A 144179-nucleotide genomic window follows, 5' to 3' on the forward strand; every position below is an offset into this window, starting at 1 on the left:
TCATATCATTTCCAAAAAGTGCTTTCGTAGAAAGGGACCTGATATTCAATAAGCCAAGCTTTATCATTTGTTTATCTGTATTACATCTGTTTTTTTTTTTATTTGTTGAACATCAATTAAATTGTAACTCTTATAAAACCGAGACGTTTTATCTTATGGTATTTCTTTGGGCTATATGAATGTTTGTGTTTTCTGAACACACTCCAGTTACTTTTTGGGTTTCTCTCCCATGTCAGTCTGTTAGATCTTGCCCACCGACACGTTTGTGCCATATGTTGAACTCTAGTGCTATTACTGAGTTTTCGAGGGCATTTTTGAAAAATCATAAGTTATGGCGGGGGCATTTTTGAAAAATCATAAGGCATTTTTGAAAAATCATAATATTCCTACCTTTGAAAATCCTCCATCATTTCCGGATCCTGAGCCTACACTCAGGATTTTTTTTTTTTTTACAATTTTTTTTTTAGGTTTTTCAACTATTTTAGATGCTATTGCACCTTTGAAGGTGAAACATGTAAAAACTAAGGTATAGCCCTGGTTTAATGGTACTACATGAGCTCTCAGACAAACTTGCAGAAGAGCAGAGCGTAAATGGTGGAAGGACAGGCTGCAGGTGTCATTTGAAATTAGCCCTGGTTTAATGGTACCATACCAAAAAGCAGTAAGACAGCGAAGGCAAAGTACTTTTTGCTGCTATTACTGAAAATAAGTGTCCATAGACCTAGAGTATTGTTTAATACTATCGACTTCTGTTATTAAACCATCAAATAGCATTGGGCCTGAGATTTTCAGTGGAGGCTGTGAGAATTTTATGAGTGTTTTTTCGTGTCAAAGATCGAAAATATTATCCCTCTGCTCCTTTTTGTTGTCCTGCTGTTGTTTTATCGGTTCAAACTTCTTCAAACTTTCTACCTTGGCTAAAATAGTTGACCAATTGAAAACCACTGGATTCCCCTCTTTATGGTGTTCTATCAAGACTGATCAAACAAACTTTTGATGTAGTTGGGCTTAGCATTTTATCAATAATAAATAGCTTCCTTGCATCAGGGATTGTTCCTGCATCTTTCAAGTATGCTGTAGTACAATCTTTGATTAAAAATACTAAATTGGATCCAACAGATTATGCAAATTATAGGCCTATTTCAATACTGCCTTTTCTTTCAAAGGTGCTGGAGAAAGCTGTGCTAATTCAGCTGCAGTCTTTTTTTGAATTGGAATTCTTTATTTGAAGTTTTCCAGTCTGGGTTTAGGGAGCATCATAGTACTGAGTCTGCATTTTTGAACGTTCTCAATGATGTTCTGCTAGAAGTAGACTCTGGTGATACTGCAATTTTGGTGTTAATTGACCAGCTTTTGACACCATAGACCATTCTTATTGCTCGACTTAAATGGGTGGTAGGGATTCGTGGTACTGTTTTAAACTGGTTTAAGTCCTTTATAACCAATAGGAGCTTTTCAGTTACCCTGGGTAAATTTTGATCATCATCGGCCTCCCTTACATGTGGGATCCCGCAAGGATCCATTTTGGGACCCATTTTGTTTTCATTGTATATGCTGCCAATTGGATATATTTTTAATAAATATGCTATATCGTTTCATTGCTATGCTGATGATACGCAGATTTATGTACCAGTAAAGAAGGAAGGTAACTTTTTAGAACCTCTTCTTGCATGCTTAAAGGATGTTGAAAACATGGTTGGCTGTGAATTTTCTGCACCTAAATGAAAGTATAACTGAGACTATTGTTTTTGCACCCTCCAGTGCATCTGGGTCTACTAATATTGATTCAGGCCCTTTATCTATCTATGGAAAATCCACGGTAAAAAAAAAAAAAAAAGGGTTAATTTTTGATGATGCCTTGAAATTTGACAAACATATCAATGTAACATATTCTTTATAAAAGTTGAGACTCGTCCACACCCCCCCTGAAACGGCTCGTTCTAACACGCCCCACATCTCTACATCACTGTGTGGGAAGATTTGCATGTCGTGTAGATGCTGTGTGTTTCACTGTGAAAGCGAAACTACTTTGTTTGGCCTTCCAAAAGAAGATGATATCCGCTTCGTCATGCCTGGGGCTGATCCGTGCTGGTCGCTGAGGAAATACATCAACTTTGCACTGTGGATCGCTGAATTGGCTTTCACCGTGGACGAAGTGGAGTCCAGCCCGGTGTCGTCACATGTGGTTGCTGCAAGACCAAGGTAAGCTTCTTCGTAGAATCCGCCTCAAGTCGCCCACCTCTGCTCACTCAAGCCGGCCGCGGTGTGCGACACTGTTTCATTGAGAAAGCAAAACTACTTTGTTTTTGCCTTCCAAAAGAAAACACGACTAGAAATGATGTTTATATCATGTTTATAGTGGGTTTTATGTTTATGTCTCGCCGCTCCGGCTGGACAAGGCATCACAATATGTTAAGGGACGTAACATTTCCGTCACACGCTTGAGGCATTCGGTCAATCACAACGCGCTGGATAGCTGGCCAATCATAACACACCTCACTTTTCAGAACGATGAGCTTTGTGAAAATTGACGTGTTTCAGAAGGCTGGGCATAGAGGAGAAACAATAATGTACAGTATGTGGAAAATAATGTGTTTTTTTAACCTTAAACCGCATAAACACATTTCATTACACCAAATAATGTTATTTTTAGCAACGTCATCATATGACCCCTTTAAACATGATATGGCTGAGCAACAGTTACTATGGTAAAAACATGGTAAATGTGCGGACATGATCCCTTTCCCACCACAATTTCAAATGAATATCACAATGGGCAAATACCAAATGGAAATGATCATCCCTATCCCCTTGGAGTGAGGACTTTGGTGTGAGGGAGCAACGTAATTTCCTCATTATCTTCAGCTGGGATGTTCCCATGACAAAGCAGCACGGTGTCTGTCAGCAGATTCACTGATGGACACTGGCATAAAAAAAACATACTTTTTATATTTTAAAAAGTTTCAAATATATTCTTTTTTATATATTATATAGCATATTTTAAAAACTTTTTCAAATATAAAATGTATGTTTATTTCCAACTCAAGCTGAAGATAATGAGGAGATTACGTTGCAACAGGCACTGATGAATTAGTGTGGCATTCTGATTGGTTGTGTTTGAAAAAGGAAATCAAGATACTTCCTGTCAGATTTTTGTGTGTTACATAGAGAATTGTGTCTTGTGTTTTGCAAAAAGTGTTTTATGAAATTGAAATCTGAGTCAAAGGCAGAGAATAAGTGTATGGTTTTGGAGATTTGGTTGGTGCTGCTGTTTGAGTGTTAGCTTTCAGAAATTGTGTGACAAGTAAGGATTTTGTGTGTAAGCAGAAGTAAAAATAAAATAAAAGTTTTTGAATGTGACGCTGATTTTAGTGATTGAAATATTGTGAAGGGTGCTTTATGGATTTCTGTCTATGAGCTCTATGTTACTGGTAGGTATGGGCGATACCGCTCATTTTGTTTTCGATACAATACCGATACTTTTCAAGGGCAGTATCATCAATATTGATACCGATACGATACTTTGAAACTGAACTTTTAAATTATGAAATTTATTAAATTATTAAATAGTAAAATGGGAAATGATACCTACTTAACTTTATATTTGAAATGCATTTTAAACATTCAATACACCTTAATTATTACTTATGTTTGAGTTATTTCACAATAAATATAATATGTTTTTTTTTTTTTTTCTGTCCTCTGATAAACATTGTTCTGGAGCTGCCGTTTCCAAAAGCATCTGTCGTATGATACTTGTGGGAAACGCAGCCCTGTTTGAATGCACTGTCAGAAGTGAGTGAACGTTCTCTGTGATCGACTGGTTCTGCCTTGAATGAGCAGGAAACTAGTTCTATCCTACACAGTTTTTCACTAACATAGGTTATTTGTCCATTTCAATGCATATTGTACACAATATTTTTTTTCTGATAAACAAAATCACTGGTAAATAAAACACACCTTAGTATCGATATTTGTATCGATACATTCGATACTCGCGTCAGTATCGATATATTGATACTTCAGGATCGATACGCCCATCCCTAGTTAGTGGCACAACAGTATCGTGAGTAGCTCTGGTGTCATGGGAAAAAAAATGCAAACTGACTGCCCAGTCACACATTCGCTATGTGCTGTTACTCAAGCTGTTTAGAGATAGTTGTACTCAGTCTATTTAGGCAATGAGTTGCCACAAAGTCACATGATTTTGAGTTTTATAATGTTAAAAGTGTTTGTTAGTGTGTTGTGTGTAATATAAAAAAAAGAGTAAATAAATATTGAGTTGACTTGAAAGTGTATAAAACCAAATAGCAAATAGCTAAAAAAAAAGAAAAAAAAAATGAGACATTTCTTAAAATATCTTTTTTTTTTTAATACTCCACTGAAGAGAGAAACAGGTTTGGAACAACATGAGGATGAGTAAATGATGAGCACAGTTAAATGTTGAGACCTACTGTTAAAAGTAGACCTAATAAGATTTTTCAGGTTTGGAACAACATGAGGATGAGTAAATGATGAGCACAGTTAAATGTTGAGACCTAGAAAATATTTCTAGTTAATCAACTTAACCCAGCGGTTCCCAAACTTTTTTGGACTTTGCAAACTTTCTACTAATTTTTGGTGGCCAGGACAAAATTCAGGGGGGGTGCAAATTCCCACACAGCGCTCCCAGTCGATCCCATTGGTCCTCATAAAAACATCAATTAAATTGAAGATTTCCTGTCCTGTTGTTCGGGTATCAAGGGGCCGACAGAACAAAAAATCTTCTTGTACCGTTCCTTCAAAAAGGTAACGGACATACAGAAGAAGATTGGCCAGATTTGCAACATCTGTAGACTCGTCTACTTTTTTGCCTCTTTCTCTCCAATCATACACTCCACCATCTCTTTGGCGCTGGCAAACACACGTCTTCGGCAATTGTGTGCGGCAGCCCCTTTCTCCCTACTCTGTAACTGAGCAGATATGAAGCCCGTAATGCGTCTTTCGTAGACCCAACGCATGAATGAAACTGCAATTTTTTTTTTTTTTTTTTTTTTTTGGCTTTTCTGCAACTCCTCCAACTTTGCTTTAAAAAATGTAAGGGGCTTTTGACTGAAATTGCCATGTTTTGTGTGCAGGTGACGACGGAGATAAGACGGCTTCAGACAGCTGTTTGCTAGAACTGCACAACACGCACTGAGGCCTCGGGCAATCTGTATCGTCGATCCAAGTGAAGCCCAGACCCAGATAATTGTCATCATATTTCCTTCTTTTTTTCCCCGTCTGGTGTTCACCCTCATCACCTCTTTTTTCCATCTCCCTGCATCTTCTGACTCCCGCTCATTTTCTTTCTCTATTCTCTCCGTCTCCGTTGCCTCCAAATCCTCTCTCTCTCTTGGTCCCTCTCCTCCTTCATGACTAACAACTTTATCATAAGACGTCCCACTTGACAGTTTCCCTGATTTCAGCCAGTTAAGCATATTTATAATATATATGTGGAATGAATGAAACGCATATTATTGTATGGAAATATCCCATTTTAAAAAACAGACCGCCATTACATTTTTCCTCTCGCGCACCCCCTGGTGGCAGCTCGCGTACCCCTGGGGGTGCGCGTATCACACTTTGGGAATCCCTGACTTAACCAATGTAAGGTAGTCAGCTGGTTTTCATACGTCACACATCCTGGGTGTGTTGGACTAGTAATTGATCTTTCCTTGTTTGTCTCCTATGTCATGATCTACCAAACCAGTTTTCAGCAGGTTTTAAGGATTCTTTCCATATTGTTCATTAAGGTGGGGTTTTATTGATTTTTTAAATATTTTTTTTTGAGGTGGTTTGTTAAGGCATGATCATAATAATAAACAGAGTTGAGAGGTTTTAAGTAACCATCTTCAAAATATAAACTTGCAAATTATCCAAGTTTTTTTTTTCTTCTATTAGTACTAATTGTTTATAATTATAACTGACTTGCCATGTAATATTTAATAAATTAGGTTTTTCTTTAAGGTATATATCAACACCTTTGTCATGGCATTGTCTTGTCAAGTCTTCTTTAACCCATAAAAAAGAAAAAAAAGTGTTTTGTTTTCTATTTACCATGCATGTATTATAATTATTTATTATAATTAAATAAAAACTGATTATTGTGACTTAAGAGTAAACAGGGCAAAAAAAAAAAAAAAAAAATGAATGTAATATTGTATAATTACATGCTGGACTGTGGCCTGTGTAGGGTAAATGAGCTATTTGCTAATATGAATCATGTTTGGTTTAATATGAGAGACAGAAAATGAGCAGAGCTGTGGATCCCTCGGGCTGGAATCGTGAGTAACCGCTGTAACTCCACCCCGATGCATTTCATTCATAAAAGTTTGTCAGCAGCATTCATACACATACTGCCAAGTGCGAGAGCTAGTCATTTCAGTGCACCGTAAGTATTTCTTATGAACTGTTTGTCTAATTGTGCATTATAGTTTACAGTACTGTTTATTCATGTCTTTAAGTTTTTACTTAACTCTATACCCTTAAATATTTTATTATATAAAATATACTTCTAAATTATATTAATAACTAAATATCAATGATGTCAACATCCATAATACTGAAAAGTCTTCTCACAGTTAAGACAGGTGTCTAATCAATATGTGATCTTAATAGACAGGACTTTAATTGTTAAAACTTTCTCTCTTTTTAATGATTGTAGAGTACAGCATTTGATTTGTGAGCACAACACAACTGAAGGTAGCAGCTCTAGTCGAAGACATACATCTCTACCGCTGTAAGTTACTGGAACCTAAATATTTATTTATTCTTTATTGTAATGTGTAAAAACTGGTGCAGGGTCTCATGTCCCCCATTACTTAATTTCTCAATCGATGTTACACAACTCAATGCTCTCAAAACAATTAAGGCAATCAGAATACATTGACATTAAATAGAAATGTAATTCTAAAAATAACATTATTTAGTAATGCACGGGAAAAAATAATAATCTTCTTTTTCTAATAATCTGGATTTCAGTTTATAGTTCCTGGATTACTGACACCCGGACCGCTATCATCATGAGTTCTGGAGGGAAGCTGCGTTTTATGTCTTGGAATTCAAATGGACTCAAATCTAAAATAAGCAGAGTGAGGAGCGAAATAGAGAAACAAGAATGCCACGTTTTTTTCCTTCAAGAGACACATTCAAATGAGGATTTAGAGAAACTGGAAGATTGGAAATCAATCTACACCAAACAAACATCACCAAACACAGGAGTGGCTATTTTGATAAGAAAAGATATATTTGATGAATCATGCTACACAGTAGAAAGGGATCATGATGGCTGCTATATTGTAGTTAAGTGTACACTAAAAGGACAACTATTCACACTTGTTAGTCTATACAATCCTCCAGCTAATACTAGACCGCTAATAAAACTCAGAGATGTAATTGAGAAAAATGCAGATAGCATCTTACTGATTGGAGGAGATTTTAACACTACTCTGAATCCATATCTAGACAGAAATTCTAAAACTAAAAACAAACAACACTTATCATTGAATCCAGTTGTGGAGGTATTTATGACATCATTCCATCTTGTAGATGTATGGAGAAGATTTCACCCAACTGAATGTGAGTTTACTTACAAATCAAGCAAACGTCCTGGCAAAGCTGTCAAGTCAAGACTGGATTATCTTTTCGTTCCAGAGGAGTCAATGCATTATATTAAAACCTGTGAGATTTCTAAAGAGGAATGCTGTTCTGACCATCAGCCAGTTCTGTTTATGTATTATGTTAGCAAGAAACCAGAGTTTTGTGATTACCCATTTACTGGTGAATGGTTGCGCTATAAATCTATATACCAGACAAAACATGATTGGACTAAAAATCCCCACACACCTCCAGTTATGAAAGAAGAGATTGAAAAAGCAGTTGAGTCCTTGGCAGTGAACCAAAAACAAGACGATCGTCCAGATTGCATACCACTCTCATTCTATGTGAATAACTTATATAATCTGATTCCAGATTTGTGTGCTTTCTGTAACAATATACTTCAGCAACCAGTGAACATCCCAGAGTCATTTAATGAGGCTTTTAAAGTATCTGAGACTTATTACAGATTTAATGTTGACTATCTGATCTTAGCAACCATCATGGCCAGGAGGCTTCATGACCACTTGGAGTCCCATTCAGTGGAATACACCGATGACAGAAAGAAGGAAAATAAAGCAGTATTATTCACCTTCAAAGAGCAACCTATAAAAGTCAGTTGGTCTGTCTTAAGGAAATTTCTGGCAAAAGAAATGGATAAAGTCAAGACAACCCCACCTATACCTGATACATACCTGATAGATATTTTCTACAGGGTCCTGAAAAACAGCTCCTGTGGTAAATACAAATTACTGTGTTGGGGTTGCCCTCTGACTCCAGTGCTCATGACGCTGTGTCTTAAATGTATTGCTAATGAAATGATTGAAATGTTCGAAAACAAAACATCAAAAATATTTATTTCTAGAGAAAATGTTGTTGTTAGATTACCTCTTGATTTTGATAAAAAAATATTGAAGAACTTGAAAGAAAAATATATATTTGTGGAATGTAAACTTGTAGATTTTTTTTTTATTTTATCTTTTTTTTTTTATAAAAATATTGAAGAACTTGAAAGAAAAATTAACATACAGATCTACCAAATATTGCTATAAGTTTGATTGCATCATATAATTCCAAATATTGCTATAAGTTTGATTGCATTTGAGTACGTGTCTCAGTGCGATTTGTAAAATGGTCTATACAGAACTACCAAATTTTGCTACAAGTTTGATTGCATCATATAATAATTTCACAGCAGCCACATATATTATGAGAAAGATTGAAACCTTTGAAGAATTGTGTTATTCTTGGGTCATGAGATCCTGACCAACCAAAAGGTGTTCCGTTTTACAACTAAATTAAATATTTCTTTGTTCTGGCCTGGATATATAAGTGAAGTGGCAAAACAGTAATTTGGGATTCTGTAACCAGAAAACAACCACACAGCATGTGTGAGTCTCTGGAGCTCTGCATCCAGAACACTTACACGCTGCTCTCTCGCTCTCGCACTTAGATTCATCTTTGAGCAACTGATGTTATGCATTCATTAACTATTAATTGTATTCTTACTGTTTAATTATGTAATTGGCATGATACATTCTTACCTGACAAATAAAATGTTATATCGATGTTATGCATTCATTAACTATTAATTGTGTTATTACTAGATTTAGCAGCACATTACTGTAAAAACCTACAGTACAATACTGCATTTTTATATTACAGTAATATACTGTAATTTGCATTGCATTCTGGGTAATATGGTTTGAGCGGGAACATTTTACAGAATATTTTAGTGTTGCTGTAACCAAGCTGTAACTTGGCTGTAATATGCCAGGCAATAATACAGAATCACCTGACAGACGACGTCACAACACAGCTGCAGCAGCTCACTCGCGGATATTCTCTTCTGGTGGAAATCTGGAAGTTTGGTAAGTTAATTTTAAATTTTATAATTGAGTTTTAGGATTTTACCCTATAGTGAACATATCTTTGAAATGACAGTGGACATTTAGCCTGCGAACGTTGCAAAAACACCGTTACAGAGTTAACTTGTCTAATGTTAACGTTACCCGATGTTTCCCTGCTTGTCCCGTCAATTTAATCTAACTCGGTGAATTACACCTGATTTATTTCGACCAAACCAGACCTAGTGATTGTTGAAACGATGAAAAGACAAATCAAGATGGTTAATGTGAGTTTTATTTTGTTTCTGTCGAATTTGAATGTATCGTTAGTGTGTTTTACGATGGCTTGTGAGGTAAAATTACTGCATTTTCTAATGGAGTCTGGTAGGATCATATAATAACTAATATGTCTCTGTAGGGATCCTTTCCATAATGTTCGATCCGTAATTTGTTTTTGTTGTAGATCAGTAAGTTGGATTTATCGTGAAAACTTGGTAATTTGTTGTAATTAAATTTAAAAAAAAAATCGTCAAAACAAGGCCTAAAAATACTTAACTTTCATTTGCAACATAAATAGTGTAGCGTTGTGATTGCAATGACAAATAATATTTAATTAAAAATATGTATAAAGGTATAAATGACCTTCATCAGAGTTAATAATGCTCTATTAGTCAAAAAAAAAGAAAAAAAGAAAAAAAAAAACACATGCATGCCAAAAAAAAAACATGTTAGAATTTTTAGAAGCAGAATCTTCTCATTCAAATAATAAATATGCAGTGGAAAAGTATTTTAAGAGAGAAAAATATCACTGACGATATTTAACGAGTCGTACTCCTTATACTCATGTTTTATGTATAGTAGTTACTTCATATTCTGTACTTTGATTCATGTTGTTTCCATATGTTTAGGTCACGGCAAACCAGGCAGACATTGATGCACAGCAGGTGATACCAGACACACCCAGGCTCATTATGCTTGGTAAGTATGTGGTTTTTCACTACAATTTATTATTTATGTACACAAACACATACACACACACACACACACACACACACACACACACATATCATACACACTGGAACACACTAACATACATACTCATGCACTTTGTAAACTCACTCACACAAACTCAGACACTCTCAAAGATACACACATACAAACACACACACACACAAACACACACACACACACACACATACCTACTCACACAATCACACATTCACATACATACTCATACAAACACTCACACATATGCATACTCATAAACACTCTCACAAGCTCATATTCACCATCATACACCCACTTACTTACACATACTCACAAATATAATCAAACAGTATTCACACTCACAGATGTTTTGTACAGCTACACTCATATACACTCACCACACACACACACAAACATACTCATACACACATATACCGTACTAACAGATGTTTGTACAACTTCTAAAAAATATTATAAAAAATAATATAATAATTATTATATTCATATAAACACACTGACACATATACATACTTATACACATTCTCACAGACACTCACACATACACACTTATATATTTACTCATACACCAACTCACTCACACATGCAAACACGTACATATACTGTACATACTTACAGATGGTTGTACAGCTACACATTCATATACACTCACACATACACATTCACACTCACACACATACACCCTCTCACTCACATATTCACATACACACAAACTTACTAATATAAATACACACATATAGTCATACACCCACTCACACATACACAGAAACATACTCATACACACTCACTCTCACACACACCCTAGTGCAGACTCTCTCTCTCACACACACACACACAAGACCCCCGACTGAACGCCGTACACCCTGACTAAAGCCTGGTTATACACAGACAACATTTTATTCACTGCACATACATATACTCGATGAATGTGTACAAACAGTCTTGATGATGTTTACATTGTAGGTAATTAACATTTTGTTCTTTCATTTTCAGGACATTCAATTATGACAGCATCCAAGTGGATGCTATCCATTGAGGGAAACGTTCTCTTGACACTGGACAGCAGTGACAAATTTATAACCACCTTTGCAGTGCTGTTTGCAAGCTACTACATTTCAACATCGAGTACCAGGAGTCTGCTGCTTGTACTTTAGAGCTTGTTCAGAGGCAAGTGAATTTCTTTCTGCATTTCGCTTTTGTATTGTATTTAAATCATGTGTGCAACAGGCACTGGTTACTAACATCTCTTAAATATCTTCTTTTGTGTTTAACAGAAGGAAGAAATTCAAACAGGCTTGGAACAACATGAGGCCGAGTAAATGATGCCAGAATTTACATTTTTGGGTCAACTAATCCTTTAAACGCCATTAATACCTGTAAACTGCTGATGCACTGAACATGCAATGGTTTTAAATGAAATGGTTTTAACAGTTTAATTTTTTAATAAAACATTTTTGACAAGAACATTGTTTGAGTTGTCTTTTGCTTTGCACAGGTATTCTGAAGTATAATTATAATATTACTTCCTATAGATTTATATACTGTAATAACTACATATTATAATTATAATATTAACATTATTAGTAATTATTTTAAAAAATTATGGTAATATTTAGCAGTAATGAATCAATATAGATATTACAGTACACTACCGTATTATTAATTACAGCAGAAGCAGACTAAAATGAGAAAATTCTGTAAAAATACAGTAAAATACTGTTTTGTAAAATTACAGTACTGGCCTTGTGTACTGTAAATTGAATTACAGTATAATTACTGTAAAACATAATACAGTAACTTGTTGGCAACCGTGCTGCCAGTACTGTACTGTAAAAATACAAGAAAATAGTTAACAGTGTTTTGATTGCTAGATTAAGTGGAGTTTGGTATTACCACAAATCTGCATCCAGAGATAAAACTGAAGGCTCATGTGGGATCTTTAGATCACTGACTTAAGGTGCCCCTCTGCCCAGCCTCCAAGATCTTTACATTTCCAGAGTGAGGTCATGTGGGATCTTTAGATCGTCTCAAATATAATTCACGCAAAAAAAACACGATTCACACATGCGTAGACAATTTCACATGCATGAAACCTAATTCACGTACGGGGGGGGGGGGGGGGGACACAAAAAAAATTCACGTGCGTGAAAAAAATATATATTCACAAAAAAGCAATTCACATGCGCAAAATAAAATTATATATTCATAAAATACATTTTACAAATGCAAAACACAATTCGTAGATAATTAATCCATATTGCGCAAAAGGTGCGCAGAATCGTGCTCCTTGAATGCACTCTCAGTGGCTTATGATATGATTGGTTGAATGGTAAGCTCGCATCTGATTGGCTAAAGAGTACGACAGACCCACGTGGGAAGAGAGCTCTGCCAGGAAAGTCTCAAGAAACACACACACACAAATCCGAGTGGATTCGTAGTAAATGACGAGTTGTACATTCAGACACTCGTACATTTTAAACATTCAAAGGTTTTTTTGTGCACAGTTGTATATCTACGAATTGTGTTTTGCGTTTGTGAAATGTATTTTATGAATATATAATTTTATTTTGCACATGTGAATTGCTTTTTTGTGAATATATATTTTTTTCACGCACGTGAATTTTTTTTATGTGTACATGAATTAGGTTTCATGCATGTGAAATTGTCTACGCATGTGTGAATCGTGTTTTTTTTGCGTGAATTATATATTTGAGACTAATCTGCTTCCATAGGAAAAGGGTTAAAAAAATCACCTTGCACCCCTCAGACCCAGCCCACTGACCACCAGAACAGCCAGACACAAGAACAGATTTTTTCCCGCAGGCTTTATTCAACCTGAACAATTAATCTTACAACGTCCGCCAGAACAGCCAGACACAAGAACATTTTTTTTTAAGATGTCTTTATTCTAATTGAATAATTGTTCTTTTATCTAAACAATTATCTTTTTTTTTCTTTTTTCTCTATACTTCTATTTCTGTATATAAAGTACATTATTTAGTTTTTTTGATTCCTTTTTTATATATTTATATAAGTGTTATATTACATCCCTACTGTGTTATTCCTATGTTGTGGTTTATTATGGAGTTGAGGGTGGTGTTGTCAAGTCAAATTCCTTGTGTGTGTAAACATAGTTGGTAATAAAGCTCTTCTGACTTCTGACTTAAAGGGATAGTTCAACCAAAAATGAAAATTTGATGTTTATCTGCTTACCCCCAGGGCATCCAAGATGCAGGTGACTTTGTTTCTTCAGTAGAACACAAACCAAGATTTTTAGCTCAAACCGTTGCAGTCTCTCAGTCTTATAATGTAAGTGGATGGGAATCACAGCTAAAAAAAAAAAAACATAAACAAAACCAAACAAAACCCTGCGGCTCGTGACGATACATTGATGTGTAACGACACAAAACGATCGGTCTGTGCAAGAAACTGAACAGTATTTATATCGCGTTTGTTTTGTTTTTTTTTACCTCTGATTCACGCAACCTGCGGCTCGTTAGAACTCTTGTGAACGTGCTTCACAGCAGCCTGCATCATCTTCTTCTTGTGACTCATAAGTGCATTACTGCCACCTATCTCTCAAATGTACCATTGACACTCCTGATTGAGATTGTAGATAGAGTGTTAATAATATAATTTGATAACTCATATGCGCTGTCATTTCTTTAGCACACCGAAAGCGGAAGAGCGCTACTCGTGTGAAGCGCACTGCACGGACCGTTATTAGCTCTGCCTAGAGACAGCGCAGCGCGAGCTCAGAACAGATGCGTTTACTGCAGGTCTCGATCAGGCGACCACTGAGAAGCTCAACGCTGTGAGAAGCTGAGCTCTCCGATACAAACCACAGATGTCACAGTGATTTAAACCAGTTTAGAGGCAGATGAAACACAGTGTGACAACAATCCAGTTAGAATACTTTTCAATCCACAAATTAATATTTACAATGGATTTACTGTGTGACAACAATCAGTAATAAATTACATACCTAGCTAATTAATACATTAATTGATTTCCACTTTTCCAATGTGATATTTAATGAGAAAAGGAAGAAAAGCAAGTCTGGAACAAAGACGGACTCGAACCCAGTCGATTGTATCATACTCCCCAATACATTACTCTCCGACCCGCTGCAGATGCTAACTAACACCCTGTTTTTACACAGTCTATGCTAACACCGTCCAACGAGATGAAATGAACATGACACACTGACACGAGTGAGTTTATTCTCTCCTTTTTTTTTCTCGTAATTTAATGAGTTTATTCTCAACATTTTATTTCGACTTTTCTTCCTCCAATTTTTTTTTTTTTTTTCTGGAAGCATTATGACTTTATTCTTGAAATTTAACTTGATTTTGCTCAAAATTTAAAGACTTTAATCTTGAGATTTTTTATTATTATTATTATTATTATTGCTTGGCCCTAATCCTCTTCCGTACACTGCAAATCATTTTGTTATCAATTTCTTTATTTTTGAGCCTTAAGATGTTTTTTTTTTTTTCTTTTTCTCAATCTTTTATTTTTTAATTACAAAATAGTTAGTTTTACTCCCAAACACAGAATGTTAGATTGAATAATAAAAACACAAAAATAATTCCATATATCTTGAGATAGATAAGAGCTTTTCGGATAAATCAGACGTGCTCACTCCTCATTGCGGAAGCGCCGCTGATGATGATCTGAAAGCACTAACAAGCTGGAGTTTAATAAATCATTAAACATTATATAATCATAATGGTTTACACTACAGATACCATTAAAAACATTACAAACCATCAACCATTACCATTAAAAACCTTAAAAATGGTTTCCTGTAGTGTGTTTTGGGGCATATTCCATTAGGATTTATTGATTTTTAACAAGCCACCAGTAGAAGGTGACCAATTACCAGTAGAGACCCACAGGCACCATTACAGTTTGCATTAAAACCAGTACAAGTCCCATTATAACCAGTAAAAACATTACAAATTCTGTGTATAAATATACATATATATTCTGGTTTCTTTTTCTTTTTTTCTCTCCCCAGCAAGGTAAGCATGGTTTTATTAAAGTAAAAGTGTACTGAACAATACATTCACACAGAGCATACATGATTCAGGATTTAACATATAGCAATTAATGGTGTGATAAACCCTAAAAAGACTCATAAACATTAAGTGTATGTAAGAGTTAGTGGATAAGAGTGGTGTGTTTGTGACATTCTCAGCCCTATATACTGATATTTTTGTTAAATGTGAGCCAAAATCATCACAATTAAAAGAACCAAAGACTTAAACTACTTCAGTCTGTCTGCATTGAATTTATTATTACTGAAATAAATGAACTTTTCCACGACATTCGAATTTATTGAGAAGCACCTGTAGGCACAGTTGATCTTCTCATGTCTCGTATGACTATCATGAGAGCCACAGAATAAATAAGAACATTTGATTAATGATAATGATTCAGATGAATTATCACAAAACAAATAGGCCTATATATTCATTCTCTGGAAGCCGGGCTAAATGAGTAAACACTGTTACTGCACTCCTGCCATAAAAGTTCATGAAAATTTCAGAATAAAATAAATGTTGAAATTTAGGAATTGGAATGAAACTGACCTTCTAGAACCCGGCTAATACTCAACATCCCACTTATAAATATAGCAAGAAAATAAAATTTTATAAAAACGTCAATGGCCAATTTTCTTCAACAAGGCCTTAAGACTCATCTTTACTGTAAAAGACATGATACAAATAGTGTGCTGCCTGAAAATAGCTTCTGAAAAGAGATTAAGAATTTCAGAAACATTCTTTCCCTCATCCTAAATGTGCCTTTCGTGTGAATTAGGCAGTGTTTTGTTTAAATGTAGGAGTGTGCTGCTGTGATGTGAGAAATCACATGATTCTGCATAGCAAAACACACAGCCCAAGTTAACTGTCCCACTACTTGCTCAACATCTAAACCAACTAATGAATTATTTCATCAAACTCATCATGTCTAATACAGACTTTGGCAATAAGAATAGAGTTCACTAAAAAGTAAGAACATGTTGATACAAGGAGCGACGCACAAGACTTCCCTTTCTTGGAATACATTTTGACTGTTTGTTTTGTTCTCACTTTAGATTTGATGAAAGTGAAGGAAGAAAACGAACTGAATGACTTTGATGATCAGCACCATTGCTACCAGAATTCCTCTGATTTCACTCCAGCAGAAATACCTTTTAGTTGCTCGGAGAGCGACGAGCATTTGAGCCAAGAAGAGACTAAACGAAAACCAGCCGAATGTTCATTAACCTGCCCTGACTGTGGAAAGAGATTCAGACAGAGATACTTCCTGACGCTTCACGCAAGAGTTCACAACGGAGAGAAGCCCTTCACCTGCCTTCAGTGTGGAGAGAGTTTCAAACAGAAATCAAACCTGAACACTCACATGTGGAAACACACCGGAGAAACGCCTTTCACCTGTCATCACTGCGGGAAGAGCTTCACCTGCAAAGGAAACCTAAAAATGCACACGCAAATTCACCTCAGAGAGAAGCCGTTCAAAAAAAAGAGAAATGTAGCTATTTGAATTACAAATAAAACTTTTTAATATATAATAAAACACATTTTTAACATGAACAGACATGAGTTTGTTTGTTCATCAGATTTGTAGAAATGTAGCACTGCATCAGTGTCTCAGCAGTGAATGGGTGCCGTCAGAATGAGAGTCCAAACAGCTGATAAAAACATCACAATAATCCACAAGTAATCCACAGCAGTCCAGTCCATCAGTGAACATCTGGAGAAGACAAAAGATTAAACACATCCAGCATTAAGACGCTTTTAACTAAAATATGAGTCCATAATCCATAATAACACTTTGTTTGGACTCTCATTCTGACGGCACCCATTCACTGCAGAGCATCCATTGGTGAGACACTGATGCAGTGCTACATTTCTACAAACCTGATGAAGAAACTTTTGAAGAATTTGCCCAGTCATACAAGTAAAATTAAAATACATTTTGACAGATTGCTTAGGTTCAGCACAAATCTGTTCATTATCACAAAAAAAGCATATATAATTTAAAAAAGTATGAACTTAAATCAATTTATAATATGTCTAGTGATGGAACAAAGAATATTCAGTTACTTAAAATGCATGTGATTGAAACAAATTGGATTTATTGATGATAAATATATAAACCTGGTTACTGTGTGTTTAAAATATTTATTTTATTAATATTATTACAGAAATGTGTTATCAATACCGGTTTCATTTATGTATGACTGGCACATATGCATCACATTAAGTTTATGTTAATAATCCAAATGGATTAACATTTTATATGCAAATCAGATGTTTGTACTTAAATATTTGAGAGGCGCAATAGTGACAAATTAATTATCAATGACATTAATATCTATTTACCTAACTGTTATTTCCATTCAAACCCATCTTGTTAAACATAGCTGTTTTTTTTTGAGAATTAAACACGTTTGTGCTGATACAAAAAGCTCTGTGTTGTGTAGTGCAGATGGTGTATATTTTTCTAATTGTGGTATTTCCAGAAATAGAGCAAAAACTGATTTCACGAGAACATAACCTGCAGTTTGAAATCTGATTAAGAGTATTATAAAATGTAATATACACTAATTATGAGTGCTCAATTTTTTGGACTAGATTAGGTAATCCAGATTATATGTAATCGGTTGCTACCCAGCACTTGTCACACCGTATTAAGGGGATTTCAGAAGGGGATCTGGCGCCCCGTTATTGCGCAACAGACCAGTAGGCGGCGGCGGCGTGCAGTCGGTCTGCGAACCGCCATCAAACCAACGAACAACAACAACAACAAGTTGTGCGGCGCGTTTCATGTGTCTATGATAAAGAAGCACACTTTAAAGTGTTTCCAGGTCCGTGTGCACTTTAACTGCACTAAAGAAATATAGCATACAGGGGAATAATCGCGCAGATTCTCATCGTCCTTCACGTGAAGAAGATTAGTTTTCAGACGAATCTTCGGAGATCTGTCTGACTCTGTACATACTTTCAGACATACTGTTATAATGATGGAGTTGATTAAAGAGGAGAGTGAAGACACGAGTTATTCAGAGCCATGCAGAGTGAAAGATGAAGATACCGAGGAGCTGAGAGGTTGGTGATCATTCTTCAGTCATTCATCACTGATTCAGACACAAACTTCCAGCAGCTTCACGATATTTAGTGACTGCGGTAAACATACTATTAAACTCACCAAAATCTACATTGAGACATTTTTAGTACACGAGATATTGGTTTCAGTACAAAAGGTTATGTTAAATTAAAAGATTAATCTCTCACACAAAAATATTACATTTTATTTAAAATGACAAAAGCATTTCAATTAACATACACATCATTAAATGCAAAAAGTCCAGCTGTGCTTAATGGGTACATGTTAAAAATAAAAGCCTCTTATTAAATGAATGTCAGCTTATCTATATTCTCTGAAGACTGGGATACACTGCATGAGTTTCTCACAGATTTACAGTCTGGAGAAGTTCACAGTAGTTGACAACTTAATACTTGTTAATCACTTAATATTTAAAGTCTGTTTATGAAGTATTAATGTAGACGTTCAGTGTGGAAGAGCTTAGTGGGAGCAGAAACAATTTGTAATAAATTGTCATGTAATATTTATTAAAATGACAAGATTTTGCTAAATAAATAATCTAGGTTATGTATTAAGTTCATACATATTTTATTATGAACAACTATTATTAACAATATCTATGAAATTATACTTTTTCTTATTGATGTCACACTGAAGCGGTGTTATTTTCATAGTAGTGCACCCTTTAAGATCACCTTACAATAATATGAAATCTTTGAACATTACAGCAGTGTAAAACCACAGACCAGCAATAAACTGTCAGTTTATACTATTATGGATGTAAAAGCACAAGCCAGTAATGCCTGTGAAGTAATATATCAGCGTAGCACACAGTCTTGTACAGCTAGTCAGCTAACGGTGTTCTGCAGCATCTGTTGCTAAACTATCTTCTGGATCTAACTGTAATTAATTCCCACATCCAAATTCCAGGTTATAATCTGCAAAAGTCTAAACATTAATTTCTTAATTTTACAATAAGTAGTGAAGCTTACCCAAAACGAAGACTTAAGCATCTAAAAAAAAAAAAAAAAGGAACTTTTATGGGGCTCCTCTTTTGGTGAAAGTCTTCAGTCAGTTTTCAGTCAGTGTGAACACATGGAGACTCATATCTCAGTGTGCAGTGATCTGATTGACTTGAAATTACAGGAGGTGTATATTAACAAACACATCAATCGTTTAAGACATCAAGTATGATAATACATTATTTTTTCTTTTCATAATCTGAGCTCAAATATGGAAGTGTGCTTCATAGGTACGTTTACCATATTTTTACAATCAAAGGAACTGTGAAATAACGATGGATGAAGAATCAGCAGATGATGGGAGAGAGATTAAACAAAATATTATTTGGTGATGTACGAAATGTAGAAAAGGTCTAAATAATGTTCATAATTTAGAATGCATGTAAAACTGGGGCCGTATTCACAAAACATCTTAAGGCTAAAAGTAGCTCCTAACTAGCCGATTTAGTAGAAACTCTTAAAAATAATGGACCAATCGGTCCTAATTTCAGGATGCCTACATTTTTGCACTAAGAGTACAGAGTCACAAAGCGTTTGAATGCTAAAATCAGCTCCTAAATATGTGAAAATAGTCAAATCACAAACCAAAATCCCCAAAATGTCTGTGGCCTGCAAAATGCTTCAGAACATAATTTAGAAACATATCAGGATAATTTCCCTTCAGTTTAACTATGTACTTCATGTACAAGTTGTTCAAGAAATAACAGCGGTTCTTGCATCTAGTGTGTGTGTGTTTAACATTTGCACATTGTGTTAGTATCATGTTTTTTCTTGTATGTTTTTTGAAAGGATTTTTATATGTTTATGTGTCCAATTTGGTTTACTTTCACATTTACATAACATCTTAGTGTGATATTTTTTGATATGGAATTTGGCGTTCCCACTGTCACTTCCGGGGCTTGATCGTGCCTCATCGGGGCTTCCTCAGGGCCAATGGCCAGGGGTTTTTTGGCCCGACGCAAACCTTGGGCCAAAGCGGGCCAGCTGGGGCTAGGGGCTTAGAGGAGGCGGAGTTTCTTCGCGTCTGGAGAGCGTCAGCGCCGTTCATTTGAACAGAGGCGGAGTTTCTTTCCGCGAGTGGAGAACGTCAGCGCCGTTCATTTCAGAAAGATAACAGCTATAACATCAACATTAAACGAGAGTTTAGCTCCGCGTAGCATTTATAAAAATAAGCTGAGCTCAAAACTCACTTTCAGTCAGCACTTTCAGTCAGCGAGCATGTGTTTGAAATAACGCGATCCGATGTGGATTATAATCACCATAAAAGGCAGAAATATTTATAAGCGATGTAAAAGACTATGCACGCTAAACATTAACGTTACCATAATAAACACGGTAAATGTGACCGTTTGAAGAAATCAGACATCAGCTTCTTATTCTCTATCACAATTGTGTATTTATTTAGTAACATATATATCTGTCATAAGTTTATCTAGTCACGTAAGTCGGGAGCTTTTATAAAAATAGAGTTAGTCTAATGACGTAAATAGGCTATACAAATAAACAGAAACAGACTCGACTGAATAAGCAGGCTATTTTCATAAGCGTTTAAAATAAATAAATAAAATAGAAATACATTTATTTCTGTGTGATTAATTTTGAGTCCTGATAAATTGGTTCATTATGCTCAATTTATCACTCATATTAAAACATCGATGCTTTTGAATATAAATATTTAACAAAGCATGCAAACAAAAGGCCGCTGTTATCGTGTTCGTTTTGTGATCGCGCTAGTTCCAGTGACTTATTTCTTAGTTTTCTAATAACTTCTCTTTGTTGGTGAAATGATGGGGTTGCATGACGTTGTTCCTGAGAGGCGTGTAAAGGGCGGGTTTTAGTGACGCGCAGCGGAGCTTCTGGCCCGACGGTGGAAACACTGCGCTATTCTGGCCTCGTGTATGGCGAGTGGAATGTGACAGGATTACCTGCCGAAGTCGACAGTCGTGTACTTTTGCGTGTCAGAAGGGTACGCCGCGCTACGCCGCCTCAACAGACGCCACCTCCACAGACTGTGACACCAAATACCTCAAATAGAGTTAAATAAAATAATTTTTTGGTTTTACATTATTTTACTACAAATTATACACCATCAACAGAGCTGAAAATTAGTTGTATTTTCACAATAACATCAACATAAATTCACACACATTAATTATTAAACATTATTCTGATATGTGCCATTCTGAGGTTTTACTTTTGATATTTTGGTTATGTTAATAATTTTACTTAACACTCTAGTATGGATCTCACAGTTGTCCTGTTTGCCGAGTCATGTCGACCATAAAATGTGCATATCAACCATTGAGCTAAATAATTTTGGTCAAGAGAAGGTAATGAAAAGGTATTTTAATAAAATTGTTAAAGAAGTGTATTAAAAATTCAGGTGCATTTTGAAACACTTTAAATTGGGCTGTCACTAACGATTATTTTGTTAAATGAGCAATCTACTGATTATTTTTTTTTATGTAATACAGAAAAGACTTGAAATAGTTGCTTAAACTGTAAATCTTTAAAAGTAGACTTAAAATATCTGTAACGAAGAGGCAATAATTGGTTTAAATAAAACATTAAAAGCGAGTAATCATATGGTTTTACTGAACACTGTTAAAATACATAAAGGAATGTTCATCTAAACAATAAACTTATGTACAATATGTATTATAAAAATGCCTACAGAGGGCGCCAGCAGCCCAAGTGATTGAGCAAGTTTGCATATTTAGATCATATTGATGTAATCTTGTGTTGGCGTTATATATATATAAATGTTTTCAACATTGCACTTTATTAATGAACAGGTGACCTGAATCAGGTGTGTTTAATTAAGGAGACACGCATATTGTCCAGTGATGGGGGTCCTCCAGGAATGTCCTTAAGAACCATTGTGCTGTCTGCATACATTTACAAAATAACAAGAATGTGTTTGCTAATACATTATATATTGTAGTTTACTTCATATCTCTGTTCTCACACATAATAGGCTACTATTTGTCTATTCTTTTTTTTTTTTTTAAGTTCTATGCTTCAGAGATAAATTGTGTTACTATGTATATTGATGTGCTTAATACATTTAATTAAGACAACTGTTTGGCAAATGCAGGTGTGTTTGACTAGGGTTGGAGCTAATTCTGCATGCCAGGTGCACTCCATTCATCGCTTATCCCTAGGCCTGGTTCTTAGTCCTGGTCATGTGGACCCTCTGCTATGCACATTTTGCATGTCTCTCTTATTTAACACTCCTGATTCAGTTCATTAGCTTGGTAAAAGAGAGCTCCGTGAACTGAACTGAGTGTGTAAGATAAGGGAGATATAAAAATTAAAGACAAATGGGGTCTTCCAGACTTTTAGCAGTGATAGATGCAAAAGCTAACATTTCTCATTGGATGGGGGTTTATCAGAACAAGAGGCATGGGTAACTGGAATGTGTGAGGGTACAAAGACATGGAGGCATTATATTGGCATTGTACAGAGACGCATACTGCCATCAAGATAATATCTTTCATGAGAAGTCCATGGTTATTAGACCAAGACACTGCCAGCTCTCATTCTGCATGTGCTACAGCAGCACGGTAGACAGAGTGAATGTTCAGTTCAGATCTGTCTCCTTTATTGAACATGTATGACCCATCATGAAAAGGACATTCAGGCGATGATGACCACAGACTGATGAGCAGCTGAAGAAGAAACAATTTTTATCCTCGATTTACAAACAATTGAACATTGAAATTAAAAGGAAAGTTAATGTGACAGTGTGAAACGTGTTTCTGTCCCAGATATCTTATATTTACAGATTACTGTTTATTTAGTCAGTGAAAACATTGACATTTTTTTTTTTGCACTTTTGTCAATCAAATAAACATTAAATATGGGTTTGTATTTAATCCTATCGAGATGTTTTATGTCTTGAGGTCTATAAAAGTAAAAAAAATGTAATGATTAATATACATTTCAAAGAGTTCTATGTACTGTTATTATAAACTATACTGTCAGTTTACCATAGTTATCCAAATTAAGTAAATCATTCGCGTTTTTTTTCAATTCATAAGAATAAAAACTTCTTATATTTGGGTTAAAATCAATCCCATGGCGTCATCTAGTGGACAACATTAATATCACAGCCTTAGCGTCCCAAATATAATAAATTAATAAACCTAAGCATGTTTGCTTAGAACTACTTTGTTCTTGATGCCATTTAATGTTAAAGATCGAATGTCTAATGAATATCTAATATAAATACAACTTTATTTCTGTTAAAATTACACTCTTTTATGTCGAGATCACAAGGAAACAAGAAAGAAATGTGATTCAAGCAGAAATCATGCATATCCTCTGTTTTTCCGTACTTTTTGTAGCATCCAAGCACACTAAACATTGATGTGCTGTAAGTTAACACCAACTTAACAGCTAAACAGAATTTATCAAACATAAAAGACTCTATTATGCAGTAATTATTATGCACTATTACCACTTTTTGGGAAATATCTAAATAACAGTAATAACTTGTTACAAATACATCCACTGTAATGCAAATTTTACATTTCGTGTAAGACGACGTACATTGACACGACGTATATATCAGGCGTCATGTGAGGCGACGTGCATTGACACGACGTATATATCAGGCGTCATGTGAGGCGACGTACCTAGTTCAGACGTACTTAGTACACGTACTATTTTTGATAAATTTCTTACGTACGCCGTCGTCACGTCGCCACCTATGATTGGTTCCAACAGTGACGTCGCCGTGACGTCGCCGCGGGTCTGTCGTCTGCCCTCCCATTCAATCCCATTCAAAAATGGACACGGACTGACGGCGACGGAAGGGTCGACTGCTCCTTCTCCTTCTCCTGCTAAGCCTTAGATCTGTCAGAATCCACCCTCCACCCTGGCCCGAGGCTATTAGCCCCACCCGGCCCGTTTTAAGGCCTGGCTCGCACTGGCCCGACAGTGGAAAAGCTATTGTTAATGGGATGCATTCATATAAGAGGCTGACAGTTAGCTGAACTTAAACTTGTTTAATTGTTTTAAAAACTATTTGAGTATGGCAACATTTTTATTTGAAAATTTTTAAACTCTTTAATTTAAAGTTTTTATTTGGATATGGGAACATTTATATTTTAAAATCTTTATTTGAATTTGGCAAAATTATCTGCAATATTTCTGTGATCAAATGACTGACAGCCAATCATAGTAAGTAAGCTTGATGACATCATCCATAACCAGGAGCTCAACCCTGCCCTTTCCCTAAGCTTAAGATGTCTTCCCATTCCTTAGTAAAAGTTGCTCTCTGCCACTTTGTGAACAGGTTTTACAAGGAAACTCTTACATAAGAACATCTGCTGCTATTCAGGAAAACTTTTCATGCTAAGATGAAGTTTGGGAATATTTAGACATCTTGGAGACGGTGGTGTGCTATGTGGAATGGTCTCATGGAAAAGCAGTAAAAAAATAGTTCTTTACAATCAACAAATGGCTTCTGGATGAATGCATGATGCTATTAAAACTTAACTTGCTTTTATAAAGACTAAACTGAATTGTGTTTCAGAGTGACATAACTGAATATTTTGACTCTTTATTTTATTCTCACTTTAGATTTGATGAAGGTGAAAGAAGAAAACGAAAAACTGAATGACTTTGACGAGAAGCACCATGACTATCAGAATTCCTCTGATTTCAGTTCTGAAGAAAAACCTTTTAGTTGCTCACAAAGCGATGAGCATTTGAACCAAGAGCCTTCATTCACCTTTCCTGAATGTGGAAGGAGTTTCACACAAAAACAACATCTGACCAGACACATGAGAGCTCCCACTGCAGAGAAGCCGTTCACATGTGTGGAGTGTGGAAAGAGTTTCACACACAACGAAAGGCTAAATACGCACATGAGAATCCACACCGGAGAGAAGCCGTTCACTGTCCTCAGTGCGGAAAGAGATTCACGCAGAAATCCAACCTGAACACTCATATGAAGATTCAACTGGAGAAAAACCCTTCGCATGTCATCACTGTGGAAAGACCTTCACATGTAAAGGAAACCTTAATACGCATGTGCGAATTCACACCAGAGAGAAGCGGTTCACATGCCCTCAATGTGGACTGAGTTTCACCAAGGAAAAAGTCCTTAAGAATCACATACGAATTCACACTGGAGAGAAACCCTTCACGTGTCTTCAGTGCGGAAAGAGCTTCACTCGGTCAGGATCCCTGAAAACACACGAGCGACTGCACATCGCAGCGAAGCCGTATCACTGCGCTTCATGTAGGAGGAGACTCAGTTTGGTTTTATTTGGATATAGGAACATTTACATGTTAAGATCTTTATTTGAATTTGACAACATTTTCTTCAATGTTTCTGTGATTAAATGACTGACAGCCAATCATAGTAAGCTTGATGTTATCATCCATAGCCACGAGTGCAACACCGTCCTTTCACTTAGCTTAAGATTTCTCCCCATTCCTTAGAAAAACTGCTCTCAGCGGTTGGGCTGCTCGATTATGGCAAAAATCATAATCACGATTACTTCGGTCAGTATTGTATTTAAGTATTGTATTAAACGTTTATTTAACCCGATTAAAATATATGAGCTTTATATGAGTGATTTATTTAATGATAGTGATGTATCAAATATATATTTTGTGTAAATCAGGTTGCTATGACATCTACATTTTATAGACCTGTGAAATTACACAATTCTCAATACCACAGCAGAATACTAGGTTAACTAATATTAGTAAAAAAAACAAACAAACAAAAAGTCCTCAAAATTATAAAAAAATAATTAAACTTTCAGTAATAAAAAAGCAAAGGACAAATGCAATAGAATGAAAATATACAACTGAAACAAACTGATTTGTTTTTTTTAATGCAAGTCTAAAGTATTAATTTAACAGCCTACTACAGAAATTAATAATCAAATGTAAAATAAAACCGCATATACTTCAGTGTAAGAATTAAACCACCGTTGTTTCTTATTAAAGCTACTAAAGTCCTTTAGAGCAGAGCAGTGAGTGATTTTCTCTGTCTTTTGTTGTTTGATTAATATTAAGCACACAGTAGGCAGCAGGAATATTAGGCTGCTGTCACTTTAAGAGCCGCACAGATCCAATTTACTGTGATGAGAGGGGCGGTGCTGAGAGCCGTGGGAACGGAGCGAGGCCGGTGGAGTTGATGCTAATGCACGACACCTGCACCACTCACCGGTCTCGAGTCCCACGGAGGAGCTCCGGAAGGATAAAAGGAGGAGTAACGACAGTGCAAGACGAGAGAGGACCAGGCCTAAATCACTGCATTTTGTCACATTTTTGTGTGCATATGACCATTCAGGCGCACACCTTGAGCTAAACGTCCACTTGACTTCTCCGTCTTCTGTTCCGTCTCTGAGCGCATGCACAGAAATCCTCCTGAGGAACAGCGCAAGTTCTCTTTCGCGCTTTTAAAAACATGAACAAATCTAGTCAGCTTTAATGAATCAAGCATGTCCCATTTTGCAAAAGTCATGTTACATGATTTTACTGATTTGCATATAAAATTGGGCTTTTATGGAGGAGCGAAAGCGCACCGCTGGAAAAGGGGGCAGAATGAGGCGAAACAATCGTTTAATCTCGATTATTGTATTTACATAGCCGATGGAGGCAGAAATCGAAACAATATTTCAATTAATTAATAATTAATTAACTCAGCAGTTTTGTGAACAGGTTTTACAAGGAAACTCTTACATAAGAACTTCTGCTGCTATTCAGGAAAACTCTTCATGCTAAGATAAAATGTTTTGTGAATACGGCCCCTGATCTTTGTATGCAGCAGATAATTTTCAGACAAAGCACCCTTTAAACATCTTGGAGATGTTTGTGTGCTATGTGGGATGGTTTCAGTGAAAAGCAGTAAAAAAAAAAAGAATAGTTCTTTACAACCTTAAAATAAATTTTTGATTAATGTATATTGATAATAAAACTTAACTTGCTTTTATAAAGACTAAACTGAATTGTGTTTTAGAGTGGCATAACAGCTGAATATTTTTTATTTTATTCTCACTCTAGATTTGATGAAGGTGAAAGAAGAAAACGAAAAACTGAATGACTTTGACGAGAAGCACCATGACTATCAGAATTCCTCTGATTTCAGTTCTGAAGAAAAACCTTTTAGTTGCTCACAGAGCGATGAGCATTTGAACCAAGAGCCTTCATTCACCTGCCCTGAATGTGGAAGGAGTTTCACACAAAAACAACATCTGACCAGACACATGAGAGCTCCCACTGCAGAGAAGCCGTTCACATGTGTGGAGTGTGGAAAGAGTTTCACACACAACGAAAGGCTAAATACGCACATGAGAATCCACACCGGAGAGAAGCCGTTCACATGTCCTCAGTGCGGAAAGAGATTCATGCAGAAATCAAACCTGAACACTCATATGAAGATTCACACTGGAGAAAAACCCTTCGCATGTCATCACTGTGGAAAGACCTTCACATGTAAAGGAAACCTTAATATGCATGTGCGAATTCACACCAGAGAGAAGCGGTTCACATGCCCTCAATGTGGACTGAGTTTCACTGAGAAAAAAGTCCTTAAGGATCACATACGAATTCACACTGGAGACAAACCCTTCACATGTCTTCAGTGCGGAAAGAGATTCACGCGGAAAGACAACCTGATGATTCACATGAAGATACACACTCAAGAAAAACCCTACAAGTGCTCAGACTGTGGAAAGAGCTTCACTCGGTCAGGATCCCTGAAAACACACGAGCGACTGCACATCGCAGCGAAGCCGTATCACTGCGCTTCATGTAGGAGGAGATTCAGTTTGGTTTTCTTTCATATCTGCACATCGTCTTACTATCAGCCTTTATTATTCTAGTCTGTTCATTAAAATGCTGCTTATATGCATATCTGCTAATTGTTTATGAGATGCATTCATGTAAGAGGCTGACAATTACCTGAACTTAAACTTAAAATTGGTAACACTAGAACTACATAAAAAAATATATATACAAAAAATGGATATGGCACATAACATATTTACATTTAAAAATCTTTAATTTAAAGTTTTTATTTGGATATGGGAACATTTACATGTTAAAATCTTTATTTGAATTTGGCAACATTTTCTGCAATATTTCTGTGATAAAATGACTGACAGCCAATCATTCAGCCAATCATAGTAAGCTTGATGTTATCATCCATAGCCACAAGTGCAACACCGCCTTTTCACTTAGCTTAAGATTTCTCCACATTCCTTAGTAAAAACTGCTCTCAGCCACTTTGTGAACTAACAGGTTTTACAAGGAAACTCTTACATAAGAACTTCTGCCACTTTTCAGGAAAATTCTTAGTGCTAAGATAAAATGTTCCCTTTCAGTTAGTCACTCTTGACTTCACATCGGTGACTGACAAATTGGGATCTCACTTAGAGAGTCCAATCCACTTCGAGTGTAAACTAAACGAGCCAATGCATATTAGCATGCAATGATTGCACCCAGCTGCCGCTGATCGCAGCGCAGGTTATAATAAGGCAGCAGATGCAACACATTCTCAGCTTTTCTCTTTGGAACCGAGCGGTCAAATTGTTCTGCTCCTTACATCTGCTTTGAGGAAACTCAACGAGTTCATCGCGCTCTTTAGAGCTCTCGTGTTGGCGGAATGGCGCTTCAAAGGCGGTGGTTCTTCCTGTGTCGAGTGAGTTGCACACATCAGACTGCACTATTCCCTGTTTGTGTTGCAGGCAGCCATCTCCCCTGTCGCTTCAGCTCTCTATCTCTAAAAGAGCATTCATGGGTAGACAACTTTTTAAAGACGCCTTTTCACCCTTGTGTTTCTCTGATTTGGTCGTTACCTGGTGCCAGGTGATAGTCACGATTGCTGCCTCACGTGTCTGGGTGTTAAACATGCTGAGGTGGAGTTTGTGGACAAGTCAAGCTCTCGTTGCGGGAAAATTACCGTTGCAGACCAGTCTCCGTTTCTTGCAAAGGGGCGGAGTTCCCGTGCCTCTGCCTAGATCTAGTGTTCCCCCTGGCAAGTGCCGGAGGGGGTACTACTTCTGACAGTAGCCGGACTGGTCTTACAAAATCTTGACAAAGAGCAGTTTCTTGTATCTCTGGGTCCCCGGAGGGGACGTGGAGTTGTGGACTGGCCAGTCTCAGATAACACTCACCCTCCTCTCTTTCCAGTGAGCAGCTGTGGGCGGTTCAAGAGTGCTACTTTTGAAAAACGTACTACACACACACCCTCTGCCTGAACGCAAGTGTTACACACACGGTGACCCCACATCGGACCGGCAACAAGATGCCCGGGCCGGGTCCCTGCATTCCCCCTCGCTGCCCCACTATGTTGGTTGTTCCGTTGGTGCCACTTGTATGATATCTGGGAGCCTGGCTAACGCTCCCCAGTCCGTCTTGTTGGCTCCCTCAGACAATCAGACTTGGCTATGCTTTTCAGTTCGCCCAGCATCCTCCCAGGTTCAGGGACATCCACTTCACTTCAGTGAAGGCAGCAGATACCCCTGTCTTGCGTGCAGAGATTGCAGTCGTACTGGTGAAGGATGTGATCAAGCCGGTCCCTCCAGCTGATATGAAGACAGGGTTTTACAGCCCTTACTTCTTTTTACCCAAGAAAGGTGGTGGGTTAAAGCCAATCTTGGTTCTGCACATCTTGAACCGGCCCCTCACAAGCTTCCATTCAAGATGCTCACGCAGAAGCACATATTCGGGTGGATCCATCCCCAAGATTGTTTTGCAGCAAATGACCTGAAGGAGGCGTACTTTCATGTTTCGATCCTGTCCCTGTCGCCCCGTGTCTTCATGAAAGTTGCTGAGAGAAAAGGACATTTGCGTTCTCAACTACCTTGATGACTGGCTCATACTAGCTCAGTCTCAGGATCAGTTGTGTGAACACAGGGACTTGGTGCTCTTGCACCTCAGCCAGTTTGCCCTTCGGGTCAACTGGGAAAAGAGCAAACTTTCCCCAATGCAGAGGATCTCTTTTCTTGGTATGGAGTTGGATTTATTCGTGGTGCCTTATTGGCCCACTCGGACCTGGTTCCTGGAACTGATGCTCCTCATGACAGCCCTTCCTTGACAGATTCCTCTAAGGAAGGGTCTGCTGACTCAGAGATGGGGCACCCTGTGGCACCCGAGTCCAGACCTCTGGAAACTTCATGTCTGGTCCCTGGACGGGACGTGGAGGTTCTAGGTGCCATACCCCAGGAGGTAGTTGACACCATCACTTCGGCGAGAGCACCGTCTACAAGACACGCTTATGCCTTGAAGTGGAACCTGTTCATCAAGTGGTGCTGTTCTCACCGAAAAGACCCCCGTAAATGCCCGATCAGAGTCATGCTGTACTTTCTGCAGCAGGGGTCGGTGCAAAGGCTGTCTCCCTCCACCCTTAATGTTCATGTGGCTGTGATTGCTGCCAACCACGACCCCGTGGAAGGGAAGTCAGCGGAGAAGCATGACCTGATCATCAGTTTCCTTAGGGGGTGAGAAGGCTATATACTCCACAGCCCCCTCTGTACCCTCTTGGGACCTGTCTCTAGTGCTTAGAGCATTACATCAGGGCCCATTTAAGCCTTTGCAGACAGTTGAGGTGAAGTTTCTATCAATGAAGACTCTGCTCCTGCTTGCACTGGCCTCCATCAAGAGGGCAGGGGACCTGAATGCGTTTTCAGTCGACGATTTGTGCCTAGACTTTGCGCCAGCTGACTCCCAGGTAATCCTGAGGCCCTGGCCCGGCTATGTGCCCAAGGTTCCCACTACTCCCTTCAGGGATCAGGTGGTGAGCCTGCAAGCGCTGCCTCAAGAGGAGGCAGACCCAGTCCTAGCTTTGCTTTGTCCCGTCAGAGCTTTAAGATGCTACATAGACCGGACACAAGGTTTCAGGACCTCAGACCAGCTCTTTGTGTGCCACGGAGGCTGGCAGAAGGGGAATTCCGCCTCTAAGCAGAGGATGGCCCACTGGATGCCATCAACCTGGTTTATCAGGCACAGGGTGTGCCCTGCCCGTTCAGGTTGCGAGCTCGCTTTTCTAAAAGTGTTGCATCCTCCTGGGCACTGGCTTGTGGCGCCTCTCTGGAAGATATTTGTAGAGGGCTAGGGAACCCCCAACATGTTCGCTAGATTCTATAGCCTTCGTTTGGAGCCAGTATTCTCCTGTGTTCTCACCTCAAATGGGTAGAAGCACTGAGAGGTTAGTGTCGGCTTGCTAAAACTGCTCCAGAGAGTCCGTACTGTAAACCCAGTCGAGCTCCTCCATCCCCTCAGCAGCCAGACGTGGCGGAACGTCCGGTGCCAGGCCCTCATTCGATGAATCCGTGAGAATCGGTAGAGGGCTGGGTTCCATATGTAGAGACCTAAGTGAATCCTATATGTGTAAAGAACACGGTATAGCCTCAGAGCCCGTGTTTCCCCATTCATCGTTCAACAATGTGACGTTGAGAATGACCAACTGAAAGGGAACGTCTCGGTTACGTATTTAACCCTCATTCCCTGAAGGAGGGAATGGAGACGTCACGTCCCGTCGCCATGGCTTCTGTACCACCGCTGAGCGGCCAGGTCACCGGCTCGGCTTCTCAATGAAAAGCTGAGTATGCATTGCATCTGCTGCCTAATTATACTCGCGCTGCGATCAGCGGCAGCTGGATGCAATCATTGCATGCCAATGTGCATTAAAAAGTTTTTTTTTTTATTATTGTGGTTTTTTTTTTTTTATAGGGGTTATTATTATTCGTCGGTCACCGACGTGACATCTCCGTTCCCTCCTTCAGGGAACGAGGGTTACATATGTAACCGAGACGTTTTGTGAATACGGCCACAGATCTTTGTACACAGCAGATCATTTCCAGAGGAAGCACTCTTTAGATATCTTGGAGATGTTTGTGTGCTATGTGGGATGGTCTCAGTCAAAAGCAGTAAAAAAAAAAAAAAGAATACAGAATTCTTTACAACCTTAAAATAAGTTCTTGATGAATGTGTATTGCTAATAAAACTTAACTTGCTTTTAAAAAAGCTAAACTGAATGTGTTTCAGAGTGACATAACAACTGAATATTTTTTATTTTATTCTCACTTTAGATTTGATGGTGAAAGCAAACGAAAAACTGAATGACTTTGACGAGAAGCACCATGACTATCAGAATTCCTCTGATTTCAGTTCTGAAGAAAAACCTTTTAGTTACTCACAGAGCGATGAGCATTTGAACCAAGAGCCTTCATTCACCTGCCCTGAATGTGGAAGGAGTTTCACACAAAAACAACATCTGACCAGACACATGAGAGCTCACACTGCAGAGAAGCCGTTCACATGTGTGGAGTGTGGAAAGAGTTTCACACACAACGAAAGGCTAAATACGCACATGAGAATCCACACCGGAGAGAAGCCGTTCACATGTCCTCAGTGCGGAAAGAGATTCACGCAGAAATCCAACCTGAACACTCATTTGAAGATTCACACTGGAGAAAAACCCTTCGCATGTCATCACTGTGGAAAGAGCTTCACATGTAAAGGAAACCTTAATACGCATGTGCGAATTCACACCAGAGAGAAGCGGTTCACTTGCCCTCAATGTGGACTGAGTTTCACCAAGAAAAAAGTCCTTAAGAATCACATACGAATTCACACTGGAGAGAAACCCTTCACGTGTCTTCAGTGCGGAAAGAGCTTCACTCGGTCAGGATCCCTGAAAACACACGAGCGACTGCACATCACAGCGAAGCCGTATAACTGCGCTTCATGTAGGAGGAGATTCAGTTCATCAAGAAGTCTACAGATTCATTGAAAAACATGCTGCTCGCTGGCCAAAGAAATGGACACCAGGTAAATGGTACAAAAGCCAAAAGTGGAGTTCTTCCCAAAGGACATGTTGTGGGGACTGAAGTATTAATAAATAAATAAAAAAAAGGACGATAAGACATTAAAAATATTATACATTTTAAATGTATGTATTGGAATTAATTTCCATTCATTTTGATTCTGCAGTTCTAACATGAACAAACATGAGTTTGTTTCTTCATCAGGTTTGTAGAAATGCAGCATTGCATCAGTGTCTCGGCAATGGATGCTCTGCAGTGAATGGGTGCCGTCAGAATGAGAGTCCAAACAGCTGACAAAAACATCACAATAATCCACAAGTAATCCACAGCACTCCAGTCCATCAGTTAACATCTGGAGAAGACAAAAGATTAAACAAATCCAGCATTAAAATACGAGTCCATAATCCATAATAACACTTCCTCTAGTGAAAAAGTGCATGCTGTTTCTCACATCAAAATCCACCACCATTTTATTTAGAGCTGTTTTGGACTGTAAACAGTGCTTGACCTCTGCATATTACATTACAAGCGTCTTAATGATTGATTTGTTTCATTCTAACGGCACCCATTCACTGCAGAGGATTCATTGATTAGACAGCGATGGAATGATGCATTTCTACAAACCTGCTGAAGAAACAAACTCATCTACATAGTCTAAGGATGTTTTCAGCAAATGTTATTTTTTTGGTGAACTATTCCTTTAATGTGATGCATATTTGTCCCTATCAAATAAATAAACAACAAATCTGTTCATTCTGAGAACTATTTATTCAGTTAAAAAGCACGGAGGTGATTAAAATACAGCTACCTGTAGAACAAGCAATATTCAGTTAGTTAAAATGTATGATATTGAAATAAAATTGGATTTATCAATGCTAAATACATAAACCTGGTTATTGTATATTTAAACATTCATTATATTAACATTATTACAGAAATATGTTATCAATAGCGGTTTCATTTATGTATGACTGACAAATACATAAGACGAAATATAAATGTTTTTACTCAAATATCTGAGAGGAGCAAAACAGTTTGGAGAAGAATGTCTCTAAGCAAATATAATAAAATATATTACTTTTATAACGTATTTTCTTTTTTTTCTTTTTTTTGTGAAGTATGTTATATTTAAATGATCTGTGTGCACCTTAAATACAAAAATAATTAAGACTTTCAAGCAAATCTGACGTTACACATTAAACGGACTGCATCGGTATATGAAACAGCATCAAGCAAGAATGCGGTAAAATATAAAATGAATGAAAGAAATAAGGAACTAAGTTATTCTGCTAGCCGATGTTGTGATACAACTGAAATAACGCGAGAGACAAAACTGAGTTTGGATCACGTGATCCGGGCGAGTGATCACATGACCGCGGACACACCGAGGCCATAAAGAGTTCTGGAATAATGAACGAGGTTTTCTTCAAGGATCCCTAGTTTGGTTATTAATGCAATAAACGTTCTTATAATCGCACTGCATTGGAGTAAGTTATGAGGAATACTGATGCAGCACTAGCAGCTCCTCGTAAGTAGCAGAATTACAACGGATAATGCTGCTTCTGTCTCATTGTGACAGAAATAAACTCACAAAGTGCAAGATAACGCATATGTGCAGCTACATCAAGAGAACACTGAACAATGGTCCTTAAAATATTATAAACACGTCCAAATGACAGATTGTCCGTTTAAGCAAAAATGGCTTAATATACAGATTTTGGTGTTTTATAACCAATGTTGTTTTTCAAATTTACCTCCATATTTGTATTTAATGTTTTTGTAGCTGTGTCTTGTAAAGTATGCTATTCACTGTAAATATAAAAAAGATAAATGTTTAAAAAATGTGTGGAAGAATATGAATGTAAATACATAAAGATAGATGCTCTATATCCACATCACAATAATGTGAATAAATGTATGCATGTGTAAAATAATAACTTTTTGTGTTTTTCTTTAGGTTTCAACACCACAGTGATCACAATTCACACCAATCCTTCAGTAAATGCTGAATACTTGTACCGTCTGGTCGACTAGGAAACAAACTGAGATCTTCACAGTGTAATATTGTACAGCTGGAGTTTATTAAAGAGGAGACTGAAGACATGAGTGATCCAGAACTATCACAAATAAAAAATCATGATGAAAACAAGGAACAGAGAGGTTTGTGTACACAAGACATCAAACGTATATATAAAACAAAAACATAAAACAATCAAATTGATTAATTTGTTAATGACTGTGGAGGAATGCAACCGGTCGACTGGAAGAAGTAAAATAATGTGGTTACAAATAAATTATGCTAATATTTATGACCAAAAAGTAGAATTAAATTCTGCTGCTTATGATGTAAATCAGTGAGATCTTTCTAACAGTAAAGCAGATGCTGATATTAAATGATATAAATATCAGTCGTGGCTCTATCTCTCCAGTAATAAGATGAGATGTAAATGATCCAAACATATAATGCAGTGATTGAGAGATGAAGAAATAAAGGCTCCTCAGAAGATGTGAGATGTTCTGGAGGCTTGTGAAGTTCATTCCTCCGCTGAGGAACAGTGAAAGTAAAGCTTCTGGAAACAAACGCTCCTCAAAAGATCCTGATGATCAGATTTGAGACTATAAAACATGATTGATGGAGAATCAAGTAAAGCTGAGCTGCTTCAGTCCAGTAAGAGTTCATCTGGAGATATTACTGCAGTTATTCTGACCTTTACTTGATAAAAATCACTCAAGATCTGACGCCAGAAGCAGCAGCTGAAGCTGATTACACTGAAAGAGCTTTATTTTGATATTTAATTGGTTGAGGTTTGTCAGGATGTCACTCAAAGAGCTTTTACTTGATTAAAAAAAAACTGAGATTGTGCATAAATGATACAGTAGGCTTGATAGGGTTAAACAATGATAAAAGCATTATTATAGCCAAGCAGATCAAAATGTTTACTGACATTTTTTTTTTACCACCAATTTATTTTGTTCATTTTAGACCCATCGGAAAAAACAGAGGAAGGTGAAGACCTGAGTGAAGCGCCGTGGAGCCGTGAATCAGACCATCAGTATCAGATCACAGCTGGAGAAAAATCACTGAGTTCATCACAGAACGTCGGCCAACAGCGAACTAAAGCAAGCCAAGCGCGGCCGTTCACGTGCCTTCAGTGCGGGAAGACCTTCAAACGGGCCACGGATGTCAAAGGTCACCTGCGCTATCACTCGGGCGAGAGGCCGTTCACCTGCGACCAGTGCGGGAAGAAATTCATCTTGGCGTCGCACTTAAAAACACACCTCTCCATTCATTCAAACGAGAAGCCTTTCTTGTGCTCTATCTGTGGCAAGAGTTTCTCGCGCCTCTGCACGTTCAAAGATCACGAGAACATCCACACCGGCGTGAGAGCGCACGCTTGCCCCGAGTGCGGGAACGCCTTCGTCACCGCCAACGCACTGAAGATGCACCAGCGCGTTCACACCGGAGAGAAACCCTACAAGTGCTCGCACTGCGGCCGGAGCTTCAGTCACTCCGGAGCGCTGAAGAGACACGAGCGCGTTCACACCGGAGAGAGACCCTACCACTGCCCTCTCTGCGGCCGGAGCTTCACTCAGTCCAGTAATCTGCTGACCCACGTCAAGAGACACTGTCCGAAGTCACGCTGATCAGACCAGGACCACGTGTGGAAGGAAATACAATAATCACCAGTTACTAGGGATGGAACCATGAACCATGAACCGGTTGAAAATCGATTCAAATCAGTTGAGATGCTAAACACATCGTGATTCATTTAGCGGCAGGAGTTTATATGAATGTGTGTCTGAGCGGAACTTACTGTCTTTAGAAAAGTTTAGATGGTACTTTTTCTTTTCATCTTGCCTCTGTATAAGGCATATTAAAGTTCATAAGTGCAGCGCTGCCTTGTTTACAGCTGTAACCAAGGAAACGCTTTAAGCTCCACCTGCTGCAGTGTTCATGCTTGCTTTGTTTACAGCGGTAACCAAGGAAACGCTTTAAGCTCTACCTATTGCAGTGTTCATGCGTGCCAGCTTTGTTAACAGCGGTAACCAAGGAAACGCTTTAAGCTCCACCTGCTGCAGTGTTCATAAGTGCTTTGTTTACAGCAGTAACCAAGGAAACGCTTTAAGCTCCACCTGCTGCAGTGTTCATAAGTGCGTGCTTTGTTTACAGCGGTAACCAAGGAAACGCTTTAAGCTCCGCCTGCTGCAGTGTTCATGCGTGCTTTGTTTACAGCAGTAACCAAGGAAACGCTTTAAGCTCCACCTGCCGCAGTGTTCATAAGTGCGTGCTTTGTTTACAGCGGTAACCAAGGAAACGCTTTAAGCTCCGCCTGCTGCAGTGTTCATGCGTGCTTTGTTTACAGCGGTAACCAAGGAAACTCTTTAAGCTCCACCTGCTGCAGTGTTCATAAGTGCTTTGTTTACAGCAGTAACCAAGGAAACGCTTTAAGCTCCACCTGCTGCAGTGTTCATAAGTGCGTGCTTTGTTTACAGCGGTAACCAAGGAAACGCTTTAAGCTCCACCTGCTGCAGTGTTCATGCGTGCTTTGTTTACAGCAGTAACCAAGGAAACGCTTTAAGCTCCACCTGCTGCAGTGTTCATAAGTGCGTGCTTTGTTTACAGCGGTAACCAAGGAAACTCTTTAAGCTCCACCTGCTGCAGTGTTCATGCGTGCTTTGTTTACAGCGGTAACCAAGGAAACTCTTTAAGCTCCACCTGCTGCAGTGTCCATAAGTGCTTTGTTTACAGCGGTAACCAAGGAAATGCTTTAAGCTCCACTTGCTGCGGATAAGTGCTTTGTTTACAGCGGTAACCAAGGAAACGCTTTAAGCTCCACCTGCTGCAGTGTTCAAGCTCCACTTGCTGCTTTGTTTACAGCGGTAACCAAGGAAACGCTTTAAGCTCCACCTGCTGGCAGAGAGTGAATCTGCGTCTCGTTCAGCTCGTCTGCTGTTTCTGTTTCATGCAGATATTTTTAATGTATAGTTTCACAAAACTGAAGTCAAATCATTCTGTTTTTGCTTCAAATTTAGAAATGATACAATCTAATTTAGATTAAAAACTGCTCGTGTTGCATGTATGCAGCATTTTTGTTTGGATCGTGATTAAAATGCAGTGGTTGCATCTAATTTTAAATGGAAAGAGCACAGACAAAGCCTTATTTTGTTTATATGAAGAGATTTATTTTATTTGTGTTATTTATTTGATTTGGGCCTTGTTTAAAAATTTCAATTTAGTTTTGTTATTTACATTACATTTACATTTAGTCAATTAGCAGACACTTTTATCCAAAGCCACTTACAAATGAAGACAATAGCAGCAATCAACACCAACAAAAGAGCAATGATATACAAGTGCTATATTAGTATATTATTATAGTGTTATATTTCAATTTCAGAAAGAAACGTGCAGCAATTTGTCAAAGCAATAATGAAAGGACACATTTAATTTATAATTTATATTAATAAATAAATCATGAATCGAATCATGAATTGAGTGAATCGTTGCATCCCTAGCAGTTACAGTAGCCAATGTGGTCACATCATTTTTATATTTCTGTTTACATGCTCTTAAATACACCGATTAAAGTGTTAAATGAGTATGCCTGATTAATTAAGCACATCACTTGTGATAGATATTATTAATAGTCAGACATCATGAGCAATGGCTCGTTGTCTATGTTCATTAAAGACATAAAAGAGCAGAACTGCTAGATTACTTACAAACTATAGTGCATTATGATTACAGAGGATGAAAACTAACGGAATTTTAGATTACTTTTTATCTAACTTGTTTTAAACTTACCATTAAATGTATCATATTGATATAAAAAAAGCAAAGGGCAAGAAAATATATTCCACTATTTCAAATCAACATCATGAAATGTGTTAAACGTTACTTTACGCCAGGGTTTCTCAAACTGGGCTTAATGTTAAGGTTTGTGAGTTGTTAAAAAGCTAATAAATCATTAAATCATAAAAATGTCAAATAAAGTTAATTATTGAAACACTTAAACAATATATTTAAAACAAAACAAAAAAATTGTTTACCTTTAACTTCCTCAGAGATATTTCAAGAAAATATTTAATTTCAGAAGGGCTTGGCTGACACAGATGTTTGGGAATCCCTGCGTTACATCAACAAACAGGTTTGAAATATTTTTGTGCAGATTTCCAGAATCAACAGTTACTGAAGGATATGATGAAGACAGTGTTTGACAGCAACACATCACCAGTGTTTAGAGACTTGCTTAATTATCACAAACCTCCGCACAAAAACTTAAACAACTGAAGCAAAAATGATCTGATCTGTTAACATTAAAATACTCATTGTTTCAGGAGTACAGCCAAGATGTAAACAGTGTGTGAACAACTTCAGTGTGACCAACTTGTTCTTGATTATACCTGATTAAAGTTATAAATGAGTTAAGGTTAGTGTGTCTCGTTAAACAAATCAATTCTGACAGATGTTATTAAAGGGACAGTTCAAACTAAAATTAAATTCAGTCATCATTTACTCATCCTCATGTCCCTGAGTCTGGTCTAAAAGCCTTTGGCACTTTATAGTAAAGTAGGATACTACTGCATCAGAACACAACATACAGCATGCATAATAGTCACATTGCAGTAATTTGTTCCCTTAAGGTGAATAATTCTTAATTCGTGGCCACATTTTTTTTCATGTCAGGTCCCAGGCTTCACATAAACGTGTCTATTTACTAAAACAGGAGCTAATTCTTCCTTTGTGGCCATGCATATACTAAATTTATAATGTCATTTGCAATGTTTACTTAGATTTTTGTTCAAAAAAAGTTTAAAAACTCTGAATATAAATCAGCAGACAAGCACATTTCATGAACTTTAAAGATGTTCTCCCCTTGTTAGACTTGACTTCTAATAGTCATTATAAAACCAAAATCAGTGGTTGCAGGTGTAACTGTTAATAAAGGGCAGATTTAGGGTGTTAGACACTGTTTATATACTAATTATATAGATAAACTGAAGAAGGGCACTTCCTATGTAGCATTATATATCATATATAGACAAATGAGAGAAGATGATTTCATTACAGTAAAAAGTAACTTTAATAAACAAGTTGGATTGATATGGCATTAAAAACATACAAAGAGGTTATTGCACTTCCTATGTTTGTTTTTAATTGTTGTTATTTATTGTAAAGTATTGTTTTGGGTTCATGGTTTGGGTTATTGAGATTATATATAAAGCTTATTAAAGAAGCATTTCTATCCCATTCACACAGATCACAGTCACCAGATCTGAAACCAGCACTCTCCAACAACTTCATCATCATCAAAACACCAAATGAGAAAACAAATAAAATAAATAAATAAAGCTTTCACATGGTGATGCCACAGAAGAACCATTCTGGACTCCTCAGAGAACCTTTTCACTGATCAGTTCGTAAGAAAACCATTATTGTCTTGGTGTAAAGACCTTTTTAATAATCTGAAGAACCTTACGTTCACTATAAAGAACCTTTTGTGCAATGGAAAGATTTTAAGGTTCTTAAACATCCATGTATATGTCAATAAAGCCATCCATCCAGCGTTATCAATAAAGAACCTTTAATCTGAAGAAATCAGAGTCAATGCCAAAGTACATTGAAGCTCTTTTGGTGGTTCCAACACCATAAAAGACACTTTATGTTGGTTCATATCTTAATCATCATCTCATTTCACTACAGCAGAATTATCCACACACTGGATTTGGCAGTGGATTTATATTCTATTGCCCTAAACCAACCCTACACCTCACAGAAAACTACAGGCATTTTATCATTCTCAAAAAACAAAAAACAAAACCCTAATTCTGTATGATTTATAAGCTTGTTTCCCCATGACACGAGTCCCCATGAGTCAGTGTGCATTCAGGTTTAAGTGGGATATAAAAACAGGTACACACACACACACACACACACACTGCCTCTCACAGCTAATTTAGCACATCCACACCATCTGACCTGCACGTCTCTGGACTGCAGGAGACCGGAGCTTACTGTGGAAGAATGTGCAAACGCCAGTATTTCATTTTAAAGAAAAAAATCATAAAGCATCTTAGAATCATGACAAGTGATTCTGAAATATAAAGACTGATTCAACTGATCGAGATCAGGAAAAAGGCACTTAGAAGGAATCTATTCTGAACTCGTTTACATGAAAACGATGCACCAAAAATGGAAAAGGTTTTCCATTGCATTATAGAAAAGTTGTCAGTATGATCCCCGCTCACACGAATCTGTGAAAACGACCGAAAACCCATGGCAGGCCACTAGATGGCGATGTCACGAAACTTGATATGCATGAGCATGATCTCACCGGTTTCACAAATTTGTGTTTTTGTAGTTTACAAAGAGACAATAACAATATCATCACCAAAAACTTGCCATTTGAATCCCATTTTAGCATCCCAAGTTTGCATTTTCAGGCTTTCGTGCAAATGAACGATTTCCCTTTTTTTTTTTTATAAATGGTGTCATGGAAATGTCCTCTCAGATCACATAACTTTTGTGCAATGATCCGTTCACAATCATTATGCCGTAGCATCCAGCACCATAATACAGTGATGAATGTTAGGCTGTCAAAAATACTGAACGTCTTTGCAATGTAAAGGTTGTTAGAGTTGTATAAATACCCCGTTACCCAATGTTAAGTATGACACAAGCACAAGGTGGTGTTTCAAGGCACTCCGGCGGCGTCTTGAGACTTCAGCAGCAGCTGCAGGAGGACGATGGGCTTGATGCAGCCCTCCAGCGCACGGCACAGTTTCCCCACGGTGATGCCCAGAAGACCCTCCTTCATCTTCCAGCGCTCCAGCGTCTGGTGCACCTTCTCTGCCAAGCCGTCGCGGACGTAGTCGTGCTCGATGGTGTCCACGTCGATGTCATTCAGCCCCAGTTTACGAGCCACCTGCTTCCAGTTTCCACCCACGTTCTGACGCAACACCTCCAGGTGGCTCTCAGTGACCGTGTGCTCCTCTGATCATCACAACACAATCAAACACAGAAAATCACACACATCTGGTGCAAATAAAGCAATGAGAGTTCAGTCATTTCAGGAGGACTACTATAAAACGAGGGCTTTATTAAGGCGAGGAACTAAATGCATTGGTCAATTTTAAGATTTTGCGCTATTAGGCTTTCCATAAACTGTCATTTCAAATTTGCATAAAGAAAACTTCCAAAATACACGTTTAGGTGTTGATTTAATTGCACTTTATCTATTTGCATCTGTATTTGCAGTCTTTACTTCAGCAGCACGTACACACTTGAAACCTTACATGATTATTCCTATTTTCTGAAGGTTTTTAGAGAGAGATATGTATGTAATATTAATAATAATAAATAATTTGCTTATATAATTAACATTTTATTCCTAAAAAAAATTATATTTTTTTTCTGGCTGTTGAGAGTATTTTCTGATAAACTTAGTGATAAGACAAATACAAAATCCCCTCTGGGAAGACCTTTCATATGTCCAAAAAGAAAAGGTACTTAATTCAGTGTTTAGATTTTTGTTCTGGAAATGTATGCAAATTAGTGCTTATTTAATTAGATAGCAGCTGACTGAAACAGAGACAGTCTTACCGTACGTCAGCAGAAGCTCATTATATCTGGTTCTGTTGATGGATCTGCTGGATAACGAGCTGAAGGAGCTGTTATCAGACACTTGCACATTCATCGTGTTGTAACTCCCGATTTGAACAGCACTGGCATTCGAGATGGTCACAGGCCACCCTAATGGAAACCAAATCAGGAGGAAATTTTATATTATGTATATATATATATATATCCACTGAGAAAACAACACAGTACAAAGTGCATAATAATACATAACGCTCTGATGGCGTGTCTGACGTGCACTGAGGTATGCAGATACATACGTGTATAACAGCCTATCGTAATGTTCGGACCGAGGAATATGATTGGACGAACATTTCATGGTCCTACGCCTTCCACAGACAATATAAATACATTTAGACCACTTTAGACTTAGTGAACATTTTTTAACATTCTAGCAGACACTATACAGACAAAGCACAATTTAACTTAAAATTAATAAATTAGTAAAATAATATTTTTGCCAATATTTGAGACCCCCTTCTTGAATCAGGCATGTATTTTTTACTGTACAAATAAATGCAGCCTTGCTGAGCAGAAGAGACTGCTTTTAAAACATGAGAATATATTACAGATCCCAGTTTGAACACTGTGTGAATGCTATAACAAATGAATTAGCTTAATAGAGCTGTTGTAGGGTAATTATTATTGTCTTACTTTTTTATTTTATTTTAGACAGTAAAACAGTAAAACTACAGCATTTACGAATGTTGATGGAGTTGTTGCTTTTTCTCAGCTTTTATTTCGGCAGAAACCCGCAGAAATATCTCAGTGCTTCTTTTTTTTTTTGACAACATATTAATAAATGATTCTCATTATGTATCTGGGAAGATGTTTTTTGCACATATCACACTGTCACATGCCTTTAAAAAAATTAATAAAAATGTGACTGAGCAATTAATGATTTTTGCATCTTTCTGACAGTTTTAAATACATTCACACTGCAGAAGACACATTGGCTACATTGCTGCGCGCCTCTATTTGAACGCGTAACATCATTGTTTGGTACAATATATTTGGTCTTTTCGCTTTTTCGGCCGACCCTGAAAGAGCTTTTTTGCTATTTCGTGCTGAATAATTTCGGTTGCCGAACATTTGGTGCATTCCTAATGAAAACAGCTCTTATTGGGGGATTTATCGATTGAAATCTGGCAACCGCTGCAACCATAAAAGCTTGTAGAGGCCTGTTACAAATTCAAGATAATGCAAATGCCAAACTATCATGAAATTTTTAACCAGCAGGCAAATATCACAGACGATTATGTGTAAAAAGATTCTGTTGAAAACTGATTCTGCTATTTTTCATGTTTATCACTGCTTTGACACAATCTGTATTGTATAAAGCACTGCAGAAATGACTTGCTAGAGTGAATTGTTAACTGTACCTGATTCAGATGGAGGATATACGACGGGTGATAAGCGCTGGTCAGGGTGTGAATCCAGCATATAAGACTCCGCTGCATCCGGACAGGACTTGATGCGATTGAACGGTGGATGATGAGGATGCTGGAGCCTGTCGTAGTCTGAATACGGCACGGAGAGCTGACTCGCCAACTCTGGCCTGTGCAATCCTTCAAATGAGCCGGCAGGCCTCAGATGGAGCTCCTCTGCTCTGTCTGGGTTTGGGTAAGCGGCGGGTTTAGTCCAAGATTTCACAGAAGAAGCCTCTCCGGTCCACCCGCTGCTGGCCGGCTGCTGCGGCAGCGGGTTATAAACGCTGGCGTCCGGCTGATCCACGATACGACTGCTGTATTTGTGGTAGTTGTGCTCTAGTGCCAGTTTGAGCTCCAGATTGGGAGGACTGGGAGGCGCGGCGTCCATCTCCAGCAGAGAATCTTTGGGGGTCCTGAAGCTGAGGTCTTCAATGCTGGCCTCCACCGGACCGTTGTCTGAGCTCCTCAAGGGCCCTGGAGAGACTTTGGGACACGGTGAAGGGTCTGCACACACAAGAACAGAACAGTCAGCAACGCATTTACAAGCATCAGGTATCAGGTATCAAATTTAGGTTAGAAACTTTGTGGAAACATTGTTTCGAAATGTTGTTGATGTGATTAGAATGTTATTTAAAGGATACATTTATTATAATGTTTTGCTAACTTTACCCCCAACCCCCTCCCCCACATCCAAAAAAGAAAAAAATATATATTTGAACCTTTATTTTTAATATTTTAAGAATGTTTAATGTTGCAAGAATGGTTACAGAAATGTTTCTTAGAATCTTCATCAAGTACAAATAACATTCTAAGAATGTTTCCTCTTAACGTCATGAGAATATTCATCAAATATTATTAAAGTTATAAGAACGTTACTTGAACATTAAGAATGTCGTGCCCAAATATTTATACTTATATATAATTTATATTTAACATTTATTTTACAGGTTAAGAAACAATTTATTTGAATTCGCTCAGTGTAATCGCTCTGATATGATTAGTGTAAGTAAAATTGTATTATTGCATTCAGAAATGGACCTTTTTCACAGACGGTGATGACACTTTTGCACAGTTATTAACATAACTGTAATACTATATGGTATATATTATATTTTCATTTAAAAATCTTTTAGTAGGGCTGCACAACAAATCGTTCTTGAATCACGATTTGAAAATGCTTCTCCTGATTTATTAAGCGCAATCATCTGCGATATATGCCCGCTGCGTATTTATTCCGAAAACATTTTAATTTGATATTTGCGTTGTCTTGCATTGATAAGCATTCATGTCTCCGGTTGCCAGATGTCAAGAGAGTAAATCCCCCAATCAGAGCTTTTTTCTTAAATGGATACATTTTCTACCCAGTAGTTTACTAAATATTCCCAACCTGGCAACCATTTGCACTTACTCTCTCAGTGTTATGGAAAACTGAGCTGAAAACATCAGAAAACATGTAAGCTGGAGTTTAGCAATCTCTATTGAGATATAAAAGTGTGATAAAGCCAATTTGACTAATGTTCCTGAAAAACTTTGAAAAGGGGCAATTATGTAAAATCTGGGTAAATAGAACAAAATATTTACATACATTACATGTGTTAGTTTCCCTCACTACACAACAAATCCTTAAAATGTAATGGTATTCTCCTTATCTAATGTCACATTAATAAACATGAAAAAAGGCACCCAGTGTTTAATGGTTGCAGAGCCCTGGTGTAAATGAAACATCAAATCCACAACATGACTGAATAAATCAGCAGACCTTCTGTTGTGAGGGACTTCAGCTTTTCTAGCAGCTCCTCTGGGCCCTCATACGATCTCTGCGCAAAAGAAAACAATGCCATGAAATAATTTAGTCCTAAAATGAAAAACTGATGTAGTCTGTGTATGTGTGTGTGTGTGTGTGTGTGTGTGTGTGTGTTTATGTGTGTGTGTGTGTGTGTGTGTGTGTGTGTGTCAAACAGTGATTTACTGTGAAAGTGAACACAGCTTCAGTTTTGATCATCATCTAATATAAAGTGATCATGACACTTCATAATCAGAAATCACACAGGCTGAGTAAACGATGACACACTTTCCACGACAACCACGACACCTCATCCAGATCAGATAACTTTTATGACCTAAGAGTATGTGGAGAGAATCTTCCTCCTACTAAGTTCTCTCTGAAACATACTGCTATAAAAATGGACTCTTCTCTAATTAATTCACAGAAAAACCTTTCTCTGAATGAACACACATATACAGTAGAAAGAAATAAACCTCTCACCGTCAGACTTTCCAAATCCGCTTTTACATTTGCTGCCAGCTTCTCCTGGTAAAAAGGTAAAAACAATTCAAAGCTATCTGTAAAAAAAAGAAAAATAAATAAATAAACAAACAAATAGATAAAAAGTCCAATGAGAAAGTAATGCAGTTTATTCTCTCATTTGATAAAATCAATAGTCAAATGGGAGAATAAACTGGCTTCGGCAAGCAAATACAGTTAATGCCCTTTACACAAAAAGCAATAATTCTGTGCCTCTCATAATTTGTTACTAATATACCAAAATTACTAAATAATGCATCACAGTTAATCCCACAGACAGCATCAGTATGTTTTCAGGATGCTATGTCCAGTAAAAGTAGTTCAGCTGCATTCTGTTCCGTTCCTAATCAACTAAATGAGTGTGTCCTGCTGAACACGTCTGCTCAGGGAGATGCGTTCCCATCGGAAGGTGTGACAAACATTCATTGTGTTTCCAGGATGGACCCTCAGGGCTTCTACCTTTGAATGTGGGCCGGTGACGAGGGTCTTCCTTCCAGCACGTCTTCATGAGCTGGATGACGTCTGGAGGAGTGTCTCGTGGGATCAGAGCTTCGTCGGGACGCGCGCCCTGACACACACAGTGACAGATCTGATCTTCACTCCTGGCATCTGAAGAAAAAACACTTTTCATGCACACTTTCTGGGTCCTAAACCTTGGGCTTGAGTTTGATACACTGCAAATATGAAATGGGGTCAAATATTAAAGAGCATCTGCATGCAATTAGTGCTGTGCGATAAAACGATAACTATCGCAATATATTTGATAAACTTTTGATATAATGTTTATGCGGCAAAAGCAGAACGAAACAGCGCTGCTCATTAATTTAGCAACTTTTCCTTCCAAAAGCACCTAGCAACAAATTTAGCTATTTTTAAAATGTATTTGGCAACTTTCGATAAGTGACGCAGAATAACGCAGAAGCCAAATTACAATGTTCTCAGGATAAATAACCAGCAAGCAGATATCGCAGATAATTACGCTTAATAAATAAAAAAAAAGTAGTAATTGTGATGATGATCAAAATTGAATTGTGTGGCTTTATTAAAACGTGTCATATCAGGGCCTCTTCAGTTTTTTTCTTTGAGAAAGAAGAACTGTGCTGTTTAAACTGACAGTTATAATGAAAATTCAGTTTTTTAATAATAATTAAATAATATGAAATATTTTTTACATATTTAATATTATTTAATAACATTAATAATAATTAGAATGTTATATATTTTTATTATTTTATATTTATATTATAATTAATTTATTATTTCAGTCTGTTCATTATAAAGAGTTATATACAAAAGAATATGAAGAGTTTATTTGCAAAAACAGACAACTCAATTTTTTTTTCTATTTTCAAAAATCATGTTTTTACTGTGTTTTATTGTGTTAGTTAGCTGTATTTGTTACCTAATGAAAATAGCCCAACTGCAGTTTGATTGAGATTAATTGGAGTGCACAAAAAAAAAAGAAACCTTTTGAAAATGGTTAAAAATATGGAGTTATTGTTTTTTGCACATGAACTCTTCATACAGCACATGAGTGATATGAATGGTAATTCTGTTATTATTGAGTCTGTTTGTAAATCACACTGCAGCTAGTTAATCATGTTAATGAGTTAATCATATGGTTGTGTAGCGAGACTCACTCTCATAGGGCTCGCGGCCGCTGAGGATGACCCAGACGACGATGGCGAAGCTGTAGACGTCAGATTTCTCGCTGGAGCGGCTGTTGATGCTCTTCAGGTGCTCAGGAGCCATGTAGCACAGAGTGCCAGCGGCGCGCGCACACGACTTCCTGCCCAGACGACTCTGTCTGCGAGACTCCTCTTTCGTCAGCTTGCTCCACACCTGAGACGTGGCCAGACCCAGATCCGCGATCTGATGCAGAGCAGAGTGTTTCAAAGCAGCTTTACAGAAATGTTAATAATATCTTAATGCCTCAGTCGCATTCAGCAGATTAGAGCTGTGCGATAACAGAGGTGCTATATAATATCGCACTGAATTATTACTCTGGATGCATGCGGATAAAGTTGGATGTATTATATATCCAACTTTATATATAGAGTTGTGCGATATTGTTTACATTCCACAACAACAGATTCTTTAGTGTGCGTGAAGAACTTTAACAATAAATATTACATCTTAGCATTTTATCATCAGGCAGTTAAAGCAGACATTTATTCCCTTCTCTCCTTGATGTGGATTTACATACGCTCTCAGAAAAATAAGGTACATATTTGTAACTTATTAACCCCTACAAGCTTCATATTATACTTCAAAGAAAGTATTAGTCCTTAAAGTCTACATATTAGTAACTAAATGGTGCATTTTAGTGCCTTTTGAAAAGGTATCGCCCCGGCGAAAAGACCATAATCTGAACTATGGTTCATTATTTTCAATATTTAGCTTTTATTAAAAGTGTGTGGTGAATTCAGAGAGAAGTTTCATACTTTTATATGGAAGTCCTGGTCCACCAGGATGTTCTCTGGTTTGAGATCTTTGTGAATGACTTGGTTCCCCGTGAGATAAACCATTCCCTCCAAGATCTCCAGAATGATCCTTCCTTTCACTGATATCGGAACAGGCACCTGCAACAACAGATATGAGGAAATATGAAAGATATTTCCAAAGTAAAGAGGGATCTGACGACAAATGAAGTGCTCTGAGTGAGGACTTGTCTGTGGATCTGTCGATTCACTAAAGGAATTATACAAATCGGGGAATGAAGCAAACAATATTTGTATGCTAGTGCATGCAAGGGTGGGTTATGTTTTTTTTATTATTATTTTATTTTTTTTATATCAGTTTGGCTGTGTTAATGCAAACAGGATCAATTTGTGTAAAAAAATGTGTAATGTGTATCCTATTCCATAAATACATTTTTACACTAGGTACAAAAATAGTCACCTTAAGGACAAAAATGTCGTAATATTTAATCCCAGTGCCATTGAGCCTAACAACATGCATTCTTTGCAAAGGTTTCAAAATTTTTACTATTTTTAAATATAAATGTACTCTTTCCATTATATAAATGAGTGTACTGAGAGATGTGTGTGCTGTTGTTTTAATCTGACACTGTATCAAAATGAATGTTGTTGCTATTTTTTTTTCTTTTTCACAAAAACAAAACAAAACAACAACAGTGACATTATGTAAATAAACTGACATTTAAATGGTTAAAATCCTGAAAATAAACACATTTTTTTATGATCAGCACTGATGTTGGTAAAAAAATAAAATCCATGTCAGTGAAAGCCAAAAAACATATTTAAATATATTATTTTTATGTTTTTGTGTATTTCGTATATTTTGTTTTTTTTGTTTTGAACTAGGTGCAAATGTTGTATTTTGTCTTTTGTTTTGTTTTTTTGTGTGTTTTTTGTATTTGGGTGATAAATTCAGAGTTAGAAAAACAGAAATGTGAAGCGTGATGTATATTTTGGCTGTTACCGTCTCCAGCATGGTGAGCAGGTTTCCTTTAGGAATGAGCTCCATCACTAACGAATAGTCTCCGTCCTCCAGAATTACCCCCAGCAGCTTGACCACTCGCTGATGGTTTAACCTGCTCATCAGACTGCCCTCGTCCAGGAGAGACTGCTTCTGCCGGCTGACACACACACATTCAACTCAGACAGTTCCAACAACATCTGAAGCTGGAAGTCACGAGCAGTGCTGGGGTAACGCATTACAAGTAGCGAGTGTTAATCATTAGTTGAGTTACTGAGTTACTTTTTCAAATAAGAAACAGCAGTTACTGTGTTTCTCATGTGTTGAGTGACAGCTCTGGTGTTGCCATGGAGACAGAGATCAGGAGTCAGTGCAGTGTTGTGTGTGAACATGATCTCACTGTAGATCTAGACTAAATATGAACATGTGTTTACTCACCTGCACAAAAACACATTCAGTGTTCCTCAAAATCAATAAAAACTGGGTTGCAAAAAGATTAATCGTGATTAATCGATTCAAAATAAAAGTTTATGTTAACATACTATATGTGTGTGTATATTAATTATATATATATATATATATATATGTGTTCCTCAAAATCAATATATATATATAATATGTAAATACACACACATACATGTATATATTAAGGAAAAATATAAAGTATATATATATACTCTCTATCGCATACATTGTCAGTGTCGTGCGATTGATTAGACATTTGTTGTGATAAAAAGTAAACTGTGTTCAGCTGAATTCAATTTCCGTTTTGTCTGACGGGTTTAAAAAAAAGGTTAGTAAACCGCGGCAGCCGTCGCGGCAGTCCTCCTGTTAAGCCTTCCTCGTGTGAAGACCGAAGAGTGTAAAGACCATTGACTCTACCGTGCGACTCCACCGGGCAGGGACACCGGCAAGGGGATATAAGTATTTTTTTGATTAATCTTTTTTTTCTTCTACTTGTTTCACTTCTGTTTCAGTTTGTTATAACTCATTTCTTACTATGTGTTTCCAGATCCCTCTTATCACTACCACTCGCAAACCACGCATCACACATTGTATGCAGCGCAATCCTAACAACCTGCACACTCTGCCTATGTCTGCTAATACACTATCTTTTTCTATTGGTCTCTGGAATTGCCAGTCTGCTGCAAACAAAGCCAACTTCATTACTTCTATTATAAGTCATTCAAAGTTAAATCTCATGGCCCTGACAGAGACCTGGATCAAAAACCAGAGGACACTGCTACACCTGCAGCACTCTCCAATAATTTCTCATTTTCCCACTCCCCCCGTTTGACTGGAAGAGGCGGAGGTACTGGTCTGCTCATCTCTAATGATTGGAAATTTAATCCTTTACCATCTTTGGGTATCAACAGCTCCTTTGAATCTCATTCAGTTACTGTTACTACCCTCTTTAAAATACATTTTGTAGTTGTCTATCGACCCCCAGGAGCACTAGGTTAACTTTTTGGATGAATTAGATGTGCTGCGCTCAACCTTTCCTGAGGATGGTACTGGGCCCCCTAGTTATGCTTGGAGATTTCAACATCCACCTAGATAAACCTCTATCTGCTGACTTCCACACTCTGCTTGCCTCTTTTGATCTCAACCGATGTGTCAAAACTACTGCTACTCACAAATCAGGCAACCAACTGGACCTTATTTACACACGACACTGCTCCACTGATCATGTACTGGTTACTCCACTGCACACCTCAGATCACTTTCTCCTCACTCTTAACCTCAACATGGTTCCTTACCCCTCCACATGTCATCTTTCGACGTAACCTACGCTCACTCTCACCCCCCAGCTATCTGCAATGGTTTCATCTTCGCTTCCTTCCCCTAAACTGTTAGCATCTTTTGTACTAACAGTGCTACTGATACTTTCTGCTCCACTCTTACATCTTGTTTAGACACTGTTTGCTCCTTGTCTTCCAGGCCAGCCCGTACCACCCCTTCAGCCCCTTGGTTATCTGATGTTTCTACGCGAACACCGTTCTAAGCTTAGAGCTGCTGAAAGGGTGTGGCACAAAATCCAAAAATACTACTGATGTTAATGTGTATCAGTCACTCCTCTCTTCCTTTCTGCTAATGTCTCCACTGCTAAAAGGACATGATACTACCATAACAAAATTAACAATTCATCTAACTCTCGCATACTTTTTAAAACATTTTCCTCACTCCTTTGTCCAAAAAATCCTCCTCCTGCTTCATCTCTAATAGCTGACAACTTCGCCACGTTTTTCATTAATAAAATTAAAAAACATCAGTGCACAATTTTCCACACCACAATCCATCAAGCACATCTCACAAACATACATACACTTATTCACATCCTTCTCTTCACTCTCTGAGGCAGAAGTCTCCAAACTCATCCTTTCTAATCATCCTACTACTTGTCCGCTTGATCCTATTCCATCTCATCTCTTTCAAGCCATTTCTCCTGCAGTTGTACCTGTACTCACTCACATCATTAATATATCCCTCCACACTGGTGTTTTCCCCTCATCATTTAGACAGGCTCGTATCACTCCCCTCCCTTAAAAAACCCACCCTCGGAAAACCCATCTCGTTTAGAGAACCTACAGACCAGTTTCCCTTCTTCCTTTCATTGCAAAAAACACTTGAATGAGCTGTATTCAACCAAGTCTCTACCTTTCTCACACAGAACAACATTCTTGACAGCAACCAATCTGGCTTCAGAAGTGGACATTCAACCGAGACTGCCTTGCTCTCAGTTGTTGAGGCCCTATAAGACTGGCAAGAGTGGAATCCAAATCTTCAATACTTATCTTTCTTGGTCTGTCTGCTGCTTTTGACACGGTTAACCACCAGATCCTCCTGTCAACCCTACTGGCAAAGGGCATCTCAGGAACCGCACTCCAGTGGTTTAAGTCTTACCTATCAGATAGGTCCTTCAAAGTGTCTTGGAGAGGTGAGGTGTCCAAGTTGCAACATCTAACTCCTGGGGTGCCTCAGGGCTCAGTTCTTGGACCACTTCTCTGTCTACATGGCATCATTAGGTTCTGTCATTCAGAAACCATGGCTTTTCATACCACTGCTATGCTGATGACACTCAACTCTACCTCTCATTCCATCCTGATGATCCATCGGTAGCTGCTCGCATCTCAGCTTGTCTAACAGACATTTCTTGCTGGATGAAGGACCATCACCTTCAATTCAACCTTGCCAAGACAGAACTGCTTGTGGTTCCAGCAAAACCCATCGTTTCATCACAATTTCACCATCAAGTTAGGCACATCAACCATAACTCCTTCAAAAACAGCCAGAAACCTTGGAGTTATGATTGATGATCAGCTAACTTTCTCAGACCACATTGCTAAAAACTGTCCGGTCCTGCAGATTTGCTTTATTCAACATTAAGAAGATCAGGCCCTTTCTTTTGGAACATGCTGCACAACTCCTCGTTTCAAGCTCTTGTTCTGTCCAGGCTAGACTATTGCAACACTCTCTTGGCAGATCTTCCAGACAGTTCTATCAAACCTTTACAATTAATCCAGAACGCAGCAGCAAGATTAATTTTTAATGAGCCAAAAAGAATAACACGTCACACCTCTATTTATCAATTTGCACTGGCTACCAAAACGATAGCTGCTCGCATAAAATTCAAGCATTGATGTTTGCATACAAAACCACCACTGGCTCTGCACCCCTTTACATTAATTAATTAATTCTTATTTGTGTGTATATAGAAGCTTACATTCTGCAAGCGTCGCTTGATTGTGCCATCCCAAATAAGCACAAATTCACTTTTACGGACTTTTAAATTAAATGTTCCCTCCTGGTGGAATGACCTGCCCAACTCAATCCGAGCAGCTGAGTCCTTAGCCATCCTTAAGAATCGACTTAAAACACATACTCTCTTCCATTTTTTATTTGACCCTCTAAACTTTTCACTCACTATTCTAATTCTATTCTTAAAAAAAAGAAAAAAAAATCTAACTACCTTTCTAATCTTTTTTGTATTCTATCTATTTTCTTTTCATTTATTATACAATTATAAAAAAGACCTCTAACACTAGCTTGCTCTATTCTTTTTCTATTCTATCTGTTTTCTTTTTATTTATTATATATTTAAAAGCCCTTGCTACATATTACTGTGTTTAGGCTAACTGAGGACTTGTTATAGCCATTATATATCATTGCTCTTTTGTTGTTTTTGATTGCTTCCATTGTCCTCATTTGTAAGTCACTTTGGATTAAAAGCGTCTGCTAAATGACTAAATGTAAATGTAAATAATATAATGTATGTAAAATATATATAAGTTTATATTTTATATAATTATATACAAGTGTTTACATACAAATACATATTTTTTTTAAATATATATATATATATGTGTGTGTATTTATATATACATATTAAATATACACATATAGTATGTAAACATAAACTTTTATTTTGAATCGATTAATCACGATTAATCGTTTCGCAGCCCTAATAAAAACAGTAAAAATCAAACTCAGAATATGACGCAAACCTGCAATAATTAAATAAGTTAAATAACACAGCTATACTTTATATATTTAATCCTATTTTATTAACCGATGTCTTTGCTACTGACCTTCGATGAACCAATTCAACAATACTAAGCAAAGATTACACATGTGTGATAAATTTTTGTCATTGCTGAATAGTGTTGAACTTTCTTCTCCTGCGTCATATTCTTCATGAGATTCGTTCTCTACTGTACAGACGTGAATTTACATTTCAGCCTGAGGAGGATTCACTTCACTTTTGGCATCAAAAGGCTTTTACATTTGAAAAAGAAGAACAATTTTTTTTTTTTTTTTTTTTTTTTTTTTTAGATTAAAAACAAACAAGCAAGCCATGCCCAGATTTAAAAAGCAACTCAAAATTACTTTCCATAAAAAGTAACTAAGTAACCTAATTTTAGGGAGTGAGGCAATATTATTTTTTTAAAGTAATTTTTTATTAATGCTTAAATTATATACAAACCTTAATAAACCCAAAACTTAATGCAATAATATCACAATCAAAATATTAATCACTTTTTTTTGCATTTATGTATAAAATAATTTGCCAAAACTATCGTGTTATCCATAATTTTCATATTACCATTACCATAGGTATAAAGTCAAAGTGCAGTATCGCATTAATGAAGCATCATGAAGGTAGTGCAGTGGTCAGGGGCGGGTCACTCACCCGTTGCGCGGGGGTCCGGTGTAGACCGTCTTCAGCACCACCTGACCCAGTGTTTTGTGGTAACACAGGTACACTTCCCCAAACCCTCCAAAGTCCAGAGGCTCTTTCTTGATCAGATCTGCTGACTTCATAAGACTCAGGCTCGCTGCTGTAGCCATAGTTCCTCTATTCCTAAAGACAACTTCCCTAAGAGCAACACAGACATCTGACAAATCACACACAGTCCACACTGAACCCCGATGTTAGTGAACACTTCAGAAGAACATTCTGTCTGACAAAACACTTGACATATTTCCCGAATATCAAAAGTTTGAATGAAGAGCCGCGGACAAAACTGCAGTTCAGAGAAACACATCAGAAACAATAAAGAAATAAATAAAAATAACTCGGTATTCGAAAGGTTGTTTTTGGCATTTCTGCTTTCCATTCCAATATTAATCAGTAACAACGCAACTTTTTTCTTTTTTTCTTCATTAGTTGACTTCAAATATAAGATTTCTCCCACTACCGATAAAAACCCATCTTTAAAACTGTTCAGAAACACACTAGTAAATAAGTGTAAGACATACCGTGTCTCATAACGCCTATATTCACCTGTGCTTCGCTTCCGGGATATTCCTTTACAAAGTGAAAGTAAACATCAGCAAGACAGACATAATCACCAGCAGAACACCAGAACACAGCTCATGTAGACAACTGTTCAACAAATAAACATTTAACATAGTTTTCCTAAAGCGAACTTTAAAAATGCTGCATCACTGTTTAAGAAAGAAAGAGAACATTTTAATCAAATGCTGTGAGTAGATGACAGTTGTAAGAAATAAGTGAGTGCCTAAATAAATAAATGGACACCAACTACAGATTTAAATCGGAATTATTTTATTGGCTTATGTGCAAAATGAGTGAAAAAACTTTGAAGAATTTAAAGGACTGGAAAATGAGTGTCCAATGTGTTTAAAGTGTTTCAGAAAACATGTTATAATTCCTGAGAATGCCCTCTATCGTATCCACGCTTAAATGTAAAGTCTTGATTCATTTATTCACACATTTTGCAGAAAAGGATCACCTTTTTTGACTGTGCACTTTAAAAAAAATTATTATTTTAACCTTAATTACAGATATTCAATTCAGTGCCTGTCCTGCTAGCATGAAACCACTGCGAGTAACTGAACCGAGCTTTAGCAGCAGCAGCACGAGTTTGTGAACTGTAAAGGGTGTACTGCGCCTTTAAGAGACGCTCGTCAAGGAAGTGTGTGTGGACTCTGGACGACAACATAGTTCGATGTGAACACTAACAGCGATTAAAAACGGTCGATACAAGCGGACTCCTCGAACACTGCCACTGCACACACTGTGGCATGGGAAACGGAATAAATAAGGTACATTGGCATGACTTCCCTTCGCCTGCTGCTTTAGGACTGTAACTTTGAGAAGGAATGTAATCTCGATGTTGGACATGTGATGAGAATCAGAACGCAGAGCAAACATGACGCTATCCTTCAGGTGCGCGTTAAACAATGCGTCAGTGTTGCACATACACACAGGGTTTTGATTTAACCAATAACGAAACTAATGCGCGCAACTGTCTTTGTCGATTACGGAAAAAAATAATTTTATATATATATAGACAGTGACCCGAGACGTGTCTAAAGATCATCATAACAGTTAGACTTATAAGTTGATTTGGGCCAGAAAGCAAGAACAACATAGCAACGCGCTAACAACCGCTCAGCACTCGGCTAAAAACTACTAGAAAGCCTTAGCAACTGCATAGAAATACTCTGGCAACAGCAATCATAGAAATGTATAGATGCCCCATTCGACGGCTCCAGGCAAGTTAATGCGGCCGCCATCTTGGAACGGTCAACTTGACGTCATTCACCACACTGTATGATCTCACAGAGCCGTTCTGTGCAGGAGTGTGGCATTTTTTGAATATTCAGTGAATACTATGGTGAATGACGTCAAGTTGACCGTTCCAATATGGCGGACGGCTTACATATAGCAGCCCATAGAAGCAGTCGCTAATGAGGCATCTACCTATATAAATCTATAACAGCAGTACCGTAGCAACCACATAGCAACGTGCTAACAATTGTTCATAGCAACGTGACCAACGTGATAAAACACCTTTGCATTGTAGAAGAGTTTAGATTTGGAGAGATGTAGCATTGCTTCTCTTGCTCATCAATGGCAGTGAATGGGTGCCGTCAGAATGAGAGTCCAAACAGCTATTAAAAACATCACAATAATCCACAAGTAATCCACAGCACTCCAGTCCATCAGTTAACATCTGGAGAAGATAAAAGCTGCGTTGTTTGCATGATCAAATCCATCAAGATGTTGAAAACTGTTGTTGTCGGGTAAAATATAAATCCATAATAAGGCGTCTTCAAGTGAAAAGTTGTCTGAATCAGGAGAGATCAAGCAAAAATACCTGTATACGGCATGTTGTCATAATATATTTACATTTATTCATTAAGCAGATGATTTTATCAAAAACGACTTACATATTTGAAAAAAGCAAAGGGAAAAGAAATCATTCAATTTTTTATCAACATCATAATATGTATTATTAAGCATTACATTACAGGGTTTCTCAAACTGGGCTTGATGTAAGAACTGCAGTGTGTGTTTGAGTTGATGAAAAGCTAATAATTAATGAAATCATAACATGTAAAATAAAATTAATTATTTAAACAAGAAGATTGAGCTGTAAACATGCAATTGGGTGTTAAATGATTGAAATATTAACTTCCTCAGATATTTCAAGTAAATATTTATAATGTCAAAGGGGTTTGGAAAATGTAACAGAATGAAAGAAGAGTCAATAAATTATGAGTAATTTACTGCCATTGTGTGAGTCATATGCAATCATGTAATTCATAAAAAAGCAAATTCAGATGATACTAGAAAATTCTTTAGAGTTGTGATCTGACGTTTGAAAGCAACATACACACAGAAACACGTGAGTGAGCGCGTGTGCGTGTGATTGGTGTTAATCTGGTTTGGTTGTCGTTCCAGGTTCTGCCAGACCTGTACTTGGGTAATTTCAAAGGTAAGACCGCTGGAATCCACCACACCATTTTTAAAAGCTGCGTGTTTAGGACAGAGGATGAACGTGTGGATTTGTTCTTCCAGATGCCAGAGACAGGGAGCAATTATCCAGAAACAACATCACACACATCCTCTCCATCCATGACACCGCTGCGCCCATTTTACAGGTACTCCGACTCTTTAATTCACATGTATATAGAGATTAGAGAAAACAAGAACCTCGATACAGCATAATGTGATCAGAAACTTGAAAAAATTATGACTGAATTAAATAAAGATCAAAGCGCCCTGCATTCTACAGGCTCAGTGTTTCAGTGCAGCTCTCAGTCTGTGAATATGATTATTAAATGATGACAGTGTTTATATATTGCTGATGGCTGTAAGTGTGCATTCTTTCTCCCTCATCTGTATGAATGAGCAGCTGGAAGTAGTAAAGCATAGACATTTCAAAATAAAAGTCCTGGTGTTTTTTTTGGGGGGTTTGTTAATCAAATACCCCACATTATGCATCTTTTTTTTTTTTTTTTTGGATATGATTTGCACAGTCCCTGTCACAGAAAGCAAGGACTAAGAACATTATTTAACATGCAAAATATAGATTTTTACAACAATCAGCAGCACAATAATCTTTAAATATTATTGCATCAGCAAAATGCAGCATCTGTTGACCTCTGATTCTTCTGTACTGATATATAGTATTTAGCAAAACTGTTTTGCAGCTGAATGTGCTGCAGCCTGTTTAATTCAGTGAAGAATCTGAGATGCATGAGTTGTTTCATGTGGGTTTGTTCTGTGTGGACGTGCAATATTGATCATGTTTGTGCAGGTCCTAAAAAGTCTTATTCTCAGCGAAGGGCTTCTCTTACAGGAAAAAGAGCCTTTCTGCACAAATTGACTTGCATTTGCTGAATGCACTGTGCTCTTGCATGGTGCAAATATCTGTGAAGACGAATGAAATAAAACAATGAAATGCATGCTATGTTTTGAGTTTATTATGAAATGAACACTTAGTAGAAATAAAACATTGTGTGCATGTGCACGAGGTCTTAACATCACGTCTCCCTCTGTGTCTTACTCTTTGCTCTCTGCTGTGATTTAGAGGCGTATTAAAGCACCTCTCTGTCTTTCCTCTGTTTCTTTAGGAGATGACTTATCTTTGTATCCCAGCAGCAGATTCGCCCACACAAAACCTGTGAGTAGGCATGCATTTCTGACGGGCTCGTTCTCTAATAGCTATCGGATCTCTCTCGGCCGCCAGTGGGCAGCGCGAGTCACTGTGGCAACATGAAGATGTGAAGGCTTTTCATAAACAAACGCTTTATAAGTTCTGCATTCACGCATGCTTTTCCTCAGTCTTCTCTAACACTAACTCTGTGTTGTTAGTTTTTTATGCCGTATCAAACTAGTTACACCCTTGCATTCACACACACACACACACACACACACACACACACACACACACACGCGCGCGCACACTTCCTCTTGTGGCTCTCTTGGTGCAGGAAGGAAGTCGTGAGCTGGGTTCTGCAGTGATGTCTTGGTCGCACTACGCCTTTATTTTTATCCCCCCTTTACCATCAGCCCTCTTGTCACCCTTACAAACCTGTGAAACCCGGCCATGCGTAATGTGAAACTGACCATCTTTAACCAAGCTGGACCAACCCAGCCCTTTCTCATCCTGGTCCTGTCAAAAGGATGGATGTTCTGGAGGAAACGCCGCCGTACCTGCCATGCTTTAAGAAGAAACCACAGTCAGATTTCTGGATTTCTGGACAGTTTCAAACCCCCCCAAACCCCCCCCCCCCCCCAAAAAAAAAAAATTTTTTTTTCTTCTTTTTTTTCTTACAAGCAGAATATACAAATAGAAAGGCTAAAAAATGTTTTATTTCTTGGAACAATTTTAGTTAAAATATTCCTGACCCAAATCAATTCTTACCTGAACCTGACGTGTATAAATTAATTTTTCAAAAGGAAAACCTGACCCGAGACAGAATGGATAAAATCAGACCCAAATCTAATTATCTGATTTTTGACTTGATTTGGTAGTAAAAAGTAACATCCAAGCCTTCTGAAGAGACACAATCACTTTGTATAATGAACCAATTTAATTTAGGCTTTAATTTACCTTTATAACCTAAAAAAAAAAAAAAAAAAAAGAACAAGAGTGAAGATATGTTTTGTACTCTGTATGTACTGTAGTAATCATACTCATTTTTAATAACAAACTTGCCTAACTTTATTTTTGGGGCTGTTGTTAATGATTAGATTCAGTGTGCAGATGAGAGGATAATTAATAATTGCATGCTTAAACCAGTGTTTTAGCGCTGTTTCTCAGCTTACTGGAATATTTGGAGCATTTCAGCACGCACTCGTCTGAGCATCAGCACCAAGCCTAAATAAACTCTGACAGGAACTGCGAAGGCAGTAAATACCGAAGCTGTAAAAGCTGTGTTGTAGAGCAGCCGGCCGCTCAGTAATCTGCATCTGGAGAACATCATGTACACAGGATGTCTCGTAATTCTGTGTTTACTGCTCCGGTTACGACCTTCCCACCGCTGAGGAACGGCTCTGTCGTCGTCGTTATTATTGATGAAGTAATAATCATCTATTCTACACTGGCCCTCAAATGCTGTTTTGTTTTTTTCTGCACCATTAACAGGATAATTTACCCAAAAATGAAAATTCTATCATTTACTCACACTCACGTCGTTCCAAACCTGTATGATGTTTCTCTCTCTCTCTCTCTCTCTCTCTCTCTCTCTCTCTCTCTCTCTCTCTCTCTCTCTTTTCTGTGGAACACAAAAGAAGATATTTTGAATACTGTTTTCTCTCTCTCTCTATACAGCAAAAGATGTTTTAGAACCCACTGACATTCACATTAAAAACAGTTAATTCTAGAAAATATCTTCTGGCTGATCCTTGTTTATTAGTTTTTAAAATGCAAATCCTGGTTTGTATATTGATATTGAAAGCCATGTGGGTTAGCCATTGAGTTGTTTTCAAATGTGTGTGTAATATATATATATATATTATTTAGTTTTTTTAGTTTTATTTAACTAGGATTTATTATTATTATCTCTCATTTAGGGTTATGAACTATATATATATATATTATATATATATATATATATATATATATATATATATATATATATTTATTATTATTATTATTTATTATTATTATATATATATTTTTTTTTGGAAAAGTTAAAACCATTTCAATAAGAATATGTTCTCATGTTTATTATTATGTGTGAAAAGTATTAATGTTTAAGGTTTACTGTTTTAACCTGATTTTTTATTTATTTTATTTTTTTATTTTTTTTTAATTGTATTGAATCCGATTCTGGTCATTTTGACCCGCAATATAAAAATCATGCCCATAATTTGACACAAAATTGGCTATGCTTCATTACAGCATCCTTCTCGTTGATTCTCTCTATAGAATTGGCTGAAGTTGACATAATCAATCTCTTTGCCCTCCACAGCGTTCAGCATTTTGAGAAGAGCATTAGGTTCATGCACGAGTCGCGTCTGAAAGGCGAGGGCTGTCTGGTGCACTGGTAAGTGAGCGCTTCGTTTGTCCTCCAGCTATTGCATCTACACCGTAAATGAACCGATGTTAGGTATGCATACGATCACATGCACCAAGATACACGACTCTACCTTAAGAGGAAGCTAAATGTGCACTCAGCCCAGATACCAGCCCTAATCGAGCCCGGTGTGACCATGTGAACAGCTGATAACTAGGTGTCAAGGGGGTGGGCTATTTTAAACTTCCCAAAAACAACAGTAAACACAAGCCTGTGTTTGACGTGAGACTATAACACCGCTGCGGGCCGAGCGGTTCATTCTCAAAAACATCTTGAGGTCTGTAGTATTTCTCTGAAATCTCACGTTCTTCTTCCTGTGACTTCGAGTCACACGACTAAGTTGAATGCATGGTAAAAGAGTAATATATTTAAAATACATTTATCTCATATTAAGTATAGTTCAGATCTGTTAACATGACATATCGCTCGAGACTTATTGATATTTACAAATTTGAAAGCCTAAAATGTGTTTTAATGTCATTATTGATGAGGATTAATATAATATCAGTCTTTCAATGTGAGATAATTAAAATGCACCTGAAGCACACTTGCAATAGTTCAGCTTTAGCACAAGCAATTAGTTGAACCTCAGCACAATTAAAGTGCATTAAGAACAAAATTAGGCGTTACAATTAATCAGACTTTAAGTATAAGAGTTTATGGTACAAAAAGTACAATTGCAGGGTATTTTTATTAAGCACATACACTTTTAAAAATAAAGGTGATTAAAAGTCAAAGAACCATCTCTTCTTACCTTGTTATGATCTGAAGACCCTTCAAAGAAGCTCTTGTGAAACAGAAAGGTTCTTCGTCAAGCACCTTTATTTTTAAGAGTGTAAACATTTAAATAAATGTATATTTGTTTTCACTATATGAGCTCGTTCTGATCACTAGACTGAGCAATCATCGGCGCTCACTGGCCTGTAATGATTCTACAGGCACCGAGCGGTTGTGTTAGAGTCACATTAGGAAGCGTGTGTGTTGCTGACTGTGGTCTGGTGTTCTTCAGTCTGGCCCGGCGTGTCTCGCAGCGTGACCCTGGTGGTGGCGTACCCCTCCATGGACGTCACGACTCTGGGATGGCAAGAGGCTCTGGCTGCGGTGAAAGGTGGCCAGACCTTGTGCGTTCACCCAACGTGGGCTTCCAGAAGCAGCTGCAGGACGTTTGAGACCAGCCAGCTAACAGCAGGTGAAGATTCCCCGCTTCATGACTGGATCGACACAAACCTGACAGCCGCAGAGCTGGAGCTGGAGTTGTGTCTCTGGCCCTTCGAAATAATAACCCCTGAGAAGCCTGACATACTCAGTTTTTTGATAGCATATTTTTAAGACAGATTTTACTTTTTGCATATGTGTTATTGATCTGTCAGGCTTTTCTGGCTCATATAGTCTGATACGGCTAGAAAATGAATTTCATTTTGCAGAAATATGCTGCAGATGCTGATATTTCTATTGATGAGATTCAGATGTAATCAGAATCAGTGAGATCTTTTCTAACAGTAGATTCAAGATGCTGATATTAGATGATCTAAATATCAGTCGTGGCTCTATATCTCCAGAAATATGTCTTAGTAAGATGAGATGTAAATGATCCAAACATATAATGCAGTGATTGAGAGATGAAGAAATAAAGGCTCCTCAGAAGATGTGAGATGTTCTGGAGGCTTGTGAAGATCATTCCTCCGCTGAGGAACAGTGAAGTAAATGCTTCTGGAAACAAACGCTCCTCAAAAGATCCTGATGATCAGATTTGAGACTCTAAAACATGATTGATGGAGAATCAAGTAAAGTCCAGTAAGAAGTTCATCTGGAGATATTACTGCAGTTATTCTGACCTTTACTTGATCAAAATCCACTCAAGATCTGACACCAGAAGCAGCAGCTGAAGCTGATTACACTGAAAGCGCTTTTACTGAAAACACTCTAATCTCTCAATCAGAGACAGAAGACGTGAAGAGATCGAGTGTGATGGGTTTCTCAACACATTTAATTGTGTTTTGTATCAAATATGAGACAGTGGGCTAAATATGTTTGTTTGTGTACGTGTGTGATCCAGATTACAGCTAATAATCAGAATTCTGTTTGAAGAACCACTAAATCTCTTGTGAGTCTTAATGGTTGATTTATTTAATCATTCATGAGAGCGGCTGAAAGCAGGAGTATAAGGAAAACCCCTTCAGCGACGAGGAGGACGCTCGTAACCCTGCTGACACAGATTCCCAGCTCGGAGGACCACGACCTCCAAACACAACTGAGGAGCAACTGAGAGATCGCACAGAGCATTCCTGTCCTGTCCTCACGACTGATATCCGGGATTAGAAACATCGTCGCTGATTGTGTTTGTTATGGCACAGCACTGTTTATTAACTTATGGACACTTTTTGTAAATAAGACATAATCAAGGTTTTAATGTTTACTACTGATGCGACGTTTAAAGCAAATTTGCATTTTGTTGTTCATTCTTTACAGTTATATTATAAAAACTGATTTATACTGTCGTTTCTGACTTTCTTTTTTTTCTTCTTCTTCTTCTTAAAGGGACAGTTCACCCAGAAATTATATTCTATGAAGAATGTTGGTAACCAAAACAGTTGCTGGTAGCCATTGACGTTCCACAGAAATAAAAAATGAAAGCCAATGGCTACCAGCAACTGATGTTAGGTATGCATACGATCAATTGCACCAAGATACACGACTCTACCTTAAGAGGAAGCTAAATGTGCACTCAGCCCAGATACCAGCCCTAATCGAGCCCGGTGTGACCATGTGAACAGCTGATAACTAGGTGTCAAGGGGGTGGGCTATTTTTAAACTTCCCAAAACAACAGTAAACACAAGCCTGTGTTTGACGTGAGACTATAACACCGCTGCGGGCCGAGCGGTTCATTCTCAAAAACATCTTGAGGTCTGTAGTATTTCTCTGAAATCTCACCGTTCTTCTTCCTGTGACTTCGAGTCACACGACTAAGTTGAATGCATGTAAAAGAGTAATATATTTTAAAATACATTTATCTCATATTAAGTATAGTTCAGATCTGTTAACATGACATATCGCTCGAGACTTATTGATATTTACAAATTTGAAAGCTTAAAATCTGTTTTTAATGTCATTATTGATGAGGATTAATATAATATCAGTCTTTCAATGTGAGATAATTAAAATGCACCTGAAGCACACTTACAATAGTTCAGCTTTAGCACAAGCAATTAGTTTGAACCCCAGCACAATTAAAGTGCATTAAGAAAAAATTAGGCGTTACAATTAATCAGACTTTAAGTATAAGAGTTTATGGTACAAAAAGTACAATTGCAGGGTATTTTTATTAAGCACATACACTTTTAAAAATAAAGGTGATTAAAAGTCAAAGAACCATCTCTTCTTACCTTGTTATGATCTGAAGACCCTTCAAAGAAGCTCTTGTGAAACAGAAAGGTTCTTCGTCAAGCACCTTTATTTTTAAGAGTGTAAACATTTAAATAAATGTATATATTTTTTTCACTATATGAGCTCGTTCTGATCACTAGACTGAGCAATCATCGGCGCTCACTGGCCTGTAATGATTCTACAGGCACCGAGCGGTTGTGTTAGAGTCACATTAGGAAGCGTGTGTGTTGCTGACTGTGGTCTGGTGTTCTTCAGTCTGGCCGGCGTGTCTCGCAGCGTGACCCTGGTGGTGGCGTACCTCATGACCGTCACGACTCTGGGATGGCAAGAGGCTCTGGCTGCGGTGAAGGTGGCCAGACCTTGTGCTTCACCCAACGTGGGCTTCCAGAAGCAGCTGCAGGAGTTTGAGACCAGCCAGCTACAGCAGGTGAAGATTCCCCGCTTCATGACTGGATCGACACAAACCTGACAGCCGCAGAGCTGAGCTGGAGTTGTGTCTCTGGCCCTTCTAAATAACCCTGAGAAGCCTGACATACTCATTTTTTGATAGCATATTTTTAAGACAGATTTTACTTTTTGCATATGTGTTATTGATCTGTCAGGCTTTTCTGGCTCATATAGTCTGATACAGCTAGAAAATGAATTTCATTTAGCAGAAATATGCTGCAGATGCTGATATTTCTATGATGAGATTCAGATGTAAATCAGTGAGATCTTTCTAACAGTAGAGCAGATGCTGATATTAGATGATCTAAATATCAGTCGTGACTCTATATCTCCAGTAATATGTCTTAGTAAGATGAGATGTAAATGATCCAAACATAATGCAATGCTGATTGAGAGATGAAGAAATAAAGGCTCCTCAGAAGATGTGAGATGTTCTGGAGGCTTGTGAAGATCATTCCTCCGCTGAGGAACAGTGAAAGTAAAGCTTCTGGAAACAAACGCTCCTCAAAAGATCCTGATGATCAGATTTGAGACTCTAAAACATGATTGATGGAGAATCAAGTAAAGTCCAGTAAGAGTTCATCTGGAGATATTACTGCAGTTATTCTGACCTTTACTTGATCAAAATCACTCAAGATCTGACACCAGAAGCAGCAGCTGAAGCTGATTACACTGAAAGAGCTTTTACTGAAAACACTCTAATCTCTCAATCAGAGACAGAAGACGTGAAGAGATCGAGTGTGATGGGTTTCTCAACACATTTAATTGTGTTTTGTATCAAATATGAGACAGTGGATAAATATGTTTGTTTGTGTACGTGTGTGATCCAGATTACAGCTAATAATCAGAATTCTGTTTGAAGAACCACTAAATCTCTTGTGAGTCTTAATGGTTGATTTGTGTTCAGTTCAGAGAGCGGCTGAAGCAGGAGTATAAGGAAAACCCCTTCAGCGACGAGGAGGACGCTCGTACCCTGCTGACACAGATTCCCAGCTCGGAGGACCACGACCTCCAACACAACTGAGAGATCGCACAGAGCATTCCTGTCCTGTCCTCACGACTGATATCCGGGATTAGAAACATCGTTACGCGCCACGCTGATTGTGTTTGTTATGGCACAGCACTGTTTATTAACTTATGGACACTTTTTGTAAATAAGACATAATCAAGGTTTTAATGTTTACTACTGATGCGACGTTTAAAGCAAATTTGCATTTTGTTGTTCATTCTTTACAGTTATATTATAAAAACTGATTTATACTGTCGTTTCTGACTTTCTTTTTTTCTTCTTCTTCTTCTTAAAGGGACAGTTCACCCAGAAATTAATATTCTGAAGAATGTTGGTAACCAAACAGTTGCTGGTAGCCATTGACTTCCACAGAAATAAAAATGAAAGCCAATGGCTACCAGCAACTGTTTAGTTATCAACATTCTTCAAAACATCTACTTTTATTTTTAACAGAAAAAAGAAACTTCAGGTTTGGAACAACTTGCGGATGAGTAAATCGTAACAGAAGTTCCAGTTATCCCTTTAAGACTCTCAGAACTGTTTTAATCAAAGTAACATAAAGAAAGAATACAAATGTTAATTTTGAAAAATAAGATAAGTGCTCAATTGTGTACTTAAACATACTAAAATGTTGCTTTAGTACTTCTTAAGATAATCTTAAAATAATCTAAGTGTACTCAACTGTGCTATTTTGAGACACTATGAATATATGACCTAAAATGTGCTTTTTACATACTATCTCTGTATTTAAAAGTTATTATTATTAGTAGTACACTAGTGTATGAAAGATACTACAAGTGGTAAGTGAATACATTTATAAATACAGATGTTAAAAGTACATTTTAGTTCATATATTAATGTTGTCCCAAAATAGCACAGTCGAGTACACTTAGATGATCTTAAGAAGTACTAAATAATAATTTTTAGTATATTAGGTAAGTACACAATTAGTGTGTGAAAACAGAGCACTTTAAATACATTATCGAAGTGCACCTTTTTTCACCTAGAAAAAAAATACATGTTATTTCTCTGTGGGACAGCAGGGGGCAGCATATTCAACTCTGTTGAACTCGAAAGAGCTTGGTAACAGATTTGAAGTCACTTGGTGTCAAATACGCTACTTGAGGAGTTGTTATTTTCTTAAATTATTTTGGGGGATAAAAGCACCCCTAAAAGTGTACGGCTCTGTGGAAACACATCACACATTGAGACACAAAGACCTTGACATTGGCCTCCGCTGACGGGACGCTCACAGTGTGAGAATAAGTTAGTGACCCCCGTGTTGTTCCGTGACAGCGGTGAATTTCCTCAAATCAACCCGACATAAACAAACATCAAACACCGTCCAGGATAACTCTGATGACGAGCGCTGGGAGATTTTCTGGCATCTTTTATCGACAGATATTTGTTCCACCGTGTGTGTGTTTGCGTCTCTCAGGGATTTCCCGTATGCTGGATGTTTATTCTTTCGGTTCTGTCGCGTTTCTCTGAAGTCTTCAGCTCTTAATGGTGCTGGAGAAAGACGCTTCCACGTAACGCTCCACCCATCTCTCCACCTAACGAGCTTTGACTTATTTAAGAATAGAAACACCTTCCTCTGACATGACTTGAGAAGTGTCGGCTTTCAAAGCGAAGCTGTCTGCATTCACAAAGGTAAGACCTGAGAGGCTTGATCTGTGTGACAACTGAGCTGAACATGACTGGAGTGTTAAAGAAAAGAAACTATTATGAGCATGCAGCTTGTTTATTAATAATGCTTATGCTTCATGCATTATTACATACTCATATGCTATCTATATTTTGTTCCTTTTCTAAAAAAAAAAAAAAAAAAAAAAAAAAGTAAACTACATTTGACATGCACGTAAACTTTAAAAGTTTAAGCTTCGTTCTTTGAACGCATTCTTTCCATGCAACATTTTCTGTCGTTTAAGAGCACCTGCAGTAGACTTTATAAATGTGTGTATTAATGCGGAATATGCATGCATGAACTCATCTGAATCACTCTTCTGCTCACTGCATGTGCACCTGCTCTCGCATGCCTCCTTCCCTCACAGACATGAACTTAGATGGGGACAGCAGCATGTCAGTCAGTTGTGGGAATGGCAAACTTAGGCAGTGGCTCATCGATCAGATTGACAGCGGGGACTATCCCGGCTTGGTTTGGGAAAATGACGAGAAAACCATTTTCAGGATTCCCTGGAAGCACGCGGGGAAACAGGACTACAACCGCGACGAGGACGCGGCGCTCTTCAAGGTGACTGAAGGTGGACCTCTGGTGAAGTGTCTTTAGATCAGTGTTGTGGCCCCTGAAAGCATTAGGACTCGTATTATCACACTGAGTCCCTTTATTTAAATACACACTGCACGCTTTTCAAGCTTGACGTTTGACGAAACTGATCAAACAATAGATGTAGTGTTGAAAATGAAGCCAGAAGTGGTCGCAAAACATTAATGGATAATGCCATAGTTATTGTACTGAACCACACTTGTGGCTTCTCTGTCGGACACCTGTGTGAACTTGACTTCATCCCCTAAAAGTCACCGAAATGCCAACTGATTCAGAGTAATCAAGCATAAACGATAAAGAAAAGCGCAGTTTGTTCCGAGAAAAAACTTGTTTGCAGCCACGTGGTTTGATATTTTGTTATCTGATGCGATTACATTCACGCACCTCTAAGTGACTTCAGTTTACAAATACGTTTTCGGGCAACTGTGTGAATGCATATTATTATTAAGGCACATTTTTGCAACTCTGTTTTTATAACCATGTACGCTACTGTAGGATAAATTATTAGGAGTAATCAGAGAAAATGCAGAAAGTGCTGAGATAGACCATTGCATGTTAACAGATTGGCATTCTGTTGTAGTAGAAACAAAAGCAATGACAGTTCAGTCAATCAGACACATTGAACAGTATTTTATTCGTTACATATTAGCACACTTATTAACAAAGTGTCTTTAATTATTTTATGCATTAGTATTCTGAGTTCCTACTTGATGGTAGAAGTGAGCCAGTTGCTTCCTCCCTCACTCTTCATCTCTTCTCATCTTCACGCTGGTGTTGTGGTTTGTAGGCTTGGGCCCTGTTTAAAGGCAAGTACAGAGAAGGCTTGGACAAACCAGACCCTCCAACGTGGAAGACGAGGCTCCGCTGTGCCTTGAACAAGAGCAATGACTTTGATGAACTGGTGGAGAGAAGCCAGCTGGACATCTCAGATCCTTACAAGGTCTACAGGATAATACCAGAAGGAGCCAAGAGAGGTAACTTCCAGTTTTGGATTGCATAGCAATGAATTGCAATGAGTGAAATGCATTTAATATATCACAACATGCATCAGTAGAAGGTCTGTTGGAACTGTGCATTGGTTGCCTCATAATACACAAATATTGAAGGGGTGGCGTTTTTGCTCAAGGTTTGATGCATTGCATCATTCCAGCTCTACTGAAAAGTATAAGCGCACAAAAGAGCTGTGAACAGAGCTAATTTGCTACACAAAGGTGGAGGCATGCTATGCATTCACATATAATATTGCTACTTGCCCTCAGTATGTGTAGCAGGAAGCTAAGAGGAAGCCACTACATGTGCTAAAATCCCTCAAGCTTTTTATAGAGAGCTTCGGTTACCAAGTGCACAGCAGTAAAGTGACACAAATCACCCATCAGACCTTGCATAAGACGAGCTTGTGCTTCGAGATGCTGGGCCAAGGCCATGAAGACCTCTGGTGTGACCATAAAGAGTTCAAGAGTTTGCAGAATTTTTTTTTTTTTTTTTTTTTATATATATTTTTTAAATTACATATATTGTAGTTTCACACCTTAATATGGTTGCTATATTAGTGCTTGTGAATTACCTGCGAAGTGGAGGCATGAACTGAACTGTAAGTGAACGAATGAGTGAATTTTGTTTTGAGGATAAAACAGATGTAGACACAGAAAACTGACCCAAAATATTAATATAAGATATAATAACTGATCGCTCACCTTGGACTGACTTTTGACCAAAATCAAATCCTCTAAAAATGGAAATGTGACTGTGACCGCTAAACGTGACCGCGGCGTAAACTATTTTGATTTACAAAAAGCCGAACTGTTCGATATGTCCAGCCTCAGCATCTTTTAGCAAAATAAATACATCAGCAAAGGAAGGAAAACTGCACTCGTTAAGTCATGGGCTTTTTAACACACTCTCATGGCAATTCGTAACTGTTTTACGCCTTGGCGAATTAATGGCAAATTCGTACGATCTCATTTATATGTTTTCGTACAGTTTGCTGAGGTTTGGGTTTAGGGCTGGACCCTTAATGGACCCTTAATAAAATGCTTAATTTTAATTTATTTATTTATTATTATTATTATTATTTACAAAACGTGCATTCGCGTACAAATCAAATCGTACGAATTCCTATAAAATCGCCAACTGTTAAAATAGTTTTATGTTTTGTTATGGGCTCAAGTTGGTACTTTAGCAGCTTCTCGAAACCTGTTCTCGTGTTCAAAGCAAACTAAGAATAAAGTCAGAAGCTTGAAAGTGCAGTTATCAGTTATTTGTTACAGTTATCACAATTATAGCCAAATGCTCAAATTGTGCGGATATAAATTTTTTGTAGGATTTGCAGATTCATAAAATATTATTTTGCAGTTATATATATATATATATATATATATATATGCCTATATATGAAAGTTATGAATAGATTATTTTTTTAATTTTAGGCTCTAAGTCCAGCAGTATGGATGACAGCGCAGCACACATGACTTCTATTAGTTATCCAGTGCATTCTTCTTATCCTCCTCTACAGCCTCAGGTAAGGCCTCACCTTTGCCATGTCACACCTTTTTAATGAAATATTAATTTCCCAGGGAGACGTCTTATGTGAAGTGTTTTTCTTTATATTCACTGTCTAATTAGCATTGCATCTTTATCTAGTTCATATGCATTTACTGCTTGTTCCTAGCAGGTGCTTTCAATGTGAAACAGTGTCAAGATAATAATTTATAGTTTTTATTAATATTTTGAATTAGTGTATATTTTTATATTTTCTGTTTTTATTTTTTATTCTGGTGGAAGTTTTTGCAATATTGTTTCCTACAGTTTTATATATATATATATATATATATATATATATATTTTTTTTTTTTTTATTATTTTTGTAACTTAGTACAAGTAAAGCAAGTTATATATTTAGTGCATTACCTGTTATACACACACACACACAAACACACACACACACACACACACATATATATATATATATATATATATATATATATATATATATATATATATATATATATATATAACTAGAATTATATCCTGACCTCAGAGCAGTGTTATTTTAGTATCACTGATATACTATTTTTAGTTTTTTTTAATATGTCTATATAGTAGTTTTTATTAATTTGTATTTCCATTTTAGTTAAGTGCATCAAGTTAAACCAAACAAAAACTAGAAGTTTTTCCCTTAGCAACCAGCTGAGATAAAATGTTATTTTAATGAAAGTTTTTAAAATATAAATTAATTTTAATTCTAGTTTTAGTTAACTTTACTACAAGTGCGCAATCAACCCTGCTGTAAAGATGAGATGGTGCAGACTGGTAAACCAGCACAGCCTTATGAAACCTCTCTGGTGAAGCAGGTTAACCAAGTGAATCTTGCTAGTTATTCTTGTTAAGAACTCTAGGTGCGCTCCAGTGTGTTGGCATCCCATGCTGGTGAGCAGCACTGTGGTTTTTCAGTGATGAAGTTCAATCTCAGAAACCCATCCGCTGTCTGTCTGCAGATGACGGGATACATGCTGCCCCAGGAGAGACGAGACTGGAGGGAATACAGCAGCGATCAGCCTCATCCTCAGGCTCCTCACGCAGAGTTACCCTACGGCCAGTGTCCGTATCCACCCACGCGCTCCTTACCCTGGCACCCATCGGCCTGTGACAACGGTACCCGCCTCTCCAATAATACACAGTGTCCAGTTCTGAGAGCATAACATTAAATTCATAACGTTTCACATTTGGCAAACAGCTACTTATCTTTAGCAGTTACTTTTAAAAGTAATGCATTACTATATTGCGTTACTCCATGAAAAATAAGTAATTCCGCTACCTAGTTAATTTTTATGCAAAGTAATGCATTACAATATTTGCATTACTCCATAAAAAAAGTAACATTGAATTAACTAGTTAATTTTTAAGGAATGTAATGCATTACAGTATTGCGTTACTCCATGAAAAAGTAACTAATTGTGTTACTTAGTTACTTTTTATGGAAAGTAATCCATTACAATATTACGTTACTCCACAAAAAAGTAACTAATTGCGTTAACTAGTTAATTTTTAAGGAAAATAATGCATTAAAATAATGCATTACTTCATAAAAAAGTAACTAATTGCATTATTTAGTTACTTTTTATGGAAAGTAATGCATTACAATATTGCGTTACTTCATAAAAAGGAACTAATTGTGTTACTAAGTTACTTTTTATGGAAAGTAATGCATTACATTACTTTTGTGGTACATTTGTTACCTGGGCTGGACTTGCTTATTTGTTTTTTAGTAACAAAAACCAAAAAGCTATATTTTTTTGCAACTGTAAAGGCCCTTTCCTATCAAAAGTGAAATGAATAAGCCTCAGGCTGAAGTAAGCGTCTCTGATTTCTCTCAATGCGGAGCTGTCAGTCAATAAATGTGAAAACAAGGTAACTGTCGTTACTTATTTGAAAACATAACTCAGATATTTTCTTTGTGTATTTAAAAGTAATGCACTATTTCACTAGTTACTTGAAAAGTAATCTGATTACATACCTCGCATTACTTGTAATGCGTTACCCTCAGCACTGATCTTAAGTAAAATGATTACAGGCCATATTTGAAGGTTGTGTACCATACTGAACATATTAATATCAGAGAAGCTGAAGCTATTCTCAGTCATAGATGCTCTCAGTTGTTTCTGTAACGAATAAGAAGAGAGTTTATCAAAGGCGAGCAACATTAGCTGACTTTAAACAGAAAGAGGAAATCCTTAATTTATGGTTCAGCCGGTCTGTTTATTTACTTGCTTGTTTATTAATGGTACTTCTCACTCTGTAAAACGGCCAACTCAAGGGGTACCAATGAATTTAGTCCCTTTATTAACTTTTGCTAAATGTAAGGAAAGAAATAAATGGTCATTTACTATAGATTCATAAGGTCTTTTGAAAAGTGCAGCTTAAATTCATCACAGTCTTGGGTTCTTGGTCTTGAGACCAATCGAAGTTGACGCAAGCAGTGGGTCTCAAAATATAGTCTTTTTCCAGATCCGGGTCTTGCTTATTGTTTATTTAGGGTTTAATTGTACTAAATTAACTGATACAAACCTCTAGTCTAAGCGGGTGCAGTCATGGTCTGGGTCTGGTCTCGATTCAGTGAAAGAAGTGGAAAGACAATCATTTTGTTTTACTATAGGTGCCTTTGTCACATCATATTTTTCATTTTGAAGGTAGTAAAATAATCAATTTTAATGCATCTACACTTTCCAGGATACCAGATATCTGGCTCCTTCTACACATATTCACCTACAGAAACCCATACAGTGGCAATGGACCCCAATATGAGATCCGCCGAAGCCATGGCACTTTCAGGTATGAACACGGCTGCCAGTGTTATTTTGGCATCTTTGAGATACTTTTATAATATTTATAAATGTATATATATTTTGATTTCCCATTTATTTACATTTTAATTAGTTTTAGTAATTTTCGTGTGTGTTTTTGTCATTTTTTATTTATTTATAATTTATATATTTTTTATTTATTTATTTTTTATTTATATTTATTTATAATTTATATATATATATATTTTTTTTTACATGAGTCATACATTTTTAATTTTACGTTTTTACGTAAAGGAAAATTAGATAAAATAACGTTTTTTTCTCCCCAGTTATTTTATTTGAATTTAAATTTATTTTATTTCAAGTAATAAGATTTTTTTTATGGTTTTAGTTTTAGTTAACTATAATAACTTAATTATAATAACCCTGACTATTGCAATGAACTTTGGCACATAACATCGTGGGCATGAATGATACTGTAAATCAAGTAGTTTGTTAAGGAAATACAATTTGGATGATAAAAAGTAGATTTTAAAGATCTACGTTGATTGGATTCTTTGCTATTGCTCAGTGTTAGGTGTAATACGTTACTAAGTAATTAATTACTTTCCCCTCGAAAAGTAAAGTAAGGGATTACTCTAATTACAGTTACTTCTGAAGTAATTGCATTAAATATTGTACAGACTATTGAGCAATTCTATATAAAACAGTGGATTTAACACGGTTTTAATGTAACAGTCTCCCTTTAAATACTTTAAATGATCAATTTAATAATAATTTTTGCAATTTTATATTATTTATTGAAGTAATTAGTAATCAGAAATCCAATACTTTTTAGGGTAACACTTTATTTTAAGGTGTCCTTGTTACACGTTACATGTACTTACTATTATAATTATAACAATAAATTATGCATAATTGCATGGAAGTAACCTAATCTTATTTGTTACACGTTACATGTAGTTAATTAATATCACTCAGTACTTAAATGTGTAATTACACTGTAACAAGGACACCTTAAAATAAAGTGTAACCCTTTTTAGAGAAAGTAATCAGTACAGTAATCTAATTACACTTTTAGTATTTAGTAATTAGTAGCTAGTTAATGAATTACTTTTTTAGAGTAAAATACCCAACACTGCTATTGAAACCACCTAGAAACCACCCAAAACATCCTAGTATTGTGTTTCTTTTTAACTTTCATCCTTCCCTCGGGTCATTTTGACCCGGAATTTTTTTTTATTATTATTTTTAGAAAATTGTGTGTTCATCTGAGTGGTTCAAGACTTTGTGACTTTTGTTCCACTTGAACTTAAAACACACACACAAAATTTGAGTGGATTTGAGGATTTATATTGCTGTAATAAAGAATTTTTTTTTCTTTTTTTTTTTTCCAAATCCAAATAAAATTTATTATTAATTTTTTTTTTATTACAATTTTTTTTATTATTACATTTTGTCACACTTGAACAATGGATCACACACAAACATTTTTGGAGTGGATTCAAGGACTTTATTTGGCTTTAAAAACAGTAACAAAAATTATTCCCTCGCGGGTCAATATGACCCGCCATAGGAATGAATGGAATGTAAAAAAAAAAAAGCGGGTCAATATGACCCGCCATAGAAAAAAAAAAAAAATTAAAAAAAAAAAATCTGACACAATCCAGAAAACAATTATATCCAAATGAGGGGCTGAGACATACATGTTACACGCACACACATAGAGACACATTATAACGCGCATGATTAAAGGAATATATTTATTTGGCTGTAAAAACAGTAACAAAAATCCTTCCCCCGTGGGTCAATATGACCCGCCATAGGAATGAATTGAATGTAAAAAAAAATCTGACACAATCCAGAAAACAATTATATTCAAATGAGGGGCTGAGACTACAGAATATTCCCAAGGCACACACACAAACACATACACATTATAACACGCATGATTAAAGAAAACAAGGTCAATAAAAATTAAATAAAACAAAAATCACAGAAACAAAACCCTACATAAATATTAAGAAAAAACAATATAACAGCAATATACTGAACAATATAAGCTATCTGGATCAAAAAAAAAAAGTTTAATTTTAGGCCTTCGGGTCATTTTGACCCGCGAGGGAAAGGTTTGTGACAGAGCGTGAGGAAAGGATGAAGGTTAAAGTGAAGTTCTGTTCTGTGGTCCGCAGACTGCCGCCTGCACGTCTCTCTGTATTACCGCGAGTCTCTGGTGAAGGAGGTGACCACCAGCAGCCCTGAAGGCTGTCGCATCTCCTCCTCTTCGTCTCCAGGATCCCCCTCGTCCCCGTCTTCCCCGGGCCCCGAGGAGCGGCTGTATGGCGGGGCCGAGCCCGTGCTCTTGCCCTTCCCGTACCCTCAGTCTCAGCGGCGCGGGGCCGAGAAGCTGCCTAACGTGCTGGAGCGCGGCGTGCTGCTGTGGCTGGCTCCGGACGGGCTTTACGCCAAGCGCCTGTGTCAGGGCCGCGTGTACTGGGAGGGCCCGCTGGCCCCGTACGCAGACAAACCCAACAAGCTGGAGAAAGAGCAGACCTGCAAGCTGATGGACACGCAGCAGTTCCTCTCAGGTTAGAGATCTCACCGGTCACAGCCTCACGCTGTATTTTGAAGGTCACATGACTGTTTCGTCTCTAGCTTGGAGTCCAACATGATTAAAGTCCCTTTAATTCACTTCATGAGAACTTTTGCACAAAATCATGGGCAGAAAGATACATTTTCAAATATATTTTTAAATACATTTCAAAATAGCCTTAAAATATGTTTCAGAATATGTTTATGTTTCTGCCAATATATATATATTATTTTTCTTCAATGTTTTGGAAAATATATTTTAAAAACTAAAAAACAAAAAGGAAAACCCGCACACTGCCATTACTTACAAAAGTATAAAAGCAGTTTTATTCACAGTTTTATCGGTTGTCAGTAAAACTGCTTTTGTACTTTTGCAAGCAATTTTCTTTTTGTTTTTTAGTTGTTTGACTTCTTTTTCTTTTTATCCAACACACCTATCTGTTATCTGCAGGTGTGCAATGATTGATTGTTAATTGAAAATATATTTAAAAAATACAGTATAAATATATATATATATTTAATAGCATTTCAAAATAAATTTTACCACCTACATATTTCAGCGCAAGAAAATACATTAATATATCACATTTGTTTTAAAACTTTATTTGTTGTCTTTAACACGTATGAACATACTGAACATATTTGAAAAAAAAAAAACAATATATGTGAAAATTAAACATACTCATTATTAATCTAACCAATTCCATCCACATTTGCATTAATGTAGGCTACTGTAAGATTATAAATGTATTTTCTTGCCTCTGAAATACTATTTGCTATATGAATGGTAAAACAACATCCATTTTAAATTTCAAAAATATATTTAATTGAACTTCACACATATTTTAGTGATATTGGTTAGATTAGCTGTGTGTGGTTGTTAGGGCTGGAGATGTTTGAGGTGCTTCCACACATCAAGACTTATTTATGAAATGAAAAACCTTTTTTATTAATTTTTGTAACATTGGTTTTTATTTTTGTTATTTTTACTGTTCATAGGATGTATTTTTAATTTCCTAAGCTGACACTTTCAGTTTAATGCGACTAACGTATGAATGATTCACTTGATAAATAATCTTTATCAGATGGCAGCCAATCAGAGCAGTTTGTTTAGCTGTAGATGTGCTCTAGAGGTGTTTTTAATTGGACTGTGGAATGAAGACAAGGCCTGTCATTTCTGAAAGCGTGTTCATTAAGCTGTGTGTGGTTGGCCACATGTCATGATTAGCTCTGTTTCACTCGTGTTTGACACGGTGGGATTTTCCAGCGAGCTCCTGAGCGTCTGATCATCACACATGAACCTGCTAAAGTTTGCATTCAGCTCTCTGCTAGTCATCAGTTTATGAGGGTCTTGTGTTCGCATTATTGCTCATCAGGAGTTTTTTTTTGTCTGTGATGGGAAGAGTCATGACTGTAAAGAATGGGTTTTGACATTAAAGCAGATCAGCAATTTTAGACACTTTTGTACCGCTTTATCTTTGTCAAGCTTAAATCACATTTAGTCATTTAGAAAATGCTTTTATCCTAACAAGGACAAAAGAAGCAATCCAAATCAACACAAGAGCAATGATATGCAAGTGCTGTGACAATTTGTTTTATAATAAATAAAAAGAAAACAAGTAGATCGAATAGAAAAAGAACAGAGAACACTAGTGTCTCATTTAAAATAATTATTAATCAAATTAAAATCTGCCAGTACTTTGCAATCAAACAATTATGATTTATTATTTAAATTAAATGATTTAAATGCATTGCATTTATACCTAATGATTGTTGTAGGCGTGCTTCGTTTTATACTCAATTTGGTTACACTTTATTTTAAGGTGTCCTTGTTACAGTGTTACTATATTACATTTAAGTACTGAGTGATGTTTATTAACTACATGTACTTACTGTGTGCTTACGGGGTTACTTGCATGTAATTATGCATAATTTGTTGTTATTATAATATTAATTACATGTAACGTGTAACAAGGACACCTTGAAATAAAGTGTTACCCTGAATTTATACTAAATACAAACATTTATTATCAGAGCAAAAATGTAATGAGAACTATTGACATAAATAATTACAAAACGTGAGAATTTGCATTCAAATTCTGAAAAAGACAATGTGCTTATGTCAGTGATGCAAAATGAGAGAATTTTGCACAGTATTTTTTCTTCTTTTGATAATTGTAATTTGGGGTGAACATTTTGTGAGTAAATAAAATGCAACTTAGTTAATTATTCTATGCATTGTTGTTGTGGCTGCAGAACTGCAGGGCTTCATTCACCACGGCCGTCCCATGCCACGCTCTCAGGTGGTGCTGTGTTTCGGAGACGAGTTTCCAGACCCTCAAAGACAGAGCAAAATGATCACAGCTCAGGTAAGATCAGCCTCTCCGCAGCTTGACACACCATTTATATCATTATAATGTTAATGCACTAGCATGAACTCAGTAAATGCATATATCTGTACTCAGATGCAATAATCCATTAGTTATAATTCACCAACAGCGCTGTGAAATCTGTGTCTGCTTTCGCAGGTGGAGCCTATGTTTGCCCGGCAGCTCCTGTATTTTGCAGGACAGACCAACGGTCACTACTTGCGCGGATATGAGCTTCAGAGTCAAGGTGCTTTACCTGTAGAAGAGTATCAGAGAAGCATCCAGCACTTGCAGGAGTAACCAGCTTCACATACAAGCAGCTGAGACGCTGCAAAGCCCAGCCGCTCGTACTGTATCTGCTCCACAGCCAGCGGAGACTAGTGAAAGCCAATGGAGCATCATAATGAAGACTTGAAATCGCATTGCGATTGCCTGACCAAGTGCCCACTTTCACATCCCAAAAACCACAGACAAGACAATCCAGCTCTTCGGACACCATACAGTATCGGATGCAGTCATTTTGTATGAAAAAGTTTCATGAATTATGTCTCAATGAGTCCAAACGTCTGAGAACACACTGAAAAATGCTGGTTTGTTTTATGTCACAAACCACATGCTAAAACATTGTCAAGTTCTTTTCACTCATACGTGACCCTGGACCACATAAGTGTCAATTTTTCAAAATTGAGATGTATACATCACCTGAAAACTGAATAAATAATCTCTCCATTGATGTATGGTTTGTTAGGAGGACAATATTTGTCTGAGATACAACTATTTGAAAATCTGGAATCTGAGGGAGCAAAAAAATCTAAATATTGAGAAAATCATCTTAAAAGTTGTTCAAATGAAGTTCTTAGCAATGCATATTACTAATCAAAAATTAAGTTTTGATATATTTACGGTAGAGAAATGTACAAAAATATCTTCATGGAACATGATCTTTACTTAATATCCTAATGATTTTTGGCATAAAAAGAAAAATCAATAATTTTGACACATACAATGTTTTTTTGGCTATTACTACAAATATACCCCAGAGACTTATTTTTGGTTTTGTTATCCATAGTTTTTTGTTGAACTGATAATTTAATTTTTATTTTGTGATTGAGGGTTGTATTTTGTTTTTTTGTATACTTTATATTTCATATGGATGTTAAAGAAAGAAGCTAACCACAAATAAAACTACAATCTAACTATTTTCCCCATAAAATATAGGAATTGTTTGTTAGTTTTTGATAAGTTGATGTATAGTTGCATAGATTTTCTATTACTGGTCTATATAGCTCTGCTTTTCTAACACAATCCTCTTTTTTCTCATTGTTTTCGGCGCCGTGTGAGTATTTATATTGTATGCATGTAGGTTTCTATATGCTCAGCCGAATGTACTGTATAGCTGTATAGATATCTTGAATGTAATCGAAGTAATTATTTCTCTGAATGGCATCTGACAGAAAGTTATATAATGCTAAATACTAAGAAACAGTTTGTGGTTGTGTGTGTGTGTGTGTGTGTGTGTGATTGTTATCAGCTTTCAAGTAAAGATCTAAGTTGCAAATGTAATCATGACAAAATCTGCTTCTCCCCCGTGTGTGTGTGTGTGTGTGTGTGTGTGTGTGTGTGTGTGTGTGTGTGTGTTGAGTGCTGATGGGAATGCACTAGAGCAGGTCACTGCCCACTCTTTCCCTCTTTCCCTCTCTGTCTCAGAACCGTTGTTTTTTTTTCTTCGTATTTTGTATTGTTTTGTCCATTTTATTTCAAATCTGTGCATTTTTCAAAGTCAAGTCAAATAAAGATATTTTTCTTATGATCCTGGTTCTGTCCTGTATATTATTTCTGTTTCTGCTTGGCTTTCAGAAATTTGCAGATCTTGATTTCACTTGTATATACGAGTATGTAATATCTGTTGTCATATAATGTAATATAACTGACTAATTCAGGAATATGAGGACGTTTGGTTAAAACAAGAAGTAATTTTGGCTCCATCAGTTGCACCAAAAATAACTGTTTTCAAACCAGTTTCCTAACCACTGCCATTGGTCAGGCAAGCAGATGGTCCCGCCCCCAAACTCACGCCATTGGTTGAGTCAGTGTTGTTGTGATCAGGGTGCGGCGTTTCATGAACAACAAGGCGACTCACTGCTTTACTACCACAGTATAATGCATTGGTGGATAAACTAACTAGCAAGTCACGACTCTTTCTCGAAAACACAATTTTGCCACTGTCCATCCTTTGGACCAAGACCAACCCAGCACTCCTGAAAAAAAAAAAAAAATCCAAAATCAAATATTTAGTCAATAAATACAATCAGAATAATCAGAATCTATATAGAGCTGTTACCAATCAAATGAAATCAATTAATCTGTGCACTGCAGAGGCGGCACAGAAGTTGCATCTGAACTGATACAATTACAAGTGCATAAATATTGTTGAGAGTAATTTTTTTTTTTTTTAAATAAAATGTTGAATATAGAAATATTATGAATCATTATCAATCATTTATTCAGTACTGAATCACTGCTATGTGTTGCTCAGAAATGCAAAAGATGCTATGGATTGTTGAACTTTGTTTGGCACTATTTTCATTGACGAAATAGCTAAATTAATAAATAAAAATTAAATTGTCTAAAATGCAATTCACTTAATACTTGCTGTTTGTTTAACGTTTGCATAAAGTCAATATCATGTTTTGCAATCCTGCTCATATTCATGAAAACAGCTCTTTTGATATTGCAATCATATCTTGAATTATTTATTTATTTATTTATTGGCCATTTGTATTAATTTTGGTGAAATTTTTGAAAATTCCCCGTTAAATTCTACACAATTTGGGCACATCAGTATCAATATCAAAATAAGAAATAAGTTATTGATTGCATTTAAAGCAGGAAGGTTTACATCATCACATGTATGATGTTAACAAATAATTCAGAACAAAATTAATTCCTTGACACAAAAAGCTTGCATAATTACACCCAAATATACACAGAGACAAAACCCGTTTTTAAAAAACAGATATTTTTTTAGACTGAAATTTATAGTCATCATCATTTGTGCACAAAATTAACTCAACCCAGATATAGCACACATACATCTGCAAGATGTCTGTTAAAGATCGCTTGATCTGGACATTTTCTGCTGCGTACAAACATCAGACAGGCATCTGTAAGATGTCAGTTTACATGCATTGTAATCATAAACATCTTAAAGACATCTAAACATTTATTTGACATCTGATAGGAAACATCCTATAGACGAATTGCAGATGAGCAAACACTCTTAAAATACGTCTTGCAGATGTCAAACAGATGATGTTCGTGTGCTATCAGGGAAGTACATTGCTTTTCATGCACATAATGGTGACTGTTTCATTTTTGTGTGTAACAGAAAACATCTCTCGAGGACAAAATCCTCCCAGCATAATAATTTGAATATTTCATCCACAAAAGGGAATTGCGAATGCATTTTCGCAAACTAAACTTTGCGTTTGCACAAAATGATATTTCAGTAGACAAAATGTAACTGGCTTTTGTCTTTCCTGCGTACATGCATTAAATGCATGAATGCATTACAGCCTAAATTAATTAATTTGGCCGGTCACACTTTGGCCGGCGAAACCATATAGTGTGAAAGGTTGTGTTTTGATATTGCAGGCGTGTATGCATGTTGTGCTGCTGTCTAGCTGTGTTTAGTTACGCTTGAGCGAGAGCAGAGTGGTTTTAGGGGACAGTGTGAGTGCAGAGAGAAAGACACAGGAAGCCCGATTCACAGGTGCACAGGAAGACTAGCCCACAAGAAAAACAATGAGACAGAGAGAAGCGGGTGGGGGGCTGCAGGGGGAGGGGGGCAGAACACATTTACATATATCTGTTCTACTGGATTATACACCAACACATGAATTCATCTGCACCTTCCTGTTGCGTTCATTAACATCATGTGCTGAAGCTTCAATTGTTTTTTTTGTTTTTTTCTTCTGATATGAGTCGTGTACTGTATACAAATGTCTAACCATTCACATTTAAAATATACAAATGCTGTGTTAAAGTGAACATGAAACCAGTCCAGTTAACTTTCTTACTATACACTCATGACTTCAGTGTGAATGATCGACACAGTTCGTAATGATTTCGTTCAGTCAGCTGTCTGGGTAGGTTTAGGGAAGGACTATAAAAAAGAATCTGTAAGAATAGGACATAATGTACTGTATTAAAATGAAGGGATTTTTTTGTATCGATTATTTTTTTTTTTTTTTTTTTTTGTATTTTTTTTTTATTTGTATTTTTTTTTTTTTTTAGTTGATGTGTTTGTTAATTTTATTTATGGTTTATTGGCAGAAAATTACCAGTATTTTTACTTTTTTTGTTTGCTTGTTTTTCATACATTTTTCATACAAATTTTATGTTTTCATACAAATAACATCTTATGAAATTATACAGAACTGCATAAACAAATTATGTTTTCCTGGATGGAATGTATGTGAACACACACACACACACACACACACACACACACACACACACACACACACACACACACACGGTCTTCATAATGTTTTACCCGATTGTAATAATTTGTTTGCCTCTGAAACAGTTTCCTTTTTTATTTTCCCTTTTATTTCTTAACCAAACAGAGAATTGACTTTCTTTCTTTCTTTCTTTCTTTCTTTCTTTCTTTCTTTCTTAAATCTAACCAGTTCTTTATGGATAAATCATGCGTGTAATTTAGAGAAGTCTTGACTCTTGTCTCTGAACTAAACGAGTTTAGTCTCACATGTCTGGGAGGTATAAATGTCATTGGTTGAGAGGATGTTAAAGGGCAGAGGGGGAATCCTTATTTTATCTGCATCTTTCTCTGTGTCAGGCTTGAATGAGCTGAATAGTTTTTCACGTCTTCATCATCAGCCCACACACTGAACTAAAGCCCACATGTTCAGCCCGTATTAGCAAATAATCGAAACACAGCATTTCACAGAAACTGTCTCAGCGCCACCAAATATTATTCCTCAGACTCTTGGGTCTTTCTCAGAAGAAAGTCTTCAAAAATGAGATACTGGTATCTAGAAGTGAAGGGGTTGATTTTAAGGGCGAGTAGGTCAAAAATAGCACAATGTTAAATATCAGGGATTAACCCTATCGTAGCTGTTGCTGATTTAGTTCCTGACAAATTCTCACAAATTACATAATTCACCTGGGACGTCCCCAAATACTGCAAAGATACAGTACACGCAGGCGTTCTTGATGGTAAGTGTTCTTACACTCTCCTGATGTTTAACCTTTGCATGCACGTCAATCAAAAGAGTCAAAAATGCTAACGAGAGGCTAAATAGATTGGTTTTTCAATGCAACAGGGCTTATTTTATGCAACATCTCACAATCCTAAAAAGTCTTAACTTTTTTAAAAGTTTAATTGTCAAGTGTTATTTTGGCAGAGACTTTTCTGTCTGTGTTTAGTATTAAAGAAAATTTGCAAGAAGAAACATTGAAACATGTCTCAAAATGTTCCTCAGAAGAAAGTTAATGACTAGGAGTGTCATTTTAACTTGAACTGTTTCTTCGAGGTCATAACCCAGTATTTTGCAAGGATCTGCCTGTAATAAGTCTTTATTATTTAGCTTATTTGAGCTGGAAACTGTATGAATAGGTATGTGTATGGAATTTTGCAAAAATATAATTTTTCCAACTAGCCTATGTTGCCTAAATATGGATTTTCCGTATTTAGTAACATAGCTATAGCTGAGCAAAACATTGGTTTCCAAATGATGCTTTGTCCCCAGATATGCACAATATCAACCATCTCAGTGTCAACTGATTAGAACAAATCATACGTATTTTAAGGAACAACTGTAGTGTGATCTGTAATACTCACTGACAGTAAAACATGTAAATGTGAAACTACAAATCCTTGTTTGTGCTGGTGAACCTGATTTACCAGGTGTTTCACATCCACTTTCCCACAACCTCTTTCTGCGGCTCCATACAGACTCAGTGCACCACAAACCTTCTTCCATTGGATGCGCTGTTGACTCTTGCCATGTTAAATGCAGCTTGTAAAAGGTTAAGATGAGATCCTGCATCATTTCCTCAGAACAATACCAGTGTACTGAGAGACACTGCCAGTTCAACATCACACAGGTTCAGAGATACTGGTCTACATCCACAAAGTTATAAATGTTGTCAACAGACTAAATGTAAAAAAAAGAGGGCTCAAACACATCATATTTCACCCCCAGAACAACTGATAAAGTTAATTTGAAGTTGATTTGCACAAATGATAAAGTTCAAATTGATTTGTGCCAAGTAAATGAAAACTTCTTAAGGAACATTAGTAGTTTTTGTGTTGTGTGAATGATAAATATGAACAGTTCCATTCAGTGACATGCAGCACATTCTGTCTCGCTGAATGAATCCAGACTGATTTTAGATTCTAAGAGTTCTCATTATATGAATCCTAAATGTTGCAATCTGATGGCAGATGAAAATAAACACATGCACATAAACTTATGTAAACTTAAATCTATTTTTGATGCCGATTGTGAAAAGTCATATTCAAATGCATGCTTAACTTATTCCCATTGATCAAAAATTAATTTATATTGAGCTCAGATGGACTGACTGAAGTGTTTACATGAAGGGTTTCAGTCTGATCGAGACATCTATCTGATTATTTAGATGCATGTAAGTGTAGCTTACTGTGCATCAAACTTAACTTGTTATTTATATAGAGGCTTATTTTTTTTTCTTAATAAATTTAAATGATAGTTTTTAATTTTGTGGTGAAGTATGACCTGGACATATTCCTGACAGATCGCCGAATCATTTAATGTCAGTAATGTCTGGTGAATAGCAGAACCACGGGTCTCTTGTGGTCCAAATTCAGTGGTATCTGTTTACTCAAAACACACTTCCCCAGTCACAACAGAAACCTGAAGCACTTGTGTACCATCTTTAGAACCTCATACTGCTTCAGATTGTTGCGGGATACAGTATATAATGACATGCATTCACACAAACTCTGCTATATTTCATCCACTCTCTTGTTTAGTTGCACCAGTAGGTCACTGGATGATGCAGTGAGCAATGGATTGAGTTTCATAGTCCTTCCTTTAAAAGGCCAAAGGTTTTAAGTTCAAATATTATGAATTAGATAATTAATTTAGAATCAAAAGGAGTAAGTTGTGAATCATATGTATACAAACTGTGGTTTGAAACTCTTCGGATTGATCAAATTCTTAATAAGGGTTAAGAGAAGTGACTTTAGCAGGTTTCACTTCATACACTGCGACACTGTAAAGTGTGTTGACCTGTCCCCACTCACCGACACACACACACACACACACACACACACACATGTGTTGACAATTGCACACACACACAGACACGCACAAACACACACACACACACAGACACGCACAAACACACACACACACACACACACACACACACACACACACACGACGCACTCAGTCACACACATGGTGGCAAGACGACACACACACACACACACACACACACACACACACACCACACACACACACACACACACACACACACACACACACACACACACACACACACACACACACGACACAAACACACACACACACACACACACACACACACACAGACACACACAAAGACACACACACACACACACACACTCACACTCACACACACACACACACACAAATGCACACACACACACACACACACACACCGACACACACACACACACACACACACACACACACACACACCGACACACACACACTCACGACACACACCACACACACACACACACGCACACACACACACACGACTCACCGACACACACACGCACACACACACTCACGACTAGTCGCATTATTAGTAATAGTATTATTATTCTATTATATTTTCTGTTGTTGTTGTTCATCAAAATCATTGTAAAGAAAAGACACACACACACACACACACACACACACACACACACTCACACACACACACACACACACACACAATATCAACATCACAACATTTACACACACACACACACACACACACACACACACACACACACACACACACACCACACACACACACTCATGGCTCTTAACTAACACATATACACACACACACACACACACACACACACACACACACACACACACACACACACACACAATATCACAACATTTATTTCCATCAAGAGCTGCATTAATTTATTGACAACGGAGGAGTCAAACTCTTCGTTAAAGTTGACTTTCAGTAGAGTGAAGATGACTCCTCACACTCTCTGATCTACTGCTTCACAAGCCCGATGAATCTGGATATCACCATAATGATCCAATCCTAGACTCTTCAGTATTTGCTGATTTAAAACCAAGTTTTATATCTGGCCAGACAGTGTATTTTAGCTCTGAATGAGGTTGATGATTCTGCTAGTTTAGGGAATGGCCAGGTTTTGCTGTGATGAGAAATAAGGATTTGGTTTTAAGGGAGTGAAGCCATTCTCCTAATCTCTGAGTATTAATACTATATGACTGTCACAAATCAGGCAGAGAGAGAGAGATGGGTAAGGTGATGACAGAGTTTATTGAAGGATTTGGAAATGATGGCAGGTGGGAATCACGATAATAGTATCAGTCCAAAGACTTCAGCAGGCGGTGGAGAATAGCACTGGTGGCCAGATCTAGAGACAGAGACCAGGAGGACAACAAGGGACAGACACAGGAGGATCGTCAGAGGTTCTGGAGATAGAGCAAACACAAGTTAGCATAGGCTTGAGTCTGGGTACAGTTCAGGGTAGTGACCAGTAGACCAGACAGCAAAGTACCGCAGTGAAGGTGGCTTTATACTGGGAAGGATTATTGCGTGCAGGTGCAGGTGATCAGTACTCGATTGGGATCGGGTGTGACTGGGAACAGGTGATGATGGAGGTGGCTGTGAAGGTGCTGATTCCCTGATAATGATTTTCAAAGAAAGGAATTTGGTTATGTATTATTCTAGCCTCCTTCACCTTTCTTCCTCTTCTTTTTTTGTTGAACAGACTTTCATTTCTTCCACGACAACATGATGTGCTCATCACGTGAACATCTCTGGTCTGTTTGGTTTCAGTTCAGACTGTTTTCTTTTTCTTTTTTTATTTTAATTTCAGGTTTAATTCAATGTTCTACATGCCATTACTTTGAAACTATTTATGACATTTACTAGCAATTTCTGAGTGAAAACTGTGTCATTAAAGGGGTTTAGGAATAAAATGTGACCCTGGACCACAAAAGCAGTCATAAGGGTAATTTTTTGGAAATTAAAATTTACACAATAATTGATCTTTCCATTGATGTATGGTTTGTTAGGAGGACAATATTTAGCTGAAATACAACTATTTGAAAATCTGGAATCTGAGGGTGCAAATAAATAAATAAATCATAAAAAATTATATTAAATATTGAGAAAACCCCTGCCATTTTAATGCCACACTCATTAACTGATGAGTGATGACCTACACATGATCATATGTGAAAACACCTATACATAATTTGTTCACTTAGAAATCAAAACTAATTGTTTTGAGAAAGAAATAATTTGTACCCCTTGCATTTCTGTTTACAGTGTATCTATATTGTACAAAGCGCTTTAGAAAAAAGTTGGCATTATGTGTGTTTGGGTGTGTCTCTGTGTGTATGTTCAGTATCTATCTATCTATCTATCTATCTATCTATCTATCTATCTATCTATCTATCTATCTATCTATCTATCTTGAACATGCATACAAGCAAGTCATAAAGTCAACATTACTTCTAAAGTGCTTTATATAATATAGATTGTTTCACAGCAGCTTCACAATAGTTTTAAATTCACAATCTGCTGTAAAGCGGCTCTAACAAGTCAGCAGTGTCATTCTACCGCTCCAGTCACTTCAGTATTGATTCAGTTCAGTCGCATAACTGTGTAAAATTCATCAGCTGTACATACATACAGTATATACAGTGTATATGTGCATATGCATGTGTGTGGGAGTCACTGCACTCTGAACAAGCAGAAGACACACGAGAGCAGTGTTCTACATCGCTCACATCTGTGTGTAGTTTGGCGTGTATGTGGCTAATTATTTTGTTTGTGTGTAGAGTTACTATGCAAAAATAACATTTTTAGAAGAGGTAAAATAGTTTTCAAAGAAGTGTTTGCTTTTGCAAGATGTGTGTATTTTGTATGTTGTGTGTGTGTGTTTTGTGGTTTTGTGTGTAGAGTTTTGAGAAATGGAACCATAGTTTTTTTAAAAAAAAACTGTAACTGATGGAGTGGAGTGCTGTGGATTACTTGTGGATTGGATGTTTTTTAACAGCTGTTTGCACTCTCATTCTGTGGCACCCATTCACTGCAGAGCATCCATTGCTGAGACACTGATGCAATGCTACATTTCTACAAACCTGATGAACAAACAAACTCATCCTGATCTGGGATGACCTGAGGGTGAGTAAATGTTCAGCACATTTTCTTTTTCGGTGAACTACTCCTTTAAGGAAATAATGCTATTTTAACTTTCTGAAAGTCATAAATCAAAGTCAGATTTCTCTGGTTTGACAGATCGAGAGTAGAAGCTTCACTGTGACCTGAACTCTGCATCCCATTTTCCTGTCCACAGCATTGTTCAAATGTTAAAACCACAAAACTTTCACTTTTGGCCTCTGACAAACCAAACGCTCTCTCTCTCTCTCTCTCTCTCTCTCTGTGTGTGTGTGTGTGTGTGTGTTTCTACAAGCGCTTACTCACCCTTATTGTTCTAGAGCCTGACTAAGAAACACGGTCCTGTCTTACTGTTCGAGTAAAGACTTTGAGTCATCCCTCAGACGCGTGTGTTCATGTGTCTCTGTGCATGTGAGACAGCCTTATCAAGTCTAGGATACTGAGGAGAATGTAGTGTAAATACATGTTGACTGGGCTTTATTGACATTTGAGATGGCATGTGCCTCCCCCACCCACACGCTGATAACCCGGTTACTAGCTGCCTAGCCGTCCGACTGATGAGCTGTCTCTCAAATGCACATTCACACTTACTGAAAATGATTCATCATTCACCAATTAGTGCCTTTACTTTTCTGTAACAGCAGCTTCTTATCAACAACAAGAGACCACAAAATATCCTTTTGCATACGGAGTGTGTGACTCTCTCTGAGTGTGTGCACCCATACAAACAGAATAAAATAGAATAGAATAGAATAAAATAGAATAGAATAGAATGTATTATGTCAGGTAACCAAATTCTGTTTCATGCGGTAACATCTAAATAAATTGCTTTTACCACAAATATTATTAAACATGACTGAGTTAACTGGATTAGATCAAGTGATTGTAAGTGTCAAATCTAGTGATGATGCTTAATACAAAGCCATTATTTACAATTATGTAAATAACAGTTGTTAAAAAGCTTACTCTGGATCATTATGATCCACATATGAAAATCCCATATTTTGCTCTCCATGATCAGGTAATTTTACTTTTGTACTGATTTTATTTTATTTTTAGGCAACATGGGATTGGATCACTTTGATCCAGATACAGTCTTTTTCAGATTATACAATCTGGATTAACAGGATCATATATCACACTGTATAGGCTACTAGGTGTGTAAAGAACAAGACTGAAAACAGCACAATAAAATAACACACAAATCAGTTCTGATTTTTAATTTTTCTTCAGCAGTCTGACCCTTCATGTGACCCACAACATATAAATTAAAACAATTAATGACACAACTATTAGAAACTCATGTGACTGGTGCATCTCTGATGATTGTGTTTTTGTAATTAATACACAGTTATAAATGAGAGTTGAAATTACATATAGTATTTTTGTTTGATACTGATAGATGTTTGGAGCATTGTTTTATATATATATATATATATATATATATATATATATATATATATTTTATATATATATATATATATATATATATACAGTACAGGTCAAAAGTTTGGAAACATTACTATTTTTAATGTTTTTGAAAGAAGTTTCTTCTGCTCATCAAGCCTGCATTTATTTGATCAAAAATACAGAAAAAAACAGTAAAATTGTGAAATATTATTACAACTTAAAATAATAGTTTTCTATTTGAATATACTTTAAAAAAATAATTTATTCCTGTGATGCAAAGCTGAATTTTCATCATCATTACTCCAGCCTTCAGTGTCACATGTAACATCCAGTCTATCACATGATCATTTAGAAATCATTCTAATATTCTGATTTATTATGAGTGTTGGAAACAGTTCTGCTGTCTAATATATTTGATGAATAAAAGGTTAAAAAGAACTGCATTTATTCAAAAAAAAAATAAAAAAAATCTTATAATATATATTCTAATAATATATTTTCTTTACTATCACTTTTTATCAATTTTTTACACATCCTTGCTGAATAAAAGTATTGATTTTATTTTTTTAAAAGAAAGAAAAAAAAAATGACTGACCCCAAATTACTGACCAGTAGTGTATATTGTTATTACTAAATATTTATATTTTAAAAACATAGTTTCTTCTTCTTTTTTTTGTTTTTTTTTTACTTTTTATTAATCAAAGTATCCTAAAAAAGTATCACATGTTCTGAAAAAAATATTAAGCAGCAGAACTGTTTCCAACTTTGATAATGAATCATCATATTAGAATGATTTCTAAAGGATCATGTGATAATGATCCTAAAAATTCAGCTTTGCATCACAGAAATAAATGATAATTGAAAGTATAATAAATTTTAAAAACAATTATTTTAAATTGCAATAATATATCACAATATTACTGTTTTTTTTTCTGTATTTTTGATCAAATAAATGCAGGCTTGATGAGCAGAAGAAACTTCTTTCAAAAACATTAAAAATAGTAATGTTTCCAAACTTTTGACCTGTACTGTATATATATATATATATATATATATATATATATATATATATGTACTGTATATATATATATATATATATATTTTTTTTTTTACCCAACTGTACTGAAAGACTATCTCAACTTTATTTACTTCACCAAGGTTAAACAAATCTGTAAAAAAGAAAAAAAAGAAAAATGTAAATGTGTATGTATACGTTTTCACACATTTTTCTTATTTTGACACTTTTATATAGATAAGAAAATATTTTTTTTTCATTTTTTTTTTCATTTAGTGCTGCCCTTCAAAATCTACAGAAGATATTACATGTTTCCCAGAAGACAAAATAAGTTAAATGTACCCTGATCTTCAAATAATAAAAAAAGTCACCCCCCGGCTCTTAATGCATCATTCAGGTAACAACACAGTATTAAGAGTCAAGGGGATGTAAACTTATTTTCTCTTGTGGACTATATGTGAACCTCTTTTATGTGAACTATCTTTTTCAGGTCAGTACTAAATAAACAATAACATGCATTTTGCATCATCCCTCTTATTTTGGTAAAAGAGTTAGCATTTTGCAGATTCTGCTCTTGACCTCAACTGTATAATCTACGACTGTATTTTCAATCTGTTATGGAGTTATTACATGTCACTTCATGTGTTATACAGGTGTAATAACACAGGCCCGAGCTGATGAATTACAGTGTGGTTACAGTTCAGTCATTCCAGCAGAAGAGTCTTGTGGCTTCATCTGCTTTCCAAAACAGGCTGCATCATTCTGTAACCCACTTGCAATTTCTGATAAGTCTATTTATAGGTATGAATGAAGAGCCATCGTCAGGTTATTCCCCGCATGGCCTCCCCGAGGCCCAGACTCAACCTTCAGCCGCAGGCAGACTGGAGCTTCAGAGAGCGAGTATAGGCCAGAGAGAAGACCACAGAGCTTCCTTCATTCAGCGACGCGTCGCCAGCTCAGAGAGACAAACAAGTGATTGATAAACAGAGCCGGACCTCTTTGAAATGGTAGGCGAAGAGCGTGAGCGGGAAGAGGTGCGCTGGTGCTTTCCCCCCACAGGAAGCCGAGGTGACGGGTAAAATCTTTCCGTGAGCTTTCTCTCGCGCAAACTCACTGTGTCAGCCCCAGCGGCGTGTTTTGGGTAGAGCTGGAGGGAAAGTGCCGTCTGTCTCTGCCAGTGTAAACAAACGATGTTATCGTCGTCTTCAAAGAAATGAAACCTGCCAGAACGCGGGATATTGATTTCCACTCCATTATTAGGACTTTTTAGTCATTTTCCAGTTTTTCAACCGCATGTGTTAATGCAGATACAACAGGAAGCAAACATGCACATGCATTTGTAGAGCATCACCGAAGGAAAACGAGCGAAGTTTTAGAAGAAATATCCACTGAATCATTTTATATGAAATATGACGAGAATACATTGATCCGTAAAGATTTACAAGTAAACAACTCTTCACTGTGTGTATTCTAGCACTTGGAAAAAATGCATACATTTCCATTTGCCAATGTCTTTTTTTATTAATCATCTGATTTTGTGCGTGGCCATCAAATGTAGACGATTTTTTAAATGTATTTATTTCAATGAAATGAATTGCCTACATATGATTATATAATTTAATATATGTATTTTCAAGTATTTTATGACACTAAATTGTATTTAAGCGTTAGTCATAATCCATTTAATATCTGTTAACTACTTCTTGAGTATAGGCCTGAAAAAAAATTTACAACTTAAACTGTCATCAAACTTAAGTTTGGTCTCTTTTCCAGAAGACGCTTGGCATATCATTGCTGAGGAAAAAAAAAAAAAAAAAAAAAAAAAAAAAAAAAAAGTTTTATTATTATTATGAAAAATGCACAAAAATAATATTTAAAAATTTTATATGATTATATATTTTCCAAAACATGTTTTACTCTAAAACTACAAAGAATTCAAAGCCATAAATCTAAACAAGTTGTGTTCCGAATTTGAGGTTGATATCTAAAAAAATGAGCTTTTGGATTTTGTTTGGCCGCAGTACCAAACATTTTCACTAGATGGAGTCATTTTATTTTACAGTACAAGTTATATTTGTTATGGACCATTTAACCTTGTTGAACCGTCAACGATTTGTTTATTGTGTTCACACAAAAAGTTTCACACCATAATGATGAAGTAAAACAAACAAACAAACAAAAAAAAAAACTAACATTTTTGACTGAACAAAACACCAGAGGGTCAAAACTGATCTGACGTATATTTTCCAGTCTCACAGTAATAGATGCAATGATTTACACAGTCTAAATTCAGATATACTAGTGTGCTCTCATAGTGTTCAACAATGCTGTAAAAAAAGAAACATTTAGAAAACTCAGCAATGAAAATGTTCTGCTTCGTTTTCAAAGCAGCACCACTGTTATAGCTCTAGACAGAAATGTGGCTTTTCAATAAGTGACTCATTCAGGACAGAACAGGGATAAAATCACTCTAAAGGTCATGACCTACTGATGAATGTATTGAATCATCATTATCGAAACAGAGAATGTTTTCTCTCAAATGAAGCCACTCAGTTATTGTCATAATGTGGCATAACTGCTACACACAGGAAGCTTGATCACTGACAAGAAACTGTGTAAATTCATTTTAATCTCCATTTGAAATAACTATTTCCATGTGTAATAGAAATTCAGTGATAGTATCTGAGTGTGAAATCTCATGAGATGAAATATGTAAAACACATTGAATCTTTAGTATTGAGTGGGTTATGTCACGCATTGAGTATGTTGCAATATTTATAGATTTCTGATTCAGTGATAATGCAATTACCTGATGCGACTTTCATAAAATATATTTTAAGATGCAATAGACATAAAAAAAAAAAAAAGATATAGGTGTAGGATTTACTTTGAAATAATTTGCATTGACATTGGTAGTAAAATTCACAAATACATTTTTATGTGAAATGATTGGTAACATTTAAAAAATGTGAAATTTTCTACAGTATAATGACTGAAAAATTATATATATAAAAAAAATGTAAATACTTTTTTTTTATATATTTATAACATTTACAAAACATGAGACAACTTGCCTTATGACCTTATATGACCCTTGTCCTTAAAACATGGGTTAAAGGTTCAGTGTATAATTTAATGTAAAGACTTTTCACTTGATACCCAACAGATATTACAAAAATATATCAATATTTATGTTTTATATATTTTATATATTTTAGTTTTGACGACAGAATTAGCAAAAAACCCTGTGTGAAATCAGCATACAATACCACTATTAGAGAAAACAGGCATTTATGGAATTCGACTTTTGACTCAAAACTTACTTTCTATAGCATTTCTACAGACTATTGAGGTCAACACTTCTCTGAGCTTTTCGCTGCTCATCCAGAACGAACGCTTGCATTTGTGTCTGCGAGCTGCTGAGTGTAACATCACAATCACCCTTCAAACACACAAAACTTCTGCTTTTGTTTAAAACACACAAACCGCTGGCACAGAAAGAGTAAATCACTTCAGTCGAGGGGGGTTGCACAGTTCTTTTAAATCGTGCACATGTACAGTAAACTGTTGTGTCATAAAGGCAATAATACACCCTCACATGCTGAGCTAAAATTATATGAGAATGGTGCACACTGTCTCTGGGAAATCAAGAAGAAATCCCCCTGGTTAATATAGACCAGCGCTGGTTTGGAGGTGAGACGAGGGACTGAAATTGTGTGTGTTATTGTGAGCGTGGTGAGTGTGGGGGCGGACTGTGTGTGTGTGAGTGTGTGTGTGTGTGCTGTCAATGAACCTCTAGCCATTCTGACGCTTCACATCACAGAAAAACATCCAGCGGTATCTGTGTGTAAAAACATACTAAACAGAGACTCACGTCCCTCAAACCCTCAAGCCCTACACCACAGTGTTAAAGGAACAGTTCACCCGAGATCAGGATGAGTTTGTTTCTTCATAAGGTTTGGAGAAATGTAGCACTGCATCAGTGTCTCTGCAATGGATGCTCTGCAGTGAATGGGTGCCGTCAGAATGAGAGTCCAAACAGCTGATAAAAACATCACAATAATCCACAAGTAATCCACAGCACTCCAGTCCATCAGTGAACATCTGGAGAAGACAAAAGATGAAACAAATCCAGCATTAAGATGTTTTTAACTGTGTGAATGAGGGTGATAAAAACATAATAACACTTCATCCAGTGAAAAAGTGTTCTGGTGTGAATCAGGAGAGAAATCTGCACAGATCAAGCAGTGTTTAAACAGCTCTAAACAAATATGTGTCTGGATTCTGATGTGAGAGACAACAGGAGATGCACTTTTTCACTGGAGGAAGTGTTATTATGGATTATAGACTCGTATTTCAGTTAAAACGTCTTAATGATTGTCTTAATATCTATTCCTTTAAAGAGACTTGCTGGTATTTTTTTAATTATTATAAAAAAAAAAAAATATTAGAACATTAACCTAAAAACAACCTTGCAAACACCAAGAACTTAACAAAATAAACAACCAATTTCTTCAGACAATGTAAAAATCCAGTTGCGTTGTTTGACTTGTTCAACATCTACTTCAGTGCATGACTTGATTTTACTTCTACATTGTGAAGTTGGAAAAGCGAACAATTTTAAAAATAGACTTTTACGGAAACATTGAAGAGAAGCAGGTCGAGCTCAGCTCTGATGACCTGCAAGTGAGGCCGTTCGGACTTATTTCCATCGGGTTTTGTTTCCCATAGAACAGGGGCCGCAAACTGTCCTGCTTCTTATTTTTGGAGGTAAAAATAGCAGGAGGCAGAAGTGTGGACAGGAACCTCCTGAAAGGAGTGTCACTTTCGCTGCGATCACGTCTCACCTGGTAAGCAGAAGTGCTACCTGAGGAGAACCAAGACCGTCTGAAAACTGATTTTACTTTCAGCTGATCACACATTAATCACCATAAACATCTAACTTACAAAATACAGGTATTCTGTGCCGGACAAGCTCTCAAATAAGGTCATACATACTATCAATATTTGACTTGTTTTCATAAAATACCTCAGATTTTAACTTCAAAACTTCATTTTATATATAATGAGGATTTGAAGTTAAAATCAGAGGTATTTTATGAAAACAAGTCAAATATGTATATGTATATATGAAGAGTTCCAATGCAAAAGCCTCTAAAAGCCATCTTGGTCAAAAATGTAGTATATGTTCATCAGATACTTTCACTTCAAATGGACAAAATCCCAGGCTCAGTCCGTTCAGAAGTACCAGTACTTACAACATACTCAAACGTACTTAGAGGCTTTTGCATTTGAATTCAGTATTCATAACATATATATATATATATATATATATATATGAAGAGTTTATTTGCAAAAACAGATGTGTTTTTATTGTGTTTTATTGTGTTTTTATTGTGTAGTATTTTTTTTAACTCAACTGCAATTTGAGATTAATTGAAATGCAATGAAAAAAACATCATTTTTGAAAATTATATATATATATATATATATATATATATATATATATATATATATATATATATATATATATATATATATATAAATCTAATGTTATAAATACTAAATTACCCATTTAAAAATAAATAAAATACAAAAATACAAAATATAGAAATAAAAACCTTTCAAAAAGACAAAAAGATCCTTCAAGAAATAGACTTGCTTATGTACTTAGACCTTTGAAAAATAAAACGAGATTCTCAACAATATTTTCCCCCCAAAATGCACCTCTTAATGTAGCTTCAGAATAAAAACAAGCAGATATTGATTTCTGACTAGTGATTTCTATTTCATTTCGATATCCAACCGGAATATGGACAGAGGTTGAGGATGAGTGTGTGAATATGTGTTTTCTGCTGCCCTCTTCTGGTCATTAATGACCGCTCGAGAAATGTTCAGAAATGCTAAGCTAAGGCTTATGTGATCATTTGTTTTACCTCTTTAGCAATGTTTTGACACAAAATACACACTAAGCATTATATTACAATTGTATTAAATGAGAAATGTTGCACTTGAGCATCATTAATAACTTGTTTAGTGTTTTAAAGTACACTGTATTACACAATACTGTTAGTTACTGTGACAGTATTTATAATACACAACAGTCAGTTACCGACACAACATCATGTTTTAAAATGCTTTTACAAACTATCACTTATTTGACATCTAGCAGTACAATGTGTTTGCTTTTTCACTTTATCTGCTCCTCGAGTCACTGAAAACTAATTTTCAGATGTACAGAATTTATTTATTTCAAAGCTAAACCACTAAAATAAAATAAATGACAAAAATGTGAATTAAGCAGACCCTTTATATAGCACATGTCTTTAACTGCTATGGAGTAACATTTAAATTAAATATCTGATGCAGTGCACGTATTGTGTATATACATGATTTTATGTTGCATTTATATTTATTTTTATCTTTGTAGTTATATCTTTAACTACACCATACCAACAAACCTGTCTCTAAACTTACCCATAAGTGATAAGAAAAAGTGTTAAAAGGGTAACACTTTATTTTAAGGTGTCCTTGTTACGCATGTCACATGTACTTAACAATAAATGATGCATAATTACATGCAAGTAACCCTAAGCCAAACATTAACCATATAGTAAGTACATGTAGTTAATTAATAGTACGTAATGTGATTACACTCTAACAATGAGCTCTTAACATAAAGTGTATCCGTGTTTTGCAACGCAACATGAACACAGTAAGTGCTTTGTACCTAACAATTATTTTTTCATATGTAAGTATAATCTTAAATATTTAATAAAACTTATTTAGATAACCAATATAAAGAGGGACCAATTAAGTTACCTTCATTTTGCAAATAAACCAAATATGTCTCCGTTCATACCTTATGAAAATAAACACATTATTCCATAAAAAAAAAAAAAAAATCCATAACTATTTCATTGTAGACTGAACTTTTCAAACCAAAATAAAGATTTATGAAATGTTTGCATATTTGATTACAAATTTGCTTATTTGTTGGACTTTTTTTAAATTTGATAGTCCACTTTAGACAGTGAGTAACTTTGCAACTACATGTCAAATTAGAGTATTAGTAGATTGCCTGTTTAATATCTTCTAACACTTTATTCTGATGCGTACAAACGCACTGACTATAAGAAACTTTACAAGTGTATGTCAACTAACTCTAAATCTAACCCTACAGTCTACTCGGAGAGTTAGTAGACATGTAGTAGCGAAGTTACTTACTGTTAGTAGAATGTCTAAAGGGGACTAGCAAAATAAAATTAATACATTTGAATGTTTTGATAATTTCATATGTTAAAAATAAAAAAATAAATAAAAATGACTCTCATTGCAGCCTGATATAGCTATTCATATCTGATTAAATCGTATTTTTAAACAGAATAAACCCGGTGTTATCACGCGCAGCGCATATTTCGGTGCAGCGCGCGGCGGACTGTTCTCGGGCTCGAGCTGTGTTTGCGCCTGGGTGTGTGTGAGGGACAGAGAGAGAGAGAGAGGCTGGCACTGGTCGAGCTGGGTGGTTTGTGTGTGATTTTCAGATGACAGCTCTATGGGTGGTCCCAGCGGTGCGAAAGCCCCCGGCAAATTAAGCAACATTGTACACTCTCTTCCCTTTTAAAAGCCGACAGCTGCCCGTGCGTCTCAGATGTTTAACTTTTAGGTTAAGTAAATCAAACACCGAGATCAAGGCGAATGAATACATCATCTATAAAAGTGGTCAGACTCTCAGCGAGGGAAAAGCTGTTTGTCAAAGAGCGTGAACGAGATCAGATCAGTTCAGTGAAATGAAGTCAGCAGCACATTAAGGGAAGAAACGCGCAGGCTTTCCGACTGAAGAGATCATGCTCGGAGAAAGCTTAAGGTCTGTGGGTCTAGTGGTCTATTTTGGGACGGAGGTGGCAGAGCTCTGTCACTCAGCGTGACTGGCAGAGGTCCAGGACATTTTCAATTTCAGGAACTGGAGGTAAAACAATAAACAAGGCCCCTTCATTCTTGGATCCCTGATGGGAGATAAAAAAGGGAAGGCATGAACATAGACAGAACAAGCAGAACATACAGCCTCCCGCCGTCTCTTTCTCTTCCTCTGCCGCTTTTCTGCTTCTCTCACTCTGACACACACACACACACACACACACACACACACACACACACACACACACACACACACACACACACACACACACACGCACGCACGCACGCACGCACGCACGCACACACAACGCTGCTTTGGTAAAGTGTGGACTAGATTTCAAAGATCAATCACATTTATTTAAAAACTTAATTTTAATTGAAAGTGACATCACCTGGAGTTTTCAGAGGAATTCTACTCTCATTTAACATTCATAATTTGTTGACAGAAATAAATTTCAGTTTTTTACACTATTTATAGAAGTCATATTGTTGATTCTAAAGCTAAAAGGCCATAAACTTTGACAACAGAGATACCAGCAGCCGCTTGCCCCTCAAAAATCAGAATATCCCAAACATATACATTTTGATTCATTTACTATCACTTCATGACATTATTCAACAGAATATTTAAAATCTCACTAAGCTTGAATTCTGAAATTTTTATCATGTTTCATAGCATGGCTGTGATAAAAGTTACATTATTAAAGAAAAAACTTGAGTGGCATCAAATTTATGTTGTGGTTGTGGCCATGACACAAATATATTACTGCGCCACAGAAATCAACCCACTAAAAATGCCAGTGAAAGCTATATCTAAGCCATAAAAAAACATTAATACATCATAAACCTTTCCATACTCGCTTCATAACACAACTCGCATATAAACAGGGTTCTGTGGTAGGACAGGGTTGTGTGATGTAACCAGCAATTTCCACGAACAGGGTGCAAAACAAGGTCTGAAACTCTTAAAAATAAACACTTTCAGTACGTGAAACTAAATATATTTAGTTGCATTATTTTATAAGAGGTTTTCCAGTTTTTTTCAACCTCAATCTTTCATTTCACAGCACTAGAACAATAAATAAGCAACATAAATCAGAAAATATATGATTTTGTTTTAAATGCAGTTTTTTTTTTCAATAATGGCATATACAAAAAACAAACAAACAAAACAAAATCATTTTTATTTTTCTTACTTTAACGCCTCTATGATGCTTTTTGGGAAATAATAAAACAGACGAAAGTACTCTATTTGTCTACATTTGTGGAAAAAGTGAAATCTTAAATAATCCCATGACGTTGTCTCTGTTCAGTGACGTCTGAAATGCTCTTTCACATTTTCCAACTGTTTTAATAGGACTGAGAATTTACACACCAGTCCATCCTCTACACACACACACACACACACACACACACACACACACACACACACACACACACACACACACACACACACACACACACACACACACACAGAGCACTGGAGAGGTCTGCTTTTCATCAGCGTAGGCCAGCACCAGCTGGAAGCTCTCTCACTGTCTATAATCCATTATCGGAGCAAATGGATGTACTCCCAAAAGAGATCCTTCAGAGCTAAACATGGACAAAAGACTCCGACCCCCCAATCATCTCTCCAACAGTGACTCAGCAGCACAGAAACAAACCTCACATTGTTTCAGAACCCAATGCGCGGCGGTCAGGAGGTCGAGATCACATTTAGGAGCAAATGAAGATTTTACAGACTGGACAAGTTGAGAGATCTTTTGGTGAAGATCCTACAAACATCAAATCACTCTCTGTACGTCTGTGAAGGTTTGCGCTGGACCTCCCTGAAGAGAATCAGGAGATATCATCTGTCTTAGTTCAGTTTAACTTAGTCCTACAATGAAGTTTCTGTTTATTAATTATAGGGTGAATTCAGGTAAATTCACTTTTAGTTGACTGAGAAAAAAAAAAATGTTCCAATTAGCCTGAATTAACCCTGGTGTTTATCAGCAGTGCAGAGACAGATGGTTTCAATTCACGGGAAGTTACTGAAATTGGTCAAAAATACAGGCATCGCTATGCATTGTAGCAAATGCATTCATTGATATTAGCAAATTCAAAAAGGAACAGTGCTGTTTACATTTTTTTTAATTCATTTTTTTATTAAAATGTTTTACATTTCAAAACAAAAGGTTAGAATCTCTCATTAGCACTGCTTTTTATAATAACAGTGTAGGACTGATAATAAAGTCATGTACGTGTGGCTTTACCGGGTGACTCTTTTCCTGTTCAGACTCTTTAATAAACTTTACCCTCTTGTCGACACCTCAGAGAAAAAAAAAACAGCGGGGTCACTGGCCCGGCGTGACCTTTGCTTGTCCTTTCATGACCTCTGTGTTTGTCAGTCTGTCTCGTGATCGACCCGAGTGTTTCTGACAGACCGAGACCGTCGGGTCTTTCTGTCTCCGTTTCCTGCAGTTACACTCCAGATTTATGACCTCCGGGCCGCTGTGTCATGCCAGAGTCATGGCTTTTCTCTTTCCCGTCCCCTGCATGAGTTCAAATGATATAGTTTATATTATTACAGATTCAGTATTTGCTATTATGCATTCATTTATGCTTCAAAAAGTGGCAGCTTGTAGCTACTGTATTAAAAAGAAGAAACAGCTAATAGCAATAATACTAATACTAATACTATATTTATTATTAAATATTATATTATATATTTAATATTAAATATTGCAGCCTTATACTTTTAGGGTAAATTGGGATCATTGGGGGAAAGAAAAGTCCCAATTATGTTTTTCTTTTACTTGCTTGCACACATTTTCAAAACTATGCCTCTTTTTTGTAATTTGTTTGAACTTTACACACAAATCCAAGAACTGCACACACAAAAAGCACTGCATTCAAAATATCACAAACACATCTCAACTGCGAACACCTTTGCCATAATATTAATACCTGTTCAATTTTTGTCTGTTACATAGAGAATTGTGTGTTGTGTTTTGCAAAAAGTGTTTTATGAAATTGAAAACTGCGTCTAAGGCTGATAATTAATATGGTTTTGCAGATTTGGTATGTGCTTCTGCAGTTTGAGTGTCAGCTTTCAGAAACCGTGTGACAAGGAAAGATTTTAAAAAGATGAAAAAAGATGAAACAGCTAATAGCAATAGTAATAATAATAATAATATATTATAAAATATCATATTATATATTTAATTTTGCAGCATAACACTTTAAGGTTAAATTAGGACACTTTTACCTTTGAGATCATTGGGGGGAAAAAAAAAGTCCCAATTAAACTGATAATAATCTCGAGGCTCGTTGTGTTTGGTTTGTTTTCTCAGCAGACATGTCAACAAGCTCTCGGGGATCATCCAGAACTGCTGTGAATTGAATGACTGCATCGAGACCAGCGGCCTGAGATCCAATACAAACGCAGGAATCCACGCACATCCCAAAGACGTATTGTTCTTTCAGAAAGCGCGGTGCAGAATGAAATAGTGGCGATAACAGTATTTGTATACTCGTGTTTATTTGAACGATGCAAACAATGAGTCTGCGTCCGCATCAGGAAAGCAATAACTGATGTACGATTGTAATAAAATGGTAAGAATGGCGATTGTAAGCAACTGATTGGCACGGGCTGTATGCATAAACAGATGAGGAGATAGAGGAATTATTTGGACTACCTGGCAGAGGTGTGTGTGTGTGTGTGTGTGTGTTATGTCGTGAATCTGTGAGAACTCAGCAGAGGATGCGTTCTCTCAAAACACTGGTGTTTCTGGAGACGAGCCCGAGAAACTGTCTGCTGAACTCGCAAACTCTTTTGTACTCTTGCCTGAGATTTATATTATTACATCACAGCGTCTAGAACTGCAGCGAAACACAATAAACTCGTGCGCTTCTCATTTAGTCTTAAAACGCTTCAGTATAAGAGCAACGCGGGATGTTATTCTAGCTTCTGGACACAAGGATGTGTGTGTGTGTGTGTGTGTGTGTGTGTGTTTTTAATGCTTCTATAGGTAGCTGAGATCTCGGTCCTGCTCTTGATAACATCTCAAAACAAGAAGCCAGTCTGCTGTGTATTTTCATAGCATTTATAACTCGAAGTAAAGCAGCTTCTTGTGATCCTGCGGGTTAAAGAGAGAGAGAGAAAGAGAGAGAGACAGGGTAAAATGAAACATGTAAACAGAAATAAAAGCACTCCAACTTTCTTAAAGAGTCTTTATTTGTGTTTTATGAGCTTTGTTAATTTGAGAGCTTTGCCGATGGATTGCAACTTTACGATGTTGATCTCTGGAACTCTGAGCTGCTCCATGTCTCTCTCCAGGCCTGTGGATAACCGCGGGGCATGTTGTCACATCATAAAGAAAGAAAGTAATTATAATTAGTAGCAACCTTATTTTTAACGCCTTTTTAAAGTGAGTGTGCGCGGCTTCCGGTGTCATAGTTTTACTTGTACAAAAAAAAAAAAAAAAAAAAATGAATTCTGTTATGTTTGATATTGCAAAATGGTATTTGTTATCATATCATTTTAGTTAATTATCATAACCATAACACAGTTTGGAACGCAAATAGTTTTACCCTTTACTGCACTCTACCCTTACAAAAATTAACCATAGTTTTACTATAAATAATAATGATAATGATGATGACGATGATGATAATAATAATAAAAACCTGGTTCCTACAGTTAAATCATGGTAACCACAAATTAACCATGGTTTTGCTGTACTAACCATAGTTTAACCATGGTATTTGTAGTAAAATTGTGGTTATACAAATGGTAGGCTAGTCAAAAATAAAAAAAATAAAAAATAAAAATAAATAACAAACACTTTTACTATAATAAAACCATACTTTTTGTAAGGGTATTATTATTAGCCTATTATTATTATTATTATTATTATTATTACTAATACAATTTTAACCAAAGAGTAGTTAATGAAAGTCTGGAAAAAACCATAACAAAGTTTGTAACACAAATAGTTTTACCCTTTACTACAAATAATAATAATAATAATAATAATAATAATAATAATAATAATAATAATAATAATAATAATAATAATAATGATAATAATAATAAAAACCTGGTTCCTATAGTTAAGTCGTGGTAACCACAAATTAACCATGATTTTGCTACACTAACCATAGTTTAAAACTGTGGTTATACAAATGGTAGGCTAATCAATATGCCAAAAATATGGTTACTATCAAAAAAAAGGAAAAAAAAAAAAAAAAAAAACTATAATACAACCATAATTTTCGCAAGGATATTATTATTAGCCTATTATTATTATTATTATTATTACTTTCAGCTAATGAAAGTCTTGCACATTCACAGAAAATTGCTTCAGCGTAGCAAAAAAAGATGGATAAAATTACCAGTTAAAAACCTGACAATTATATCAAATGTAGTCCTAACACAGTTTCATTCAGCTGCCTCCTTGTTTCTTGGCTGAATGGATTGTTTTCACAGAATGCAGCAGAGTGTGATTGAGGTGGAGTCTGGAGCCTGCAGCAGAGGGCAGTGGAGGAGCTCTTCTCCAGCAGTGTTTACATGCACCCTGACCTCTGCTAATGACCCCTGACTCCGATAAGAGCCACAACAGCAGCCTTCTCACAAAACAACTATTCAGTGTCAGGAGAGTATGTCAGATTCTTAAACTGAATTATGCCATAACAGCTTTAGGTCACACTTTATTTTACGTGTAACAAGGACACCTTAAAATAAAAGTGTTGCCCAGTTTTGTTTTTGTTAATTATTATGAGAGTTTTTTCACACTGTGCATTGGATTTATTTTTGCTTGGCTGTGTATAAAGGACATGGATATGTCAGATAAAATACCCCGTAAGTGAAAAGCTACTAGCAAACAATATAAAATCATGCAAATAATAATTAATAAAATAAAAAAAAGAAAATGATTTATTTTATTTTTTTCCATTACATCAATGGAGAAAACCATATGCATAAATCGGAGCGGTTCATATACTCTCATTGCTCCAGAAAGGTTTTCTCTCCTGCACATTTCAGTGCATGGCCTGTATATTTGTTCTGGATTCACAAGTCAAATGTAAGCATTCACACATGACCTCGAGGGCAGAATGTGGAGGGTAAAGGGTCAGGAGGTGAAACAAGCCATCATTCAGCAAACAGCGTCTGGACGTCCCGCATCTGAACCACTGGAAAAAGAAAGCACCACTTTCGCCGAAGGCCCGGTATAATCTCAGACAACTTAATTGTTAGTCTCTTCACTTGACAATGAAGCAGCACATAAACTAAGCATTCAGCATGTGATCCTGTTCATTTAGTGTGTATGTGTAGGTGTGTGTGTGTGTGTGTGTGTGTGTGTGTGTTTATACAGTTTACCACTTGCACGTCACGTGAAACAAAGCAAAACTGAAAACGCTGTCCCTTACAATTTTAAATTGACACTAAATACAGACGTCACAAAATGTTCTGATCATTAATTAGAAAAGACAGTTTTAAGGAATCAAATTACAGAATACATTTTGACAATCTTGCTGGTACTGTCATGAATTCAGACTGTAACTGTTGCAAAAAGAGTAAAAAAAAAAAACTACTTTAATAAAATAAATAAATAAGTATAATCAAAATAATTTCAACTCATTATTTAAATCTTGTCCACACATTTTCCCAATCTTGCTGGTAATTTCATGAATTAAAGCTGTATCTGCTGTACAAATGTTCAGAAAAATTTCCAGCTACTTTAAAACTTTAAAAGTTTTTAAGCATAAGCAAAGCATTAAATATTGTTCACACATTTTCCCGAACTTGCTGCACTGTAAAAAATAAATCTGTAAAATAATCTGGCTGCTCATTACACACAACATTATCCAGTAATTTTACAGACATTTCAGTTAACTCTAAAACACAATGCAATGAAGTGTAAAATCAAAATACTGGTAAAACACCTGCAAAAATAAATACGGAAAGAAAAAATTCCTTTCAAAATATACAGTTTTGTGCCCTTATTTTTACAGATTTCTTTTTTTTAGAGTGTGATAATTTCATGAATTCGAGCTGTAACTTACATACAACAATTCTCACAAAACCAGTAGTGCTTGTCATTTCTGAAGAAAAGCAGCAATGATATCAGAAATAAACAGCTGCAATATGAGCATATTCCACGTCAGTATTTTTAGCTCAGAGACAAATATGCAACCAAGACAAGTATGAATCACAAAATAAAACAGTTATCTGTGGACGGTATTGCACAATGATTTTTACTCTGCTATCTTCACAAACACAGCTGTTTTCCAATTCACGTAAATACAATCATAACCATAGAAAACACAACTAAAATTAGACTATAAAAGTGTTCTTTTGAAACACCTTGTAAGCAAATGAATAAGTCGTGTTGTGCATGCTTTCTCATGAGAAATCCATTAGACGCTCTTTGAACTGTAATTCATTTAATGTACATCTCAACAAAATGCAGTTCACTCAGTGCTTTATGTAAACACACGTTCATGGAAAACACCAGTGCGGGAGCGCGTAATGAAACGTGCCCTCTGCAGCGAGTGTGCGCGGGGTTGTGTTGCGTGCGAGGGGCCGGGGCCGACCCAGACTCTGTGTGGTCTGACTGTGTGGTCTCCAGCTGACAGACTGAGAGAATGAGAAAAGTCAAGGGAGAGAGAGAGAGAGAGTGTGTTTACTTTAAGGAGGCCTGAATCTGACATCCTACAGCCGCTCCTGAGAGCCCAGATAGAGCGAGAGCGGCCTCATACATCACACACACACACAGACACACACACACACACACACACACACACACAGACATGTACACACGCATGTATACACACACGCATGCATGCATGCACACACACGCACACACACCTACACACACACAGACACACACACACGCACACACACCTACACACACACAGACACACACACACGCACACACACCTACACACACACACAGACACACACACACACGCATGCACGCACATGCACGCACACACACACACACACACACACACACACACACACATGCATTCACACACTCACACACACACCTACACACACACACACACAGACACACACGCATGCACGCACACACACACTCTCACACAGATACACACATGCATGTACACACACACACACACACACGCGTGCACACACACACACACACACACACACACACACACACACACACACATGCAAATTAATTTTAATAATAATAATAATAATAATGAAAAACTCTCATTATAGTATTAGTAGACTGTTAGGTTAGGGTTAGGGTTAGGGTTAGTTGAATATGTTGACATAGTTACTAGTAAAATGTATAAATGTGTACAAAAAAAGTTAAAATCTTGTCTAGTTGAATCTATTATAATTTTTTTTAAAATGAAGCTGAAATTGGTTAAATGTAAAAGGTTTAATATGTTGTCATGACATCGATATTTTTTTTACTCTTAATATATATTAATTTGAAATAACCAGGGGTGGACAGTAACAAAGTATTTTTTACTTCATTTTTCTTTGTTAGTGTTTAATATGTGTGTGTATATATACTTAATATTATCTGTACTTCTACTCAAGGACTTGATTTGTGTACTTCATCCATGACTGTAAATAACAAAACCTCTACTCCTAAAATACTGCGACATACTGTTTGCTAACGTCGTGGAAAAGTCATTATTTGGGTGCTGCACAATCACTGTTTGTATTTGTATCCTGTTCATGGTAATATGTGTACTGTATTTTGCAATATGCATATTTCCGTATGTCTTCTTTAAAGAGGAATATGTGTATTGTGCCAGTGAGTAACGGAGTTGGCGTTTCTTACGAATGCTCATTAGCCAACATGGGCTTCTCTGTTGGCTCGAGGCTGTGCTCATGCATCTGTATGTTGTGTATATTTCTGCAGCAGGCTGTTTGGAGCGACTGACTGGACAATCATAACATTCAAATGACTTCTTCAGATTTGGCCTCTAGGTGCGTTCAGAGCGATCGACCGTCCGGTGATTGAACAAAACATGGTGTGGACAGAGACAAAAACAGAGACAGACATACACAAACAAACACAAAAGCAAAGACAAACAAAACCAAAAATAGAGTAAAACGGTGAACTTGACTTCATCAGTCAAAAGGATGATATTTCAGTTCCCACACTTGCAGATAATGGCTAATAATATCGATCAGTTTCATGTTAGACAGGATGTGTGCATTTGTAAATGCAATAAAATACTGTGTTCTAAATCTGAAAATATCATGATAAATCCGGAAACTAAATATTGTGTGCACACAGATATATTTATAGCTTTATTGAGCAACAGACATTTATTTTCTGTATTTCACAGTGCTGATCACCTAAAAAAGAACTGATAAAAAAAGAGAGAGAGAAAAAAGATTTTCCACACTTTAAAATCTCTAGTTTGAAGAGGGTCATGTGTTGCAATCATCAGTTTATTTAGTCACCGTCACTCTTTTGTTTCTGTTCATGAAATGCATGTTCCAGTTCAATATTCTTGAGCTTTTTTTATTAATACAGCTTTTACCAATGTTATCAGTGGTTGCCATACATAAACACATATGCATGAGTTCATAAGTGTTATGAATATATACAGCATGTGAAAAGTGCCTGATGAAATGTTAAGTTCACAATGACACAGTGCATGAAATAATTAGAAACCTGACAAGTGATGCCTAGTTTTGATAAAATCTCGTTCAGAAATGAAGCTTCATGATGTAGACACAATTGTGATATATTTTTCAATTTCATATTCAAACATCTACCTTAATTCAGTCATCATGACCTAATTTGGCAGACAAATTATTTTATATTATAAATATTTTTATGAAAGTATTATTATTATTATTATTATTTAAATATGCAACTGGAAAGACAAAAGGCAAACATACTTAACTAAAAAATAATTCATTTTCTATCTTTAATGCTAAATTCATTAACATTTTCATCTCTTTATTAATTCTGCTTTAAAGAGCTTATATTCCAGCTGATGAATATGCAGTTAAATTAAGTAAGCAATATTTTTTCATTATCGGCTAATTTAAAAGAAGAGTAATAAATGCTATACAACATGCCGTTTGCTTTTTTTGGGAAGAAAACAAAAAAATATGTTACAATGATATGTCCAATATTTGCATTTTAGTTGCTAGCTTCCGATCACATAAATCTACATTAGTTCTGTGTGTTATGAGGTGATGATAAAAGTGCAGCTTTTAAGAAATCGGTCACTATGACGTTTTGTTGTACAGACGGTCAGAGTAAAGCGGCGGGCGGCCATGGCTCGTTTCCCTCCCTCCCCAATCACATCGCTCCCTCCCGTCTCCAACAGCTCTCTTGGGACGGGCCCAGTAATGCTGCACTGCTGAGAAAGCGGTGTGCAAATGTTAATATAATCCACCGTTCTTCAGCAAAGTCAATAAACAGGGCCACCCAAATATCTAATTAGTGTGGGTGTGGAGGACAGGAAATGGATTTGCAAGAACAACCCCATCACCATCATCACCAGCCCAAAGGCACAGGCTAGGAATGAGGGAACATGGGACAGCGACGGCGTCAAGCGACAAACAGCACAGTCAGATGTCTGGACACTCTGGGGATCTCAAAACGGGTCGCAAAAAGTTTTTTTTGATGATATTATTTGTTGTGAGATTTTTTTTTTTATTGTTTGAGTTGGAGTGGATATGCAACATGCATGCAAAAATATGCAACATGCATGCAGAGATATGTAACATGCATGCAAAAATAGGCAACATGCATGCAAACTCCTTCAATTGTGTTTAAAAGCATCATGAAGATGGCTGAGATTGTCCAGATTGAGCAGAGCTGGAATCCACACAAAGACGAAGCTCAAATATAAGAGCGTTTTCATTTGTTTATCATTTTAGTCACTAGACGTTGATTATTCCGAAGTAGTTTGCAAATGAGACTTGGTCTTTAACTTGCCATTTCCCATGATGGTGATGATGGGCTCTCAGAGGCTTGTAGCACTACATGCTGCAACTGCATTATTTGTTGTCCAAAAATGAGAGAAGAAAATAAAAAGCAAAGAGAGTAAATGGAAAGAATGATGGCTCTCTGTTTCTCGTGTTGAGATTAAAGCAGTGTGTGTGTGTGTGTGTGGAGTGACTGCGACTGGTTTACAGCAACTTAATAGATTCCCAGTGTCCCCGAGAGGATGAGAGTGAATCTCTGTCCTGAACACATCCTGATCGACACAGCATGCAAATACATAATATGAAGCAATATCAGTCTTTCTGTGGTGCTAATCGGTGTCAGGAAACGCCACGGAAACTCCAAGGTTTGCCAAGCTACTCATCATGAAAATAGTTTTAAAGGAAGTTAGCTAGACTACACACTGAATTCTACATATTTTCCAGTTTACAGAATCTTTTGAGTCATGAAATGTCAACTGCTTGAAATACATAAAAAGCCATGTTAGCCCATGAATCCCACCAAATGTTGAGTCAACTAGTCAAACACAGCTGATTGAACAAAGAATTTAAAACTGAACAAAACTACTGAACTCTTATGGGTTTGTGAGTTCCCAGCATGCTACTGTAATAGGATAATTTCGCTGTTTGCTGGCTTTTTATCGTGTCATTATTGACAGCTATTTGTTGTTGAAATGTTCAGAGCACATAGTTTTACATTTGTTGATGGTCACTGTTCTTAAAGTTGATGCATCAATTGTTTGTTGAGGTTTAACTAGTAAAACTAAATCCCAGATATCTTTGCTTTATAATGTGATTTGCTTTCAGAAAGAAAGATAGAATAGCTGAGTTCATTTATTAAGCATCCTATAAAACCAACTTAATAATTGTGCTTCTAATCGAATGCTTGCTGAACAAGAAATCTGTGGTTGCCTTAATAAATTCAATGGCTGGTGAGACATTTTGCATCTAGTTGAATGAACAAGTTCAAACTGACAAAAAAAAAAAAAAAAAAAAAAAAACAGTTACAATTATTCAGACAGTAGTTGAATGATTTTTTAACTTTGAAAGCTGCTAACAGAAAGATATATTATAGATGAATATCTATAATATCATAGACTTCAGGTTTGTAATCAGTACAGAAACAGTAAAGATCTCAAGTGACAGCATTACATTTGAACAGACAGATATATACTAAACTAAAATACAACTAAGAAAACTAGAATCACATTTCTATAACTCCATCAAAACGGCAGTATTTATATGCTAAACATTTTACTGCAAAAGAGATTTCAGCATGAACCAATTGCCCAATGATTCTGACTTGCCATTGCCACATACTGAGAGAAAGGAGATTTTAGGAGGCACTTTGATTATGGCCTCTTGTTGGAAAAAGTAGCTCGTTCCTGAGTAATCAACATTATTTTGAGCTGAGGAATGTAAGTAGGCGTCGTTTCTTTGAGTTGCCCAATGCACTTGCTTTTGAACTCCCTCGACGCGATGTGCTCGTTCTTTTGAAACGAAGCATTTGCATTGCATTTCCACTTGTTCTGGGAACGACATGTCGTAGATAACACGACCACCCAGACGCGCTGTGACGTTCAGCACAAATACTGCCGAGTTCAAGACAAGATAAGCACAAGGAGGCGCGGATACCTGAGAGATGGGACACTTTGGTGGTGTGAAGGACTTGGTCCGATAAGTTATACAGGACTTGATTGGTGCTTACCTTGAAAGGCTAGTCGATGCACGACTGCAGTAAGTGGATGAACATCAAGGGGCTAGTTAGTTGGCATAAACACTGCACTTAGCCAAATGACCTCAGGGACCCACACGGGTATTTGGGGGAAGATGCTTTGTGGTGACGTTCAATAAACAACGCAACTAATGAGCTCATGGGTTTCTGGGAGCAGGCAGCGAGTTTTGCAGGTCTCTTGTTGCGAGTTAAGGCTCATGTGAACATGGCCTTGATAGTCTGGAGAGAGCGACACCTGAACTAATATTTGCACAGAGCCCAGATCCCTGTGCTCTTTCCTCTCACCTGTCTGCTCTCCATAGATTCAGACTATAACAGATGGTTTTGGGAGTCGTGTTGGCTGTGATAGTGTCCTACAACATTTACCTGCGGCTTGTTAGAATCACAAAGTGGATTCCTGAGAACCTAGAAAGCTAATCTCTCAAAAACACTGGGCTAAATTGCTTCAGATCATGTTTAGAGCCTTCAGAATTAAAGTCTACAGCATTTTTGACATTCCATTGATTTTTTCCTCATATCTCTTAACTTTACTTTTTAGCTCCCCATCCCAACAATGTAAACACTGTGTAATTTTGCGCAAACTTCTTTGGTTTCTTCACACTAAGCAGAGTTTTTCAACAGTTTTAGGTCATGTGTGAATCACTCTGTGCTGCAGGGAAAGACATTTTCAAAAAAAATTATAGGAGGCTACTTAGCTATCAAACTAGGAATATTGCATTGTTTTAAACTACCATAACAGATAACATTCTGCATACTCATTTATTTATTTATTTATTTATTTTTAGCTCACTTTTAGGCACCAATTTGTCCCCAAAATATGGTTAGGTATAGGTTAAGTACACACATATTTACTTCATTATCTAAATGGGGGACAGTCCATAGACCTCTGTTATTTTTTTATATATAGCTAGTTATAAATACTGTAACCTCAACATACTTCTTTTGCATTTTTATAATTTAGGAAAAAAAAAAAAAAAATTATACAGTTTTTACAAACAAGGACGTCCCCAAAAGGAGGTTTTGGGAGAGTTTGTCAGATTTAGCTTATTTTTGGGTATACATTTTTCCCCAAAATATGGAGAAGTACACACACAGGAACTAATATCACTAAAAAAAAAAAAAAAAAAAAAAAAAAAAAAAAAAAAAAAATACATTTTATATTTATTTTATTTTATCATACATCATATTAGCCCAATTCCACTGGATATTTTGAATATTTCATATAAAGAATAAAAAGTTACAATGTTAAGTGTACCAAGCAACTTTGTCATGTAGATTTATAATCTTTGTTATTTTACACATCTGTTTGAGTACCATCGCTACTCTTTTTTATGATTTGATTGTCTTATCCCTATATTTGGTCAGTCGGATTTAGATTTTATTGACTTTAAGCTTGCTTTTATGTAACTCTTTGCCTGCTAGTCGTGGTATCTGCAAATAATTGGTAATAATAAACAACTGCCGAGATCTAAATCCCTAGTAATTCCTGGACAAATCTGAAATACAGGCTTTTATCAGTAGCAAAGCCAGCTTTATTGATCCCATGCTTGTGTAAAGGCTGGTGTGTGTTAAGCGGCTGAGACTGGTGAGAACATCAGATGGTAAAATGATAAGTGTTTTGTGGTTTGATGATAATGTGCACCTTAATCTACGAATGAAAGATGAAACATCCAAAAGCAAACACGTGCCTGAACACATGAAACCACACACGCCTTTTATGTTCTCTCTTTTTACATGATAAATGACATGAAATCTGTGCTTTCCAATGTTTACCACACAGTCTATGATGAACAATAGCTTGGGAGACGTTGTGCTCTAGATGGGGATTTTCCACATGAGGTTTTCATAATGCTTAACTTCAAATATTAAAGCATTAAATGTCCTTTAATCATCAATATAAAGATCCATCTGCAAATGAGGATTTATCGAATATGAATTTGGATTAATAACGATTTACCTTTAAAATCCAAGTCATAGTTATTTTTATAATGTTTTTCACAATAAATATAGTTTCAAAGCACCTTTACAGCTAATTATGACATTAATGTATATAGCATCTTAACACTTTAAAGCCTTTATATATAATGCATTATAAAACACTGTAATGCAATAATTATGCCTTGCAATAATGCATTATATGATCTCATAAATAATTGTAACCACAGTTATTATAACACCTATTTTGTACCTTAAAACTTCAAATATTCTAGTGCATTTTAACATTGATTATAATTATTTATGGAAAGACATAATTCATTGCAACTTACATTATTATTACTATTATAATGCATTACACTAAGTTCTTCTACTCATCAGTTGAAATGATTTTTTTATATTTAGTTGTTGAATGATTGTTATATATCTAAATATCATTCAGTTAATGAATTCTTGTTTTAATGTAGCATCACTAAACTCTTATTAATATCAGTTTTCATGGCTTATTTTTGATTTCAGTTGCTTGTAGGCCTATGGATCAAATGTAGTAAACTGCATTACCTTAACCAGTAGTTTTGGGTCATACCTTTCAGTTAAATGTCAAACTGGTGTTGGTGAAATGACATCGTAAACGTGCTTGATTTGAGGCAGCTTTGTGTTTCTAGCTGTCTGTCGGACAGCACAGTTGAGTGCAGGGCCGTACGCAGGTTTTTATAAATACAGAGGTCTCTAATAGGAGATTGGTGGGGGGTTCCCTACCTAGAAAATGTCGATTTTCCTGACCAATACACGTGTGCATTTTAAGATGTTTTAAGGCTCGTAAACTGGATAATAATATAGGTTTAAAACCAAGTCAGTGGACAGTAGTAGCATAAAGTGTTTTTCAAGATATTCTTAAGCATGAGAATCAGATTAAATGTTGCAATGAATGATCCACGCTACAAACTGGAAATAGAGAAGATGTAGTTTGTTTATGTTTATGAATTTAATAAACTCACTTATCATTGTCCTGGTAGCCTTCAGTAAAGTCACGTGTCTAAAATTATTTTTTTATTCACACTGATACAAAGTAATCTTTTCCAATAACTTTAAACTGATTTTTACATTTTATGGACATTTTTTAGCCATTTTTTCCTAAAAGTGTCCATTATTTTTGAGTCAAATTCTTGCATTTAATCAGAGAATTAGAATAATAAGACATTTGGGCTGTTACGAGCAAATGAAATCAACACAGATGCTGCATCTGAAGTGGCATTTATGTATTTACACACTGTTTAATGCAGGACATGAATGCATTTAACCTGCAGTTACAAATTCATAAATAATGTTTTGATATATCAAACATAAAACGTTTAATGCTGATATTTGAAATGATTTAAAACGTGTCGAAATGGCAAATTAAAACCGCCAATAGATGGCAGAAAATCTGTCAATAAGTGAGTCTTTACGATTGAACCGAATCATTTGAACAGTTGATTCATTCAGGAACGAATCACCGTCATATTGCTCAGAGACGCAAAACAGTGCTGTGGCTGTGTTTGGAATGATTTTTGTTGGCGAAATAGAGCAAAAACAGGCAATATGGTGTCTAAAACATAAGTCTCTTAATTAACTTGTTTATTGAGCTGTTGTAAAAAAAATCAATATCACGTTTGCAATCATGGTAATTTTTGGAGAACAACGGCACTCATCGTGTGAAATCGATTAACTATATAAAGTGGTATAAATATATACATTTTCTGCCCCATGTCTTGAATTTGTGATAAATGCATTTTAATAGACTGAATCACGCAGTGTAAATGCTCGCGCACTACTCTAGACGTCACGTAATGTAGGTGCGCTCTGAGGGGTGTTTACCGCATAATGTCAAATCGCACATCGTTAAAACAACAATTACGAAATTATCGCAGACGATATATAACCTATATCGCACACCCCTACCACTGAGGCATCTCAAATGAGAAGATCTGTTAGCTTGGCTTATTATCCTTGCAGCACCAAAGCATAATTAATATAAGCTAGGCCTAATTATTTCACAACTCCTGTTTTTGGAAAAATACCGAAGTGCGGACCTCGGGGCCCTGGCTGAGTGGGAGAGCAGTGATTGCTGTTGTGTTGAACTCTTCACACAGAGCTGAACAGCAGAGAACAGAGCACAGAGTCTACTCCTGTCACAGAACGGTTCGTGCAGAACGCTCAGATTGGAAAGCACAAGGCGCTGAGTTTGCGCTAATATTGTGCTTCATTAAGCGAGGCTCACGGTCGTGGTTTTATGGCTGAGGGCGGCACTGCAGCCGTGTTTGCACAGAAACGCTGGGATTTTAACAACCTGGGTTAGAACAATAAGCCCAGCTCCTCGTGTGGCTCCAGATTAGATGCTGTCCCTCGAGCCGAGCGCCGCTGGGAAACGGCATTAGCACATGCTTATCATTACATTAATGTCCGGAGTGTTTGCTTACATTCGCTGGCTGTGCGATAATCTCGCAGATTAGGAACGAGGCGGATCCAGATTTCATGTGACTGATGGCTGGCTCTGTGTGGATTCATTTTACATTCATCATGCATGATAACACTGAGTCCTTATTTGACTTTTAAGGATGCAAGCAGCAAGATATATGATGTTAAGATGATGAGGATAAATTTGAACTGAACTGGCATTTTAATGACACTTAGAAACAATCGGGCCTGGGGCATTACAACTAAAGTTAAAATATAATCACTGCCTAACTGTGGAACTGAATAAATATGAAGCTACTATAAAATCACTGTAAAATACCAGTGTCATAATCCAGTCCACAAAGGCAAACTATCAAAAAATTTTAATTTTGTGTCCAACGTTTTATGCTGAATATCTGCATAATGTAATGTCATGCAAATAAAAAGATTTGTTATGAAATTTTGTATTGCCCCTCCACACTGTGAAAACTTTCCAATTAATTTAACCTAAAAACTTCAATTCAGTTCATGCCTTCCATTTGTATGCTATCAAACTGTCTCTACAAGCCGTTTTAGCTCAAATCTTGTCTAGTTGAATCTGAAAACATATGTTGCCTTGACTTATTGATCATACGTGACCCTGCAGCACAAAAGCAGTCATAAGTCGCTGGGGTACATTTGTAGCAATAGACAACAATACATTGTATGGGTCAGAATTATAGATTTTTCTTTAATGCCAAAAATCATTAGGATATTAAGTAAAGATCATGTTCCGTGAAGATATTTTGTAAATTTTCTACCGTAAATACCATAAAAAACTTAATTTTTGATTAGTAAATATGCATTGCTAAGAACTTCATTTGAACAACTTTAAAGATGATTTTCTCAATATTTAGATTTTTTTGCTCCCTCAGATTCCAGATTTTCAAACAGTTGTATCTCGGCCAAATATCATAATAAACCATACATCAATGGAAAGATTATTTATTCAGCTTTCAGATGATGTATAAATCTCAGTTTCACAAAATTGACCCTCATGACTGGTTTGGTGCTCCAGGGTCACATTCAATGTGTTGTTTTTTATTTCATGTTTTATATTATATTTTGTGTTGTTATTTTTTTTTTTTTTTTTAAAAAGAATAGAAAGTTTTAGGATGTAAAAAGCATTTAAAATAAAGTTATGATGTAAAATGTATAAGAAATATTCAGAAAATGTCACTAATTATAATGTTTTGGTTTTGGGTTTGTTTGCTCTTTCAATATATATTATTTCTATTATACTTTTCATATAGGGAGTATGATTTATCCAGTGAAGGGTGTAAAAATAGATCATTTTAAGTGGCTAAATATTGTAATGTAATTAATAATGCCATTTCTGTGTTTTACACTGTATTTTTAAAAAAAAAGTAATTAAATATTAGTGATAGTAGTAGGATCTCTGTTCATGCAGATCCAGTGATGTTCTTTTAAAGCAAGACAAACCTATTGCCAAGACATTTTCAAATTCAACTTTTCACCCAAATTGTTAAGCTCATAATATAACTTGTACAATAATAACTATATAAATAATAATAAAATAAATAATTATTTTCCCTGCACATTCACTGAGGTTTATTGCACTGCATTAGTATGTAGTTCAAGGCTGAAGGCTGTGTTTGTTGTGAGTGTCAGCAGAGGGCGCACTGAAACCCTGTGTGTGTCCTTCTGTTCCTGCAGCACACACCAGTCAGCAGAAGAAGTCAGTGTCTCCGGATCATCTGATGAGCTTTCATGGTCAGCGGGCATCACTTCCATTAATATGTGTGATTATGCATCCAGTCTCTCACAGCAGATAATAACTCTTTAAGCTTTTCTGTGCACGGATCCACACAGAGCAGATGATGCCGGATCTGAACACATGTGCGTTCTGGACTTTGAAATTGCATCTGGCTCGATGTGGGATGATTGTTGGCTAAGTGCATAATTGCAGTCTCTGTGTTTGTCTGAGGCAGCAGGCATGACCGTGTGAGTCTGACCTTTGACCTCCCAAATAACGTGCATTTCTCCCTCTTCCTGTGTCTGTTTCTGAGACGGACGGGTGCTTTTAGGACACTTGGTCTGCAGGGTACCCTGTGTCTGGACCTCGAGTGAACCGAAAACATCACCGTGTCAAATTCCTCGCATTCACACAGAGAGGATTTTTAATTCAGATTATCCTGGTTTGTCATAATAGAGGTGAAATATCAGAGTAATCGTCTGCGGTATTTATACTTCTCTACCTATAAATTGCTGTGAATGTTTGGGCCTGAAGAGGAGCGCTGTGTTTATTGAGTCTGTAGCCAGAAGCAGACCACCCTGTTACCACCGAAGCCACCTAAAATCACAGTTACTGCGGTCTCACGACCAGACAAACGTGCTTTGGGAAAAACGGGGATTTTTTTAGGGAATAGGAAAATAGGCTGCATCTGCTTCATTCCTCACATAAACGTAAGACAGGAAGAACTACGTCAGCTTTATGATTTATCTTTAAATGATTTATTTTTATTCAAAGGATGCATGATTAGACATGAATGCAATCAGTGTGTCCAAAAACTCAAAAAAAAAAAAAAAAAAAAAAATTCAACTAGTTTCCAAGGCAACATTTTAATATAGTTTAATTTAATGTGTTAAAATAACTAAAACCCAAACTGAACTAAAAATAAATAAAAACAAAACTAAAAAAAACTGTTTAAAAAAGACAAAATTACTAAAACTTTAAATAAAATGAACACAAAATCAGAAAATATAAAAATAAAATCTAATTGCAAAATATTAACAAAAATTATAAAAGTATCTCAGTGATAGTAAAATAACACTGGTACTGAATTTTTAAGCATAGAATTATGTCTAAAACACACACACACACAAAGTTATATTAGATTTAAGAAATAATATTATTTTAAAGCCTGGTATTGAGTTTTAAAATTTAAATTAATAAAATAATAATATATTATGTATATTTTACTGTATTACATTAATTTAGTCATTTTATTGTATATTATTGTATTACATTAAATAGAATATAATGTTTTTTTGTATTTTTTTGTTTTATTTTATATAGTATATTGTTTTAAAAAACTGTTATAAAAAGATTTTTTATTATTTTTTTTGTGTTTTTTTTTTTTTATTTTTTTTGCAATGGGGCCTCATTCAGTAACAATTCGCCCACTATTTTAAACTTAAAAAAATATTATTTTTTTTTTTTGTCCTCAGCAACTCCAACACGCCTTTTTTTTTTTTTTTTTTTTTTTTTTTTAATACCTTCCTTTAGTAACTTACTGTGCTTAGGCATTTACTACAAAAAGTCAACTGCAATTAATTTGAACCTTCTGATATTTCTAATATAAGTCACAGTTGCTGTCAGTGTTTGGTGGATGTGCTTAATTCTAATGCAAAAATCCTAATGATGCTAGAAAGACTTCATTTTATACATTCCACAGTCTTTAATATATATATATATATATATATATATATTTAGCTGTAAAGTGGATCTGTGCATGTTTTTGTGAGCTTCACACTGTCACATATCATGGGGAACAGCTTTTAGGCTTCAGTGACAGTCTGACTCAGTTAGAGTCAAACGAATAACAGAATAGATGTAACATTTGCTGAAGTGTTGAAACCCTTTATTGTGACACTAGACATGACACACTCTGTGTTTTCAGCAGTTTCGCCACATTGTGCGTGCATAAGCCATTTTATCCTCCTCATAACAAGCTTTTATACCTAAGGCTTTGTCCACTGTAATTTCATGTGCTCTGTGGCTTATGCGTGTGTGTGCTTGTTCCTTCAGCAGATGCCCCTCAGAAACAAGGTCACAGGGTTTCACATTCACTAGAAAATCACTCACTTTTGGCACGCTGTAGGAGAACTACTGGAGGAAAAATAAAACACTGCAATAAAAGATAGAATGTGCTGCTGTCCAAAAAGTAAACATGCATACAATACGATATATAGCTATAGAAAAAAAAAAAATCTAAAATTTCTAAAATTCTCAGTTTTTCCCTGGATTAACTAGGTATGGATTTGAATAAAATGTTAATATTTGTCTGATAACATTTCTTCAAATACAAATATTCTCTCTCTCTCTCTAAATGTTTTTGGAAAGAGTTTAGTATAGGGACCAATTCTCACTATTAGTTGTTTATTATTAACACATTGGCTCTTTATTAGTACTTATAAAGCACATATTCTGCATGATATTCTACATCTCTAATTCTCCCCAACAACCTAAACCTAACAATTATCTTACTTACTATTAATAAGCAGCAAATTAGTTAGAATTAGAATTTATTGAGGCAAAAGTCGTACCTTAATGGTTTGTTAATAGTGAGAACTGGACCTTAAAATAAAGTGTGACCACATTTTCTTTTTTGTAATTGAAAATTAGTGTTATTAGTGTCACCAAATATTGATTTCTGAACTCTTCTGAAATTAAACGTTGGTATTGTGTTGTCTAAAAATGAATATAAACATGTCTGAAAACATGGCATCTCTTTTATTTTTCCTTTTTTTTAAAATTATTTTACTCAAACACTATAAATCATAAATCCAGAGAAACTTAGAATTTTCATATGATTTCTAATCTTTTTTCCACAACTGTGTGTGTGTGTGTGTGTGTGTGTTTGTGTGTGTGTGTATATATATATGTGTGTGTGTGTGTTTTTTTGTATGTATATATGTTTTTTTTTATATGTATTTTTTTTCAACAATTTAATCTAAAAATAACTAAAAAAAAGAAAGTAGTAAAATTCTGAATATAAAGTACATTTGTTTTTTACTGCACAATTATTGCGACGCCACATTTCATATTTCAAATGAATTTGGCTGTTCGATACAGAAGACTTTCCGCTGTTTTAACACTTTTATAGTGTTTTTGTCATTATTGGAGTCTGTCAGTTAATTAAAAGAAGATATTTTGAAGTATGTTGGTAAACACACAGTTGACGGTAGCCATTGACTTCCATAGTATGGAAAAGAATACCATGGAAGTCAATGGCTACCATCAACTCTTTGGTTTCCAACATTCTTCAAAATATCTTCTTCAGAAGACAGAAACTCATAAAGGCTTGGAACAACAAGAGGGAGAATAAATGATGAGAATTTTCATGTTTGCTGGACGATCTATAGACGAGAGTAAAGTAGAGTAAATATGGCAGAGCTGTCAGCTGAACTTGGGTCAGGACTGGAATCCTCTGCATAAACTGCGTACGGCAGCAGAGTGACGCCAGAATGATGTTTGTGAGAGAGGGTTGCTACAGCACTTCATGCCAGCCCAAAATAACTCCAGCTCATCACTCATCATTAATAGTGCTTGTGAGCGTCCAGCCGCTGTCATTAACAGAAGGTCAGCGCTGGATTCCTCTCAGAGACGCTCCCGGCAGGCCAGATGAGAGGCTAAGCTCGCTGTGCTTGTCCCTGCTGGGACGGGCCAGTTGCTCATAGACCTCAGAATAGAGAAATCTCTGAATGCTTGTCTCGCAGTCGCTCTCAGAGGCATTAGTCAGAAACTGTGTGGTCCTGCTCATATTCGCTTGTTTACAGATCATGACGCCGAACGGGAACTGAAGCACTGCAGAAAATGGTTTTGTGACACTGGATTTTTTTTTTTTTTTTTTTTTTTTGTGGTCTTATATCGATTGTTTGAATTCGTTTTGATTTTATATTTTCAGTTTACAAAACTTTTTTTATTTTAACATTTTTCTGGAACATAAAACCAGTCATAAGGGTCAATTTTTACTGTGTAAAAGATTTATACATCTGAAAGCTTAATAAATAATCTCTCCATTGATGTATGGTTTGTTAGGAGGACAATATTTGTCTGAGATACAACTATTTGAAAATCTGGAATCTGAGGGAGAAAAAAAAATCTAAATATTGAGAAAAATCATCTTTAAAGTTGTTCAAATGAAGTCCTTAGCAATGCATATTACTAATCAATAATTAAGTTTGATATATTTACGGTAGGAAACTTACTAAATATCTTCATGAACATGATCTTTACTTAATATACTAATGATTTTTGGCATAAAAGAAAAATGTATAATTTTGACTCATACAATGTATTTTTGTCTATTGCTACAAATATACCTGTGCTACTTAAGACTGCTTTTGTGCTGCAGGGACACATATTTCAGTCAACATTTATTTATTTATTTATTTATAAGTCACAAAATTTATTATTATTATTATTATTATTATTATTTAATAGCTCTAGCTTTAGTTAACTATAACAGCTCTGGTGGAAACTCAAAGGTTTTCTGTAAAAGTAAAGGCTTTGGGATTTAAGCAGATGCTTGCGCAAGGTTATGAAACAAGTCACTTCTATGTTTCTACAGAATTTCTTTTTTTTTTTTTTTGATAGAATGATAAGGTAATGATAAACACATTTTCAAGTGGATCAAGTTTCAAAAAACATGCAAATGAAACTGGTCTGAGACAACAGACATTTAGGTCTTTAATAGAGACGGCATTCCCACAGTTGTGGAATAATCAACGCTATCTCACGACCAATTCGTACGTATTTTTACTATTTTAGTGGGTGCTACGAATTTGGTACACATCGTACGATTTCCTAACCCCAAGTGACGGATAGGTTTAGGGGCGGGGTTTGGTCTTAGGTAATTCTTACAAATTCATATCATTGCAACTCGTAAAATACTGACGATTTGGCAAAACACGTATGAAGTACGAGTGTGTGTACACTAAATGGAATTAGCCACCTCGAAAAAGATTACGAAATAGTATCGGCTGGGAATAACATCTCAGATAACTAAAAGGACACATAACTGTTGACTGATCTCTTAAATGCAGTTTATCATTCCTCTTGACATATAGTAGGTGTGTGTTACACAAATGGTTCCACAAAGATTAAAAATATATAACACAACTATAAAAACATATCTCGGAACCCTGAGATAAAAAGTAACAATTAGTTCAGTGATACAGAAATAAAACAAACAATACAATGCTTTCTGAAGCCACTCTTTGTAACATCCATTTTTTTTTATCTTTTCAACTGCCACATAATGTAATGTATCTCAATTATCTTTCTTTGAGAGCGTTTCTCATCAAATACTGACACAAACTGTGATTTAATGTTACATGGTTAATTAATTAACCTAAACCAAAATTCTTAAGCAACTTCCTTATATAAAAATACCTTTAGATTTCATAATCTGAATGAGTAACCCCTTGGCCCTCAATATCCATTCCTGTAATTTATGAATCAGATTATGACTTCCCATCTAAACGATTTATTGTGAAGTTTTGGTTGGTTGTTCATCAGGCAGGTCCCACTAAACAATACATCCATCACAGACGCTGATGCACTTCAGAGAATCAAACAGAAGACACTGGATTTCTCCTTTTATTGAAATAAGTAATGAATTAGAGAACAATAACCAGGAAGGACAGAAGCTCATTATCTTAAATGTAAAGCGGCATCTGGTTAGGCCTGCTGGAGGAGTTTGTGTGTCTGTATTTCATTTGCATGTTCCTGTAAAATCATTGAGTCACTCGCAATTAATAATAACAGGTGCCTTTCAATTTACTTAAAGGAAGAGTTTAGCTAAAAAATGGAAATCATCATCATGTACTCGAGCTTGTGTTATTTAAAACCTGTGTGACTTACTTTCTTCCGTGGAACACAAAGGAAGTAAGTATCATAAAAATAGTCCAGTCCTCTGATGCTTTTTTGAAATTCTCAGATTTCAGGATGGATTATCATCATCTGCATTCAACTGTTTCATGTTTGAGTTCAGCTACAGAAGAGATGATGATTCGTAATGAATTCTGAAATAACGCTCATGTTGTGTTTGGGTCACTTCGACTGTGAGAGGATTTTTATTTATTTGTTTATTTTTCCAAAAATGCTAGTTCAAGCAGATTTCTTTACCCACCTCGGTACACTTCTTTGTAAAAAATGACCAGCCTACAAAAAATTGCTATATTAAAATGCATTATTATATATTATTACCCAACAATGTTTCCATCAACTTGTTTCTTTCAATTAGCACAGGTCTTGTGTTTCTTTTTCAAACTGCTTGAGCCTCATTAATCTGACCTTCTGCAGTTTTTGAGTGAAAATTGCCAATTAAAATTTTCCACAAATAATGCTTTTTCACTCAAAAACTGTGCATAAGTTTAGATCAATGAGGCCTATGATCAGTCAGTTTCTAAAAGAAATACAAAACCTGTGCTAATCGAAAGAAAACTAGTTGACAGAAAGATTTAATCAAAGATTTAATGAGGATATAGCTAAATGAGTTTTTGAAAGACTGGTCATTTTTTGGCAAGAAACAAAGGATTTTTATTTATATTTTGGTTTATTCATCACACAAATCTAGTGTAGGGCTTGAAGTCATAATGAAACTTTTCTGCCATGGAAGTTTTTTGATACTTGATATTGATTTTTCTCTTTTTGAGTGTTGGGGAAGTTATTTTTAATGTCATGCATTACAATATTGTGTTACTCCCTAAAAAAGTAACTAATTACATTGCTTAGTTACTTTTTGTTTTCACAGAAAGTTATGTGTTGTGTTACTTTTTCTCATGTGGGCTGGACTTGCTTGATTGTTTTTAATATATGTATATAAAGTTATTTTTGGCAAATCTAAAAGTACTTTCTCACCAAAAGTGAAATGAATAAGCCTCAGGCTGAAGGACATATAAATTCATAAAGCTCAAACAAACCTTTACTGTGCTTCCGTTCTGGATCAGATTAAAACACTAAGTTTAGCTTTATCTAAAGCCTTTTTTTGCTTATTTGTTTGGTTGAATTGAGTCCTCGAAGGTCAGCAGCAAAAACATCGGTTATTAAATTGGGATTAAATACATAAAGGATTATTTTGTTGTTTTATGTATTTAATTATTGCAGGTTTGTGTCATATTCTGAAATTAAATTTCACAGTTTTCTTAATTTTGACGAATAGCCAGTCAATACATGGGAAAACAGAGTAACTGGCATTACTCAGATACTTTCTTGTAAAATTAAAAGCAATGCATTACTTTACTTGAAAGAAGTCATCTGATTACGTAACTCGCATTACTTGTCATGCGTTTCCCCAACACTGCTCTTTATACGGAAGAGACTAGAGACAGTAAATAAATCAGCTGTTGTGTTCCTGCGGAAATCATGTGATTTGGGAACGATGAGTGTGAGCAAATAATGACACGACAGAATTATTTTTAATTGCTTATAAGTAGACTTATGAACTCTCTGAGATCATTATATGATGAATCTGTGCAGCAGGTTTGACCAGAAACATCTTTTGTGCTACGAGAGAATGGGATGAAACTGCAAACTCAAGAAAACAATAAAAAAAAGACAGTGAATTCCAGAGAGCGCTGACAGAGTAAAGTGAATAAAAACTGTTCTGAGAGGTGGCACATGTGTTTTTCAGTAAACAGGCGGGAGTGTCTGAGCATGTATAGCGTGCCGGGGCCGTCACTCCCTCCTGGCAGCTTCCACAAACCACACTGAGTCGTGTCCTCCTCGACCTTATGACCCCTCGCCTCTGCCAGCGTCACCATGGAGACGCACCTGATGCCTGGCAACAAATGTTACAATAACAGCCCACATGTCAAAACAGCCGCGGCCAGAGCAGGAGCAGGCTGTGTTTTCATGCAGCTCCTCAGGTGAGGGAGAAAAGAGCAAACACAATCATTAAGATGTTAGGACTGTTCCAGCTGTGAGGTCTGCAGTGACAGTGTTTCAAAAACAGTCATTACTTGAAGAAATATAAACATTAACTGACAATTAAATTCATATAAAAAAATAATAAAAAGTAAGATTATTTTATTTTCAAGCAGTATTTCTAATTTTCATTTAGTTTAAGGGCAGCACTTTGGAATAGGGAACACACTTTCACAACTAAGTAAGAGTTTTCCCTCAGTAAACTCCTAATTTGCTGCTTCGCTGCTTATTGATAGTAAGTACAGTGTTGTAGTAGTTATGTCTAGGGTTAACAGATGTAGAATGTGGCCATGCATTAATATGTGCATTATAAGTACTAATAAACAGCCAATATGCTAGGAATATGCTTGCAAATAAGCAACTAGTTAATAGTGAGTGTGTTCCCTAAAGTGTTTCCGGTTTAAGTTGAAGAACTAAAAAATATAAAATAATGATAATAATAATAAAAACCTTTACAATTGAATAAAAAATAATATTTCCATTGATGTGTGGTTTGTTAGGAGGATAATATTTGTCTGAGATACAACTATTTGAAAATCTGGAATCTGAGGGAGCAAAAAAAAAAAAAAAAAAAAAAAAAAAAATATTCTAAATATTGAGAAAATTGCCTTTAAAGTTGTCCAAATTACCTAATAAAAATTACAAAACTAAAATGTAAATAAAAACAGAAAATGCAAAAATAAATAAATAAACAAACAAATAAATAAATAAATAAAATACAAATAATGATAATAAAATAAACAGCATGTGTGCCATAATGTCTTTTACCACAATAAATTATCTGCATTTAAATCATGCTTTTGAAGCTGGATTACTTTTCTAAATGAATGAATTACTGATTTATTTCTATAGCGCTTTATACAATACAGATTGTGTCAAAAATTAAATAACAATGTTAAATGCTATAAATGTATCAGTTGTGAATTAAATTCAGTTATAGCTGTAAAGCAGCTCTACACAAGACACTAATGTCATCAATCAGCTCAATGACATGTTAATGTTGCAAACTTAAACTAAGCAGCAGGATAGACTGCATACTGTTGCAGCATGTACTGCACAAATACTCACCAGAATAAACATGTCAAACACCCACATATGCCTTTATAAGTTTTCCACAATTAATAGTTTAAGGCAAGAAGGCTATTTGGACAGTAACTGTTTCTCATGAGGACATCAGATCATTTCAACATTTGCAGCTCATCTACAGTCATGGTTTATCATTTACTGTTAGTGACAGCTTGGCAGTAGAACCCCCTCTCTGTCCTGACAGGCGCGCTAGAGAAATAACTTCAACTATCAGCAATTTGTCACAAAAAAGCTGCCAGCCAGCTGCCTACATCTGAGATCCAACTTTTCTGCCAAGTTCTTTGGAGTGATTGCACACCTAATGTACTCACAAACCACAGATAACCTGCTGAGGTCAAAGAATTCATTCCAGTTCTACAATTTAGTCAAAAATCATATTCTATTATTTTATTATTTTAGTGCTTGTGTTTGAAATGAGTCAGTCTGGTATACACATGAAGAGTTATTTTTTTAACCCTTAAAAATGTTGTTGGCATGCTTTAATGAAGTTATTTCAATCATAATAAATATAGAAATATCAAATTTTCATTGTAAAAATTATTATTGAATTAAATTATATATGATTTGCCAATTAGTTACACATGGCTAATCACATGACATATATGTACTCAGAAATGCCACTAAATGAAGAAATGGCATTTTCTGGTAGTTGTAGATAATTAAAATAATATTAATTTTATTTTGGATTTAGAGTTTGGTATTTTATTTGGATTGGATTGAAAAATATCGTTTGTTTTTTTTTTTAATGTTGTAGACGTCTCACTGTTTTTTAGCATCTCACGCCATGAGCGCCATGTTTTTAAGCTAAAAGAAGAGCTACACTAATTGTTTGAGCATGTGCTCACCAAAATATTATACACATAATTAGACACTGCAGGTCAATACAACATTTCTCCATTGAAAGCCATTCACAGAAACACCCATGAGCTAAGATGTCAGTCAGTATGCAGGTCACTTCCCAGTAACCTTTCACTGTTTATTATGAGATCCAGTGTTTAACCATATGAAAATTATTTTAATGGGTGGAAGCCTTTCTTACAAGTTATGTCCACTAAATTGTAATAAAGTGATGAAATTGATCAATCATAAGAGGGCAGGTCAGTTTATTTCCATGCACATGAATCTGACAAAGATCAAAGGAAAGCCTCATTTTTAAGAGCAACCTTTGAAGTAATTATAATAATAATAATAATAATAATAGTGCAGCCATGAATATGAGCTCGAATGATCTATTACACAACACTCCACCCTATAATCCACCCGCAGCGACGCCGTCTCACATGTCCTTGGCCTGGATTCAGCACGGCTGGATATATAGGTGTGCAGTTGAAATTTCAGCTGCAAATATCTTTTCAGGAGTCTCTGGAGGTGCTGACGGTGTCTCCCGATGCTCCAGAGACAATTCAGTCATGGGCCATTATGCAAGAGCAACACATCTGATGTTACAAATTTCTGCCATTGGGTGGCTGTTCACAAAAGATAAACTGACGTCTGTTCGTACCTGATTTCAACATATTTATCTTTGTCCTTATTTTAGCACGTTGTGTTTGATTCACGCAGTCAGGTGTGTTTCTCCTCATTGTCCTGTCCCACGTGTGTGTGTGCGTGTGTGTGTGTGTATGTGTGTTTTCTTTATAAGCACAAAATAAATAAAAATCCAGTGTGGTATTGTTATATTTGTCATTATTATCCTCATGAGCCTCTGAACTTAAACTGGATATCCATAAATCTGTCTAATTTTAGCCAACTAACCAACAATCCTGACACATAGCTCACTATTTACTTCTTACTATTTACTGTTACTTATGCTTGATATTGTGATTGGCACTTATTACGTAATCAGATTTCCAAGTAAGACAACATAAATAGAATACATTAATACATGTTTTTTTTTTCTTTCACCAAATATATTTACTTTAAGTTTTTAAGACAATATATTTATAATAAAGAAACGTGTCATTCACATGACATGCAGGCAAACAAATTAAATATTTAATCGTTTTTGGTAAGTGTTTTATTATTTTAAAATTATTTATTTTAATTTGACATTTTTAAAGATTTAATTAATTAACAACCCCCCTGCAGTTCCTTTACAAACTCGTTTGGGAAACCTTGACGTAATGTAAAGTTTAACGCACTTCATTTTGTTAATGGCAAGGAATTCTATATGATTTCTTTTACTTTTTATATCAATATGGTACAAGTATATCATATTTAAATAACTGTGATAAACGAGTTCATCAAAAGTAACCTTTTTGTCATGTACTTTGGAATCAGACTACAATTAATAAGTAATCTACCCAGCACTGCTTGTTGGACTGTAAAAAAAAAACAAAAACAAAACAAAAACAACAACAACATCAAAAAACACTATAATGAAAGTTTATTTCTACCTAATCTGACCCTTAAAAATGGTTGGCATACTTTAATGAAGTGAATTTAATTATGTCATAATAAATATAGGACTGTCAATCATTTAATCTAATTTGAATAATATACATTTTCATTGAATTAAATACATGTTATTATTTTATTTTAATTTAATATATTTTTTTATTTGTTTGGAAATGACACAAAATGACAATGTCACAAAATGACACTGTAGTAGTAGTTATTATTATTATTATTATTGTTTTTTTTAGTAGTAATAGTGTTTGTTTTGTTTGTTTTATCTTGTACATATCACTCATTATTCCATGTAATCACAGACACACGTCTTAGTCCGCTGCGTGTCACTGTTTTTCAGCATCTCACGCCATGAGCGCCGTGCTTTTAAATTAAATTAAGGGATGCTCTGATTGTTTGAATTCCTGTCACAGACCATGATTAATTGCATAAAAGGTTAACTATTAAAAAAAAAAAAAGGAATGAACAAATTGAGAATGCTACTTAATATTCCTAAAAATAATTTACACGTCACCACTTTAAGTTACCTGACAAAACATTTCCTCAGTGTGAATTTATGGGTTAATGGTGCAATATAAATACATCATATAATGATGCTGATATAGTTTTAAATGTTTACACATCTTACAATATAACCTAACAATGTTGTATCAATCCTTTCAATTTCTTCTGCTCTATGAAGTGAGAACAGGGTGCGAATAAAGTTCGAGGTAAGCGGCTCAAGGCTGGAAGGGATATGCATCCTACTTTGGTTTATTATTAGTGAGGTGGATCATGAAATCTGAACAGTAACCACATTTGCGATGCTGCTTTGTACAGACACAGGTAGCGTTTGAAAGAAAAGTCAGCAGGTTACGCCCCGTTGCACTGACTTGTGTACAGCAGGTTGTTGTGTGCGGGCAAATACACAATGACTGCAAAGATTTCTATCTGGTTTACGACTGAAATTTAAATACTTGTACAGTATGGGCAGATCTTGTGATCTGATTATCTTGAGTCGAGATAGCAGTTAATATACTCACACGCGAGCGGCCTACACAGATGAAATATGCAGACAGATCACTGTCTCAGTGTGTGCTGAACTGCTGACAGCTCTTCAGAGGCGTAAGCTTTAGTCACCAGCGTTCCAGGGAGGACATACCTGCTGTTTGTTTAGTTAGTACAGCTTCAGAGTGATCACTGCTGTCTGCTTATATCTCAACAACAAGACAGATGGAGGAAGCTACAGTTTACATTACTGCTTACTCCAGTCTAATACAACACAGGGTTATTATCAACTAAACTAAAACCATAAAATAAATATTTGCATTACTTGAAATAAAATAAATGTTAATTGATGTTAAATGTTAACTGAAATAATACATACATACATATATATATATATATATATATATATATATATATATATATATATATATATATATATATATATATATATATTAGTACATTTATTTTAGTGCTGTCAAACGATTAATCGTGCTTAATCACATCCAAAATAAAAGTTTTTGTTAGTACTTTTTTTTTTGTATTTATTATGTATATATAAATACACACACAGTATATATTTTGAAAATATTTACATGTATATATTTATATTAATAGAACTAATATTATATATAAATATTTTACATGTATAAATATAACATTTTTGTTAAATATATACATGCATGTGTGTGTATTTATTTTAAACACAAATATCATGTAACCAAATACTTTTTTTATTTTGGATTTGATTAATCGTTTGATAGCACTAATATATATATATATATATATATATATAGGTAACATTTAGCATTTAGTTAAACGTGATGACAATACTCAAACCCAATTTATACTTTATTAGCAACTCCCTCAAAAGCTTTTAAGCTACATCCATCTATTCATCAATCCCTTACTGTAGCTTTCATATAACAACTACCCAATAAATTATATTTAGACATGTTTTATTTCATATCATTATATCTTGATTTTTGCTAACTTTTATAACTGTGTTAATTTTAAAACAGGTAAAACAACGGTGGAAGAAGACCTGCTCAAAAGACATTATTTATGGATCTTTATCTCTTTATTTTTTTTTAAGTTTAAGTTTTGACCTCCCTAGTGACATTCAATCTGATAAAAAGATTCTCGTAATTTCCAAAACCGAGAATAACTAGCAGTTTTGAGCAGTGCATTTGTTGTTCAGGACAGATGCTGTAACTAAATTGTAATAAATCAGAGTGTGTCTAAGCACAACATGTATTCATGAAAAACATGACTATGTACGTTTGCTGAAACAATGGCAAACCATAAAGACAGTTTGCTAGAAAACAGGTCGCTCACAAAGAAGAGATGAACCGAGCCGACAGGTTTCAGCATCAGACGGGATTCCCCTACATGGGTTTGGCTCTGAGGTCAACAGGCCATGTTTGTCACGAGAGCAGCTTTCAGAGCCACACACTATATGTGCAGTATACACACACACAGCAGGTGCTGAGACAGGCTTAATTAAAGATTCAAGGCAATGAAAATAAAATATGGAAGGACAGATTACAGTACTCTCTCTGCGCTCTCTAAACTCCTCAGCCCTGTCTGAAACTTCCCCACTATTACTCAGTCCTATGGTTTTTTTGACATGTGTTATGGAAACACAACAGTAACAATCAAAGCAGTGCTCAGATGTTTACAAGACCGTCCACAGAATTCCCTTCAGCAGAACAGAGAGCAAAAGCACTGTAAAAAGCCTTTTACACCCAAGAGATGGTTGGCTGCAATGTCACAAAAACACATTTTAACAAATGATTGTGTTTTCCTCACACCTGATGTGACTGTTTAGCTTGATTCTTGAGTCTCTTGGAAGAAAACAAACAACAGATGTGGAAAAAAGTCATTTACTCGTTGATGCTTTTCCCTTTTTCTCTCAAAATGTGTTTAGTGTGTTAGATACAACATTGTGTACTGCTAGATTCTCACAAATATTGACACATTCTAGAATTCAACTTCAATCAGGAAGTCTGACAGATTTTCAGCTCTTTTTCAGCTCAAATCTGGCTGGTATCTGATGATGTCGACACAATCATATTTTGCATATCTTACATGAGTTGAATGCAGTAGCCATTGTATATTTCTGGTGACCTGTACTAAAACATGAAAGACATCATCAAAAAATCCCAGACATTTTATTTTTTATTTTTTATAATGTTGGGTGCAACTTAATTAATTAATTAATGTTACTTGCTGACTATTTGTAAAATAGCAATTTCTGAATGAAAATTGTTTCTACACCATTTTTCTTCTTCAGTGTAGCCATTTTTAATACTGTGAGTTTTTTTCCCAAATCAAAAAAATCTGCATTAGTCTGTGACTCAATGAAAACAGGAACTGTCTGGAAGATGTTATAAACCTTGCTGGTCTTCTACAAAATGTTCTGAGTCAGTGAACATTCTCATAACTTTTAGGTTGTGTAAATGTTAATTTGTTATAACATTATTAATATTTCATACACTGTATGTGCTCATAATGTTGAGAGGAAACATTCTTATAACAATGTTTTTTTTTTTAAGTTAGAATATTATTTGTACGTTCTCAGAACTTGTTCAGAACTGTGTTCAACAATGTTTTTCAATAACAACAAGAATGTTATGATAATCAATGTTTTCATAAAAAAAAAGGTTATTTTGAATGTTCAAAAAACATCCTGAAATAACATTTTTATAACAGTTTCTAAATGATGGAATGTTCTTTCAAACGTTCTTTAAACATCAAACATGCGTTTTTTTAACATTGAGAGAAGATTCAAATGTAACATTCTCATAACATTTTCAAAATGATCAAATGGAATGTTCCTCTAACGTTTACATAACCAAGAAGAAACGTTCTCAATACATGAAGAAACTGGGTGATTAAAAACATTCAGAAATAACATATTCATATCTTAATGAGAATGTTAGTTAAATGAATTTGGAGCATGTTTTTGTCAGCTGCAGAGGCGTTGACCTGATACGTCTTGGCAAATGTTTTGAGGGAAGAGCACCTGTGCTCATACGATTACCTGCTTGACGTGAAGGAATTCAAACTATGCAGTGATTCCCTTAAACACTGACAACAATTTAAGTGCAGTAACTTATGACAAGCCTTGAGAAGTTTACGTGTAATGGTGTGAGTTCAGTGAAATCTCACGAGGCTTGCTATGGCTCGAGTGCCTTCTCCAGGATTTTTGAGAATATGGAGCTCATACTCAAGGACGACAAAAAAACAAAACAAAACAATGCTATTCAGAGGCCTAAACTGAGCAAAAAATACATATAAATTGGTGCAGATGCTGACATTTCTGTGATGAAATTCTATAATGTAAATCAATGAGATCTTAATAACAGTAGAGCTGATACTGACACAAAATGATCTAAATATCAGTCTGTGCTCTATATCTCTAATGTGTCTCAGTAAGATGAGATTGAAATGATCCAAATATATAATGCAATGCAATCCACTGCTGATTGAGGGATGAAGAAATAAACGCTCCTCAGATGTGAGATGTTCTGGAGGCTTGGGAAGATCTTGGGAAGCTCACTCTTCATTGTATATGCACTATATTTACACTTCATACTTACGCTCTTGTGTTTTTTGAAGACGGTCTTGACTGGGTCACTTGTTATATTCGTCTGGCAGTTATTTTCAGATTGGACCTACGTAGATCACATTGAGAATGGTATGTTTTGATGCTACATAGAAAGTGACGTCACAGGAATGACATCGGGTCATAGAACAGGAAGCGCTTTCATCTGAACCGCCCCTTCAGTGCGTACCGTTTCCTCCATTGTTCAGTTTGGGGCACTGGTTTGCGTTCACATCATCTGAGTCCTATTCTTTGCATTTCAGTGTGCATTACAAAACATTCACTCAGGTTTATTGCCTTTTCGTTGCAATGTGTAGAACGCATGCTATCCGTGTCGTCATTTCTGGATGTATGCAGCGACAATAAGGTCAAAGGGAAGAGGTTTTTGAAGTAAGTGTGCATCATGAGATGAAGCTTCCTTCCTCTTCTTGCAAACCTGCTCATATGACCTTCCTCTGCCCGCGTCACCCCTGGGTTGTGGGTCAAACTCACACCAAAGGCCCCCCAGAGAGAAAGACTCCTTGTCTGAGGGGACCAGAATAGAAACTCCCTTGTCCCACAAACTTCCCCCTCCTTCAGGACTACAAAAACTTGACGAGGAAAGGAAAACATCCTCTACAGGCCAGCAGCACTGCCAGCTCCAGACAGGTTAAAGTCAGGCCACAGGAGAGGCTCTTTGACTGAACTTCCCTGCTGAACAACACAGAGGTGACTCTGGGGAGTTGTGTTTGTCACTGGCTCCACAGATGGTGTCGAGGACCTTTACTTTCATGTTTTTGCAGGTCTCAGATCAATGAATTTTACACAGAAATAGAGCTACAACTGAGTAGATTACTTACAAATTGTAATCCGTTACTGATTTCAAATTACATGACAAAAAATTGTAGTCAGTAACGTAATGCATTGCATTACACATTTAAGGAAATATAATCAGACTACTTTTAGATTACTTTTGATACCTTTAATAGGATAATTGTGTACCATATGGATACAAATATAAAAAGAGAAAGAAAATGTATTGCATTCCTTGTTTTTAATATAATGAAGTGCATTAAACATTACATTACATCAAGGTTTCCCAAATTGGGGTTCGTGAAGGAACTGCAGGGGGTTTGTGAGCTTAATAAAAAGCTAATAAGTGATTTAATCATACTAATGTGAAATTAAAATGACAGTGACAGTCATCGTGCAAACGTCCTGAAGAAAAAAAAAAAAAAATGGGTGTGAGTTTACACTCTGGGTTTCAACCTAACTTTGGGTCAAATATGGACTAACCCAACTTTGGGTTGAAAATTAAATAAAAAAATCTAACCCAACAGCTGGGTTAGTCCATATTTGACCTAGAGTTGGGTTGAAACAATGCAGCATTCTATAGAGTGCAATTGTAAAATGAAAATTCCTCGAAATATGAATGAAATGTAAATTTATTCAATTCAAATAAATGATTGCGATCTGCTGCTGTGTGAATCCCTTAAGAAAATTAACCATGGCCTGATAGCACATGTACATCATCTGTTTGACATCTGCAAGACGAATTCTTAGAGTGTAAGATGTTTTGATTTAGAATGTATGTACAACTGACAACTTAAAGATGTCTGTCAGATGTTTGTACACAGCAGATGCTTTCCTGGGGCCTGTACCATGAAGCCGGTTTAGCTGGCTAGCCAGGTAAGTTTCAGTTTAGTTTGCACCAATCCTGGGTTTTAGGTACCATGAAAGTAACTTACAATCCACAGCTAACCAGCTCCAGGTTATGTTCTGGTTTAGAGATCTCAAACTGAAAGCTTCAAGCAAGTGACTTTTTTTAAAGATAAAATTGTCCGATTTTAAGAGATTTATTTAATTAGTATACCCTTAGTCCATGACAGCTATCTTAGTTTAATAATAATTATTAAGCTTTAATTTTAAATTAATATAAACGTATAGATAATATGCAATATAAATAAGTTTTGCAATCAATAGCTTTAAACCTGACTACATATGAGCTTAGATTTTTTATACCTATAAATATTATCAACCCTATAAACTAACTTTACAAATTTTACTTGCACTTATATGGCATTTTTTCTTCTTTAAGTTTCCCTCTTTTATGAAAAGATTGTTTCATCTCATGTAAATGTGTTTAAATTCTTCATATTGTTAGATCTTTTAATCATTGGTAGTGAGACTCAATGACTCTCAGTTTCAAGGAATGTGATTGGCTGTTCATTACTGATGTCACACTTTCATGTGAACATGCCCCATGAACTCAGGATCAAGCCTGAGTTGACAGAGAAAGTTTCATGGTGCCAGCAAAGCCATATTGGAGTGGTTTGGATTTGTCAACTCAAAACTAATCCTGAATTTGTTCAGCCACTATCATGGTACTGGCCCCAGATCAAGAGATCTTTAACAATCATCTTGCAGATGCATGTGTGCCATCTAAAGTGTAGTAACCATGTTTAGTTTTTTGGTGGATTGATTACCATTTGTATAATACCTTGGTTAAACTATGCTTAGTGTAGTAAGCTTATTTTTATTTAATTAAAGTAAAACTATGGTTAATTTTCGTAAGGGTTGTGGGCCTAAACTACTCAGCAAACATAAGCAAACCACATTACACTCTGGCAACTGCCTACAACACATAATCGTGGTGGTGAGTTTTACAACAAGCACCACTCAAAACGTCTCATTATACAGGCCTATGCTTTATTTGTTCACATTTCTCAGTACGTTTCACTGTGAAAAACTGAACAGATTCACATAAGCCTTCAGAATATCTTGGCTTGCAATGCAAACAAGGTATTTATTGTCTTTATCCCCTTAACTAACTGGTCTTTTTGTGCTAACAGGCCGGTTGTTCTGTGCGTGAGACGACTGTTTGCCGTGGCTTTGTTTTTGTTTCTTTAGTCTTGTCACTGAAAGTATGTGTTGTCAGACTGCGCTCATTTCTGCCCTTTATATCATCCCGTTCAATCCTTTGGCAGGTGTTTCAAAGCCGGTTCCATCTGACTTACAATCTCACTGTAAAGATGATGGCTGGCCAAACATTTCATGAGTCTTTTTAAGTACAGGCTTGGAATGTGAAAGCCCTTCTACGTCATCTACTTATTTTCCCCGTCTGATCCGCATAGTTGTATTTCTTTGCAAAAGCAAACAGGAAGTGCTTTGAGGTGAAAGGACGTCACACATCTGCCCATCAAAAGCATATTTTCTGATCGATCTGATGAGATGCATCCAAGAACCACACTCTTTCATTCAAAGTCTATCATCAGGGTGTTGCTGTGCAGCCTCATTTTTTAAATGACTGCAGATGTTTATATAAAAGTGATTTGTGCCGTTCATCTGATAGCTGTAATCTGACGGCAGGTGGAATGATTGGTGAAATGAAGTGGAACGAGCTCTCACGCACCTCGTAAGCAACGACTAAACGAGTCATTACTCACACCTGAGACGTATGATTGCATCAACAAACATTGAATGGAACACAAATCACCATTTCCCTTTTATATTTCCTTTGTAAATAAACATAACGCATGCAAAACTGCCTGTTTTTAACACAATTTCATATCACTGATTATCATTATAAAACTGATTACTACTACTATCAGCCAAATAATAATAATACATAAAAAAAAAAAAAATACAAAAAAATGACAAATTAAAGGAATAGTTCACCCAAAAATGAAAATGTGCTGGAAATGTGCTCACCCTCAAGTCATCCAAGATCAGGATGAGTTTGTTTCTTCATCAGGTTTGTTAAAATGTAGCATTGCATCAGTGTCTCAGCAGTGGATGCTCTGCAGTGAATAGGTGTTGTCAGAATGAGAGTCCAAACAGCTGATAAAAACATCACAATAATCCACAAGTAATCCACAGCACTCTAGTCCATCAGTTAACATCTGGAGAAGACAAAAACTTTTCAAAATCCAGCCACATATTTGTTTAGAGCTGTTTTGGCTTGTAAACAGTGCTTGATCGGTGCAGATTCCTGACCATTTTTTCACTGGAGGAAACATTATTATGGATTATGGACTCCAATTTGAGCCAAAAGCAATGGTTGTTAGTTAAAAACAACTTAATAACGAATTTGTTCCTTGCAAACATGCATATTTTGTCTCTTCAAAATGTTAACTGATGGACGGCTGTGCATTACTTGTGGATTATAGTAATATTTTTATCAGCAGTTTGGACTCTCATTCTGACGACACCCATTCACTGCAGTGCTTGTGAAAACAAACAAGAGACTGTCAGCATTTTGATAAAAAATATCATATATGTTTAACTGTATTTGATCAAAATCCTATATAAAATGGAAGAAAAAAAGTCTGCCTTTTTCTATGTTTAGAAAAGTATTCTGCTAATTCTGCCTACTAAACACTTGTATGTTTTGTTTTTCATTATTATTACATATTCTTGGTATATATATTTTGGTAACACTTTATTTTAAGGAACAATTTTTATTATCAACTAGTTGCTTGTTAGCATGCAGATTACTAGCATATTGGCTCTTTATTAGTACTTATAAAGCAAATATTAATGCCTTATTCTGCATGAGCATATTTTAGGTCTCTTAATCCACCCAATGCTTAAATGTAAAAACATCTCGGTGATGTACATAACCCTCGTTCCCTGATGGAGGGAACAGAGACGTTATGTAGAACAACATATGGGGTCTCACTTGGGAGGCCAATCATCTCTGAGTTTAAGAGAAAACGCCAATGAAAATTGGCTAGTGGATTTTGCATGCTGAGCCACTCCCTGTGCCTATGGGGTATATAAGGTGACAGCGTGCATCCATTCATTCAGGTTTTACGCTGAGGAGCCGAGACGATCAAGTTGATTTTGCATGCTGAGCCACTCCCTGTGCCTATGGGGTATATGGAATTGAGCTGCAATGGCAGCGCTGTCTTATAGAATAGAGACTCCCAGGAGGCATCAGGGGTGTCCAGAAGATTTCCAACCTTCTGGCACCCCTCAGGAACCTAACGAGCAAATCATGCATCCCCAGGGACTGGCCGTCCTGTGAATCGTGATGGGCATGCAATGACACTTTCAAGGTGGAGGGCGACAACCAATTCGTGAACAGACTCCACTTCAAAGCATAGGCCTGCCTCGTAGAGGGAGCTGTGGTCTGAGTGAAAGTGTCCACCACCGCCGGTGGCAGATCACTTAGGTCTGCCGTGTACAGTCGAGAAGCCACAACTGGAGGTTCCAAAGATCTGGACGCGGGTGCCATATGTTGCCCAGCCCCTGATAGAGGAGGTCCCTCCTCACGGGGATGCACCAGGGAGGGGCTGTCACGAGGAGCATGAGTTCCAAAAACCAGGTCCGGGTGGGCCAGTAGGCGCAACCAACAGGACCTGTTCCCCTTCCTCCCTGAGGTTGCACAGTGTCTGTGCGAGCTGGCTCACTGGGGGAAACACATTCTTACATAGAGCCCGAGGCCAGCTGTGTGCCAGTGTATCCGTGCCCAGGGGGGCCAGGGTCAGGGAATAGTACAGCTGGCAGTGGGAGGACTCGTGGGAAGTAAACAGGTCTACCAGGGCTTCCCCGAATTGACTCCAGATCAGCTGGACCGTCTGGGGATGGAGTCGCCATTCCCCAGGGAAAGTGAGCTGCTGTGAGAACGCGTCGGCTGCACGATTGAGCTTGGGAGGGAAAGTGGTCTGCTGTGGCGACTTGAGCCGTGTCTGACTCCACGGGTGAGTTGAGACATGCGACGTGATCGTAGACTGCCCTGTTGGTTGATGAATGAAACAGTCTCAGTGTTGTCTGTGTGGACCAACATGGGCTTGTCTAGCAACAGCGGCCAAAACTGCCATAAAGCTAGATGCACTGCCAGCAATTCCAGACAGTTGATGTGCCAAAGCAATCGAGGTCCTGTCCAGGACCCTGAAGCTGCCTGACCGTTGCACGTCGCGACCCCAGCCCATGTTGGAAGCATCTGTCGTGACAATAACATGCAGGGACACTTGTTCTAAGGGCACCCCGGGCCGTAGCAAGGCAAGGTCTGAACAGGGGCTGAATAGGTGGCGACACATCAGTGTGATGGTGACACGATGTGTACCGTGGTGCCATGCCCATCTCGGGACTCGGGAGTGTAACCAGTGCTAAAGTGGTCTCATATGAAGCAATACGATATATGCGGATGCCATAAACTCCAGGAGCATCTGAAAATGTTTCAGTGGTACCACTGTCCTGCCTCTGAAGGAACTCAGGGAGTTCAGCACCGACTGGGCATGCTCACTGGTGAGACGTGCCATCATACTCACCGAGTCTTACTCCATACTCGAGATAAGAGATTCTTTGCACAGGGGAGAGCTTGCTCTTCTCTCGGTTGACCTGAAGCCCCAACTGACTGAGGTGCCGAAGCACCAGGTCCCTGTGATCGCACAACTCCTCTCGGGACCGGGCCATGATGAGCCAGTCGTCGAGTTGGTTGAGAATACTGATGCCCAGGTGCCGAAGCACCAGGTCCGCCCTCTGCGACCTTTGTGAAGACACGGGGGGACAGGGAGAGCCCGAAGGGGAGGACCTTGTACTGCAATGCCCGACCCTCGAACGCAAACCGCAGAAACGGTCTGTGGCGAGGGAGGATAGAGACATGAATGTACGCATCCTTCAGGTCGATTGCTGCAAACCAATCCTGGGCTTGAACTCATTTGATAATACGTTTCTGCATCAACATCTTGAACAGAAGCTTGTGCAGGGCCCGATTCAAGACTTACAGATCCAGGATAGGTCGAAGGCCACTGCTTTTCTTGGGTATGGTGAAGTAAGGGCTGTAAAACCTACTCCTCATCTCGGCTGGAGGGACCAGCTCGATTGAATCCTGATTCTTGTGCAGGACGTGTATCGTTAGACAGAGGCGTCCCGGACTGCCACCAAAGTCTCGAGAAGCCATTGAACTTGGGAGGTCGCCGGGCGAACTGAATCACTTAACCGAGTCAAACCGTCCATACAAGTGGCACCAAAGGGACAGTCGACATACCCGCAGTGGTGCAGCGATGGGGAGTTGTGTTGGATGGCCCCAAAAGCATCGCGTTCTGAGTCATCACAGCAAAACTCCCCGTGTTCCTGGAGGCACTGGAGGCACTGGTGAGTGGTGAGGGTTTGGGTGTGTTGAGTGTGAGATCTTTGACATTTTGGAAAGTGGGGATTGGGGGCATTGTGGGTGAGAATGAGGAGGCAGTGCATTGCTCATTGTCAACCCACGAGCCTTGCAGCTTGGGTAAGGAGGGAGACGAGCGCCTTTTGGCCGTGGAAGGGGCCATCCACGACTTCGTCACCTCTTCATGCACCTCCGGGAAGAAAGGAACCGGAGCAGGACGCGGTTGTGAGCTGCGCTCTGCACCGAGAAACCGATCATCCAGCCGCAAGCGCTCAGGGCAGGGCAGTGTAGTCAGCTCCAGCCCAATGCTCACGGCTGCCCGGGCAAGCATGGCCGACAGCTCTGGGTCCGATTTGGCAGCAGCGACAACACCCCGGGGGGCAGCCCCGGCGAATCCTCATCCCCAGAGGCCGACAGCCCATCCCCCGATGTTGCAATCGACATCTGATCCTCAGGCGGCGCACCGAAAGACACTCTGGGACCACTGCGAGACGGCCCAGCAGAATCAATCGGCAGCCGCACGGGACATGCGCTGCGGGAGGAGCGAGAGGTCCATGGGACGTGGCCCGGCGGTCTCCTGCTCGAGCCAGATAAACCTGGACAGGTGGCGAAAGAGGGGTCTGCTGCACTCCCCTTGAGTAGTGAGAGACTAGATCGCAGCGATGCCATGCTCATACGCCCACAACAGACACATGAGTCATCCACGAGTGCCACCTCAGCGTGTTCGATGCCCAGACACTGAAGACAACACTCATGACTATCAGCGAGGACAGGAAATGACGTCATCCAGAAGGACACGGACAAAACGGCATCTTGAAAAAGATGCGAATCGTCTGTGATTTGGTCTTTTAGGAAAAAACTGCTCTTTTAGCCGAAGAGCCCAGGGGAATCACCGCTGCAGGGACACCGTTCTACTGCGCCGTCACACCGACCAGGAACAGTCTTCCACCACGAGATGAAAATGGCTTTGTAGCGACTGTCTATCATTGATTACTCGGCTCCGAAGCAAAAATCTTAATGAATGGATGGACGCTGTCGCCTTATATACCCGTAGGCACAGGGAGTGGCTCAGCATGCAAAAACCACTAGCCAATTTTCATTGGCGTTTTCTCTTAAACTCAGAGATGATTGGCCTCCCAAATGATACCCCATATGTCATTCGACATAACTCCGACAGATAGGGAACTACCTTACTTCCTATTAATTAGAAGCAAATTAGGAGTTGAGGCAAATGTCATAGTTAATATTTAGTTAATAGTGAGAATGGGTCCCCAAACTAAAGTGTGACCTTTTTTTTCTCCTACAATGGATATTTTGCAAGATTAAATTACTGTAGTTGTTGGCTGCAGTTGCCTTATGAACACTTGGCAAATACTGTGTAATGACTTATTAGATGGCTTTGATCTTAGTTTGATCGGCTGTTTATGGAATTAACACACCCTAAAATTGAAATTATAAAGAAACACTAGATTGCACCACTTATTTCCATTTACACCATTTCAAGCCACGAGGAGTGTTCCTTTGAAAATTACAGAAAATATTTTAAGCAGGATTCTTACTTGTGCCTTTCTAAAAGATATTTATGTTTTGTCTTGGTTGTGATAATCTTCTGTTTACATAGTGGCCAATCCTAATACACAAACTGATATAAAGAGGCTGTTGATTAGCTGTCGTCTCAGTAGCCTCGATGTCTTTGTAATGCTGAAATCAGAGCTGTTTGTTTGGGATGGTTCAGAAACGCCCTTGGCATTGAATTCCCACCTGTGCTCCAGTATGTACCTCCATCTACAACCTCCACATTCATGCATTAACTCCTGTCCTGTTCGGGAATCCAGGACATTCCTCCTGAAACCCTATGATGAGTTAATTGCCAAATCATACAGGATTTTCTACAGTAACTTGCAGCATTGCATAACTTCACATATCTTGGTTGCATAGAACCACATACAGTAGTTCATAGACAGCATTTTCATGTAGCTAAAAAACAAACAAACA

General features: G+C 36.6%; 6 protein-coding genes across 7 annotated transcripts; 5 read left to right on the forward strand and 1 right to left on the reverse strand.

Moving 5' to 3' along the window:
* Positions 1–18241: 18241 nt before the first annotated feature.
* LOC109085903 (gastrula zinc finger protein XlCGF7.1-like) lies at positions 18242–26193 on the forward strand. The gene is made up of 2 exons (XM_042717690.1): positions 18242–18589; positions 25199–26193. Exons 1-2 carry the CDS (start codon positions 18502–18504, stop codon positions 25558–25560), a joined length of 450 nt encoding a protein of 149 aa, XP_042573624.1. The 5' UTR covers positions 18242–18501; the 3' UTR covers positions 25561–26193.
* Positions 25525–33457, forward strand: LOC122134202 (gastrula zinc finger protein XlCGF26.1-like). Its single transcript, XM_042717688.1, has 3 exons — positions 25525–25862; positions 27641–28390; positions 32671–33457. Exons 2-3 carry the CDS (start codon positions 27646–27648, stop codon positions 33372–33374), a joined length of 1449 nt encoding a protein of 482 aa, XP_042573622.1. The 5' UTR covers positions 25525–25862; positions 27641–27645; the 3' UTR covers positions 33375–33457.
* A 1192-nt stretch (positions 33458–34649) lies between these two features.
* Positions 34650–37327, forward strand: LOC109077576 (gastrula zinc finger protein XlCGF49.1). The gene is made up of 3 exons (XM_042717689.1): positions 34650–34936; positions 35366–35568; positions 36392–37327. The coding sequence occupies exons 2-3, from the start codon at positions 35511–35513 to the stop codon at positions 37051–37053; spliced, it is 720 nt and encodes a 239-aa protein (XP_042573623.1). The 5' UTR covers positions 34650–34936; positions 35366–35510; the 3' UTR covers positions 37054–37327.
* A 3305-nt stretch (positions 37328–40632) lies between these two features.
* LOC109077575 (receptor-interacting serine/threonine-protein kinase 1-like) lies at positions 40633–56170 on the reverse strand. Its single transcript, XM_042717691.1, has 11 exons — positions 55985–56170; positions 55416–55601; positions 50228–50384; positions 49228–49365; positions 48424–48655; positions 47243–47392; positions 46745–46821; positions 46238–46295; positions 44431–44982; positions 43013–43162; positions 40633–42403 (listed from the first exon to the last, which is right to left on the reverse strand). The coding sequence occupies exons 2-11, from the start codon at positions 55571–55573 to the stop codon at positions 42105–42107; spliced, it is 1971 nt and encodes a 656-aa protein (XP_042573625.1). The 5' UTR covers positions 55574–55601; positions 55985–56170; the 3' UTR covers positions 40633–42104.
* A 458-nt stretch (positions 56171–56628) lies between these two features.
* Positions 56629–67162, forward strand: LOC109084294 (dual specificity protein phosphatase 22-B-like). 2 transcript variants are annotated; one of them, XM_042717692.1, is made up of 7 exons: positions 56629–56794; positions 58440–58473; positions 58557–58639; positions 59615–59664; positions 61961–62035; positions 65706–65877; positions 66805–67162. In XM_042717692.1, exons 1-7 carry the CDS (start codon positions 56774–56776, stop codon positions 66919–66921), a joined length of 552 nt encoding a protein of 183 aa, XP_042573626.1. In that variant the 5' UTR covers positions 56629–56773; the 3' UTR covers positions 66922–67162. The 2 variants fall into 2 exon arrangements, with proteins under 2 accessions (XP_042573626.1, XP_042573627.1); XM_042717693.1 differs by lacking the exon at positions 59615–59664 and having other exon boundaries at positions 56635–56794.
* Positions 67163–67890: 728 nt separating this feature from the next.
* On the forward strand, positions 67891–80223 carry irf4a (interferon regulatory factor 4a). The gene is made up of 9 exons (XM_042717694.1): positions 67891–68559; positions 68961–69160; positions 69981–70167; positions 71620–71711; positions 72688–72844; positions 74420–74521; positions 76686–77081; positions 79342–79454; positions 79614–80223. Exons 2-9 carry the CDS (start codon positions 68963–68965, stop codon positions 79752–79754), a joined length of 1386 nt encoding a protein of 461 aa, XP_042573628.1. The 5' UTR covers positions 67891–68559; positions 68961–68962; the 3' UTR covers positions 79755–80223.
* The last annotated feature ends 63956 nt before the right edge of the window (positions 80224–144179 follow it).

Source organism: Cyprinus carpio, chromosome B2 (assembly GCF_018340385.1).
Source record: "Cyprinus carpio isolate SPL01 chromosome B2, ASM1834038v1, whole genome shotgun sequence".
Taxonomy (NCBI): domain Eukaryota; kingdom Metazoa; phylum Chordata; class Actinopteri; order Cypriniformes; family Cyprinidae; genus Cyprinus; species Cyprinus carpio.

Excerpts from the sequence above, each read along its gene's own strand:
- LOC109085903 (XM_042717690.1), top strand. The coding sequence starts at position 18,502 with ATGATGGAGTTGATTAAAGAGGAGAGTGAAGACACGAGTTATTCAGAG. Across the intron at positions 18,590-25,198 it reads AGATACCGAGGAGCTGAGAG|ATTTGATGAAGGTGAAAGAA; the intron begins GTTGGTGATCAT and ends TTCTCACTTTAG.
- LOC122134202 (XM_042717688.1), top strand. The coding sequence starts at position 27,646 with ATGAAGGTGAAAGAAGAAAACGAAAAACTGAATGACTTTGACGAGAAG. Across the intron at positions 28,391-32,670 it reads GCCGTATCACTGCGCTTCAT|ATTTGATGGTGAAAGCAAAC; the intron begins GTAGGAGGAGAT and ends TTCTCACTTTAG.
- LOC109077576 (XM_042717689.1), top strand. The coding sequence starts at position 35,511 with ATGAGTGATCCAGAACTATCACAAATAAAAAATCATGATGAAAACAAG. Across the intron at positions 35,569-36,391 it reads TGAAAACAAGGAACAGAGAG|ACCCATCGGAAAAAACAGAG; the intron begins GTTTGTGTACAC and ends TGTTCATTTTAG.
- LOC109077575 (XM_042717691.1), bottom strand. The coding sequence starts at position 55,573 with ATGGCTACAGCAGCGAGCCTGAGTCTTATGAAGTCAGCAGATCTGATC. Across the intron at positions 43,163-44,430 it reads ATATCCTCCATCTGAATCAG|GGTGGCCTGTGACCATCTCG; the intron begins GTACAGTTAACA and ends GGTTTCCATTAG. Across the intron at positions 42,404-43,012 it reads TGAGCTTCTGCTGACGTACG|AGGAGCACACGGTCACTGAG; the intron begins GTAAGACTGTCT and ends TGTGATGATCAG.
- LOC109084294 (XM_042717692.1), top strand. The coding sequence starts at position 56,774 with ATGGGAAACGGAATAAATAAG. Across the intron at positions 56,795-58,439 it reads TGGGAAACGGAATAAATAAG|GTTCTGCCAGACCTGTACTT; the intron begins GTACATTGGCAT and ends TTGTCGTTCCAG. Across the intron at positions 59,665-61,960 it reads GATTCGCCCACACAAAACCT|CGTTCAGCATTTTGAGAAGA; the intron begins GTGAGTAGGCAT and ends TGCCCTCCACAG.
- irf4a (XM_042717694.1), top strand. The coding sequence starts at position 68,963 with ATGAACTTAGATGGGGACAGCAGCATGTCAGTCAGTTGTGGGAATGGC. Across the intron at positions 71,712-72,687 it reads ATCCTCCTCTACAGCCTCAG|ATGACGGGATACATGCTGCC; the intron begins GTAAGGCCTCAC and ends GTCTGTCTGCAG. Across the intron at positions 79,455-79,613 it reads GCAAAATGATCACAGCTCAG|GTGGAGCCTATGTTTGCCCG; the intron begins GTAAGATCAGCC and ends CTGCTTTCGCAG.